The sequence below is a fragment of the Phocoena phocoena genome, chromosome X (assembly GCF_963924675.1).
Source record: "Phocoena phocoena chromosome X, mPhoPho1.1, whole genome shotgun sequence".
NCBI lineage: Eukaryota > Metazoa > Chordata > Mammalia > Artiodactyla > Phocoenidae > Phocoena > Phocoena phocoena.
Genome location: NC_089240.1, coordinates 117,403,835 through 117,525,151, shown reverse-complemented (window position 1 = coordinate 117,525,151; position 121,317 = coordinate 117,403,835). Strand labels below are relative to the sequence as shown.

The 121,317-nt window shown below is 40.3% G+C and overlaps 1 protein-coding gene and 1 pseudogene across 4 annotated transcripts; both read left to right on the top strand.

The window, feature by feature from the left end:
* Positions 1 to 11,625: 11,625 nt before the first annotated feature.
* MCF2 (MCF.2 cell line derived transforming sequence) lies at positions 11,626 to 109,222 on the top strand. Of its 4 annotated transcripts, none has more exons than XM_065901276.1 (28): positions 11,626 to 11,785; positions 45,144 to 45,212; positions 49,483 to 49,597; positions 50,932 to 51,022; positions 63,378 to 63,497; positions 64,298 to 64,414; positions 65,890 to 66,039; positions 68,691 to 68,824; positions 69,131 to 69,245; positions 72,165 to 72,284; positions 74,036 to 74,227; positions 76,025 to 76,216; positions 77,509 to 77,680; positions 81,882 to 81,919; positions 82,999 to 83,087; positions 84,313 to 84,379; positions 85,023 to 85,138; positions 85,254 to 85,323; positions 87,137 to 87,229; positions 91,246 to 91,338; positions 92,076 to 92,201; positions 92,854 to 93,075; positions 99,829 to 99,921; positions 101,407 to 101,485; positions 102,048 to 102,111; positions 105,478 to 105,587; positions 107,162 to 107,271; positions 109,190 to 109,222. In XM_065901276.1, the coding sequence occupies exons 1-28, from the start codon at positions 11,701 to 11,703 to the stop codon at positions 109,220 to 109,222; spliced, it is 3,075 nt and encodes a 1,024-aa protein (XP_065757348.1). In that variant the 5' UTR covers positions 11,626 to 11,700. The 4 variants fall into 4 exon arrangements, with proteins under 4 accessions (XP_065757348.1, XP_065757344.1, XP_065757345.1 ...); XM_065901272.1 differs by lacking the exon at positions 11,626 to 11,785 and adding an exon at positions 79,189 to 79,236 and having other exon boundaries at positions 45,188 to 45,212; XM_065901273.1 differs by lacking the exons at positions 11,626 to 11,785; positions 45,144 to 45,212; positions 49,483 to 49,597; positions 50,932 to 51,022 and adding exons at positions 54,332 to 54,382; positions 79,189 to 79,236.
* Positions 83,907 to 84,033, top strand: LOC136143150 (U4 spliceosomal RNA; annotated as a pseudogene).
* Positions 109,223 to 121,317: the final 12,095 nt, after the last annotated feature.

Below are 121,317 nucleotides of genomic sequence, written 5' to 3'. Positions count from 1 at the left end.
CAGTCGGAGAGACAGGCTGTGGTGTCCTGTGGTTCCTTTTGGCTGAGGAAGCAGAGAATGAGTAGCGACCGTCTTAAGGACCAACATTTGTGGTAAGAATTTCTTTGCCTTAGACAAATACAAGAAATGGGTTTAGGCATGATGGGTCCATCCTGGAATATTCCTATTAAGAGAGTATCCACCGTAGCCAGTCATTCCCACTCCTTTCCCCAGAATCCCACAGTTCTAGAGCCAGTGATTGCAGGACACAGCTGTTGAGTGACTGCAGCTCTTGTTAAGGTGTATTCATACATGCAGACTGAGATAACCTGCTTCAGAGTTCTCTGCCAGTTCTTTGTCTACTCTTCAGGGGTCTCCTAAAATAATTTGGGACCTCAAGGAAAGGCAGGCAAGAATTTCCCAGTTCTGGATTGGGACTTCACCAATAGTAAAGCTGAGATTACTACTGCACCAGATCTTATCCGCTGGTTCTTTGCTGTTGGCCTTCTCGGGATAGCTGTATGTTGGGGCGGGGGGGTCCCTGTGGAATCCAAGGGTCTCAGACTCTGAGCCCTATAGTGATTAGGACATGAGAAAATGCCTCATGCTACTTGAACTTATGCAAGATTGGCTTGTAAATTTGAACACTAAATTATTCATTTTCAGTGGGGAAAAGACCTTTCCACTATTTGTGTCTAGTTCATTTTAAGCACGTTTCCCCAGGACCAAAATGCCTGGAACCCACTTTGGTCTCCAGAAGGTGGCTGTCAAGCACAGACTTGGGGAGTAAAGAAAAACAGAAGGTCTTAAGAACAATTTTCTAAAAGAATATGGCGACCTTCCTCACATTTTTTTGGAGTGGTATCTATTGAGGCAAAACTTGACCTTTTCATTCTTGCTCTATAGTATTGATTTGTGGAGGGAGGAAGTTTCTGGAGAAGGAGTGGATCTATTTGTGTAAGGAGCCTGGGAGCCTTCTAAGAGTGAAGCACTGGAGACGAGAATTCTTTCTTTGAGGTACAGAGTTCTTAAAGCCTCTTTGGGTGGATCAAAAAGGCCCTGATGAAGGCTTACTGAAGTCAGTTAGACAGAGGTAAAAAGAGATGGAGCAGCGCCCTCTCAGAGCCCTCCGTTCTTATCCCACCGGAGCTGGTTGTTCTCCAGGCTCCCTGCACAGCTCTCTTTCTAGAATTTCTTTTTTGTGTGCTCCTGGATTGGATCAATATCTCCTAGATTCCTTGTCTTCCTCTTTATTGATTTACTTCTTCATTTGGGGGGAATACATTCTCTAGTAACTTCCTGAGAAAGGTTTATGGGTAACAAGCTTTTAAAATATTATTCTTTGCATGTCTGAAAAATATCTTTAGTCTATCTTTGTATTTGTCTGAGATTTTGGCTCCGTAAAGAAGTCTGAGTTGAAAAATATTTTCCCTCATAGTTAAAAAAGTTTTTTGGTTTAAATATTTATTTATTTAGGCTGTGCCAGGTCTTAGTTGCTGCATGCGGATTCTTAGTTGCAGCATGCATACGGGATCTAGTTCCCCGACCAGGTATTGAACCTGGGCCCCCTGCATTGCGAGCACAGATTCTTACCCACTGGACCACAAGGGAAGTCACTTCCCTCATAATTTTGAATGTATTTTTCCAGTAGTTTCTAGAGTCTAGTATTGCTACTGAGAAGCTCTATGCCATTTTGACTTTTATTCCTTTGTAAGGGATTTATGTTTTTCCACTCTGGAAATACTTAGGTTCTTTTTCATATCCCTGGTGTCCTTAAAAATTCATAAGGGTGTGTGTCAGTGTACTTCTTTTTTAAAAAATCATCTTGGTTTGCATTCGATAGGCCCTTTTAATATAAATACTTGTGTTTTTCAGTTCTAGGAAATTTTTCTTCTATATCTTTTATGATTTCTTTGAAATAGCCCCTCCGCATTTTCTCTCTTCTTCCTTTCTTGGGCTTCTGTGGGATGTTGGGCCTCCTGAATTCATTCTCTATGTCTCTTTTCTTTCACTCAACACTTCCAGGCAATCCCACACTGTACTTTCCTAGAAACCCAGTTTTCCACTCTAAAAATAGTGAGGAGGAGGAGGAATTCCTACCCCCACTTCTCCTCTTTACTGTCATCTGATGACTTCAGAAAGAAAATAGATACAGGAGGCTCGTTAAGATGTGTTACTGAGACTAACTCCTGTGGAAGAGTAGGGAAGAGAAGGAAGATGGATTGGGCAGAAGTCAACTGGTAAAGTATCCTGAACAGAAGCCTCATCCAACACTCTGGTAAGTTTTGGAGATGGGATCATTTGTCAGAGTGGTTCCTATTTGGAGCAAGAGAGCTGGATCTTGATACCCCGTGCTGTTTAGTCACTAGATGGGAGTTGCCATTGTCAGGGGCCGTGACCTTGGCTTAGGTGGCTCTTTTCAGCTGAGGCAATTGCTGCTGGGTGCTGACAGCAGAAGACATTTAGCTGGCACCAGTTTCAACAGATGGGAGAATAAATCCTTCCCTCCTGAAGGAGGATCTGAGTGGCACATCACAGCTGCTAAGGCATCAGCCCCCCTGCACCCGTCTGGTGCCCAGGAACCGGCTCAGACCAGCCTGTGAAAACCGACTCTGCACCTCTCTTCCCAACTTGGCACTCAGTGACATCGAGTTAGTAGTCTGAAATTGGCCCTTTTATAGAATTTTCAAAATTTTGCCAGTCATTTTCTGCTCTGAGAGCTCTCTTTTTTCTACTCTAATTATTCCTTTTCCATAGTATACTGTTTTTGTTTATAGATTATAAAAATGACTTAAATCTTACAGCGTATAAACAATTCGCTTTTTTTTTTTTGCAGTACGCGGGCCTCTTACTGTTGTGGCCTCTCCCGTTGTGGAGCACAGGCTCCGGACGTGCAGGCTCAGCGGCCATGGCTCACGGGTCCAGCCACTCCACGGCATATGGGATCCTCCCCGACCGGGGCATGAACCCGTATTCCCTGCATTGGCAGGCGGACTTTCAACCACTGCGCCACCAGGGAAGCCCAACAATGAGCATTTTAAAAAATATTTATTCACTTCCATCTTTCGCAGTACCTGCTATCTCCAAATTCCAAGACTTTTCAGGGTTCTGCCGGGCAAACTGGCTCCCTTTGATCCATATCCGGTTTCTGTGAGTCCCACCCTCCCCCCATTCAAGCTACGGCTCTCTCACACCTAATCATCCTTTATCCTTTATCCCCCCTTTTCATAAAAAATTTTAGGGCTTCCCTGGTGGCACAGTGGTCGAGAGTCCACCTGCCGATGCAGGGGACACGGGTTCGTGCTCCGGTCCAGGAAGATCCCACATGCCGCGGAGCGGCTGGGCCCGTGAGCCATGGCCGCTGAGCCTGCGCGTCCGGAGCCTGTGCTCCGCAGCGGGAGAGGCCACAACAGTGAGAGGCCCGAGTACCGCAAAAAATATATATATATATTTATTTAGACTGCATTGGGTTTCACTGCTGCGCGCAGGCTTTCTCTAGTTGCGGCGAGCGGGGGCTCCTCGTTGCAGTGTGTGGGCTTCTCATTGCGGTGGCTTCTCTTGTTGTGGAGCACGGGCCCTAGTTGCACGGTCTTCAATAGTTGTGGCACACGGGCTTCAGTAGTTGTGGCACGTGGGCTCTAGAGCACGGACTCAGTAGTTGTGGTACACTGGCTTAGTTGCTCCGGGGCATGTGGGATCTTCCCGGGCCAGGGCTCAAACCCATGTCCCCTGCATTGGCAGGCAGATTCTTAACCACTGCGCCACCAGGGAAGTCCCAATGAAAATGTTTTTAAATGATAACAAGTGAAAAGATTTCTGTGAAATTTCCTGAGAGGGGATAAACTTTAAGTCAATGCCTGGCAGGGCCTGGGCTCAGATCAATTAGTTTATTAATATCTTTGAGCTCTGGGTGTCAAAGGGACGCCTCTGTATTTATCATGCTTTTCTGGGTTTATACATACATACAGAAGGTTCCATGATGCTAACCCAGAATTAAATGAGATTATATGTTACATTAATCATGATGTATTAGTTGGGGTTCTTTGGTTGCAAATGATAGAAATCCAACTGCAAACAGGTTCAAGCACAAAAGAAAATGTATTGATCTGTGTGACTGCAGGCTCTCTCTGCAGCCCCAGGCTTACCTCACCCTTATAACTAACAATCCCAGCAAAGAGTTACTCTCCCTTTCACTCGTTCCAGAAAGCCTTGGGATGGTGTCTCATTGGTTTAATCCTATCACAGTGGCCAAGCAGGGACAGAATACACTGATTTGCTAGGCCTGGGTCACCTTCCCACCCTGGAATGGGGTGGTGAGGGTGCAGTTACTGGCAGTTTTGCATGCGCCACAGGCAAATATGGCAGATACCTGCTACAAACATGGCAAAGGACCTGGTACGCTGTGAAACTTGATACAGTCCTTTATATAATATAATCATATCTAATCGATACAAATTGTGTGGAGGCTATTATTCCTAATCTACAAATGAGTTTTCATTTGGTAATCCTTACACATGTCAATAGACTTCCTGAATTCTGCAGAACCTCTCAAAATCAAAGGTAATAAGGAGCAAATAAAGATACCTTTTAACTGTATTGTTCTCTTCCACTTTCAACATTTCAGAGATTCTGGTTTCTCAAAACCTATGCCTAGGGACTTCCCTGGTGGCCCAGTGGTAAAAAGTCTGCCTTACAATGCAGGGGACACTGGTTCCATCCCTGGTCAGGGGACTAAGATCCCACATGCCGCGGACAACTAAGCCCACGCGCCAAAACTATGGAGCTCGCGTGCCTCAACTAGAGAGCCTGCATGCCACAAACTACAGAGCCCTCGCGCTCTGGAACCTGCATGCCACAACTAGAGAGAAGCCTGCACATTGCAGCGAAAGATCCCCAATGCCTCAACGAAGATCCCGCGTGCCACAACTAAGAGACCTGACGCAGACAAAACAAAAACAAAAACAAAAAACCTATGCTTTATTTACTATGATCAAATAATATTCCTGTTACTCAAATCCCCTCTGTTCTACCTAGGATAGATGAGATTTATGGATTCAGGCAAATGGGATGAAACCTTATCACATCACTGTTACTAGAGAGAGGAATTTGTTATAAGGCTTGGACTTCCAAGGACATTAATGAAATACCAAGGACCTTATTTCCAAAGACGTTACATTGTATGACCTGTGACAAGGGCCCCAAAGATTGCACATAGAGCAGTTCCATGTAGGTGAATCTGAATGTGCTCTGCAAATTGGGGAAGACTGAGTCAGAGCTCTGCATTTCTTCTTTTTTTATTGAAGTATAGTTGATTTATAATACTGTGTTAGTTTCGAGTGTACAGCACAGTGATTCAGTATTTTTGCAGATTATACTCCATTATAGGTTATTACAAGATAATGGGCATAATTCTCGGTGCTATACAGTATATTTTTGTTGCTTATCTATTTTATATATAGTAGTTTGTTGTATTTTCTTCTTCAGCCCTAAGAAACCCTGAGGTTACTGTTCTTTCAAATAAGGGTCCACAGTACAATTAAAAGACTACTGTTCATCCATTATTACTTTATTCCCCCCATCAATTAACCCACAGTTCAAGTGCTGACTATATTCCAGGCCCTGGAAGACAGTGCTTAATAAGACATTTCCCTGTCCTCGAAGACCTCAGAACCTATCTAGATGACAGAGCTGCAAGCAATTACAACATATGATGAGAATCAGTATGAGGGGGATAGGACAAAGGAACATGAGAGAAGGGGTCTGGCTCAGGGACTGTGGCCAAGCTTCACAGAGGAGGTAATCATTTCTAATGGCTGCGGAATCCACCACCCTATGGATGACGTAGAAGGAGCTCATGTAAGCCCAGTCTTCTCTCTCTTATCAGTTTGCCTGGCTGGCTGTCTATCTTCCTATCATTTATCTCTATATCTATCTATCTATCTATCTATCTATCTATCATCTATCTCTCTACCTATCTATCACCTATACACTCTGTTTCTTCCAACATTTTTTCAATGCTTATAGATGGCATGTAGTTGTATCTTGCATACAGATAACCCAATCACCATAAGATCATGAACGTTTTCTCATGGTCTTAAAAATTCTTCAAGAATGTCACCTTGAAAAAATTAGCCTTTTTATTTGAAGATGATTATAGATCTATAAGCAGTTGTAAGAAATGATACAGAGAGATCTCATATACTCTTCACCCAGTTTCCCCTAATGACAACATCTTGTAAAAGTATTGTACAATATCACAACCAGGATATTGACATTGATACAATCAAGATACACAACAGTTCCATCACAAGGGAATGTCATTTTTGATAACTGCTTAATAATCTATTTTGGAATGTATCATAATTTATTAATCCTGCTATTGTTTGAAATGTAGGTTGCTTATAATTTGGGACTATAATAAATAATGCTGTAGAAAACATCCTTGTACATAAATCTTTGCCGAAATCTCTATTTCTGTAGGTGAAACTCCTAGGAGATTTGCTGAGCCAAAGGATATGTGCATTTTTAGGTTCTCAGTATTAACTGCCAAACTGCTTTCCAGAAAAGTTGTACCAACTTACACTCCGGCAGTGCATGAAACTGCTTGGCTGACCACATTAACTGATATTGAGTATTTAAAAAGTCTTTGCCAATTTTATAAGTGAAAAATGGTATTTTGAGATTCTTTTGATTTATTTTTATAAATATTGAAGGAAAGGGGCTTCCCTGGTGGCACAGTGGTTGAGAGTCCACCTGCTGATGCAGGGGACACGGGTTCGTGCCCCGGTCCAGGAAGATCCCGCATGCCGCGGAGTGGCTGGGCCCGTGAGCCATGGCCGCTGAGCCTGCGCATCCAGAGCCTGTGCTCTGCAACGGGAGAGGCCACAACAGTGGGAGGCCCGCATACTGCAAAAGAAAAAAAAAAATTATAGATTTTGTGCCATTTAAAGTTATTATAAAATATTGGCTATATTCCCTGTGCTGTACAATATAGCCTTGTAGCTTATTTATTTTTTTTTTTTTTTTTCTTTTTGTACTATGCGGGCCTCTCACTGTTGTGGCCTCTCCCGTTGCGGAGCACAGGCTCCGGACGCGCAGGCTCAGCGGCCATGGCTCACGGGCCCAGCCGCTCTGCGGCATATGGGATCTTCCCGGACCGGGGCACGAACCCGCGTCCCCTGCATCGGCAGGCGGACTCTCAAACCACTGCGCCACCAGGGAAGCCCAGCTTATTTATTTTATACATAGTAGTCTGTACCTCTTAATCCCCTTTCCCTAACATGCCCCTCCCCCCTTATCTTCCCCCACGAACCCGTGTCCCCTGCATCGGCAGGCGGACTCTCAACCACTGCACCACCAGGGAAGCCCTCTATAAAAATTTTGAATCACTATGTTGTACACCTAAAACTAATATAATATTGTAAGTCAACTATACCTCAATAAAAAAATAATTCAGTGGTTTTTAGTATATTCACAGACTTGAGCATCCATCAGCACAATGAATTTTAAAATATTTCATTACCCTAAAAAGGAACTTTAATCCCCTTAGTTTTTACCCATACTCCCTCCATCCTCCCCATTCTCTGACAATCATTATTCTACTTTCTGTCTCTATATATTTGTCTATTCTTGACATTTCATATAAATGGGATTGTAAAACATGTGGTCTTTGAGACTGGCTTCTTTCACTTAAGAAGGGAACTCAAGATTTCACTTAAGATGAGAACTCTCAGGATTTACTGTCTTAACAACTTTCATATATAACATACAGCAGTGCTAATTTTATTTATCATGTTGTACATTATATCCCTAGTACTTATTTATCTTACAACTGGAAGTACTGGAAGTACCTTTTGACCACCTTCATCCCTTCATCCAATTCTCCCTCCCCCCAACCCCTGCCTCTGGTCACCACAAATCTGTTCTCTTTTTCTATGAGTTTGTTTGTTTGTTTTTAAGTATAATTGACCTACAACACTATGTTATTTCCTGGTACATAGCATAGTGATTCGATATTTCTATACATTACAGAATGATCACCATTATAAGTCTAGTTACCATCTGTCATCATACAAAGATATTACATTATTATTGACTATATTCCCCACACTATACATTTCATCCCTGTGATATTTATTTTGTAACTGCAAGTTTGTTAATCTAAATCTCCCTCACCTATTTCACTCATCCCCCATCCCTTTTCCCTCTGGCAACCACCTGTTTGTTCTCTGTATCTGTGACTCTGTTTCTATTTTATTATGTTTATTTATTTATTTTTAGATTACACATGTAAGTGAAATCATATGGTATTTGTCTTTCCTTTGTCTGACTTATTTCACTTAGCATAATACCCTCTAGGTCCATTGAGGTTGTCATGAGTGGCAAGATTTCATTTTTGATTTATGGCTGAGTAATATTCCATTGTGTGTATATATACCTCATCTTCCTTATCCATTCATCTGTCGATGTACACTTAGGTTGCTTCCACATCTTGGCTACTGTAAATAATGCTGCAATGAACATAGAAGCACACATATCTTTTTGAATTGTGTCTTTGTTTTCTTTGGAAAAATACCCAAAAGTGGTTTTGCTGGATCATATAGCACTTCTATTTTTAATATTTTGAGGAACCTCCATACTGTTGGCCATAGTGGCTGTACCAATTTACATTCCCACCAGCAGTGTACAAGGGTTCCCTTTTCTCTACATTCTTGCCAACATTTGTGATTTCTTGTCTTTTTGATGATAGCCATTCTGACAGGTGTGAGGTGATATCTCATTGTGGTTTTGATTTGCATTTCCCTGATGATTAGAGAAGTTGAGCACCTTTTCATGTGTCTGTTGGCCAACTGTATGTCTTCTTTGGGAAAATATCTATTCAGTTCCTCTGCTCACTTTTTAATCGGGTTGTTTGTTTGTTTGTTTGGGTTGTTTGTTTTTTGATGTTGAGTTGTATGAGTTCTTTGTATACTTTGGATATTAACCCCTTACCAGATATATCATATGCAAATATCTTCTCCCATTCAGTAGGCAACCTTTTCGTTTTGTTGATAGCTTCCTTTGCTTTGCAAGAGCCTATTAGTTTGATTAGGTCCCATTTGTTTATTTTTGCTTTTGTTTCCATTGCCTGAGGAGATATATCCAAAAAATATATATATTGCTAAGAGCAGTATCAAAGAGTATACTGCCTATGTTTTCTTTTAGGATGTCAGGTCTTACATTTAAGTCTTTAATCCATTTTGAGGTTATTTTTGTATGTGGTGTGAGAAAGTAGTCCAGTTTGATTCTTTTGCATGTAGCTGTCCAGTTTTCCTAACACCATTTATTGAAGAGGTTCTCTTTTGCCTGTTATATATTGTTGCCTCCTTTGTCATTGATTAATTGCCCATATAGGTGTGGATTCACTTCTGGGCTCTCTGTTTTGTTCCACTGATCTATGTGTCTGTTTTTGTACTAGTACCATACTGTCTTGATTAATGTAGCTTTGCAGTATACTTTGAAATCAGGGCATCTACTGCTTTTATATTTAGAAAATTCTTTTTCATTGTTAATTTTCTAAGACCTTTCTGAACCTAAATTTATTTTTCTATTTGTTTCCTTCTTTATTTAGAAAATGTGTTACTAAAAAACAATTGCCCACTGTGAAAAATTTAACATAATTACTTATAAAGGAAAAAGTGAGAGCTCCCCCATAACCAACTGACTCCCAGTTTCACTCTTCAGAGATCACCACTGTTAGCAATTTGTATCCTTCCCAACCATTTTCTATGCATATACATATGTATAGTGTTTAAAAAGTGGGATCAAACTATAAATATTGTTTTACATCTTACTTTTTTCACTTGACAGTATAGCAGGGCATCTTTCCATACGTGGATCAATCACATTTTTTTTGTTATGCTAAGTAAAGCCTTCTCCACCGCAGATTATAAAAAATATCCTCCTATATAGTCACCTAGTACTTTTATAGACTGCTATTTTTATTAAATAAAATAATAAATGTTATTTAAATAGACTGCTATTTATTTTTAACTTTAAAGTTGTTGTAAAAGAACAACAACTGTAGCATCAGTGGAATTCTTAATGTCATCTTGTCCACAATAGAGGGGACAACTATAAGTCGTTGCTCCTCTTCCCTCTGCACATATTCAAGAGAGGGGCTGGAAAACATTCTGCCTGTGGACTGACGCATTCAGACAGAGCTTAAACTGGTTAGAGGAAGAGGTGTGTGTGTGTGTGTGTGTGTGTGTGTGTTGTTTTCCTCCCCTACTTACTCTTGCCTTTTGTACTTGCCTGCACCCATTCTCTGGAGGTATAAATCAGTGATTCCCCATAGAGTGTTTAAAAGATGGACCTGGAAAGATTGGCCATCAGACCACTCTCTTGCCAGAAAAATTTGAAAAGGATAAGGATTAAAGAGAGAAATGGCACTTGCAATTCCCATGAAGATTTCTAGCATTGGAGCAAAATCGTGGCGAATTCCAACAGCACTGACTCAGTTTCAGACTTGCGTTTTTTTATGCTGACATCCCCTGGCCTCTCCTCCAGCAGCCGCGGCTTCCTGGGCAGCGCTCCTTTCCTTCCAGGCACTGCGGAGTCCCATCTTTCATCAACCCCATCCCTGGGGGCTTTGGGGCAAGGAAAGAGCTCCGGCTCCTTCCTTTCCCACTTGGCTTCTTTAAGGGGTCACCTCCTCTTGCCTTTCTGTTTTCTTGTGCTCTCTGTGTTCTTGAGCCCTCCCGCTCGAGGACAGGTCAAGATTCCAAAGACCCTGAGGGATGGCAGCCCAGGTGTCTATACAGGGCGCTTCCTGAGACCCCAGCGTTCGAGAATCAGGGATCTGGAGGGCACAGGACTTAGCATCCCCAAGGGGTAGGAATGTAAGTGTGTCTGTTTGAGCTGGGTGTGGGGAGGGCATATTCTGGCTTCAGCACATACCCTTTCAGACTCTCCAGGGCTAGTGTCCTCTCGGCGTCAGCAAGGACAGCAGTCCCGACAGGGCCACCTGCAAGCGTCCTCACGGAGCAACTCCCGCGCGTGGCGAATCTTTGCCTCGGCCAGTGCTAGCTGGATGCTAAGAGTTGCCATGGGAGTGCGAGGCCCGGCCGTCTCCTCCCACCACGTGTGCTCGCCTCGGTCGGCCTTCCCTCCCCTGACAATGGGCGTCTCTGCAGGGGTTCTCCCTTTAGGCTACCGGAGTCCCTCCTCCACATCTCCGCCTCCCATCCTCCCGGGAGCTAAGGGGGGGCGTGTGTGCGCTCCCTGGAGGAGTGGCCCTCGCGGCGGCCGCGGCCAGAAGCGCCCCCCCGGAGCCCCAAACTTCGAGCAAGTTCCCGGGCTTCGGGCGCGCCGCGCTCTCGGCCTCCGGCGCTCCCGTCCCCACGAGCGGGCTCGGGAGGGCGGGCCGCGGTGGCGGCACGGCGGGGCCGGGCGGGCGGGCGGCAGAACTCCCCGCCCGTGCCCGGACGCGCGGGGCCGGAGGCGGGGTGGAGTTCGGCGGCGGCGGGCCGGGCCGGCGGTCCCGGCCCGGGCTCCCGCGTGAGGATGGCGGCGGCGGCGGCGGCCGGCTCCCGGCCCCACCTGGGCTCGGCCTCCGGGCACGCGCCCCGGACCCCGGCGCCGCAGAGCCCCGCGCCGGGCGGCAGGACGCCGGGCCTGCCCTGGGACCCGGACGGCTGCGCGTTCGTGCCGGCCACCCAGGCCATCTCTCTGCAGGTGGACATGGCCATGGCCCTGCAGCGCGTACGGATTTCCGATAAGTACGGCAAGAGCTACCTCTGCCTGCTGCAAGCTGTCTTCCTCGCAGGTAAGTTCCCTCCTCCCGCACGCCGCCCGGCGGCCTCCGCCTCCCGCCGCGCTCGCGCGCCCCTCTCCTCCCGCGCTCCATCCCCGGCCGCCCGGCTGCCGAGCACACTTTGTCTTCCCTTCGCCCCCACACGCTCGCCCTCCCCCGCTGCCAGCGCCCTTAGCCGGCCAGCCGTTTTTCCTCCGGCCCCGGGCCGCGCTGCAGCGGGACCGTGAGAAAGTCCGGGAGGTGGTGTGAGGACGTCTCCGCCGTGGCTAGTTCAGGTCCCCTCTCCGCTCCTCACCCGCTCCTGTGTGTCGCTGGAGAGATGGGGCCAGACGGTATCTTCCAACTCCGCATCCCGCCGACCAGAAGCCCCCCTCCCGGGGGTGCACTTCGCTTGTAATATCCCCTGAATGCTGCAAAAGCGGCGGCGGGGGTTGAATAATACTTTTGGGGAAGCCAAATCCAAAAAGGCGCTGGGATTCGCAGACCCTCGGCGCCGCACTTGGAGGGGGAGGAGTTGTAGAGAAACCGTGCCGCCGCCGCCGCCGCCAACTCGGGCTTTCTTACACTCAGGCTGGTGCATCTTTCCAGCTGGGTCCATGAGTTTCCTGTCTCCTGGGGTCCTCACTATAGGACAGACAAAAAAGAGCCAACAAACCCACGCATCCTTTACTGCCACTGCCGCGATTTGGGTGAGGGATGTGAGCAGTGAGCGGGGGACGGTGGACGTGGTCACTTGCCAGCCGTGATGCACACGCGTCTACCTCGCCGGAGGTGCCAAGCTTTGGGGTTGGTGCAGCGGGGAAGGTGCAGCAGGCTCTGGGCTCTGACGAGCTAGGTTCCTACGGGACCATGCGGACTGGGGCTCGAGAGCAACCCGAGAACAGGGTGCAGCTCTGGTACCTTAAGTTCCGCCAGGGCTTTTCAGACAAGTTCTCAAGGTACTGCAATTCATGGACGTGTCTTCGTCCTCTGCTCCCGTGGTGGTTTTGCTTTAGCAGGTGCTCAGCCTTGCAGTGGGAGTTTTGGCACCCCAAAAATAGACTTGGTGACAATATTCTGAAAATCAGGTAGCCCTCACATACGTTCCAAATACTTTCCTTCCTTATTCGGGGCTAGCCTCGAATCCAAAGGAGGCCACGGCAACCCCTGTCGTTAGACCGCAGTAAGTCAAGGCTTCGGCCTGTGCGTTTTCAGTCCCTCCCTGTTTGGTATTTGGGGTGGGCACTATTGGTTTCCATGTGTAATCAACCATTAAGGGGAGTGCGGTGATGGGGCACACGCTCCTTCAGGTATTCAGCGTCTGGAATGGGTTGGGATGCTACAACAGACCCTCACTGGCAGCTGGGCAGCTCAGGGGAGTGTGGAAAGTGCTTTGTGTCTTGTGTTTGCCTCCTCCATTTTCCTGAGAGTGAAAAAAATCTCCATAGGAGAATGTATGCTTTCTCACCAAAGTTCAATTAGCTATGCTATGAACTGTCAGTTGACATTCCTACCTCCAGTGATTTCTCTACTTCTATAGTTGTGCGGTGTTTTATCTTCCATACCTTTGAAGGCTCCTGCATGGTGGCAGTTGCCTCGTCATTATGATGTGTCACAGCACCTAAATGACACCGGTTGCTGTGCTGTGTTTTTACACGAGCTTGTGGTGCTGTTCTGCCTTTCAGCATTTTTAGCAGTAACATCTACCGCTGGATGGACCAACAGAATGTCCCGAAAGTGGTCTGTAGCTATGCTGTTAGGACATGCACCCTAGGATGAGTTTTACGTGTGAAAAGATTTCATCTATTTAAAAAAAGTATTCCTCTATTTAAGAATATGTTTACAAGGTTTTTTACTGTGGTACAGAACTTTCTGAGAGATCATTTCAGTAATGACCATTTAGAGACTGCTTGCTACCAGGACATGCCACGGTGCAATAAGGTAATTACACCTGTTTGTGCAGGATCTGCCGCGGGGCAGCCAGAAGTAGGATGGTTGACTCTACTTAGGGAGTTAAGGGAAGACTTTGGGGAGAGGGTGATGCGTGATTTGAATCTTCAAGGATGCATACAAATGTCCAGGTGCACTGGGGATGGGGATGGAGTGTGGTGGGGAAAGGTAGGGAGAGGTTATCTAGGCGAAGGAAATAAGATGTGCCGAAACAAGCAGAAAGGTGACAGCATAGTAGGTTTGGGGAGTCATTTCTTTCTTTCTTTCTTTCTTTCTTTTTTTTAATGATTGGAGTGGAAAGTGTGGAAAATACAGGAGAGAGATTAATTTGGAGAAGTAGGCAGAGGCTGGATCAGGCATATTAAAGGGCTTTATGTGGAGTGCAATGGGGAGCCACTGGAGTGTTGTAACTAGGGGAATAGAGCAAGGCTGCTGCATATGGTTGTACAGGTTGTGCACTGCAAAACTGTGAATGATGCCCTTACTGGGGTGGTACAGGGCCCGGTGTGCACAGTGGCTGGCAGTGCCAGTGCATGGCGGGGCTTGTTGCTTTTGCAGATACCACTCTGGCGGTTGTGGGGAGGACACAGTGTGTGGAGTGTGCAGAAGAGAGCTAGAAGACCGGAAGTCGGGGGGCCAGTTAGAGAGCAGTTGTAGCATGCTGGGCAAGAGTGGACGAAGGCATGGACTGAGTCAGTTCTGGGAATGGGGAGAAGGGGAGAAGCTGGAGGAATTGAGATGGTAGAACTGATTTGACTTGGTGACTCCTTGCGAGGTTTGAGGGACAGGGAAGGAGACTAGGTTAATTCCAGGTTTGTAGTTAGGGTGAAGGGGTGGGGAGAGATATCATTAAGATAGGGAATGGAGGATGGAGAGGAAATTTGGGGTTCAGAGTTGAGAGCTTACTAGAGCTGGGAAGAAGTGAATATTATTTCTTACAGTCATCCGTGGCGCTCATTAAACAACTCCTGGCACAGAAGTTCTTCCTTAAATTACTTCTATGGGTTGATAACTCAGTCTAGCCTAGATGGAGCCCACATTTATTATAAAATTACCTTTTGAACTTACCTTTAAACAGAGATTTTTTTCCCCCCTCAAACTTTCCTCACCTGATGATGGGTGAAAAAAGAAAAAAAAAAAAAAGAAAGAAATGTTTTGCGTTCCTTGCAGGACAAAAGGACTCGAACTATACTGATCTAAGTTAACCTCAGATAACTCAGAGAAGTAGTTGTGAAAACCTGTTCACTGCAAATTTGTTTTTGTCAGAGTTTAGCTGTGTAAATCACAACAAAAGTTAATTATTCAATATACATTGCAACATAGTATAAAACTGTTTTCCAATGATGATGGGTCACTTACTGGGCAACGCTAATTTCTGAGTTGTTCCGCATAACTGATTTTCTGGGTAACTGAGGTTCAGCACTTGCACTGCTTTTCCCTTGCCCCAGTCGCTAACCATTTTGGATGGAAAGCTTTTCAAAAAGATTATTTACCTTCCTGACTCCTGAGCCTGGAAATAATTGTATCTTTTCTTGATGATTCAAGATTATCCTTATAAGAGCATTAGTTATTTTAATTTGCTGTGTATAGTGTTGCCTTAAGGGCTCCTAAAGTGTGGCGGGTCTGTTTGTCCCTGCATTAAATTGGGCACAGATGTTCTGCCTCTTAATTGGTAATGCCTGGTTTTCTAATCGTTCCATATATCCCCTCTCTGTTAGTTGCCATTTCTTGCTGCTGTTATTTTAACTCTTTCTACCGGCCAGCAGTTACTGCCTAAGCCTCTAAGCTCCCTCCTTCGTTGCCCCTTCTGATGTGTTGTTGTGAACTAGGAAATGAGATAACCAAACTTGTTAGAGTTGTTTGCAGAATATGAGTAAATAGACTATGAGTATTTGGGGAGCCTGCTTCTACCAATGTATAGGACCTTTAACACATGGACTCTGTGATATCTCTTCCGGTTGCATTAAAAGTTTGTTTTTGTTTTTTTTTTTAATTGAAGTATAGGGCTTCCCTGGTGGCGCAGTGGTTGAGCGTCCACCTGCCGATGCAGGGGACACGGGTTCGTGCCCCGGTCCGGGAAGATCCCACATGCCGCGGAGCAGCTGGGCCCGTGAGCCATGGCTGCTGAGCCTGTGCATCCGGAGCCTGTGCTCCGCGACGGGAGAGGCCACAGCAGTGAGACGCCCGCGTACCGCAAAAAAAAAAGAAAAAAAAATTGAAGTATAGTTGACTTACTGTATAATGTTAGTTTCAGGTATACAACATAGTGATTCCATTTTTTATAAATTATCCTCCATACAAAGTTATTACAAAATATTGGCTGTGTTCCCTGTGCTGTACATCACATCCTTGTATCTTATTTTACACCTAGTAGTTTGTACCTCTTAATCCCCTTCCCCTATCTTGCTCCTCCCTCCTTCCCACTCCCCTCTGGTAACTACTAGTTTGTTCTCTGTATCTGTGTGTCTGTTTCTGTTTCTAAAAGCTTAACAAAGTTTTTTCCTAGTACTTAGTTGCGTCCTGGAGGGTTGATGATGTTTTTGTTTTGTTTTGTTTTTTGGCTGCGCGGCTTGTGGGATCTTAGTTCCCCAACCAGAGATTGAACCCGGGCCCTCAGCAGTGAAAGCGCAGAGTCCTAACCACTGCACAGCTAGGGAATTCCCTTGATGCTGTTAAAAATGTTATCAGTGAAACATGTTCTCTCATAAATGAAGCTATTACAGTATGTGAAATTGTAATAGTTTACTGTCTTGTAAAACAAACAAATAAGCAAGTGTGTTCAAAATCCATCAGAAAATTGAGATGCATTTTATCCATTGCATTTCTCAGGCATGCCTTGGCAAGCGCTCATGCAAGCGCTTGGCACTAGGAGGCACTTCAGTCTTTAGGAGTTGCCCCCAAGGACTGAAAGCAAATGTCCCTCTACAGCATCTTCTCAAGCAAGCACCCTCTGAAGGCTCAATAAAAAACCTGCTCCCCACCTGCCCCAGCGCAGAAGCAGAGGTCAGCCCCCTAAGAGAGATGCCTCTTATCTGATCGCTGCCAAGGTCTTATCTGGAACCCGGCAAGAGGCCAATGTCACAGCCCTTCCTTTCATTTATTTTTCACCCAAGCCCTCCCCTCGTTGTATATGCATGATGAATGTAAGGATCTGACTGGCTTCTTGTTTCTTTCAGGACTGGGAAGGTGACACTGAGCAAAGACCTAAGGGATTGTAGGATGTCACCAAGAGGGGGTTCTGAGGGAGTGTTCTGGGCAGAGGGGATAATCGCTGTAAAGGCGTTGAGATGACAAAGTATTGACAAGTTCAAGGAACGGGAGGAAAACCAGTGTGGCTGAAGCAGTGTGTGTGTGCGTGTGTGTGATGAAGCCAGAGAGGTAACGGGTCTGGGTCGTATAGGGCTTGGTAAGGACTTTGGCTTTTACCCTGAGTCACATGAGGAGCCATGGGAAGGTGTTTTTTTTTGTTTGTTTGTTTTTACATCTTTATTGGAGTATAATTGCTTTACAATGGTGTGTTAGTTTCTGCTGTATAACAAAGTGAATCAGCTATCCATATAGATATATCCCCATATCTCCTCCCTCTTGCGTCTCCCTCCCACCTTCCCTATCCCACCCCTCTAGGTGGTCACAGAGCACAGCACCGAGTTGATCTGGTTTTGAGCAAAGGAGTAATGTACCTTGCTCTGGATGCTATGTGGAGAATGAGGTAAAGGCAGGAGAAAGGTGAAAGCGGGGAGACCAATTAGGAGACTGTGACAATCGATGATGGTGGCTTAAACCAGAGAGTTGATACTGGAGGTGGTGAGCAGTGGTGAGAGTCGAGGTGTATTTTTGAAGGTAGAGCCAAAACGATTTGCAAATGGTTTCAATGTGGGCTGTGAGAGAAGAGGGGTGTCAAGGGTGGCAGCAATTGTCACGGGTGGAGATGGAGATGCCGGCAGGGAGAGCTGGGTGTGGGGAAATCGTGAGGCTCAGGAGTTTGGTTTGGGGGGAGGAGTTCCCTGGTGGTCCAGTGGTTAGGACTCGGTGCTTTCACTGCTGTGGCTGGGGTTCAGTTGCTGGTCAGGGAACTGAGATCCCACGATCCGAGCTGGGCGGGTCCCCTGCAAAAAAAAAAAAAGAAGTTTGGTTTGGGACCTGCTAACTTTGAGGTGCCTATTTGATGTCCACGCAGAGATCTTGGGTTGCCAAATGGTTACAGGAATCTGGTCTTCAAGGAACGGATCTGAGATGGGGATATCAATTTGGGAGTCATCGGAGGTGGTATTTAAAGCCTGGATGAGTGAGTATAGAGAAGAGATCAGTCAGAAGAGACAGTTGTTTGTTTCCCCCAGTGAAGACTTGGGGATGACCTCTTCCCCAGAGCAACATTCAAGAGAGCACAAGGGACTCCCCTGGTGGCGCAGTGGTTAAGAATCTGCCTGCCAGTGCAGGGGGGAACACGGGTTGGATCCCTGGTCCGGGAAGATCCCACATGCTACAGAGCAACTAAGCCCGTGCACCGCAACTACTGAGCCTGCGATCTAGAGACCTCGAGCCACAACTACCGAGCCCGCATGCCACAACTACTGAAGCCCGCATGCCTAGAGCCCGTGCTCCGCAACAAGAGAAGCCACCGCAATGAGAAGCCTGAGCACCGCATCAAAGAGCAGCTCCCACTCGCTACAACTAGAGAAAGCCTGCACGCAGCAACGAACACCTAACACAGCCAAAATTAAAAATAAATAAATAAATATATTAAAAAAACATAAGAGAGCACTAGTGGAATCAGTGCTCCAAAGAGACAAATCATTTCTGTGGTTTGTTGTTGAAATGTTTGCACTGTCCAATTTGCTCACAGGTCACTTTGACTCATATTCCTTTGCTCAGAGTATGGAACCAACATGATCTGTGCCCGGGGGTAAAGAAGAGGTCTACGAGGAAAGCTCTCCAAAGAGAGAAACTACAACTTCAGTGCTAAACGAGCCTTCTTTTTTTTTTTTTTTAGCCTTCTTTATGCATCAAGAAATCTGCAGTAGTCATTTATGGCTTAAGTTTCATGATGCAGATGAATTCCTTCCCATCTTATTCTTTTCTTCAGTAGGAATATTAAGCAGCCACTGTTGCTTCCCAGTTGAGAAGACCTTTATCCGTTCCCTCCTTTCATTTTCAATACATGATATAATTTTCTTTAAAACAATTATATTTTAATGGAAAGATCAAAGGCTGATGTGAAATTGGAAAGAAGGATCAGTTTATACTCATAATAACGTTTGGGGCTTTATAAAATAGTTGGATTAGCAAATATAGTGACACTTTAATATATTGAAATTTACTCTGAAAGGTAATTATCTCTTTTCTGACTTTCTTTCAAATATTTATCAATGATACTGTTACCTCTGCCAGGAAGAAATTAAGTCGGCTCGTTAACCCTGCAGATGCTGGGAAACCAGACGTTTTAGCAGCACTTATAATTTACATTTGTGTATTTGTCTCTGGAAAACTGTGAGCCAGCAACTTGATAGAGATATGTCTGCTCCATTTTCAGATAATTTTTTGCACTAATCTGAAAAGGGAAGGAGAGCCATTCCCAGCAAGGAGGAACAGAAAAGAGTTTTCTAAACAAGAAGGCAAACAGGGAAAACAGGATCCCATTCAAGTTTTTTTTAACAGCTCTATTGAGATATAATTCACATACCATACAATTAACCCATTTAAAGTGTACATTTCAATAGATTTTAGTATAATCACAGAGTTGTGCATTAATTACCACAAGTTTAGAACATTCCCATCACCCCAAAAAGAAACCCTCATACCCATTAGCCATTGCTCCCCATTTCCTCCTAACAGTCCTTCCCACCAGCCCCTGGCAGCCACTAACACACTTTCTGTCTTTAAAGATGTGTCTATTCCACAAATTTCAGACAGATAGAATCATAATAGATGATCTTTTGTGACTAGCTTCTTTCACTTAGCATAGTGTTTTCGAGTTTCATCCATGTTGTAGCATGTGTCAGTATTTCATTCTTTTTATCTGGCTAAATATTTTAATTATCCATTCTTCAGTTGATGGACACTTGAATTATTTCCACCTTTTGTCTATTATGAATAATGTTGCTATGAATATTCTTATATAAGTTTTTGTGTGGACATGTTTTCAGTTCTCTTGAATATATATCTAGGAGTGGATTTGCTAGGTCATAGAGTCGCTGTGTGTTTAATCTTTTGAGGAACTCCCAGACTTCCAAAGCAACTGTACCATTTCACATTCCCACCATCATTGTATGAGGGTTCCATTTTCTCCACATTCTTCTGAGAACTTGTTAATCTCTGTCTGATTCCAGCCAGCCTAGTGGGTGTGAAGTGCGAAGTGGTTTCACATTGTGGTTTTGATTTGCATTTCCCGAATGGCTAGTGATGTTGAGCACCTTTTCATGTGCTTATTGGCCATTTGTATATCTTCTTTGGAGAAATGTCTATGAAGATTCTTTGCCCATTTTAAAATTGGTCTATTTCTGTTTTTACTATTTAGTTAGTTGTAAGAGTTATTTATATAGTCTGGATTCAAGAATCCTTATTAGATATTAATTTGCAAATATTTTCTCCCATTCTGTGGATTATCTTTCATTTTCTTGATGGTTTCATCTGAAGCACAAGCGTTTTTAATTTTGAAGTCAAATTTACCTATTTTTCTCTCTTTTTTTTAAGTCTCTGTTTTCAGTTCTTTTTTTAAATTGAGGTATAACTGACATATAACATTATATTAGTTTCAGGTGTACAACATGATTCAATAGTTGTGTGTATTGGAAATGATTACCGCAGTAAGTCTAATTAACATCCGTCACCACACATAGTTACAAAAAATTTTTTCTTGTGATGAGAACTTTTAAGATTTGCTCTGTTGGCAACTTTCAAATATGCAGTAAAGTATTTAAAAAAATACTTATGTATTTATTTATTCATTCATTTATTTATTATTTATTTTTGCCTGCATTTGGTCCTATTTGCGGCATGTGGGCTCTTCGTTGTGGCGCGTGGTCTCTTTCATTGAGGCACGCGAGCTCAGTAGTTGTGGCGCGCGGGCTTAGCTGCCTCGCGGCATGTGGGATCTTAGTTCCCCGACCAGGAATCAAACCCATGTTCCCTTCATTGGAAGGCAGATTCTCCACCACTGGACCACCAGGGAAGTCCCAAGTTTTTTTTTTTTTTTCTTTTGCAGTACGCGGGACTCCCACTGTTGTGGCCTCTCCTGTTGCAGAGCACAGGCTCCGGATGCGCAGGCTCAGTGGCCATGGCTCACGGGCCCAGGCGCTCCGCGGCATGTGGGATCTTCCCAGACCGGGGCACGACCCGTGTCCCCTGCATCAGCAGGTGGACTCTCAACCACTGTGCTACCAGGGAAGCCCCCAAGTATTTTTTTTTAAATTAATTAATTTATTTATTTATTGGCTGTGTTGTGTCTTTGTTGCTGCATGTGGACTTTCTCTAGTTGCAGCAAACAGGGACTACCCTTCGTTGCAGTGCTCGGGCTTCTCATTGCAGTGGCTTCTCTTGTTGCGGAGCACAGGCTCTAGGCACGCCAGCTTCAGTAGTTGCAGCACATGGGCTCAGTAGTTGTGGCTTGCAGGCTCTAGGGCACAGACTCAGTAGTTGTGGTGCACGGGCTTTGTTGGTCCGCGGCATGTGGGATCTTCCCAGACCAGGGCTCGAACCCGTGTACCCTGCATTGGCAGGTGGATTCTTGACCACTGCACCACCAGGGAAGTTCCCCAAGTAATTTAAACTATAGTCACTCTGCTGTACATTATATCCCCATGACTTATTTATTTCATACTGGAAGTTTGTACCTTTTGACCCCCTTCACCCATGTCTCCCACCCCATCTCATCTCCCACCTCTGGCAACCACCAATCTGTTCTCTTTGTTTGTTTGTTTTATAAGATTCCACATATAAGTGAGATCATCATATGATATTTGTCTTTCTCTGTCTGACTGACTTCACTTAGCTTAATGCCTTCAGGGTCCATCCATGTTGTCACAAATGGCAAGATTTCCTTCTTTTCTATGGCTGAATAATATTCCATTTTTTTAATATATATATATATATATATACACATATATATATATGTGTATATATATATATATATATATATATATATATATATATACCACAGCTTCTTTATCTATTTATCCGTTGATGGACACTTAGGTTGTTTCTATGTCTTGTCTATTGTAAATAATGCTGCAGTGAACATGGGGGTGCATATATCTTTTTGAGTTATTGTTTTCATTTTCTTTAGATAAATACCCAGAAGTGGAATTACTGGATCATATGGTACTTCTATGTTTAATTTTTTGAGGCACCTCCATACTGTTTTCCATACCAATTTACATTAACACCAGCAGTGCACAAGAGTTCCCTTTTATCCATATCCTCTCCAACACTCATTTCTTGTCTTTTCGATAATAGCTATTCTAACAGGTGTGAGGTGGTATCTCATTGTGGTTTTGATTTGCATTTCCCTGATGAGTAGTGATGCTGAGCATCTTTTCTTGTACCTGTTGACCTGTTTTTTTCTCTTCTTTGCTTTCAGTGTCATATATAAGATAATATTGCCTAACCCAAGGTCACGAAGAATTCCATCTATATTTACATCTGAGTTTTATAGATTTAGGTCTTACATTTCAGTCTTTGATCCATTTTGAGTTGATTTTTGTACATGGTGTGAGCTAGGGGTCCAACTACATTCTTTTAACCATGTGCATATATACAGGTGTTCCCAGCACCATCTGTGGAAAAGAATATTCTTTTCCCACTAAAATGTCTTGGTACCCTGGTTTAAAATCAGTTGATCATAGATGTAAGGGTTTATTTCTGGACAATTCTATTCCACTGATCTATCTGTAAGTCTGTCATTATATCTGTATCATACTGTAGATCAATTTAGGGAATGTCTGAATCTCATTTTTTTAGTTGTACAAATTGAGGTTCCCCCAAATATAGGGCATTCCTCTTTAAAGTATTTGGGAATTATTTACTCTAATGCTTTTCTGGCCCAACAGTGCTCACATTGAATGATTACTCGCCTGTAGATTTTCAAGAGTTCAGTTATGATTATGATACGTTACTTCATTCTTATTATGGGAATTATTCTAGAGACCCTGCTAGAAGCTTTTAAGAGGCATAAAACAGTAAATATCCACAAGAGTTCTCCCAAGGGAAGACAAATTCACAATGAAGACAAAAACAACAAAATATAATCACAAACTCAATTGCCTTAGTGCTTGTGATTCGACATTTGGCATGTGAGTCTGTGTGGGACTAGAGTGGGTTAACATACAGAAAATGAGAAGCATGTGTTTTTATACCACATTGACCAGGAATCCGCAAAAGACCTTTCCAGGCTGGACGAGACCATTTGTCAATCAAATGTATAATCCCCCTCCCTGTGGCAGGAGATGTCTTTCAGGAAAATAGATTGCAGTGACTACACATTTAAGCTTGGGCCAACTCTTCCGTGGATTTGCTGATGCTTTAAGCAGGAAAAACATTTTCTAATCCCGATTTTTACATACAGTAAATCACCACATATGTAGTTCTCTTTATGGCACGATTCAGTCCCTCTCAAAATTTACCTATATGTATTGGGTTCCCGAGTAATGAATTCACTAGGCTGTAATTGTTAGTCAGATTCCCAAAACAATGGCAGCTCCCGCCCCTGTACAAGGAAAACATGCTGTCTCTGTTGGGTGGCTTTTAATCTGAAGGAGGGAGGAAGGAAGAGCTTTCCATAGTCACACTCTTAAACACCTGCAAGAGACACAGGCGAGGCCCAGCAACCTGGGACACCCAGCTCCTGGGTGGAGGTTCCACCTTGTCACTGCCTACCTGCTGCGCCTCATTTTTCGAAATCATGTGCTTTTTGGCCCTCTCCCTTTCGTCCCTCTCTCTTCTTGGTTTTCTCCTCTTTTTTATTACTCCTTTTAAACATTTCTCTCTTCCTTGCCTAGTGCCTTAGGTGCTGCTTCTTTCTGTGTGTGTGTGTGTGTGTGTGTGTGTGTGTGTGTGTGTGTATGTATGTGTGTGTTTTGCTTTTGGTAAGGGATTATCTTTTATTTTTCCATTTTCTTGTGACTTTATTTTTTCTCTGTTCCAATAAAACTTTATTTACAAAAGCAAGGAGTAGGGCGGTTTGGTCCCCAAGCCATAGTTGGCCAACTGCTGCTCTAGTGAACTCTGTCATATACCTGCCTTGTTAAAAGAATCACCTGGCCTTTGGGGTGAACTACAGATTCCATTGTCTTTTTTCTGATTCAGATTTAGGATGAAGCCCAGGAATATGCATTCTTTTCAGACGTATCAGGTGATTTTTTTCTCAAGGGACAAGTTGGGGAAACACTGATCTAGGGTATAGTTATTCTTGCCTTGTAATATTAGAAAACCACAAATGCTTATTTCCAGTTTTAACTGATTAATAATGACTTTTCCAATACGTATCTGATCAAGGTTGAGTCAAAAGGACTTTAATATTTGGTTTCAATTTGCTTTGGCAGATTATTCTGATTTATATTATTATTATTTTTTAAATGAAGTATAGTTGATATACATTATATGTTATAGTTGTATAATATTTACAGTTTTTAAAGGTTATACTCCATTTATAGTTATTACAGAATATTGACTATATTCCCTGTGTTGTACAATATATCCTTGTAGCTTATTTTATACATAATAGTTCTTCTTAATCCCCTAACCCTATTTTGCCCCTTCCCCCTTCCCTCTCCCCACTGGTAACCACTAGTTTGTTCTCTATATCTGTGAGTCTGTTTCTTTTATTATATTTACTAGTTTGTTGTATTTTTTAGATTCCACATATAAGTGACCATACAGTATGGTACTGGCACAAAAGCAGACACATAGATTAATGGAACAGAATAGAGAGCCCAGAAATGAATCCACACTTACATGGGCAATTAATCTACGACAAAGCAGGCAAGAACATACAATGGCGAAAACAGAGTCTCTTTGATAAGTGGTTCTGGGAAAACTGGACAGCTACCTATAAAAGTATGAAATTAGAACATTCTCTAACACTATCTACAAAAGTAAACTTAAAATGGATTAAAGACCTAAATGTATGAGTAGAAACCATAAAACTCCTAGAGGAAAACATAAGCAGAACACTCTTTGACATAAATCATAGCAATATTTTTTTGGATCTGTCTCCTAAAATAAAGGAAATAAAAGCAAAAATAAACAAATGGGACCTAATTAAACTTGAAAGCTTTTGCACAGCAAAGGAGACCATTGACAAAACAAAAGGACAACCTACAGAATGGGAGAAAATATTTGCAAATGATATGACCGATAAGAGGTTTATATCCAAAATATATAAACAGCTCATACAACTCAACATCAAAAAAATGAACAACCTGATTAAAAAATGGGCAAAAGATCTGAATAGACATTTTTTAAAAAAGGACATGCGGATGGCCAACAGGCACATAAAAAGATGCTCAACATTGCTAATCATCAGGGAAATGCAAATCAAAACCATAATGAGGTATCACCTCACACCTGTCAGAATGGCTGTCATCAAAAAGACCACAAATAACAAATGTTGGCGAGGATACGGAGTAAAGGGAACCATCGAACACTATGTGAATTGGTGCAGCCACTGTGGAAAACAGTATGGAGGTTTCTCAAAAAACGAAAAATTAAAAAAAAAGAATTACCATGTGACCCAGCAATTCCACTCCTGGGTGTATATCCAAAAGAAACAAAAACACTAATTCGAAAAGATACATGCACCCCTATGTTCAGACCTTTATTTGTTTATTTATTTATTTATTTATGGCTGCATTGGGTCTTCATTGCTGCTCATGGGCTCTCTGTAGTTGCAGTGAGTGGGGGCTACTCTTCGTTGCGGTACATGGTCTTCTCATTGTGGTGGCTTCTCTTGTTGCAGAGCATGGGCTCTAGGTGCATGGACTTCAGTAGCTGTGGCATGAGGGCTCAGTAGTTGTGACTTGCGGGCTCTAGAGTGCAGGCTCAGTAGTTGTGACGCACGGGCTTAGCCGCTCCATGGCATGTGAGATCTTCCTGGACCAGGGCTCGAGCCCATGTCCCCTACATTGGCAGGTGGATTCTTAACCACTGCACCACCAGGGAAGCCCTTATAGCATTATTTACAGTAGCCAAGACATGGAAACAACATAAATGTGCATTAACAGATGAATGGATAAAGAAGATGTGATACTTACACACACGCACGCACACACACACATACACACGCATACTGAAATACTACTCAGCCATAAAAAAGAATGAAAATTTGCTATTTGCAGCAACATGGATGGACCTGGAGGGTATTATGCCAAGTGAAATAAGAGAAAGACATTTTCTTTTGTTTTTAAATTAAATTATTTATGTGCAATCAGTTTGGGATTGTGGAACTTTTCTATGGATATAGATACATTAATTCAATTCAACATGTACTGATCACCTCCACTGTTGGGATATTTCAGTGAACAAACCCCACAAAAATCCCTGCCTACAAGGAGCTTATTTCTAACTGGTGAGAACAACAGTAAAGAATCCATGTCGGGCTTCCCTGGTGGCGCAGTGGTTGAGAGTCCGCCTGCTGATGCAGGGGACACGGGTTCGGGCCCCGGTCCGGGAGGATCCCACATGCCGCGGAGCGGCTGGGCCCGTGAGCCATGGCCGCTGGGCCTGCACGTCCGGAGCCTGTTCTCCGCAACGGGAGAGACTGCAACAGTGAGAGTCCCGCGTACTGCAAAAAAAAAAAAAAAAAAAAAAAAAAAAAGAATCCATGTGTATCTAAGCATTTTACCAAGCTGGGATCTTCCTCCTTACCTTGAACTGTGACTTGCATTTGAATGTGTTTACTTAAAAATGATTTCATATTGAAATGTGTGATACACACAAGAGTACAGGAAACATAAAATATATAATATAAAATCATTTTGTCATGCTATTAAAATTTTTTCCTTTCATGGAAGACAAAGATACACATTCAGGGACACTGGGTTCTCTGTTCATCAGACGCTCACTTGCACTCCTGATAGTTAAGCTGAAGAATTAGCTTCAGTATCAGTATCTGAAGATACTCAGTATCAGTCTGATGACAAGAAAAGCCATAGGGAGTTATTTTAAATAATATTTCCCGTATTTAAACTGAAATGGTGTGATTATATATTCTTAGACTCTTTGATGACACTGAAAAGTAATATGTGTATTTGCAGGACATCTTTGTGTTTGCACGTGCCAGCTGGATCACGTGATTAGTCACAGAGCAAAAAGCAGCGGCCCTGTTTTTCTTTGCCATTTTGCACTTGTCAGTTTTCAACAGAGGGTCAGTTTTGCTTCCTTCGTTAACACATTCCAAGGACCATTGACAGATGTTGTGTGTTCTTTTGCATGCCTTATAAGCTAAAGTAAGTCATTTTAATCGGATTTACCATTGCAGATGCTGTGTATTTCAAAATTAGATTGTCTGAACCCAAGAAGAGATGAATAGCCACGGAATAGATCTGGCATTCGGTCATATGTCTACATGGATATTGTGAGTTCTAATATTAGTGGGTCATCTCGTCTTCTTTTATAGCTTGTGCTTTAAATAGCTGCTCTCGAAAGGCTTGATGTTATAATAAAAATGAAAACAAGAGCCTAATGTTAATATTTACCTGTTACTAAGTTAGTGTGTTTAGAGTCATCTAGTGGCGGCGGTAGTGATTTTAAGCTCACGTTCATTTGCACCGTGTGTACTTGAATGAGTATGATTTGGATGAGTAAAGTGATGTCCCTTTGATTTACATGCTTTTTTCTCAAATTTCTATTGTTAAGAAATAATTTGGAACATTCAAAATTGTGTGATGAAGACGTTTTTTGTTTAAACTGTGCTCTCAGAAGTACCCACGGAAGCAAATTCTGAAAGACATTTATTTTCATAACAGGTAATGTATGGTTTTGAAGATGATGCATAATTGTATATAACATATATGAAATATGTATATAATATATATCCTCATGTACATATTAAAAAGCCCTTTACCAGAGTTCCGGCATTTAGCAAAGATCCTGTCAATTTTTATGGAGTATAAATTTTAAAAGACACACGATTGAGTCACAAAAGCGCTTTCACAGTGGAGAAGAGTAAATAAAGGCTCCACGCTGCAGTTTTTAACCACTTCTTATCAGTGTGAGCTTCTTCATATTGCCTCTTGACTTTACAAGTGATATGAAAGACGGCAGAATGAATTTTCAGAACCAGCCATTTTAATTACATACTTATTATTTCCAATTCTCTGGACTATACGCACGCACAGAAACACATAAACATCGGAGTTGGCAAAAGTTACAGAAATGAACAGTTCCGCTTCATTGGTCTCATGCATGACAGGCTGAGGGAGCTCACTACCACTTACTCCCCTCCTTGGAAGCAGGTCAGAGGCCATCGACCTTGGTATAATGTTGAGTCATTGCTGCACACTGAAAATGCTGCAAATGCATGCCGGGAGGTATTCAGCACAGATTAGGCCACAAAACCGTTTTCTTTCCTTTGTTCATACGGCATCTATTTTATCAGTTTAGTGCTCGATGTCCTTCCTCTGTGTGCTCACAGTGTCCTAGGCTCAATACTATTGTAACACTTAGCTCCCAGATGAAGAGCCCATGAGGCTGGGCCAGTGTTTTCACTGGTTTCTGTGTCCCCAGCGCTGCTTGGGGCATGGCAACAGATAGGAGTCTAACAAAGGTTTGTTGAAAGAAGAAATACACAAATGATGAGAGTGGCTGATAGGTAAACGAAAAGGACACTTAAAGTTGTTTTGAAATGTGGATTCCTGATTTGTATTCCTATTCTCTCCTTCCAGCCTCTCATTCCTTCCTTCCCTTTCCCATCATCCTTTAGAATTCCACTTCGTGCTACTGTGGGTAAAATCATCCCAGGGTTTTTCCCTTCAAAGCGCAATTTCAAAGGTTGAGTCTCCGAGGACAGCCAGATCTGTGGATGTTCTTCCCTGAATTGGAAACTGTTCGTTCTTAAGTGCCGTGTAAGTGGGTTCTAAAACACCGCTGAATGCATAGTAGGTACTCAGGCCACACTTGCGAATGTTTGAGTTGACATTATCCATGCCTTTAACGCCACCGCAGAGTTCCTTTGATCTTTGTTGTCACATCTAACTGATTTTTCTGTTTCCATTTTAGCCTGTGTCTAGTCACTGCATTTGCCCTTCAGCTCTATCACGGTAAAACTCTCCCTGATATGTTTTCTTTCAGTGATCACTAAGACAATTTTTAATGTGGTCTTTCAAAATGGATGCTTCATAAGAAAAGAAATCTGTGATAAGAGCCACGGCCAAAGCCAAAACATCTATAATGATTACACACATATAGGTGCATGCTAACGTCGATGTTTTAAAATTATTGTTTAAGTGGTAGGTAGAAAATATTATCTTACTGTCCTTGAAATTTGCATTTCAAACTTTACAAATGCCGTTGAGGATCTTTACAAATGTTTATTGACCATTCCTATTTCCTTTTCCGTGAAATGCCTGTCTGTGTTATTTTTTTCCCCATTTTTCTGTCATGTGGTTTGTCTTTTTTTTTAATTGACTTACAATCTTTTATATATCCTTGATACTATTTGTTTGTCACTTATATGTATTGCACTGTCTGCTTCTAATTTGTGGCTTGTCATCATTTTCTTTATGATAGACATCATCCTTTTCTTTCATCATCCTGATGAAAGAAAACTTTAAATTTAGTGTAGCCTAAGTTATCAATCTTTTCCTTTAAGCTTTCTGCTTCTTGCATTTTGTTTAAAAAATTCTATCCTACCCACAGGATATACACATATTCTCCTGTATTTTCTCTGATCTGATGCCTAGCGCTGTAGGCTTTGAATCTCCACCAAAGCATGACCATTAAAACCAAGTTCTAAGTCACCTGGGATTTAGCAGCTGCCTTGGGGCAACTTCTATTCTCAGTTGGCTTCTCTCAGAATATTTGCCCTGGTAATGGTTTTGGCCTCGGAGGATTTCCTTGTCTTTCCTGCCAACTCAGCCATTCATTAGAAAAAATTTAATTTTCTTTTCCCCACCATGTTTTTACGTTTCGTAGCAGGAAGATTTTTCAGGATTTTTAGTCCCCTGTGAGACCAATAAGGGAAAGCGCCTTCATGTTTGTCAAACTTGAGAGTTCAATTTTTATATTCAAAGATGACATCATCTCAGAGTTTTCCTTGTATACAAGACTTGAGGTATGGATAAGGAACCATGACCCAGTCTCCTATTTGCAGATGAACTGAAAGATGGGAGTGGTATTCTGGCCTAGAAGCAGCCCGTGGCTGTTTGGGGAGGGTGGGAAGCAAAATGCTAACCCAGTCGTTATCTGCCACTGCCTGAATGCTCACTTGTACACTAAACCTTTTAAATTCTAATGTTATATTTTCTTTCTTCTATAACAATGGCCAGTGTTTATTGAGCACTTACCATATACTAGACACTGTTCCAAGTCTTTGCATGTGTTAACGACTTTACTCATTACAATAACCCTATGAAATAGGTAGTCATTTTCTCCATGTTACCAGTAAAGGAAATTGAGACACAGAGAGTTTAAGCAGCTCGTCCAAGGTCATACAACTTGTAAGTGGTAGAGCTGGAATTGGAATATAGGCAATCTGTCTTTGAAGCACGCACTCAAAAGTACTGTGCTGGGCTTCCCTGGTGGTGCAGTGGTTGAGGGTCTGCCTGCTGATTCAGGGGACATAGGTTCGTGCCCCGGTCCGGGAGGATCCCACATGCCTCAGAGCGGCTGGGCCCGTGAGCCACGGCCGCTGGGCCTGCACGTCCGGAGCCTGTGCTCCGCCACGGGAAAGGCCACAACAGTGAGAGGCCCGCATACCACAAAAAAAAAAAAAAAAAAAAGTACTGTGCTATATTACCTCTACAAGAAATATTTGTGTGAAAAAAATCAGAATTCTATATTTATACATCACCTAAGATAGCACCGAAATATAACCACTGTGTGAACTTACTGATCGTGTGATGTCCTTGTGGTTTACCTTTATGCACAACCTTCATCTTTTTTCCTGAACATACATTTCCAAAAGTCGAGCCCACTTCTGTTTGTTTTTCATGTTTAAATTCCTTCGGAAGGAGAAGTAGAAAAAGTGCAACTTCTGCTCAAATGAAATTTTTTCTTATAAACACCGATTCTTTCCTTGATTTGTTATTTTGTAACAGCCTTATTGTGATATACTTCACATACCATATAATTTACCCATTTAAAGTGTATAGTTCAGTGTTTTTAGCACATTCAGTGCTGTGTAAGCATTACTGAAACCAATTTTGGGGCATTTCATCATTCCTAAAAGAAACCCTATACCTTTCAGCTATCATCCTCCCAGTTTCCCCATTCCCCAGCCCTAAGCAACCACTAATCTACTTTCTGTATCTCTCTCTATGCCTGTTCAGGATATTTCATATAAATGGAATCATATAATTTGTGGCTTCTTTCATAGCAAAATGTTGTCAAGATCCATCCATGTTGTAGCATGTATCAGTCCTTCATTACTTTTTACTGCTGAATAATATTCCATTATGTGGATATAGCACATTTTGTTTATCCATTCTTCAGTTGATAGACATTTGTGTTGTTTCCACCTTTTGGTTATTATGAATAATGCTATTGACATTCCTGTATGTGTTTTTGTGTAGATGTATGTTTTCATTTCTTTCAGCTATATACCTAGAAGTAGAATTGCTGGGTCGTATGGTAACTCTCTGTTTAACTTTTTGAGAAATTACACAACTGTTTTGCACAGGGGCTGAACCACTTTACATTCCCTTGAACAGTAGATGAGTTTTCTAATTTGTCCACATACTTGTTGACACTTGTTATTGTCCATCTTTTTCCTTATAGCCATGCCCATGGGTGTGAAGTGGTAACTAATTGTGGTCTTGATATTTCCAAAATGACTAAATGATGTTGAGCATCTTTGCATGTGCTTATTGGTCAGTTTTATACCTTCTTTGGAGATGTGTGTATTCAAATCCTTTGCCCATTTTTTTTGTTTGTTTGCGGTACGCGGGCTTCTCACTGCTGTGGCCTCTCCCGTTGCGGAGCACAGGTTCCAGACGCGCAGGCCCAGCGGCCATGGCTCACAGGCCCAGCCGCTCCGCAGCATGTGGGACCCTCCTGGACTGGGGCACGAACCCGTGTCCCCTGCATCGGCAGGCGGACCCTCAACCACTGCGCCACCAGGGAAGCCCCCCTGTGCCCATTTTTAATTGTGCTATTTGCCTTTTCATTATTGATTACTAAGTGTTCTTTATGTATTCTAGATACATATTCCTTAACAGATAATGATTTGCAAATATACTCTCCCTTTCTGTAGATTGTCTTTTCCTTTTCTTGTTAGTGTCCTTTGAAGTGCAAAAATATAATTTTTTTTCTTTTGTTGCTTCTACTTTTTTTTTTTTTTTTTTTTGCGGTACGTGGGCCTCTCACTGTTGTGGCCTCTCCCGCTGTGGAGCACAGGTTCCGGATGCACAGGCTCATTGGCCATGGCTCACGGGCCCAGCCGCTCCGCGGCATGTGGGATCTTCCCGGACCGGGGCACGAACCCGTGTCCCCTGCATCGGCAGGTGGACTCTCAACGAACTGCGCCACCAGGGAAGCCCCTGTTGCTTCTACTTTTGATATCATGTATATGAAGTCTTTGCTTAATGCAAGGTCACAAAGATTTATTACTGTATTTTATTTTAAGAGTTTTATTGCTTTAGCTCTTATATTTCAGCGTTTGGTTCATTTTGAGTTAATTTTTGTATATGGTGTTAAGGTAAGGGTCCAACTTCATTCTTTTGAATGTGGATATCCTGTTGTCCCATCACCATTTGTTGAAAAGACTATTCTTTCCTCATTGAATTATCTTGTCTTTGTCAAAAATCAATTGACACTAGATGTATGGCCTAATTTTTGAATGCTCAGTTCTATTCCACTGATCTTTATGTCTGTCATTATGCCAGTACCACATTGTCTAGTTTTTAGTTTTTTTTTTAATTAATTAATTAATTTATTTATTTTTGGCTGTGTTGGGTCTTCGTTTCTGTGCGAGGGCTTTCTCTAGTTGTGGCAAGCAGGGGCCACTCTTCATCGCAGTGCGCGGCCTCTCACTATCGCGGCCTCTCGTTGCGGAGCACAGGCTCCAGATGTGCAGGCTCAGTAGTTGTGGCTCACGGGCCTAGCTGCTCCGCGGCATGTGGGACCTTCCCAGACCAGGGCTCGAACCCGTGTCGCCTGCGTTGGCAGGCAGATTCTCAACCACTGCACCACCAGGGAAGCCCCACACTGTCTTGTTTTTATTGCAACTTTGTGTAGTAAGATTTGAAATTGGGAAGTGTAAGTCCTCCAGTTTTGTTCCTTTTTTTTCTAAGATTGTTTTGGTTTACCTGCCTCCCATGCATTTTCATATGAATTTTAGGATCAACTTGTCAATTTCTGCCAAAAAATAAAAAAAGCCAGCTAGGATTTTTTTGTTTTTTCACGGCGTTGGGTCTTCATGGCTGTGCGCGGGCTTTCTCTAGTTGTGGTGAGTGGGGACTACTCTTCGTTGTGGTGCGCGGGCTTCTCATTGCGGAGGCTTCTCTTGTTGCGGAGCATGGGCTCTAGGCATGCGGGCTTCAGTAGTTGTGGCTCACGGGCTCTAGAGCGCAGCCTCAGTAGTTGTGGCGCACAGGCTTAGTTGCTCTGTGGCATGTGGAATCTTCCCAGACCAGGGGTCGAACCCGTGTCCACTGCATTGACAGGTGGATTCTTAACCACTGTGCCACCAGGGAAGTCCTGCCAGCTAGGATTTTTATAGGGGTTGTTTTGAATCTGTATATCAATTAGGGGAGTAATGCCACCATAATAATATTGTCTTCCATTTCAGGAATATGGGATGGCTTTCCATTTATTTAGATCATCTTTAATTTCTTTCAATAATGTTTTGTCGTTTTCAGAGTATAAGTTTTGCAGTTATACTTTGCACAATAGAAATACAATTGATTTTTGATCTAATACACTACACCCTTGCTAAACTTGTTTATTAGTACTAAAAGGTTTTGTCATTTTTGTGTCTCTGTGTGTGAATTCCTTATTATTTTCTACAAGCAAGATCAAGTCATTTGCAAGTAGAGATAGTTTTACTTCTTCCTTTGGGGAGGTGACTGTGTGTTGGGGGTTCTCTAGACCACCCCAAGTTTGATGCCTTGCTAGACAGACTCACAGGACTCCGCATATTGTTCTACTCATAGATAGTGTTTATTACAACAAACAGATACAAAGCGAAATCAGCAAAGAGGAAAGGCACATGAGATGAAGTCTGGAGAAAACCAGGCACAAGCTTTCAAGGGCTCTCTCCCAGTGGAGTCACAAAGAATGTGCTTAATCATTTACCCCAGCAACAAGTTGTGACACATGTGAAATGTTGCCAATCAGGGACCCTCTTTAGAGGCTCAGTGCAGGAATGATATTGTTGGGTAGTTACATAGGCACCCAATGCCTAGCAGGTACCAAAATTTTTCCTTGCTCCCGGAAGGAAAGCAGGTATTTAGCATAATCTGCATTGTTTACTTCCTGAATCCAAGTTCCCAGATGCCAGCCAAAGGCTTACTTTGCAATTCAGCCTTTCTTAGGATAAGCAGTCTAGGCCTGCTATGTTAACTCTTTCTGTACTGACTTCTAATGCTACAGGAATTCTTTTTTTTTTTCCCCAGAAAGTTTTAAAAAATTATTTTTAAAAAATTTAATATAATTTTAAAGGTTACTTTCCATTTACAGTTATTACAAAATATTGGCTATATTCTCTGTGTTTTACAATACATCCTTGAGCCTACCTTACGCCGCATAGTCTGTACCTCCCACTTCCCCACCCCTATTCCCTCTCTCCCCGGTAGCCACTAGTTTGTTCTGTGAGTCTGCTTCTTTTTTGTTTTATTCACTAGTTTGTTGTATTTTTTAGATTCCACATATAAGTGATAACATACAGTATTTGTCCTTCTCTGTCTGACTTATTTCACTTAGCATAATGCTCTCTAAGTCCATCCATGTTGCTGCAAATGGCAAAAATCTCATTTTTTTATGGCTGAGTAATATTTCATTGTATATATTTACCACATCTTCTTTATCTGTTGATGGACACTTAGATTATTTCCATACCTTGGCAATTGTAAACAGTGCTGCTGTGAACATTGGGGTGCATGTGTCTTTTCGAATTAGTGTTTTGGTTTCTTTTGGATATAAACCCAGGGGTGGAGTTGCTTGATCACTTGGTAGTTCTTTTTTCTTTTTTAAGTTTCAGTTTTTTGAGAAACCTCCATACTCTTTTCCACAGTGGCTGCACCAATGTACATTCCCACCAACAGTGCACAAGGGTTCCCCTTTTTCCACATCCTCGCCAACATTTGTTACTTGTGTTCTTTTTGGTGATGGCCATTCTGACAGGTGTGAGGTGATATCTCATTGTGGTTTTGATTTACATTTTACAGGATTTCATTTTGAAATGATGAAAATGTTCTGGAGTTAGATAGTGGTGACAGTTCCACAACTTTGAATATACGGAAATCTACTGAATTGTATACTTAAAAGGGCGAATTCTTGGTATGTGAATTATATCTCAATATATATAAATAAATATATAATAAAAAGTGTTTCTTCTCAGGCTCACAGGGGACATTGACCAAGATGGATCACCTTAACAAATTTAAAAGAGTATAAACCATAAAATGCTTAGGGGCTTCCCTGGTGGCGCAGTGGTTAAGAATCCCCCTGCCAGGGTTCGAGCCCTGGTCCGGGAATATCCCACATGCCGTGGAGCAACTAAGCCTGTGCGCCACAACTACTGAGCCCACAAGCCACAACTAATGAAGCCCACGCGCCCAAAGCCTGTGCTCCACAACAAGAGAAGCCACCACAATGAGAAGCCCGCACACCACAACGAAGAGTAGGCTCCGCTCGCTGCAACTAGAGAAAGCCTGCGCGGAGCAACAAAGATCCAATGCAGCCAAAAATAAAATTTTTTAAAAAATTAAAAATAATCATACAGTGTCTGTTCTCAGCCCACAATGGAATTAAACTAGAAATCAATATCAGAAAAATAACTGGAAAATCCTAAAATACATGGAGATTAAGCAGCATACTTCTAAATAACACTTGGGTCAAAAAGAAGTCTGAAAAGAAATTTAAAAAATATTTTTAATTAAATGAAAATGAAAACATAACTTATCAAAAAGAAAGAAAGAATGGATAAATAAACAGTGGTACATCCAGAGAATGGAATATTGTTCAGCACTAAAAAGATATGAGCTATCAAGCCATAAAAAGACAAGGAGGAACCTTAAATGCATGTTGCTAAGTGAAAGAAGCCAGTCTGAAAAGGCTACATACTGTATGATTCCAACTATGGGACATTCTGGAAAAGGCATAACTATGTAGACAAGTAAAAACAACAGTGCTTGCCATGGGTTGTGGGGGGGGGGGATGAATGGGTGGAGCACAGAGGAGTTTTAGGGCAGTGAAAATATGCTGCATGATACCATAATAATGGATACATGTCATTACACTTTTGTCCAGACCCATAGAATGTACAACACCAAGAATGAACCCTCATGTAAACCATGGACTTTGGGTACTAATGATGTGTCATTGTAGCTTCATCAGTTGTAACAATGTACCTCTCTGGTGAGTGATGTTGATAATGGAGGCTATGCATATGTAGGAGTGGGCAGTATATGGGAGATCTCTGTACTTTCCCCTCAATTTTGCTGGAAACCTAAAACTGCTCTTAAAAAAGTATACTTAAAAAAAGTGAACATGATCACTACCAAAAAAAAGTGGAAAATATACCAAAAAAAAGAATTTTATGGTCCAGAGGAAAAGCCCTGCTGACACTGAAGTATGTATATATATATATATATATATATATATATATATTTTACAGATTTTTGGTTAAAAATAGATATTGGGTCGGCCAAAAAGTTCATTTGGGTTTTTCCATACTAGCTTACAGAAAAACCTGAATGAACTTTTTGGCCAGCCCAGTATATTATATAGTTGACATCATACTGAATAGATGGGTTTTTTTAAATTGAAGTATAGTTGATTTACTACGATATTGCGTTAGTTTCTGGTGTACAGCAAAGTGATTCAGTTATACATGTAGATATATATTCTTTCTCATATTCTTTTCCACTATGGTTTATTACAGGATATTGAATATAGTTCCCTGTGCTATACAGTAAGACCTTGTTGTTTATCCATTCTATATGTAATAGTTTGCATCTGCTAACTCCAAACTCCCAATCCATCCCTCCCCCAACCCCCGGGAACCACAAGTCTGTTCTCTACGTCTGTGAGTCTGTTTCTGTTTGGTAAATAAGTTCATTTGTATAATTTTTTTTTAGATTCCACATATAAGTGATATCATATGATATTTGTCTTTCTCTGTCTGACTTACTTCACTTAGTATGATAATCTCTAGGTCCATCCATGTTGCTGCAAATGGCATTATTTCATTCTTTTTAATGGCTGAGTAATATTCCATTGTGTATATGTACCCCATCTTCTTTACCCATTCATCTGTTGATAGACATTTAGGTTGTTTCCATGTCTTGTCTCTGAACAGGCAGTTTTGTATTCTGCTTTTTTCATGCCACATTATCTTGTACTATATGACATCTAAAATGACAATTGTGAAATCTAAAGATATATATTGATATATATATATGCACATGTATATGTGTGTGTGTGTGTATATATATATATTTATATATATCAACTACAAAGAGGTTGGGAATTAATTTTTTAAATTTCCTGTTTTTCCTTTTTTTGACTGTAATTGATTTGTTCTAAGTTACTTAATATAGGGTTTTGGATGGAAAAACGAAAAACAGAATCAAATGTGATGGTGAGTCTACTATACCTCTAGACTTCAGAACTGTTAACTTTTGAAAAAAAATGGGCATCTAGTACTCAGGCCAAGTTTTATTTGGAGTTTATAACACATGAAAGAAGGACTTTCACTTCCATTTCCCTTTTCCTTCCCACACATTTTGTTGTATAGGTGCTTATAAACAACCTGAGTCCTGGGGCATCTTCAGTGAATTGCCTGAGGTTATACCAAAAGTTGGTAGTTGACTTGAGACTCCACCAGTTTCTCCATCCCTGCCATTGTGTTGCAGGAGTTGCCTGCTTGGAAAATACCTTTGTGCTAAGGCAGTGATCCTGGATCAGAGGCTTTCCAGAAGCCTGCTCTCCTCTGGAGACATGCAAAGTTCTCCACTTTTTGCTTCCAGTCTTGCTGTCAGGCTTTAGCTAGACTATCCCATGCTCTGAACTCAAACCATATCAGGCATGTACAGTCCCTGATGCCTTCACCTACTCCTGTGTTTGTGTCTTGTTTCTTTTACCTGGAATGTCCTTCTTTATTCCCCTGTCTACGTATTTGAATCCCACTCACTTTTCAAGGCTCAGCTCAGATGTCACATCATCTGTGAAAGCTTCTTTTTTCTTAATCTCTCAATCTCGATGCAATAATTTCTTCCTCCCTATACCCTATATTGTATATTTCTATTATAGCACATACTGTACCATATATTATGGCCAGTTGTTTATATGTCATATCTTCTGTTAATTTTTGAGCTTAAGGTGAGAAACTCTTTCATATTCCAGTGGGCCACAGCACCTAGCAGAAAGGAGCAGGTAGAAACCCACTAGATGTTTGGTGAGTTGGATTACAGTAGATTGGAAGGAGGTTGTTAGCAGAAGGGTTTAGCAAGAATCTTTGTTTTCTTTTGTTAGTACAGAATTTTGCGAGTCTTTTATACTGTACCTTTTAAAAAAATATATTTATTTACTTATTTGGCCGTGCCGGGTCTTAGTTGCGGCACACGGGATCTTGGTTGCCACAAGTGGGATCTTCAGCATGGCACGTGGGATCTTTAGTTGTGGCATGCGGGCTCTTAGTTGCGGCATGTGGGATCTAGTTCCCTGACAGGGATCGATCCCAGGCCCCCTGCATTGGGAGCGTGGAGTCTTAACCACTGGACCACCAGGGAAGTCCCTATACTGTACCTTTATGGTAGAACAGAGTACTGCATAGTTTGTTCTCCTGTAGTCTAATGGGAATTCATTTTGTGATGGTTTCAGAATTGCCCTTTTATTTGTTCCACCTATTTTTTTTTTTTTTTTTTTTTTTTTTTTGGCCACGCCGTGCGGCATGCAGGATCTTAGTTCCCCGACCAGGGATCCAGTCTGTGCCCCCTGCAGTGGAAGTGCAGAGTCTTAACCACTGGACCGCCAAGGAGGTCCCTGTTCCACCTTTTAAAGCATAACACTTGTCAAGACAGCACTTGAATCTGTTGCATGTGCTAACTCATTAATGTTTACAGATGGTACAGTGTATCTGATGTTCATATTGAAAGGGAAAAATTACACTCATAGAATCCCATCTGCCTCGCAACAGGATTTAGGACTCAAAACGAAACCTAATTTTATTTGCGTCCTGCACATCAGCAATAGTGAACCTTCAAAGAGATGATTGCTAAGAGTAAGCACCATTGTTAAGAATTCCAGGGTGTACAAATAATGGAGTTTCTGGCAAAAGATTGTTTATAAACATTCTTGATGTGGTTTGGGATAAAATTCTTCCTGGAAGGGCTTCTCTGGTGGCGCAGTGACTAAGAATCCGCTTGCCAATGCAGAGGACATGGGTTTGAGCCCCGGCCCGGGAAGATCCCACATGCCGCGGAGCAAATAAGCCTGTGCGCCACAACTACTGAGCCTGCGCCCTAGAGCCCGTGAGCCACAACTACTGAGCCCGCGTGCCACAACTACTGAGCCCGCGTGCCACAACTACTGAAGCCTGTGCGCCTAGAGCCTGTGCTCTACAACAAGAGAAGCCACCACAATGAGAAGCCCGTCCACCGCAACGAAGAGTAGTCCCTGCTCGCCGCAACTAGAGAAAGCCTGCGTGCAGCAACAAAGACCCAATGCAGCCAAAAAAAATAAATTAATTAATTAAAAAAATTCTTCCTGGAAGAAAATTGGAGGTTAATAAACTATATATAGTTAGTAATTTGCATTAGAGCTGATTGAGTGTATTCTTCTGCCTGTCTGAAGGTTAGGGAACCAAATGGATGACACCGTGAAAGCTTCTTCTAAATCTACTAGATTCTACACAGCAGTGCCTGTGCCTAGCAGTTGTTCAGGTTGAATTTCTTAAATGAATAAGTACATGAATGGGAGCCTCTCTGAGTCTGTTTCCTCATCTGTAAGGTGAGGGTTTTATTTATTTTTTATTAATTTTTATTGGAGTATGGTTGCTTTACAGTGTTGTTAGTTTCTGCTGTATAGCAAAGTGAATCCATTATACATATACATATATCCCCTCTTTTTTAGATTTCCTTCCCATTTAGGTCACCACAGAGCACTGAGTAAGGTGAGGGTTTTAATATCCATCTTGGAGTACTAGGTGCTCAGCAAGTATCTACTTTTAATCATTTCCTACACTTTTCCCCTCTGTTTTCATATTGGCTGTGGCAGTGGGTCAGTTGCCTTGAAAGAGATTGTATCTTTCTGGTTGACATTTCCTTTATTTCCCTTTCTATTTTAATTTGTGAGCCATTTTTGCCTCTTACTTTTAGGAAAATGTGAGAATAGAAGTATTTGCTCTTTTAAGCAGTTAGTATTTGCCCTGGCTCTCTGGCGCTTGAACAGAATGGCACGTGTGTGCAGCATGGTTCAGAGCTCGTATTCTTCTATGGGGTATGAACAGAAACCCCGGAGAAGGGATAAATGTATTGTACACAAGAGCGTGTCACTGTGACATAAAGCTCAAGGGTTGGAATTATAGCGGTTATACACCAGAATCTGGAGTAAAAACGCTTTCTAGAAAATGGAAATGCTTGTAGATACCAATTTACTTAACTTTATAAACCATCATTTTCCTTGTAGGAATCATTAATAAACTCAGTAGAATTTAAATATCTTGGAATGGTAATACATACTCAGTTCATGGAGAAATAGACTCTTGGAGAAGTAGGACAAGAAGGATCATTTACTCCAATCCACCTACACGCTCCATTGTCCTCTCTAGCCTCCTTGCTACAGAGCTGCTTGGCCTTCGTTCCAACCCTATTAGTGGTAGGGAAAGGCTTCTCTACCCACCACGGCGGTCATTTCATCTCCAGAGAGTTCTGACTTCTAAAACAAGTGCTTCTTTACATGGAGTCTGTGTAGCTGTCTCTGTGGCTTTCTGTTTGTCTTCTCTCTCTCTCTGAAGGGAAAAAACCAACCAACCAACTTCCAACCAACCAAACAACCAGCCAACCAACCACACAAACAAACAAAGGAGTACCTCATCAAGTAGGTTTGGGAAACGCTGCATACATAGCCCATACCCAGGGAGTTGCAATGTGTGTGTGTGTATTTGCTGGGGAATGTTGCAGTATGCTTTACCCCCAATATCACAAAACTTTTTTGGTTGTGAATCTTTACTTTTACCCAGAACATCTATCCACAGCTTAGTATCTGGCACATAGTAGGTGCTCAATAAATATTTGTTTTTAAAAAGTGAATGGATGGGGCTTCCCTGGCGGCACAGTGGTTAAGAATCCGCCTGCCAATGCAGGGAACACGGGTTCGAGCCCTGGTCCGGGAAGATCCCACAGGCCACAGAGCAGCTAAGCCTGTGTGCCACAGCTACTGAGGCTGCGCTCTAGAGCCCACGAGCCACAACTACTGAGCTCACGTGCCACAACTACTGAAGCCCATGTGCCTAGAGCCCGTGCTCTGCAACAAGAGAAGCCACCATGATGAGAAGCCCGCGCACCACAACGAAGAGTAGCCCCTGCTCGAGGCAGCTAGAGGAAGCCCGTGAGCAGCAATGAAGACCCAACACAGCCAAAAAAAAAGTGAATGGTTGCAAGATAAATCTTTAAAAGCTATAAAGGGCACCCTGTATCAAGGTGACAAGTAGTTTTTTTTAAAAAAAATATTTATTTGGCTGTGCCGGGTCTTAGTTGTGGCGTGCAGGATCTAGTTCCCTGACCAGGGATCAAACCTGGGCCCCCTGCATTGGGAGCACGGAGTCTTAGCCACTGGACCACCAAGGAAGGCCCTGACAAGTGTCTTTTATTTCTGCAAGTGACACAACCAAAATGGATCAGCTGATTGGATGGGTTTACCTTCCTCCTCTGCGAACCATCCTAAATATATTATTTATTTCCATGCCTTTTAGGACTTTAAAAATTCTTTGTATTTGCATTCTGAGCTTGTATCCTCATTTGCACAACTACCTGTTATGTTATAAAGGAAATATTAGTGATTGAGTTTGCAATTTATGGCCAAGGCAATAAAAGCTTGCCTCTCTTGCTTCCTGAGCAAATGTATGGAATGAATGAGTTGACAAGCACTCTCCTCGTCTTTTGTTTTCAGTTTGTGCCTGATTGTGTTTGACTGTACAGTCACATGGTTGGTTCTTCAGAGCTTTTCAATGAAGATCTGCTCCATCGGGGTGTTTTTGAGGCTGTTTGTCAGATTACTTATTGAGTTAGTACTTTTTTGCCTTCCCAACCAGCCCTTTTGCACAACTAGTCCAAAGTAAGGAGACTGCACGCCTTTCATTTTTGAGTGATTGACCTTACCACGTGGGACAGCTCCGCAAAGCTCCTATCAAATGTGAATCTGGTCAACAGGAATATACTGTAATATGGACCTGATCTGGCTTCGGTGACCCAGGCTTTTTATTTCTCATGCTCTGGAGTAATAGAGTTTAAAGGGTCATCAAGAAGAACATTCTAAACCATATTTGTTCTCACTTTTACATTTCTGGAGGAAATCTGTGTGGAAATTCAAGAAGGTTAGATACAAAGCTGGGTTTAACTCAGTGTCAGCTTTCTCCAAAGTCTGTACTCTATTTCTCTCTTCTCAGCAAAAAGCCCACCTTGTCTTTTGTGGCTGCTCAGTGATAACCCCGTGGCTTCTGTTTCCCTTTCCTGCTATCTTCTCTCCCTTCAGTCTGTTTCCAACCCAGAACTTGATCATTTTTTAAATTAATTAATTAATTACGTTGCTCTGGGTCTTAGTTGTGGCTCACCAGCTCCTTAGTTGTGGCAGTTGGGCTCCTTAGTTGTGGCATGCATGTGGGATGTAGTTCCCTGAGCAGGGATCGAACCCGGGCCCCCTGCATTGGGAGCGTGGAGGCTTAACCACTGAGCCACCAGGGAAGTCTCTGATCATTTCTTAAAGTAGTAACATCTTCTCTTTTAACCATTTTGTTCCCTATACCTGTGAGTCTGTTTCTTTTAACCATTATTTTATCCTTTTTTGTTAGTGTGGAAATGTCATTTTGTTGGCATAATTGTGGGAGACATTTTATGACAGTGTGTTTTCCTTATATCTATGGATTTTACCTGTTGTCGGATCACAGAGAATGTAAGGGGCCTTGGAAAGCATTTGTTGTATTACCTGCAGAGGGTAGTGAGCTGAGGGGTAGGGAGTGACTTGCCCTAGATCCCAGAGCTGCTCAGTGGCCGAGCCAGCACTGAGCCCAGGTCCTCCCATTCCCAGCCCTCAGCCTTTTATTTTATGCCCTGATGCCTCTCTGATGATGTGAATGGATTAAAAACAATTGTAGAGTAAGTAGACATAGTTTCTGTAACTGTGCAAGAGGCTGAATGGTATGGAAGGAATCAGGTTGCAGACATTAGTGCTTCCAGATCTGCCACATGACATAAAATGTATCCATTTATGTTGATAGCTCTTTCTACTGATCAAAGCAGGGGAGAAAATTGGGTCTTATTATGTAGGAATATTTTAATGCCTAATGCTCTCATCTAAACGGTAGAACACATTTGGGGCATTGCCACTTGTGCAGGCCTCTGAGAGCAGAGAAAGTTCTAGTCCTCTTTGCACTATCCCCATCTCATCCTTCCTTCAGGTCTCCAGGCATAAAAAAATGTCAATATATGACGCATGTTTGTGACTGTCATAAGCACGTGCTTTTATCAGAGGAAACATGTACCATTGTAAAAATAACTGCTTTTGGCAGTTTGGGTTGTGAAGACTGGGACGTACCAGGAGCCTAATTTTTTAAAATTGCAAGACATTTTTAGGAATTGATTTTTATGTCCTGACAAATGGTGGATTTTTAATGGCATGTTTCTTATGAAAAATAAATTTGTCAGTGAATTTATGTTTCAAATCGTGTGTGTGTGTGTGCTTGTGTGTGTGTGGCTCTGTAACAGAGGCCCTATTCCACTGTCTGGTGTGGGTCATTGAGAGCTTGTCTGTGCAGGGCCCTTGAGCAGGATGGGCCCTGATCCACCACCTCCATGTGGTATGATCTGAAGAGCACTAAGAAGGGTAATGTGTCATCAGTCTGACACCACCAGAAACCAGGTCTTTGAAGGCCCTATGTATCAGAGGGCAAGGGGAAAACGTGGTTTCTCTGAGAGATGTCACAGGCGTTAAAACCAGCAATCCAGAATAGCTGAGTTTGATGACCCATTTTCTTTTAAAAAGTTATCCTTGCTCGGACCAGAGGCAGGTAGTGAACTTTGACCTGGGGCCCCTGTAGAGTTCACTAGAATCGAACATTACAAATTAGCACTTAAGATCTGGGACAACTAAAACATATTGAACATCACATGGATGTGTCCCACCTCTAATGGTCAAAGATGAGTTAATAGGCTGCCATTCATGGAACACTGACTCTTATGCCAGTTATTTTGCATTTGGTTGGCAAGGCACCCTGTGGGGTAGATGTTATGCCCATTTTACAGGTAAGGAAACTTGAGGCTCTGAGAGGCTAAGTAGCTTGTACGTGTTTATACAGCCAGTAAATGCAACAAGCTGGGATTGGAATCTAGGTTTCTCACATGCTTAACCAATACTTTGTACTTGCTCTCTGACATTTTCCTGACCTGTAAGATGGGATAATAATACCTTTCTCTGGGTTATTTTGAGTATCCAATGCAATAAACGATCCGAAAAGTGCTTTGTAGTCGCTAATAAAGCTTTGCAGAGTGAAAGGCATTGTTAGAAGTAAAAGACACTGTGCCAGTGTCTCTATGTGACTATCTACCCTTTAGATAAATAAATCTGGATGTCCTGGAGTTTGGACCTTTGCCCCTGGCTTTCTGGTGAGTGAAAGTAGTTTATGTCCCAGGCGTAGATTGTGAGAACGAGGACACTGGTCCTCCTTACCCAGTGATATTGTCCAGAGTGTGATTTCCTTCTTATGTGGCTGAGAGGAGAAGGTCAGCAGTGCGTCTGGGGATGCAGATCTGCGGGACCCCCAGAGTTCTTTTCGGCACGACGAGAAATCACGTGTGCGTTTCTGGCTGTCCTCTTAACGTGCCCGCTGTTTCTCTCCCTTTCTCGTTTGTCATAGAAACTGAGGTGCTCCTCCGTGTGAAGGACATCAGCCATTTCTTAATGCAAGACATTGCCTTCCTGTCTGGTAAGTAGACTTTTTCATATATTTAGACCAGATGAATGTTTTAATCTATTAGCAAAGTTAGTTTGGTCCTTCTTATATAAGTGGCTGTATAATTTTTATATTTTAATAAACATTCATACATTGTGCATGTAGTTGCTAAAAAAGGACATTTAGAGAACAACTAGAGGTTTGAAATATGTTTAGATATGTGATTAAAACCAGTCTTACCAGTCTTGTATATTGGACGTTTGGGCAAGTCTTCAGCAATCTGTGATGGGTGACAGTGGAATACATCTCCTAGGTGGGTGCAGGCTGAGTGAGAGGGTAACCACTCAGGTGGCTTCTTTGAGGTTTCCCCCTCCACCATAGCTCTGATGACTTAAATGTTCATTACAAATGCTGCAAGTCACCCTAGTTAAGCATCATCTATTAAGTTTTTTTAAAAAGGATTTCATTTACACATGATAAAAAAGTTTACTTTTCTAAAATATGTATAGGTATTTGTATATGTATTTAATTTCTAAAAATTGTGATGAAATACACATAACATAAAATTTACCGTCTTAACTATTCTTTTTTCTTCTTTTTTAATGAAATTTTATTTATTTATTTATTATTTTTATTTTTGGCTGCTTTGGGTCTTCATTGCTGCGCGCGGGCTTTCTCTCGTTGCGGTGAGCCGGGGCTAGTCTTCGTTGCGGTGCGTGGCCTTCTCATTACAGTGGCTTCTCTTGTTGTGGAGCACAGGCTCTAGGCGTGCGGGCTTCAGTAGTTGTGGCATGCGGGCTCAGTAGTTGTGGCACACGGGCTTAGTTGCTCCACGGGCATGTGGGATCTTCCCGGACCAGAGCTCGAACCTGTGTCCCCTGCATTGGCAGGCGTATTCTTAACCACTGCGCCACCAGGGAAGCCCATGGAAGCCCATTTTTAAGTGTACATTTCAGTGGCGTTAAATACGTTCACATTGTTGTGCAACCATCACCACCATCCATCTCCAGAACTCTTTGTCTTATAAAACTGAAACTCTGTTAAAAAAATTACCCCTCATTCCTTCCTCCGTCTAGCCCCTGGCAACTACCATTCTACTTTCTGTCTCTAGGTATTTGACTATTCTAGGTGCCTCATATGAGTGGAATCATTGCTGTATTTGTCTTTTTGTGACTTGCTTATTTCACTTAGCCTAATGTCCTCAAGGTCTTTCTATGTTGTAGCGTTTTTCAGAATTTCCTTCCTTTTTAAGGCTGAATAACATTCCGTTGTATGGATGGACCACATTTGTTTATCCATTTATCCATTGATGGACACTTGGGTTGCTTGCACCTTTTGGCTATTGTGAATAATGCTGCTCAAAAGCATTACATATGTTTAGAGATATAGCAATGGGAAACCACCCTTGTCTTTTTAATTTGGTCAGATATCTAGGGAAAGCTTTGCCTAAAGACAAGCAGATTCCTTTCAGGTGTTAGAGTAACTTGAACTATGCCATTAAACTTTATATTTATTGTATTACACAGATAAGAAGAATTTATGAGTATATGCATTGTTTGCATGAAAATCCTTCTTAGGTGTTGAGAGTACAAGAGACCATCTTATTCCTTTTAAGTAGTTTAATTATTTCTTCTGAAATGATACCTACATGCTCGGTTTACTAAACACACATTTACTTTACAGATGATCCTAATTGGACACTTCAATCTGGCCTCTGCTTTAATGATTATAATTAGCGGTAATTGTGGTGACTTAATTAATGTGGTTTTATGTTTTATTTTATAAGTGGTATAATGTGTGATATGCTTTCACTGTTGAGATTCAGGGATTTTACTGAAGCTTCTTAGTGTTTTTCCAACTGTGTTCCAAATAGAACCACCCTCAGGACCTGTTCCCAGACCTAGATCCCGCTCCACAACTTCTTTCCTTATCTGATTTTTCTAGTTGTTTTAAAAAATGCTTATGCCTGTCGTTTCTTTTGAAGAAAGGGTTCCCAATGGGAAAAATACTGAAAACCCCCAATTCAGAATATAAATATCTCCCTTGTTCTTTTCTTGCATGTTTACTACCTAGTATAGCACTTGTAGGTACTCAGCAGTAATAACGGTTTATAGATTAGTCAATGACAATCTGTCCTTAACAAGAACCAACATTCTTTCCTTTGACAGGTATAGTTTGCCTAAGTGTTGCTTGGCAAGTCTAAGTTATATTATATATAATATATATATATATATATATAGATAGATAGATAGATAGAGAGAGAGAGAGAGAGAGAGCATTATATGTTATATATTATTTATATTCCTAGTTCTACGCCATACAGTACCTATAGAGGCCCTTTGTTTCATGATTGGCTAATCTCTTGGTTCAGAGTTGTACAGTTTCTCCTTTGAGTTCCTTTAAAATTCTTGGGTGGGTGCCATCATTTTCCATGATTATCTTTCTTCATCCTGCTCTTTAAGTCTAGAATGTTATAAAGATTTATCGTCATTTGATTTATTACTTTGGTCTAGTTTGATTCAACAGATACTATGGGAATGGGGACCTCCCTTCAGTTTCCGTTGGTAAAGATTAAGGCAAGGAATGAATTTGATCTTTCCCAAGTACACTTGTGTAGAATATGTGTTCTGCTTTTGTTGGATGGAGTGTTCTAGAAACGTAAATTAAGTCACAGTGCTGAGATTGTTATTCGGGTGTACTGTTTCCTAGTGAACTTCCTGTCTACTTGTTCTATCACTTATTGAGAGGGGTGGTGAAATTTCTGACTAAAATTCTGGATTTGTTTATTTCTCCTTGCAGCTCTATCCATTTTTGTTTCATGTATTTTGAAGCTCTGTTATCAGATACATAAGCGCTTAGGATTGTTATGTCCTCTTGATGAATTTACTGCTGTTTGATTATCAAATGATCTTCTTAATCTTGATTCTGAAATCTTCTTTGTCTAAAATTAGACACCTTCCTTTTGACTACTTAGCATGATATATCTTTTTCCATCTTTTTGCTTTTAATGCATTGTGCCTTTATATATATATATATATTTTGTGCCTTTATATTTAAAGTGTGTCTCTTGTAGGCAATATATAGTTGTGTCTTGATTGTTTTATCCAATTTGACGATCTCTAACTTTTAATTGGGGTGTCAAAATCATTTACATTTAATGTGATTATTCATGGCTCAGTTTAAACCTATCATTTACTATTTGTTTTCTGTTTGTCCTATTCTTTGTTTTTTTCCCTCCATTTTTGCTTTCTTTTGGAATTAGTTGCTTTATCATTCTACTTTCTCTCCTTTGCCTTTGTCATAGTTTTATTGCATATTGAATATTTTTATATCCTGTACCTTTATTCACTTAAACTTAGCCAAATAAGAATTACAACTAAACCTGTCAAAAAAACTCTTTTAGCAAGCTAAGTTCAAAGGCCACAGTACAACTTTTCCCCTAAAATAATCTTTCAACTTCCATTTAGCACTAATATGTATTGAGCACCCACCCTGTGCCCAGGTGTTAGGCTGACTACAGAGTGGGACCTTAGGCACATGTAAGGCTCATCCCTGCACTAGGTGGCTTTCATTCTTAATCCTCCGGGCTGCGTAGAGGGCTGTGGAGTGGGGTGCACACTGAATTTTAACCCATGGAGAATTTGTGGTCTTTCTTTCTTTGCATTAGTAAGATTCCTATTCCATTGCTTATATTGTTTCTTCCACCAATCCGTTAGAACATCACTTATTTCCTATAGTTTGTATCCTATACTCTTTTCGTGCTCACCATGACTCTAAGTGGTCAATTTTATCAAGGTTTCCACTTGTTATCAAGCTGTCAGTGACTCACTTTGAATTTAGGCTCATAGCATTGGTATAGAAACAGTTATTTCCCAATACCCATGGTTGTCCAATATGAGTGATCAGCTCTATTTTCAACTGCATTTATTATACACATTCTGTGAAATTTTTTCTCATTTTGCCTTCTCTACTCCGGAGCTCCCTCCCCTCTTTCTTTTTCTTTCTTCCTTCCTTCCTCCCTCCCTCCCCCTTCTCTTTCTTCCTTTCTTTTCTTCTTTCTTTCTTTCTCTCTCTCTGTCTCCCCCCCCCTTTCTTTCTTTCTCCTTTTTTATTTCAAAACCACGCTGCCACTTTTTAGACTTCAGCAGGACCATGGTGCCGTTTTGGTTTCTGTGGAGATCATCATCCTTATAAAAGTTGCATTGGCCCCAGACTGTCTTCTAACCACCCCTCTCAAATCTAAAATCCTCTTTCTTGCATTGTTGTCACATAAATGCTAATTTGTTTTTTTATACTATTTTAGGTGGCCGGGGAAAGGACAATGCTTGGATCATTACGTTTCCGGAAAATTGTAATTTCAGATGCATACCAGAAGAGGTGATAGCAAAAGTGCTGACTTACTTGACGTCTGTTGCAAGGTATAGTATTTCACTACATTTTTATTCAGTTTGCTTTCTATTGGCTACCCATTTGAATGTAGTAACAGGAAAATGGTGTTTTAGTGTGGCTTTTTTTATTGTAAATGATCATAAGACTCACCTTCAGAGTAGATAAGAAATAACTTAGAAGGGGAAGCTGACAGCTACCTAAATTGCTATAAAAATCATACTGAGGGCTTCCCTGGTGGCACAGTGGTTGAGAGTCCGCCTGCCGATGCAGGTGACACGGGTTCGTGCCCCGGTCCGGGAAGATCCCACATGCCACGGAGCGGCTGGGCCCGTGAGCCATGGCCGCTGCACGTCCGGAGCCTGTGCTCCGCAACGGGAGAGGCCGCAACAGTGAGAGGCCCGCGTAACTGCAAAAAAAAAAAAAAAAAAAAATTATACTGAGGCTCTATGAAAACCAAATTGGGGGCCTAGAAGTATTTGTCCCCATGCAGAAGAACATAGGTTAAAAACGATGATCATACATAAAGCCTTTAATTCGCCTAAAAGGAACTCTCACTAGCCAGTAGCTAGACAGCTATTCTTCATTTCTTCCAAGGATAAAATAAGAAGACTGAAAGTTAAATAGACTCAAAAGTGATATTGGAATGGATTAGGAGTTACTTGATATTAGAAATCATTTGAGATGAGAATGCTTTAAGGGGAAAGTTTCAAAAGCTTCCTTACAGATTTTATTTAGGTTGAAAACAAATTTTTTAAAGGAAACATTTTCTGGTTATTAATCCTGAAGACTAAGAAGGCAGGAATCTAAAATCATAATATTGTGAAGAAGCTCATGAACAAAAATCAAATCCCAGAAAACTAAATTTACACGGCACCCCTTAAAGCTTGAAAGTGGTCTTTTTAGGGCAAATAAAAGTTTTATTATCCATTACACTGCCTTCCCTCAAGGAGCAGGCAAGAGGTAGGAATATGTATTTAACAGTGTTTTTCTGAATGAATGAATGGATCATTGACTCCTGATGGATTGCCGTGAAGTTACATCTGACGTCATGAAGGACAGCTGTCTATAAGGTTTTCCCATGCCCCAAATCATAGTATTCCGAATCCATTTTAGTGGCCTACCTGCATGACACTATTACTTGCCTATTTAAAAGATTGACATTAGTGACAAAAAAGAAATTTTAAATAGTGAGTAGTGGAATATGGAATTAAATTGGCTTTCCAATTGTAGCACTTTGTGATAACTTTCCAAATCTGTCTTCAGGCAAGACATCACATGTAAATGAAATAATCAGAAGTAAGGACATATCTAGCAAAGTTGGGTTATTACTAAGAAAAACAGAGTATTTCCTCTCATCTTGTAGGCAAAATGGATCTGACTCCCGATTTACCATTATTCTTGATCGAAGACTGGATACCTGGTCTTCTCTCAAAATCTCTCTCCAAAAAATCTCAGTGAGTACCAATTTATTCTACAGTAACTTCTTTTTTTAAAAATAGATCTTTATTGGAGTATAATTGCTTCACAGTGCTGTGTTAGTTTCTGTTGTACAACAAAGTGAATCAGCCATATGCATACATATATCCCCATATCCCCTCCCTCTTGAGCCTCCCTCCCACCCTCCCTATGCCACCCCGCTAGGTGGTCACAAAGCACCGAGCTGATCTCCCTGTGCTATGCGGCTGCTTCCCACTAGCTAACTGTTTTACATTTGTATTCTACAGTAACTTCTTGACTTTGTTTTGCATTATACTTTCTGTTTGTGGGGTACAGCTTATTTTGATACTGATGGAGACAATAAAAATAGATGGAATGGGGAGGTGGAAAACTAGAGAGGCGAATTGGTAGAGGAGATTGAGCTAACCAACTCTACCCAAAATAAAACCTAATAGGAAAGAATGAGTAGTCAATGGTTCAAGTTGAGTGAGAAGTGATTCATGGTCCCCTATGCCTTTCAAAGCAAGGCAGTTTTTTTATGAGAACTGTTTTAAAAATGGAAATAGCTGTGTTGCTGTATACCCATTATATATGGAAAAGTATAAAGAAGAAGGTTTAAAACAATAGTCAATAATCGAACCGTCCAGAAATAAGCACTTTTTAACATTTCGGTGTGTATCTTTCTAGACTTTTCTTTCCCCTGGGGTAGAGAGGGAAGGGAGTCACCTGCAAAATGACATATTGTCCCTATTGGAAGCTAGTCCCCAGCTCTCCAAGACCCAGAGAGAAAAAACAGTTTCCCTAAAGGAGACAATATGAGAGATGCAATTCTGCCCACAGCCAAGATGATCTCTTACATTATTATGCTCATCTGCATGTTGTCTGACACCTTCTCTTTCATAGAAGAAGAGGGAGGTGAGGAACCCACAGACTCCTCCCGAGCTGGCAAGAGTGGGGCTGTCTGCAAAAGTGCCGTGCAGTCAACTTCCTCTAGCAGACCAGAGTAGCTGGGAATCAATATATGTTTTTCTTTGAGAGTCCAATGTCATCAGCCATCTGAAATTCTTCCTTCGTCTCCGGACTCACGCGGGAGGCCACAGCCAGCAGAGGCAGTTGGTTTAGTTGTGAAGGCAAGACAAAAATCTAGGTTGTTGGACTTCTGAGCCAGTGTTCATTTTGCTCTGCGAACTTGCTGACGAGTGTAAGGAATACACTGGCACTCACATGGTAAAATGAATGAGATCATTATTCTCCTCATACCCAGTATGAATTATTCCTCATCTTGGGCAAGTCAGCAAGGTAGTTTTTTGTTTATTTTTTGTAACAGAAGTGTTTAATCCTAAGCAATGAAGAGAAGACTTAATACCACATTCATACAAGTTACCAAAATAAAATAGTAAAACCTCGATTTTGTATAATACATTTTTGCTTTTTCAAAGGCATTCACATTTATTAAGTAATGTTGATTCTTTTCGTTTCCTGATTAAGTCCTGTGGGCAGGTATCATTATAATTGTCCCGTAGATGAGGGAATTACATTGATATACGCATTTTGGAAAGATTACGTGTTGAATCCAAGGTCAGGAGCAAGAATTGAATTTTCATGAACTGCAGTTGGTGACCTTTCCACCTGCTGCTTTCTGTCATTTTCCAAATGACATGTGGATAGACAAATACATTAAATTTTTTTTTAGAAAAAGGTAAAAATTCCTTTGGAGAGAGTACATCTGGCGTCCGGGTGCTATTGAGCACTATCAATGGGCTGAATCATATAAAAGGCACTTATTGTGCCCTGGCCTTTAGGATCAGTCCTTGGGCTTATTGAGCAGACTTTAGTTTATGACAATAATCGATTATTTAATACTAAATATAGCACTTGTTACAATAAAACTTTTTTTTTATCACCCAGCCCAGCGTTTTTTCTTTTGGCCCAAACTACCTGCTTGATGAGATTAATTTTCATTGAGTGACTAGTTGGCACATGGCATCAGTTTTTTGGTAAAGTTTTATTTTTATTTATCAAATAGATTGCTTAGAACAGAGGTCTTGTTTTTCCCAAAAGAGAAATACAAAATTGGGTCTTGATACTGTTGATTTGGGGTCAACAAAGGAATAATGACTTTGTTGACCCCAACAGAAAGGGGAGGTGATGCTCCCCTTTCTGTTTCCCTAGGGAATGTTCTCTCAGGGGGGAAGTGTGAAGTATGCCCAGCAAAGAGCTTTGAGGCTAAGGTCGCTTTACTTGCATAACAGTCGGGCAGGAGTGGGAGGTGGGGGGGACGGCAGGTGACGATGACATGTAACTGGCTATAGATTAGTTTAAGCGTTGTTTCTTTTTAGCATTTTAAATGTTTCTGCTTATGGTAGAGCTTCTATACCCATGCTCAAAAGCACATTAATTATATCTCAACCATTAATAGCCATTGGACACTGTTTGCAATAGAGGTAAATATCGAATGCAAGCCAATTTCAAGAACAAAAGTTGACATTCAGAAAGAATTTCTGGTGAAAATGGCCATTGTATAGATAGGTCTAACTGTCTTTAGTACATTATTTTAAACTAGTGTCTATGAAGTAATTATATAATTCAATTTGAAGATCTTAATTTCTAGATTCCAAAAGAAACTACGCAGTTAGGCTATACTTCATAATGATAAGAGACAAGATTTTTTATTTTTTAGTTAGACATTTTGGAGAAATGTTCATTTGGGAGAGAATCCTATCCATCTTAGAAAGTTTGCACGTTCTGCTCTTTCTAGATTATCATCAGGACAAAATTTCACAAGCTATTAACCTTTCACAAGGCTTAAACCCAGAATAGAATTTAATTTAAAAAAAAAACACACAGAATTGAATTTCAAGTTACAGACCAGGGCAGGACAAGATTAAAGATATCAGTTAATACTACCTTCACAAAGATTCTTAGCATTCCACCTTAAAAATCAAATTGCGCAGAGGAGAAAGCCAGTCCCATCTAGCCCCTAGGAGGAGAGTCATTTTTTTTTCCTTCCTCCACTCCCTGGACGAGGCTGATCTTCTTGAGCAGTCCAGCACCAGCTAATCCATGAGGTTCAATCAGGCTAAGTAATTGGGGGAATGTGTCGACTCTGAATTACAATGAGCAGCAGGGAAGGCTCTGTCAGCTGACGAATCAGGGATAGTGGTTTTTTTGCAGCGCTGCCACGGTGGTAATGGAAGCAGCTACGGTAGCTTTGTTTGATAGAGATTTTTGGCTGCCGCTTTTAAATACTACCTAAGAAGCGGCTCATATTTCATCAATGTGGCATTGACAATTGGAAAAGAAGAGTGTTATTGTGTATAGGCGAGATGGCAGAAGCAACTCCCCCGAGAGGCAAGATGAGGTTCAGAAGGAATGCGGTAAGGGCTCTGCCTGCAGTCCTGGAAAGCCTATTCCCAAGTTCAAGTGCAGGGATGCGGCAGCATGGTGCTATAGCACAAACTGCTGAATGGGGCTTTTAAGGACAGAGGGCGAGAATGGAGTCTTGTGTTTGCATGGACTGCATTGATGTGATTCCTGTGATACGGACATAGGGGAATGTTAAGGCCAAGGAGGTAGAATGTAATTTCAAAATCTAAATGTGATCAAGTTTATGAGGAAGCACCATCCGTCATGGTACTTGTTCAAGACTGTATGAGCAATTTTGAATCGTTGGGCAGAGTAGCTTTAAGTGACCAGTTAAAATAATATCTAACAAAAGGATTCGTCCTTCCTTTCACCATGGTCAAGTAGAGTATGATATCATGGACAGACCTGGAGACGACTTCATCAGCATTTAAAAAGGCAGCCCTTCCTGGGTGTTACTGGACAAGTGAAAAAATGTTGAAGTCTGATGATCTGAAATCTTTCTGATTTCATTTCTTCCCCATATTCAAACTTGAAAGACGCAGATTTCTAGCCTGTTGACAACTGTTTCTTAAAGGAAAAAAAATGACTCACTGTTCTTTATAAGCTAGAATTTAGAAATCTCTCCTTTCAGATACATTTTCAAATTTTCCCATCGTTGGTTCACTTGTATACTAAATTCCCAGCAAATTTCTGAAGGGATATTTAGATGTATTTTGGAGAGATGCGAAGTAACACTAGCTAATTTGATAACTAACTGGTCATCAGCAAGGTTTTCAGGGCTACTCTTTTTCTTTCAAAACTTAAGGTAATGTTCTTGATGTTATGATTTAAAATATAATACTTGCTTATTTAAATAATCAAGACAACACACAAAAAATAAGAAAGTGAAAATCAGTCATAGAAAAAAATGACACTTGGAATCAAAAGTAAGATCAGGGAAATAAACCAGTAAGAATTTTATTGTTGTTGAATGACAGTAACATCAATGGGTGAGTAAACGGTTTATTTTCTAATAAAGCTCTTGGCACAAAATGGTATATTAAAAATTACAGTTTAGGATATGAATCTTTTATCTCCAGCTCTACACATGATTTTGTATTATGGGAATAATAGCTTCAGACTTTTAACAGACAATTCATGGTGCACAAGAGATGCCTGTGTATATGCTTTGCAATACTGGGTGCAACTGACATTAGTACTTATGTTATCAAAAGTAATTTACTTAAGCTTTCAGAAAGTTCCTAATTCCTTTATATGCATAGATGTTTTCTCAGTTCTGAACTTTGTTTCGTGTAGATGCACATCCCTTAATATACACACAAATTAATACAGCACACAAGTACTCAGTGAATAGATATATCTAGTACTGTGCCACACACAACATGGGTTACAAAGGTAAACATGGAATGGCTACAGAGCTGAAGGAGCTTTCAATCTAGTAGAGAAGGTAGGACATGTTCATAAATAACTATTATGAAAGAACTTCTAGTTGGTAGGGAAGGGCTCACAAAGGAGATGACGTTTGTTTGGACCTTAAGGAAGAGCATATGTGTCTATTACCTTTCTTGGTTTCTTTCTTCTCTTTTTCCCTCAAATGAATTACTTTAAGTGGTCCCTATGAACAGCTAGCTTGAAATGAAATTGATTGGATTAAGCCTGAAGCCCAGAACTATGGTGGAAGACAAATTTGTTCTGCTTGCATGCATAGGGGCTGACCAGAGTGAAAAATTTGCAACTCAGTTGGTGACACCATAGTTTGACTTGGAAGGATCTCTGGAGTTGGGCTGATTCTAGAGGCTATGATAGGTAGCACCCGGAAGGATGGTAGCAGTGATTTAAAGTCCAAAGAGAGGCTTAAACTGGCTGCTTGGTGGAAATTGCAATGAGTGTGAACAAGTGAGGGGGTTGAGAATGGATATGGGACAAGAAAGGCGAATCACAAGGAAAAGAGTGTTGCCTGGGACTGTCCCACTCCTGAGATCACTTGGCAAGTTATTTGGCTATCTGTGGAGTAACTCTTCCTTTCTATACTCTTTAAGGGTGGGGTATGTGGGAAGAGTGCGGGAGTAGCTCACGGCCTTGGAAACTCTTCTCTGTAGTTTGAGGTCACGAGATGTTTCCCAGCTTATTCTAACGTGATAGTGTGGACCTTATCGAGGTCAGTCACATTGCCAACAATTCAGTATTTTATATTCTGTAACAGTTATGTTCTGTAACTAGTAATATGAAATTATAATAGTTTTGTTCAGTAGGCTCCACGATGCTAAATTGTTTCAAACATTTGTTTTTACTGTTAGTATTTGTCCTATTTTCTAGATGTCAAGGTCAAGTTATTCCTAAATGCCAGGCAGCAAGTCTGAGTTTGCATTCAGCCTGTGCGTTAAGTACGTGTCCTGGGAAGGGTTTAGGGTCCAGGAAAGAGCTTGTCCTTAGCATTCAGACTGGCCTGGTTTCCCTCTTATTGTGACTGCATTTCTCTGCCCTAAGGATGCAAAGAAAAAGCTCTAGGAATATAAATTGTTTTCATAGTAAAATAATCAAATTTTTATGTGGCATCAGCCACTGTAAGCGTTTTTAAAGAAATAACTAGAATAACTGAAAAGCGAGCAGGGGGTGTATGAATTGCCTGTCTGAGATGCCGCACAAAAGAATATTAAACAAGGTTAATTTCCAGACTTCAGTAGTGAAAAAGCGATGCCTTTTGTCATTGTTATTGCTGTTGAGGCCATATAACTGGATGATCTGAAGACAGGCATGAGGAGAAGGGAGTAAATGTCTTCTCCAGGAGGGGAAGGGGAGAGAAAACGAATTCTGTGCGCCTTAACTTGAAGAACCGGTCGGAGCTGCTGCGGAGGGCTGGGGTGGGGCTGTGCTCAGAAACGGGAGAAATGGCTCTGAGCCCTATGAAGACAGGCGGCATGTTCATTTTTACTGAGGCGCCTTTAAGCAGTCACATGTTGGAACTCCAAAAAAAAAAAAAGCCTGCAACCAGTGCCTAAAACCAATGCTGTTTCCTCTCTCATGCTGCATGCTTTTTTTTTTGGTAAAGAAGAAAGCAATAAAAGAAAACAAGGCTGACCCTTGCTCACATCTTTTTGCTTTTTTGACAGGCTCTCAAAAATGATTTATAGTTTGAAAATCTAGGGTTTGATTTTGGAGAAAATAGGAACTGTGCCTTTTCATGTTTATATAACCATCCAGATTAGAGATCTTTAAGGCAGCATACCAGAGAATGTAGAAATGTAGTTTCCCCAAACCGAATGGGAAACCTCAGGGGGCTTGCGCTATATTTGCTATAAGATATGTGCATCTGATCCTGTTTATGATATGTGATATGCTGTTTGAATGTTCATTTCAATAGCGGCTTTAAAATAGATTATCTTGAATCTTTTAGTTATGCAAACATCTGTATATAAAGAATAGAATCTGTCTCTATACCTATTTGTATGCTCACATGCAAACACATGCAGACTGACCCTAAAGCCAAAATGGCCTTTCAGGTTAAAATTTCTCAAGAGTGCCCTGTCCCCTCCAGATTCTCATAGCCAGCGATCACAGCCAGAGAAGTGGACAGAGCGTTGATACTGGCCCAGGTTCAGATGTATGAAGCTTTAGTTCCAAGGTTGCAAACTGGTAGTCCATACATGTGTTTTGTTGAGACCATCCAGCGCTTTAACAAGCTTTCCATTTGTTTCCCATCTTTGAAAATCGTGTTTCCCACAGAAGTCTGGATTTCTGGCTTTTGAGAAATCACAGATTTGGCAGAGCTGGGCCCACCTTCCCACATGACGGCATTTAGCTGGAACTGACTAGTTGTGAAGTGAGGATAAAAGAACCTGTTGCATGTAAAATACTTAGTATGATGTCATAATATAATGAGGATAATTCTCATAATAGTCATTCAGTAAAACGGAACACTCCCACCCACGGCCAGCTAGCCAGTCTCCTGTCCCTACCTTAAGGCTTTGAGGGGTCCTGAATACATGTAAATATACGTACATGTGTGTGTGTGTGTGTGTGTGTGTGTGTGTATGTGTGGGTGTGTGTATATTATGCTGGAGAGAAGCTATTAAAAGTCATTCACATGAGGTTGTGGTTTTACTATAACTAGTTCGGCACCTATTTAAATTCGGGGAAGTGAGTGGGACTGGGATTCATACATGGGGTCTAATGCATGTGAGGCATAGAAACGATATGCCTGGTCTGAACTGTATGATTTAGTTTTCTAAAAAAACAACTGACAAATCACATGAATTGTTTGAGTGCCACCCAATTGTTTAGTAGTTTTGCCTACTAAATAATAGCTGTTGCCTACAAGTTATTCCTTCCTTCAAATGGCTTAGATTTGAGAGTAGCTATTGGGTTAACAGAATCCATGTATTCTAGGAAGATTTCCATGGCAGCTCAATAAAGATTCCAAAATTATCCTATAAGGAACAACATTGCAAATGTAATTATACAGGCAATAAATGAAGTGTTCATCCTTGATAGGACAGTTTCTTTAGAAATGCAGATATTTGTGGGCTTTTAAAAATATGTATTTATTTATTTATTTGGCTGCATTGGGTCTTAGTTGCAGCACGTGGGATCTAGTTCCCTGACCAGGGATTGAACCGAGACCCCCTGCATTGTGAGCTCGGAGTCTTAACCACTGGACCACCAGGGAAGTCCTATAGGTTTTCTGTGATAAGCAAATCACTAAACATTTTGAAGGAATTAAGGGAGGAGAAGGTATGATAAAATAATCAGGAAGTTTTACTTAAGAATGATCTCCTTAGAATGTAGAAATATCTTTAGAAGCATTTTATTCAGCTTTCAATGTTTGGGATAAGCCACTTTATCAAATAGATGGAATAACTGATTTAGTAAAACAGCCAACATGAAACCCCTGACTTAGGAGCAGCTGAATACCTGCAAACCCTGCCTGAACTCTCTTCCCCATGGATGCTGTGAACAGTGATTCTGCTTCTCTCTGCTCTCTACTTTGTTCCCTGCTGTGTGATCAGCTGTCCCAGGGTCTGGCTGCTTGTTCTCCTAGGAGTGGCAGGTTAGAGACCAGGGCCTGACCTCAGGGCAGAGAGTTGCCATGTGGTCTTCTCTGCTCCCATAGTATCACCACCCCCACCCCACCCCCGCCAATTTTGGAGGTGGGTCAGTATTCCAGGCTTTAAGTTAGTCATCGCCAGGGTGTTGCATCTAGAGATTTCCAATGCAATACCAGAGAATATGACATTAAGGAAAGTCAGAGACAAAAAGACAATGAGAGCAGATCAACCTAGAATCCATGAAACAATAAAAGTAATAGTGCTTTAAGTGCTGGCAAAAGTAGGATGCTTTCGATTTCATTTAAAAGTGAAAAAATAAGCTGGGGCAAGGCAGGTTAAGTATAATAATTATGCCTGTAATATGCCCATGTGAAGGAGAAGGAAAGGCTTAACTCCTAAAGTGAATAGGATAGAAATACACTTAGTGCTGTCAGTCTAGAAGTAGGTCCAGAGTTCTCACAGGTCTCTGTCAGAGTTTCCCCTTAAGCAATCCTTTATCCATATCCCAAAAAAGTTTTCTACCTAAGTCTGCTTGTTCTTCTTTAGGTCCAAGAACCCAAGATAAATTAAAAAAACTATCTTATTAACTTTTTTAGAGTTGACAGAGTAGCTTGATAGTCATTATTTCTTTTAATTCTTATAATAACTATGGCAAGTATGTACCATTCTTAGCAGAAAATATAATAGACATTATGTGCATAATAGATGGTAGGATACACATTATCATTGGGACTCTCTGTCTCTACTTCCAGTTCTCTGTACATTGTTGGCTTTGTTCTTTGGAGTAAGCTTCCTCTAGCAGCAGGGGTCATGGCTATCAGTAGCTCTGGAACTGCATCCTCAAAGTTTCCTTCCCTCAGCACTAGTTTGAAAAACCCTAGTGTGGGACTTTTTACGTTAAATTTTCATCCCACTTCAAATCATTGTGTGTTAGAAGGGCAAGGTCATGAAGAAAGAGAACAGTTCTCATTAGAAACCAATATTAAGAATAATAAGAGGTTGGGCTTCCCTGGTGGCACAGTGCTTAAGAATCTGCCTGCCAACGCAGGGGACACGGGTTTGAGCCCTGGTCCGGTAAGATCCCACATGCCGCGGAGTAACTAAACCCGTGCGCCACAACTACTGAGCCTGCACTCTAGAGCCCCCGAGCCACAATTACTGAAGTCTGCGTGCCACAACTACTGAAGACCACACGCCTAGAGCCCGTGCTCCACAACAGAAGCCACCACAATGAGAAGCCCGCGCACCACAACGAAGAGTAGCCTCTGCTTGCCACAACTAGAGAAAGCCCACGTGCAGCAACGAAGACCCAACGCAGCCAAAAATAATAAATAAATAAAACAAATAAATTTGTTTTAAAAAAAAAGAATAATAGGAGGTTGTCTTAGTCCTTATGGGCTGCTATAACAGAATACCATAGACTGTGTGGCTTATAGACAACAGAAATTTATTTCTCACAGTTCTAGAGTCTGGAGTCCAAGATCAAGGTGCCAGCAGATTCGGTGTCTGGTGAGAGCCTACTTCCCGGTTGGTTCATAGATGGCCATCTTTTCTCTGTGTCCTCACATGGCATAAGGTGTGAGGGAGCTCTCTGGGGTCTCTTTTGTAAGGGCACTAATCCCATTCATGAGGGCTCCACCTTCATGCCCTAATCATCTCCTGAAGCCCCCACCACCAGATACCTTCACTTTGTGGGTTAAGTTTCAACATATGAATTTTGAGGGGAGGGGAAGTAGTTTCTCATGAAGGGAGAGGGTAATACAGATATGGCCACCTAGAGGAGTTTTCAGGTAGATAGCCATCCCGATTTGTGTCTATTTGTAATCATTGTTTAGTTTATTGATTTAATTTTGTGCTCCTTTCTTTTACCTATTTGTATCACACTCAGTTCTCTTTCCCTGACTGTAGTTCTCATCGCCACTTGTTTATGTTTTTATCATCATCTCAAGTTGAATTTTAAAAATCTCCAGTTTTGAATGTCATTTCAGAGTCTAGGTCTTATCCCTCTGTGAAAGTTATTCTTTTTTTTTAATAGACTTTATTTTTTAGAGCAGGATTAGGTTCACAGCAAATTGAGCAGAAAGTACAGAGTTCCCATATACCCCTGCCTCCACAGTATCTTATTAATTTTTGTTTTATAGTTTTCTTCAATTATTAATATTCCAGCATTCCTAAAAGATGACTATATTTTAAACATTTTGGACATATTTTGCTTTATTACGCTTTAACCCACTGTTCTGAGACTGATGACTCCGAACTCTACATTCCCAGTGTAGGCTTCTTTCCCTCCTTACTTGTATGTCCATTTGTCTGATGGACATCATCAGATTGTCCTAATGACCCTTCCAACAGGTCAAGGAATGGGAATCAGTATCATATCCCCCTCCTGAAAACCTGCTTCTCTTGTGTTCCCATGTCAGTGAGGGTCGTACCATTCACCCAGTTACTCAAGCCAAAAATCTGGAAATTGATTGTCCTAGTCTTTCCTTTCTCATCAGACACAGCCAGTCATCATGCCTTGCAGAGAGTACCTCCTAAATTTTACCCTCATCCCTGCTATTGTTGCTCCAGTTCAGAAACTCACCATCCCTGGCTTGGAGGACTGTTCAGCCTTCAGGCTCATCTGTTTGCTTCCACTCTTGTCCAAATCCTGTCCTTTTCCAAAGCCAAAGTGATCCTTCTAAAATGCAGGTCTGATCGTGTTGCTCTGCTGCTTAAAAGCTCTTGAGTCTCCCTTTGCCGCCAGGAAAAAACCCAAGGTCTTTCCTGATCTGGCTCCTGCTCATCTTTCTAGCACCATCTCCCATTGCTGCACCCCTCCACTCCCATCAGCATTTTCCTCTAGCTTTCTGGACTGGGACCTCTTGATGTGGGGCAGACTCGGGTGCCGACTCAGACTTTACCAGCTGGGTCAAGTTATACTTAAACTCTACAAGCCTCACTATTTTTTGTTTGTAAAAGAGGATAGCCTAACTAATTCACAGGATTATTATGAAGAGGAACTGTGATAATGTTGGCAAAATACTTCGTATACAGTAAGCATTTGATATGTGGTGTTTTATCATTTATATCAGGCTATGCTATTCCACCCCTTGCAAATTCTGCATAGTGCCCTCCTTGTCTTTTGCATTCTTTCATTTAATGATTATTTCTTGACCACCTACTATGCGCCAGTATTCTAAGAAGCTGGGAAACATGGGTGCACCAGAACAAGATTCTAATCCAATTTATTCCTCTTTATGGGAGACCTTTTTGACATTCCTAGGTCTAGGGTGCTCTATGCTACCACTTCCTGTTGTATATTATTCTAATTTCCTTGTTTCATTTATCAACTTATCGTCCTATAGAGTAAATGATACTAATGGACTCTACTATTAGATTGTCATTTTCTTGCAAGCTGGGTAGGGACTATATTTTATTAATTTGTGTACACCAAGTGTTAACAGTGCCTGATATTCATTCACTTAAATACATGGGGTAGACACGTAGAAGATATTCTGTGAATGTTGCTTGACTGAACTAAAAATGTGAGTCCATAAAATAGTTTTCTTCCATTGTTTACTGCAGGTATTCAGTATTTCAGCTCCCTTTGGCATTTAGGGTTATCCTAGAAACCTGCCTCCTAATTCTGTTTTACAGGGATTAAATGCAATTTGAGTGCAAACAACTAAGTTTAAAATGAAGTTTAAGAGTATAATTTCTCATAACTTGGGATTGACTTTAGTGTGAGAAAATTCCAGGCCACGAGAACTGCAAGGATCTGACCTGATGACCTTACATTAGTTTTATTTCTATTTTTGTGTTTTTAGATTTTATCGATATCCATTTTTTAAAGTTTTATCCTTTTAGTGGCTTTTATGACTTTAGAATTTGTTTTCTTTAACTATATATTTTCTGCCATGTGCTCACTTGAATGCATGTTTTGACAATTTTTTCTTGCTTTCCTGTGGTCTTTCTATAGGCTTCCTTCCCTGGGAACTTGCACTTGGTTTTGGTCCTTCGTCCTACCAGTTTTCTCCAACGAACTTTCACAGACATTGGATTTCGATTTAGTCAGGAAGATTTCATACTCAAATTACCAGTAAGAGTATTTAAATGTTTTGTCCCTTTCTCATGAAGACTTTGCACCATGCTATTGATGTTTTACATGTGGTCACAGAGCATGTAAAAGAAAAAGATAGAATTTATCTTCCCAAAATGTAAAATCAAAATGCCTAAAAGTCTTCTGCTCCTACTGTTAAAATAGAGGAAAAGATTAATCAACTTGTAACAAAGCAGTTCCTTTTGAAAAAGATGTATGTCACCTATGTTGTATATGTGTATATATGTATGTGTGCATGTGTATAAAATCAGGACATTTTATTTTTAGAGAAAAAAATGAGTGTGTGTTTTATGTATTTGAACTCCCATGAACTTACATCCTGAGCTAGTTCAGAGTAACAATTTTTTTTTCAAAAGATATTTTTATACGTTTTTAGAGTTAGGAATAGAGTGCTCATAAATTTGGGTACTTTTGCAAAGATCAGTCCCTCCTGATAAATTATAATTTACTGCAGAAAGCCCTTTTACTTTGTTATGGGCTTAACATTCTTTCAGAAGGTTGACCATTGACAGTGCAAAATTTTAGATCAGGGGGAATCAGGTGTTTGGGTTTCTATGGAGATTACTTTCGCTTTACAGAGAAATGTTTTGTAAATGACACCTGTTATTCCCTGAGGGAAGGTAGTGTATCCATGTGGGAGGGGATGTACAGGAGAGAATTGTTAGAACCATTTATAAAAGATAACATTCTGCTAAATGAATGCTAAAGTTCATTGTATGGCTGAGTGGAGGGATGCCACGGGGGGCAGTTAACAGTATCTTTCTTGCTTATTTATGTAGGTTGTTATGCTGAGCTCAGTTAGTGATTTGCTGACATACATTGATGACGAGCAGTTAACCCCTGAGTTAGGCGGCACCTTGCAGTACTGCCACAGTGAATGGATCATCTTCAGAAATGTATGTTTCTTTTGCCCTTACCGTAGAGCCTATAGTTTGTGTTAGCTTTGAAATCTAGTTCTAGAGTTGTTTGTTTTCCTCCTTGGGAAAAACAGGTTTCTGGGGCTCCTATTTTACAAAAACATGTATAATTCAACATCTTGATTTTCTTCCCTAGGAAGTATCTAGAAATGATGCAGAGTCACTGAGGATGGCATTTGAGTGAGAGGCCTATAGGGAGTAAGGAGATCCTACTCTACCCACCCCCTCCTGTGGCCATGTAGTAACTTGAAACCAAGGGTTTGGGTTCAAATCCTAGCAGTGCTGATTTTTAGGGATTTAACTTTGTGCAAGTTGTAAAAGCTCTCTCAGCCTCAGTTTTTCCAAGTATAAAATGGGAAGAATAAGACTTTACCTCATAGGAATATCAGGAAGATTAAATGAGATTACAGATGTAAAATGTTTGGCATTGTGCCTGGCCTATGGTCCACCCTCAAAAAATGCAAGTAATCTTATTAATCTCATCAGCTTAGTGATTCTCCTGGGGCAGTTAGATTTGTAGCAAAGATGCCTTCTGTTCCAGAAATGTACGAATAGGCAAGGGCCCGGTGCCTCACAGGTGTGAATCTGTCCTATAAAAATCTTTACTCCAAATCCCAGAGATATGGGAACCCTTCTGAAGGAAATAATGATATTTAATTCAATCAGGATTCTATTTTCCTCATCCTTATTTTCATTCAGCAGTCCTGTTCACTCGTACGAAAGTGTATTGTCAAAGTAAGCAGTGTCTTGCCTTTAATAACCTATAAAGCTATAAATAAAAGAGCAGACACCTTGAGTTGCATGGTAAACAACGGGTTAATATGGTCTCTACATGTTGTCCTTCTTTCTCTGAGTCATTGATTTTGGAAACAAAATAAACAACCCAACCTTACTTGACATTTTAGGGCAGCAGAGCCTTTGGGGGTCACAATTTCAAATCTTCCCCAGTACCTGAAATGAACTGTTGTGACTAATATTCCTCTGTCACCTTAGTCCATTGCCTTGTTTGAAATGCTAATACTTGCTCATAAATGATAATAAATATAAAGTGGCTTTGATGTTCTCATTTCTCTTCAGAAGTAAAGTTATTATCAAATAATTTTGCAGTTTCAGAATTTAATAGAATAAGGAAACACTGTGTTTTGCAAGAGAATAAAACAAATTACTCTTTACATGGCATCTTTAAGAAAGAGTTTTCATCGTTGTTTGAGAAATAAGTACAGAAGTTTAGGTAAAAGACATTTGAGAAGACTTTCTACCTCACTTCAGTTTCTTAGGGGCTTAGATGCAAAGTTAGAGTTGATTGTCAAGGGCATTGCCAGCTTTCCTCAGCAGAGTTCATAGTATATGTGTTTGCTGTCATACCTAAATGAAAGTTAATACGATTGCTGGTCTAGGTTTTGATATGCTGGCAGAACTTCCATACAATTAAAAGCATCACGGGCTCTTTGCAGGCTATAGAAAATTTTGCCCTCACAGTGAAAGACATGGCTCAGATGTTACAGTCCTTTGGAACTGAACTGGCTGAGACAGAACTACCAGATGATATTCCCGCAATAGAAGAAATCCTTGCAATTCGTGCTGAAAGGTACCACCTGTTAAAGGTATGTCTGATAGAGGGGACAAACCAAAATTTCCCATGGTCTTTCTTTTGATAGAGAGATGTTGAGTGTCCATTTCACACAGATTGCTGGGTAGGGAGACAAAGGAGATATTTATATATTATAAAGCACACTATTAAAAAAAAAGAATACTTTACAAGAGGAAGATGTCCTGGATATGTGGAATCGAAGTGTCCCTTGTTTAAACGGTGCATTCTCTTGAGCAGCTGTTTATTTGTAAATAGAATAGTTTATCACTGCTCCAGAATAAGAGATCCACAGTCATTTTTGTTGCCATGCATTCTGTATCTTGTAGAAAGGGCCTCTCATTTGGAAAGCTAGAGTGAGGGTCAAGAGGCAGACAGGTGTTCTGTTTCAACATCCAGCAGAGGTACACTGTGAAATGGAGAAGGAGAACTTGAAGAGGAGTCAGGAGGCCTGGTTTTTTGTCCCAACTCTGCCATATACTAGCATTGTGACCGAGCCAAACATTGCTAAATTGATTACAAGCTTTCTTTTCCACAGAGTACTAGTTCCTGATGTCTTCTACAATAGACCATAGCTAGCAAGTTGATCTTACTCTCCTCCCCAGTTGTCTGGAGGGTTGTGTTGTGAAGGATTCCGAGTCACGTTTCAGACAGTCGCCAAATACTTTTAGATTTACTTTCCCCCAAAAGTTTGAGCATGATCTGAACAAGCACCAGGCATCCCTGTAAAACTCATGTCCTTTGTATGATAACAGGCATGCTGGGGGCACTGACAGATACAAGCTCTATGTGGAGGTGACATTTTTATGTTAAGAAGAGGAGAGAAATGGGAATTTTGAATCATAATCTAAAAGCAAAACTCTATTCAAGGAGAAAAAGCTCTGTCCCTCACAAGTTGAGTGACTTGGTCATTTGCTTACCCTCTCTGAGTCTCAGTTTCCTTATATGTACGATGGGGTTGATGATGATGATGATACATGCATACCTTGTAGGGCTGTCGTGAGGATGAAATGAAGTAAGTATCTGATGTATGTCAAACAGTGTTTGACACATAGTTGGCACTTCATAAACAGTAGCTCTTAATGTTTATGTTCTTATTTCGTGTTGGTATCTTGGAACCTGTTCCCAGAAAATACATGGGCACCCAAATTTTTCCTTAAAGTTTCAGAGGGCCTTTGCATCTCCTGAAGGGAGTGATAGATCACTCTTAGATCCCTAAAGGATCAAGATCCTTCTAAGGTTAAGACCTTCTGAATAGAAGTACATGCTTCATGGTGAATTCATTAATCCAAACGTGAAGTAACAGAGTACTTATGGCCAGTAGTGATTGGTAACAATTAAGGATTTGTAGGAAAGGTATCTAACTATATCTGAATATGCATTAAATATTATTTGTAACTGTATGCTTTCTAGTGTGGTAGTCTTTATTACAGTACTACTGCTTTATTGGAGCACATTAAAAATATTAGCAAAATAGAATAGAATAAATTAGAACTTTCTTTTTTTATTGAGGTATAGTTGATTTACAATACTATATTCGTTTCAGGTGTACAGCATAGTGATTCACAATTTTTAAAGGTTATGCTCCATTTATAGTTATTGTAAAATATTGGCTATATGCCCCGTGCTGTATCCTTGTAGCTCATTTTATTCATAGTAGTTTGTACCTCTTAATTACCTACCCCTATTTTGCCCCTCCCCCCTGCCCTCTCCCCACTGGTAACCACTAGTTTGTTGTCTGTATGTGTGAGGCTGTTTCTTTTTTGCTATGTTCACTAGTTTGTTATACTTTTTAGATTCCACGTATAAGTGATATCATACAGTATTTGTCTTTCTTTGTCAGACTTACCTCACTTAGCATAATACCCTCCAGGTCCATCCATGTTGTTGCAAATGGCAAATTTCGTTCTTTTTAATGGCTGAGTAATATTCCATTGTATATATATACCACATCTTCTTTATCCATTCACCTGTTGATGGATACTTAGGTTGTTTCCACATTAAATTAGAACTTTCTTTTTATTATTAATTAATTAATTTATTTATGGCTGTGTTGGGTCTTCGTTGCTGCGTGTGGGCTTTCTCTAGCTACAGGGAGCGGGGGCTACTCCTCTTTTCGGTGTGCGGGCTTCTCATTGCAGTGGCTTGTCTTTGTTGCAGTGCATGGGCTGTAGGTGCTCAGGCTTCAGTAGTTGTGGCACACGGGTTCAGGAGTTGTGTCTTGAGAGTGCAGGTTCAGTAATTGTGGTGCACGGGCTTAGTTGCTCTGCGGCATGTGGGATCTTCTGGGACCAGGGCTCGAACCCATGTGCCCTGCATTGGCAGGCGGATTCTTAACCACTGTGCCACCAGGGAAGTCCCTAAATTAGAACTTTCTACCTGTGACAGAAGGAGGTTACAAACCGAGCATGGGGTGCTTCTGTCTGTAAAGATCTTATAAAATTAGTGATTGCAAATCCATCTCAATAGGCAGGGCTTCTTGGAGATCCTCACGGCTTTTGGATTCTGTGATAATGAGGTATTCCTTGAGTTTTCACTTATGAAAGCAAAGGCCGTTCTAGAACTGCTGTTTCTATTCTGCATGCTGTTGCTGTATGCTTCCTTTTCCCCAGGTCATTCAGAATAGGTTCCCAGCAGGCTGATTCATCCTATTTTGCCTTTGCACAGAAGGATATTACAGCTGTAACCAAAGAAGGAAAAATCCTGCTAACAAATCTGGAAGTGCCTGATGCCGAAGATGCCGTGAGTTCAAGACTTGAAAATCATCAGCAAATTTGTGGTGACTGGCAAACTATTAATAAGTGAGTAGTGCTCTTTTGGGTTTAGAGTTACTTATTTTATACCTTTGAAAGGGAATTATACATTTTTGCTGCTACCTGTTAAGTGTGAAAGTATTCCTGGACCTCTGGGAATCTGAGAACTCCTTCCTGAGATGTTTCACGGAGCTTAGTTTGCTCAGAGAGGAGGTTCTGTGGACACTGATGGTCTCTACCTGGACCAGATGTCATGGGCTGTGACTTTGCCTATAATTCTTAACATCCAGACCACGCTTATCTACATACCTGCAACACAAATCGTTGTTTTAATTATGACTTTGCTTTGTTAAGGTTGCTCACTCAAGTACATGATATGGAAATAGCTTTTGATGGATTTTGGGAAAAACACCAGCTAAAAATGGAGCAATATCTGCAACTCTGGAAGTTTGAGCAGGATTTTCAAGAGGTCAGTTAAAACTTTCCTTGATACGGTGTTTTTCATTATGCTGGAGGTTCTTACTCCTTGATCATCAGAAACAGTCTTGCAAGGTACCCATTTATACCCCCAGAGAGGTGAAAAGAGGCAAGTGTGAGTGAACCTTGACGTAGAATGAAGAAAACAGCTTCGAAAATGCCAAGACACCTACTTCTGGCTTAAACTCATTTCTTACGAGAAAGCACTTAAGTCCTAACACAGATGACAGGGATAAAGTTGCTATCTACACTGATGTTTGATATTCAAATTTATTTTAGATACAAAATGCTTTTGGACTATGGGATAACTTTCCAAGGAAATAATACCAACTTCCTTCATGATTTTTTTTTTTTTTTTCGGTACGCGGGCCTCTCACTGTTGTGGCCTCTCCCGTTGCGGAGCACAGGCTCCGGACGCTCAGGCTCAGCGGCCATGGCTCACAGGCCTAGCCGCTCCGTGGCATGTGGGATCTTCCCGGACCGGGGCACGGACCCGTGTCCCCTGCATTGGCAGGCGGACTCTCAACCACTGCGCCACTAGGGAAGCCCCTTCATGATTTTTTAAATACCATATATCTATGCTGACCATATTTAATATAATCTAACGAAACATTTTTTTCTGATCCAGCAATTTATTTTCTATGAAAAGCCTGATGGATGAAATTAAATCATGTTTAATTATACATTATTTAAAAGGTTATAAGTATATTCTAGTTCCATCCTTCTGAAAAATCCATCCCATGTGGATTTATTTTCTTCTTTTCTTTAATGGTCAGCATCCAAGCTTCTCCCAGTCTCTGTCATAGTATTTTCCCACGGATCCAAGGAAAACTCACTTCTCTCTCTTGCACGTGGTCAGCTTGTTTCTACCCATGAGTGGCTGACTCGTCTGGCAGAATCAGTTGGGGGAGGGGCACTGCGTTCTGAACCCAGGGCTCAGTTACTACCAGCCTTTTCCCTCCAGTGATTCAGATTTTGAAGTGCGTGCTCTGCGTGAAACCTTTCTTAAAGAGAGAATAGGTCAAATTGCTCTTGGGCCTTCCAGATTATTTGTGTCGGTCCCTCCTCCCCAACCAAACACATGCAAAAACAACACTTTTCCTGAATAGACCCATTGCGCCTCTACTTATATGTTAATTTGCCTCCAGGTTAAATTCTTGCCCTGTGGTTATAGTCTGTTTCATGAAGTCATTGTTGCCTCCGATCGGTATTGCTGTTGTTTGTCTTGGATTGTAATCTCACTGACACGATCTGTCTCTCGTAGTGACATGAAGATGGGTTCTGGCTATTTAGGAATTAACTAAATAAAGGCTTAATTGGCAATTCAAACTTACAAGAAAAAATTGAATATTCTCAAACTTGAGATAATGTACAGAATAGGAATATTTTCTTGCGTAATCACAGTACAGCGATCAAATTTTGTACATTTACGAATAATGCAATCGTTTTCTAATTATCTGCCATCAGTATTCCGATTTTGTCAATTGACTCAATCATGCCATTTATATCATTTTTCCCCCCTCAGCACAGGATCCAGTCTAGAGAGTCAGGTATTGCATTAAGTTGTCATGTGTCTTTAGTCTCCTTTAATCTATAACATTTCCATAGCCTTTCTTTGTCTTTTATGGCACTGACATTTTGGAAAAATACAGTCAGTTTTAAAATAAAATATTCACCATTTTGAGTTTGTCTGACATTGTCTCATGATCAGATTAATCTCCGCATGACCAGCAAGAATACTGCATACGTGATGTTTCCTTTGGAGGGTATCACATCTGCAGGTAGATGAGGTCCATCTGCCCCTCATTGTTGGTAGCGGTTTTGATCACCCTGTCAGAGTGTTGTTGAATTTCTCCAGAGTATGGTTACTTTTTTCCCTCTTGCAACTAGTAGACAATATGTGGGGAGAAAATTTAAAGCCATGCAAATATCTTGTTCCTCATCAAAAATTCCCCATCCAGTTTAGCATCAATTGATGATTCTTGCTTCAAAGTATGATGGTTGTGAAATGCTGATCTTCATATCTCAGTGTAGATATGTCATGGAGTTGTAACTGTTTCAGGCCCACCAGTAGGAACAAGAGTACAAATCATTTTGAAGAAGCTAGAAAATTGTCTATCAAGGATACTGTCTGGGGGAGTTCCCTAGCATTCCAGTGGTTAGGACTGCGCTCTCACAGCTGAGGGCCCGGGTTCAATCCCTGGTTGGGGAACAAAGGTCCCACAAGCTGTGCAGTGTGGCCAAATAAATAAATAAATAAAGGGTTTTTTTTTTTAAAAAAAGAATGCTGTTTGGTGTTTATCTATTTATTGGGCTCGTGGCTTCCTAGTTTTTAGTTCATTACTGTTCTTAACTGTTTTGGTGTTTCCACCTGGCTGCTGTGTCCTTGTGACATGTCCAAACATTTTGATCACTTCTTTACTTCCTGGCATAAAGAGATGTTCCGAACTAATCTTACTCCTACTCTGCTTCAGCCCTGGAACCAGCCAATTTCCTGCAAAGCCCCACTTTCTTTTTCTGGGAAATGATATTAAAGACCAAGATCTGGGTGCTAGGTGTGCTCATTGCTACTGAAGGGTCTTTGTTTCTAGAACCATTCACCATAGAGCTAGGGAATATATATGCATGTATATACACGTATATATACTTCCATACCTGTCCATATACACATGCCCTTACATGTACGTAGTGATCTTTTATAAATCATCAGTACACACCGATGTCTAGCAGGTTAAATTTTAACAGATTAAATTGATTTCTGTGAATAAAATAACTGAAGACATTTTCCATATGTGCGATTTTTCCATACTGATGTTCTTAATTACTAGCATTTACTACAAAACTTGATTATTAAGGGAAAATGCTTAATAATTTATACGCTTTTAAGACTTTTTCTCCCCCTTATTTTTAGCTCGTGAGTGAAGCTGAACTTCTTTTAAACCAACAAGCAGAGTTGGCAGATGTAACAGGGAATATAGCTCAAGTAAAACAAAAAATTAAAAAGTTGGAAAACTTAGATGAAAATTCTCAGGTAAGATTACATTTTAGATGTTCTCTATATTTATGGGGTATAATAGTCACATTTTGATGTTTTTTAGTAATATAAACCCTTATTATGATTAATCTCTCATAGCAACAATCTGTATAATTGGTTCAGTAATATTGGTCTATATTCTGTTTTGTTCGATGTGGGCCTGAGTTGACTCTGTAGTTATGTTATGTAGTTGTAACTGTTGCAGGCCCATCAATAGGAACAAGAACATAAATCATTTTGAAGAAGCTAGGAAATTGTCTATCAAGAATGCTATTTGTGGGCTTCCCTGGTGGTGCAGTGGTTGAGAGTCTGCCTGCCGATGCAGGGGACATGGGTTCGTGCCCCGGTCCGGGAAGATCCCACATGCCACGGAGCGGTTGGGCCCGTGAGTCATGGCCGCTGAGCCTGCGCGTCCGGAGCCTGTGCTCTGCAACGGGAGAGGCCACAGCAGTGAGAGGCCCGCGTACCGCAAAAAAAAAAAAGAATGCTATTTGGTATTTGAAAATGATGGAAACATAATAACATAATTCCTTAAATAACCATCATTTGATATATGCAATTGAATCAAACATAGATTCATACAGATAGATCTACTTAGCCTTACCAGTTGTCCTCATCTATACATTGGGGATGTAATGACCTACTTTTCAGAGTGATTGTGAGGATTTATTTAGATGCTGTAGATAAAACACTTAGCACAGTACCTGGGATATATGGATATATAGTAAGTACCCACAAGAGCCAGCTATCATTGTTCTGCTGGTCTTAAAGCTTAGACTAATGGCTTTAATACTCAGCACATTCTAGCTTTGCTCTCCTGTCTCGTATGTGAGAGTAAGGCCCTTGTTTTTAAGGTGTGTTCTCAGCAAACAAATAGATTTATGGGTGTACCACAAGCATCTAAAAACCAAAATTGAGAGGCAGCAGTTGTGGTACCTAGTTCTGAAATGGTGCTTGTAGATCTTTGTGATCATGGGGCAACTTACAAATCTTTATGGTATAGGAGAAAGAGAAGGCAAACTGGCTTGCAAACTAGGGAGCTTTGAATTTTTTGCTTGGCTTTGTTTTGTTTGTTTTCATTTTGTTTTGTTTTGTTTTGAATAATTTTTAGTTTTAATTGTGGTAAAAGACACACAACATAAAATTTACCATCTTCACCATTTTGAAGTGTACAGTTCATTGAGTGTATTCACGTTGTTGTATAACAGATCTCCAGAACTTTTTCATCTTGCAATATACTGGGTGGGGCTGGGGGATGGTCAGTAGTTGATAGAGTAGAGACTAGGCTGCTGAGATCCCTTTTGACAGGGAAACCCTGTGGCGGTCACTTCATGTGTGTAAAGTACTCAGGTAGATGCTGACTAGACCTAATGGGATTTCCAAGACTGAAGTGATATGAAATCCCTTAGCTTTCACTTGGCTTTTGTGTACCTCATTTGATATATGCGGTTCTGTTCTAAATCTGTACATACCAAGAGGAACAAATCTAATCCACATTCTGGGCAGGCTGGTTAATTTTCTGTTTCTGTGACCAGAAGTGCATGAGCTTCTGATGACATCACTGCCATAGCTAGTGACTGTAACTGGAGGCTTTTTTTGCAGCCAGCAGAAGTATGACAACAAACTGTATATTTGGCAATATATGTCTCTGGTTCGACCATTTATGCTTGTTTAATTGCATTCTTTTCTCCCCCTCTATTCAGAAAGAGATCATGCAGTTTTTGTTTCCGTTCTTTCTTAAAAATCAGGACCTGTTAGCAAAGGCCCAGTTCGTGATACTACATGGACACAGGCTCGCAGCAAGTCACCATTACGCCCTGGATTTGATCTGCCAGAGGTGCAATGAGCTACGTTACCTTTCTGATATTTTGGTGAATGAGATCAAAACCAAACGGATACAGCTCAGCAGGACCTTTAAAATGCATAAAATCCTACAGCAGGTAGTGTCATGGGACATGGTGCATTTCTGAAAGAGAAGATACTTTTTTTTCCCCGGGTCCTTCTCAGAGGCTATGGGGCTAAGGTCTGGTATAGCTTTGGAATTAAATTTGTAGGAAGTCTGAAGGACTGAGTTTGATTATGCTTGTTTACTCCGTCTACTTTGCAGTATTCGGAGCAGGTCCAGTATTGTACGAATTTTGGCCTCTGTTCTGAATATTGACGTGGTGGTGGCAGTGGTTTCCTCTCTATTTTGGGTCCATCTCTGTAGCCTTTGCCCTGGCGATAGTTTGCAATCAGAACACTTAAAAAAGCCCTGGGGGCATTTTGCTAAAGCCTGACACTCATTCCACATTTCATAGTTACAGCAATAACAAATTAAACAGTGATTGGAAGCTATTCCTCCACGGCTTGTGGGTCTGACCCCTTTGATGATTAGGCGGTGAAGAGAAGTTGTGATCATGGCAGTGGAATGTAAAATAGGGGTATCACTTATAGGCATCGGATCTGAATGTGAGCATTCTAATCTGTACATCTCCTTCTCTGGCAAGGAAACTTTTATCCTTGTCCTTGGCAATCATTATGCATTTATATTACGCTTGATATTTTGCGAGGAGTTTCATATTTCAATTATTGATTTTGGGAAAATAACGTGCAGCTGAAGTGCTGGTGTTGAGAGAATGGTCAGACGCCTGCTGCAGAATGAATTCCTCATTATGAAATGAGTGCAGCACTTCCCACACTTGGCTGGGTGTCAGAAATACCTGTGGAGACACAGAGACTTGTGGTTGCCAAGGCGGAGGGGGGGTGAGGGAGGGATGGAGTGGAAGTTTCAGATTAGCAGATGCAAACTATTACATATAGGATGGATAAACAACAAGCCCCTACTGTATAGCACAGGGAACTATATTCAATATCCTGTAATAAACCATAATGGAAAAGAATATGAAAAAGAATGTATGTATATGTATAACTGAATCACATTGCTGTACAGCAGAAATTAACACAACATTGTAAATCAACTATACTTCAATTAAAAAGAAAGAAGAGGGGGGCTTCCCGGGTGGCGCAGTGGTTGAGAGTCCGCCTGCCGATGCAGGGGACGCGGATTCATGCCCCGGTTCGGGAAGATCCCACATGCCGCAGAGCGGCTGGGCCCGTGAGCCATGGCCGCTGAGCCTGCGCGTCCGGAGCCTGTGCTCCGCAACGGGAGAGGCCCGCGTACCAAAAAAAAAAAAAAAAAAAAAAAAAAAAAGGAAGGGACTTTACAGTGGTTAAGAATCCGCCTGCCAATGCAGGGGACACGGGTTCGAGCCCTGGTCCGGGAAGATCCCACATGCCGCGGAGCAACTAAGCCTGTGCACCACAACTTCTGAGCCCGCGTGCCACAACTACTGAAGCCCACGCGCCTAGAGGCCGTGCTGTGCAACAAGAGAAGCCACTGCAATGAGAAACCCACGCACTGTAACGAAAAAGAGCAGCCCCCACTTGCTGCAACCAGAGAAAGCCCGTGCACAGCAATGAAGACAACACAGCCAAAAATAAACAAATAAATAAATAAATTTTAAAAAAAGAAGTACCTGTGGAATGCTGTAAAAATATAAATGCCTGGCTTACAGCCCAGAGCTACTGAATCAGAATTTCTGGGGGTAGAAACCGGATATCTTTTTTTTTTTTTAACAGCTCTGAAAACAACTCTGATTCACAGAAGCCAGAGCTGATAAACACTCTCCTAAGGGACAAGCATATTTCTTCTTTATTCATTCATGGTTTGTGCATGTGTGTGATTTGCTCACCAGGCTCACCAGTGCTGTGATGAAGGAGAGTGCCTTCTGGCTAATCAAGAAATAAATAAGTTTCAGTCTAAAAAAGATGCTCAGAAAGCCCTCCAAGACATCGAAAATTTTCTTGAAATGGCTCTACCCTTTATAAATTATGATCCTGAAACCCTGCAGTATGAATTTGATGTGGTTTTATCCCCTGAACTCAAGGTAAGAGGCTTTTGGGGGCAAGTAAGCAAACTTTAAAAAACTATAATTGCATTAGTGTTGATAAGAGTTTTACTGCTTCGCAGGTAACTTTATGTCACGTTGCAATTACACAGTTCTCTTAAGGATTAGGGGTTGTATCAGAGCCACTGTTAGGCGTCAAAGAATCCAAAGGCTTATGTTTGCCTTATAATGAAGAGTAATTTCCTTTCTGAGCTCTGACTGCAGTATTTTTAAGTTTTTAATTTATTGTTTATTTTTATTTTTTTGGCCACACCGCGCGGCACGTAGGATCTTAGTTCCCCAACCAGGGATCGAACCCGTGCCCCCTGCAGTGCAAGTGCAGAGTCTTAACCACTGGACCGCCAGGGAAGTCCCATGACTGCCTTATTTTTCAACTCTTTTCACATACTAGGAGCTCTCACATACATTTTCTTGTGCATCCCTGGACTAAGGCCCAAAACTGTCCTAGAATATTGGACCCATATCAAGAACACTCTACCCAAAACATCTTTCCTTTGTGCTGCAGTGACTACCAGCAGATGCTCTGGGGACACAGATCTGGCTTTCCTACTCAATTTGAGGATGAAGAGATGAGGGAAGGATCTGTGTCTTCTTGGGGAAGGGGGAGCAGCAGAGGCTGGTGTTGGCAGGGTAGAGAGCTATAGGTTAGTTCAGCACCACCCTGTTGCAGCTGCCATGAAGCCCTGTCTCCACGTTGTAGATAGGAGCATTTGTGATGCTGTTTGCTGCTAAAATGTCTCATTGACCCTTAAGTTTGGAGCAGTATCTAAATCCATTCTTAGCTGCAGATCTGAGGGGAATACTCCAGAAGATCAGAAACGTGGCGATAACCAAGTGATTCTCTAGCTGCCTCAAATCATCAGTGGCTCTGAGGAACCTTTTACAACATGGTGAACTATAGAACGTCCTGCAGGCTAAAATATAACAAACTACCGTGATAACGCTTAACCTGGTGGCTTTCTCGTACCAAACACGCCTCCTTTTCAGGCCTTGATCCCCTTTCACCCAATGAAGGGTAAATCACTTTACGCAGTGACCTATTTCATGACTGCTTGATAAATTTCTTCTTCAAGTTGTTTTGGCTGAGACCTTCTGGTTTTATAACCATGTGAAATAATGCATTAATCTGTTTCCCATTACTTTCCTAAATTTCTGGTTATATATTAAACTCTATATTAATTTTTTATCTGTCTGAGTCTGAGAAATGTAATAGGATTTGTAATGACCCCCATTTCAGAAACTATTTCATAGAATTCTTGTGCAACCTGCAGGTTCAAATGCAGACCATACAACTCAAGCTTGAAAACATCCGAAGTATATTTGAGAACCAACAGGCCGGTTTCAGAAACCTGACTGATAAGCGCGTGAGGCCAATTCCATTTGTAGTACCTGCTTCTGACAGTTTGATCAGATCTAGAGAACCATTTTTTTCACCCAAACAAGGTAGAGTATCTTACATTCCCCTTCTCTATCTCTTCTTTCCCTGCTATTGTTTACTTTGTTACTCTTGATGTAAATACTGAACTCATTCTTCAGTCCCGAGCAACTGAAATTTTATTTTTAGCGTCCTTGGTCATGTACAAATTATATTGTACAAGACAGGAGTTGTGGTAGAGATTCTCGTACGATAATTAAACATAGTAGTAGTATAGCATAGTACGGGATGCTGCACATCTGGACTGAATTGCCCAGTCCTGCAATAAATATGAACATTGTACTAGCATCAAACTCACCCTTTTCTTCAGCAGGTAGAAGAAAGCATATGAAACTGGTATATACACGCATGTATTTACCACTTCTTGGGATAAACTAGTACTTGGTTCTTATAAGCTTCTAGTAAGTGAATGATAAGATAGATAGATAGATACTCGAATGAATTGCCTTTTCTAAATAGGCACAGGTAAATTGAGTAGTTTCGCTGGTAATTAACTGTCACAAAGTTCATGTACTCGTTTTAATCTTTGTAGACTAGTGTTAAGCATGTAATATCCATTTCTGTTTTCTACGTTCTATGGGATAAAAAGAATTATCCTCGCTGTGATGTTGAGCTACTTTGGAAATAAGATGACTATTGCCCCAAGGTTTTTCTTGAGCTGCCTCTGGGGCCTCTTAGGGGAAAGAAGTTTGGCCTTCGGGGCCCTAAGTTAGTTGAGTGGGTGAACATGGGACTAAATTCGGTCTCTTTGATCTGAGAGAATCAGAGACTTCATTAATGATGGGAACTGCTTTGAAAATCAGAGAAAGCCTGAGCCAGGCATAATGAATATAAAAATCCAGCTCAGCCCCAGCATGGATCAGATTAAAACGAGGTGATGAAAGCAGATAACTAGGCTAAGATGATGAAAGTTATATAGTTAATAGTTATTAAATATAAAAATATACTCACAAGTAAAACCATGAACAATGCCATAAATAAATTATACTAAGAAGATACTGGGTAAAAGAATAAAAAGAACAAACAACCAATAGGGGATAAAAACCAACAGCTATGGGAATAAAAATAGAATAGGTTGATATTCCTGAACAGAAGACAGAGCTCAGATTTCTGGCTCCATTCATGGGTTATGTGACCTTGGGTAGTTCACTTAACCTCCTTTGTTGGTTTTGCCTTGGTTTCCTTGTCTGTAAAATAGGAACAGTAATACCTACTGATTTCAAAGTGTTGTGAAGACAAAGTGGAAAAAAATTGTAGAATATAAAAAAATACTCAATAAACTAGACTGTTCTTTCCCTCATGACTAAGGCCTCTTGCTTTATGGTCTTCTAAAAGCTCAACTCCTCTGAAGGCGTTCCGAAAGCGGCATGCCTCAGGTTGAGGAATAGAGCTCTGAAAAGACTGCCTAAGACCCACTCAAGGCCTTAGTCACTAAAAGTAACATTTTGTTTTGTGTTGTTTCATTTTTTTTCTTTCTGATATTCTTATTTAATGGCGTTACACTTTCTTTCTGCAGTGGGAGTTGGATACTCTTTCTTTCAAGCATGTAAACTTTTTTCAAAAGGTACCCATCTTTATTACTTTTCATCAGTACATTTTCTGAGTTTGTGTACGTGTGAAAAACCAGTTTGGCATCTAAAACCAGCAGCAATTCATTCTTGCATTCTGCCTAGGATTAACTTTCTCCTTTTTTTCATAATAAGCATATCCATTATTCTCTCAGTACTAAGCTTACCTTGGAAAATAACTATATAAAAAGTAGATTATTCCCTTTCATCAAATGACCACTCATAAGACGAAAACAATTGGCCATGTTAAAATAAATCAAGCTTGCTTTCATTGTAGAGACTCTCTGTCACCCAGAATAAAGCTGTTTGTTGGGAGTAGCTTGAATTTGCCTCGGTTTAGAACTGCCTAATGTATTTATAAGGAAGAAGGCAGCTTACTGAATAAATGACATGGATGGATAAATGATTTTATCTGTTATCCATCATGGTTTCTAAATTAAATCAGAGCATTATTTATGCTACAAACACTGTTCATTTTACCTAATTGGTCTGTGAGTAGTGGGGATTCTAACAATCAGTTCCAAATAATTCTTCAAGACTTTTAATTGCTAAGCCAAATATATAAGATTTGGTAAAAAAAAAAAAAAAAAAGATTTGGTCAAATCAAGGCATAAATGTTAATTTTTTATAAAATAAGTCAAACTGTTTTTTTGTTGTTTTTGTTTGTTTATTTTCATTAATTTGCATCAAATAGAATCTTGTATCTAACACAGTGTCTGGCAGCTAGCAAGATGTAGTAACTATTTGCTGAATTAACATTTCATACAGAGGGAAGTTATGGAAGAACATTGTGTGCGAGGGGTAAGATGTGGTTTGAGCTCCCAAATCTGTAGCTCTAGTCTAGATCTTTCTCCTGAACTTCAGAGTCTGCATTTCCAATTTGCCTCCTTGAATTTCCTACCGGCAGCTCAGTCTCAGCGGACCCCAAAACTGATGCCATTTCTCCTGCTCCCCTTTCTCACTCATTCCTGACCTCTAATCAGTCCAGAAAACCCACTTGTTTCCATCCGCCCTGCTAGCCCTCACTGCCACTTCCGGAATCCAGCCTAACAACCATCTGTTGCCTTGGCAACTACAACAGTCTCCCTGTTTCCCACTTCCTTTTCTTAAATGCCCCTAGTTGGCTTGCCTTTTGGACTTTACACCTACTGTTCTTTCCTACTCCGCCATCAGATTTCCTATCTCTAGGCCTCTTCCTTCAGGTAAGCTTTTCCTCCCCTGCACCCCAGTTCGGTCAGGTGTTCATGCCATGGCATAACAAGCCCCTCTTCATTTCTTCTCAGCTTTAGCGTCATTGCCTGTTTCCTGTCTCTCTTGCTAGACTGTAAGCTCTGTCAGAGCAGGGACCGTGTGCTGTTCACGTTTGTATGCCCAGCACCAGACACAAAGCTTAGCAGAGAGTATAGGTGCTTAAGAATTATATATATATATACAGTCATATTGTTAAAAGAATGAATACATCTACCTTGCTTTTCAGAAAAAGATGCGTTCTTCATAAGTTGTGTATATATTCCTTTTTCATCTCTTAATGTATTTGCAAAGAATTAATTAGTAAAGCCAATAAGTAAAGCTCTCTAAGTTTCCTTTATAAGTATCTTTGGATGTCTGTATAGCAAGTTTCTTTAAAGTGATGGGTATCAGTATTTATTGAGAAATTGATTTTATATGGTAATTGCCACTGTCTAATTTATATTTATCTATTTACATATATATCGTGTAAAGGTAAATATTCCCATATAGAATATATTTTTAAGTAAATGAAAGTGAAGGATAAGATTTAGAGAACTTAACAACAGAGTCTTTCCCTGAGTGGGCCTTGTCATGGCTCCCACCGAGGAGGAAAGGACAAAAAGTCTATTCCTTCCAGCAGCCCTGAGAATTAGGAGCCTAAACGGCCTTGTCTTTTTTTTGCGGAGCACAGGCTCCGGACGCGCAGGCTCAGCGGCCATGGCTCACGGGCCCAGCCGCTCCGCAGCATGTGGGATCTTCCCAGACCGGGGCGCCAACCCGTGTCCCCTGAATCGGCAGGCAGACTCTCAACCACTGCGCCACCAGGGAAGCCCAGAAATGTTGTTTTATATAGTGGTTAGAAACACGGATTCTGATAGCTTAGTCACCTATAAAATGGGGATAGAAGTAGTACTTATTGCTTAGGGTCGATTTGAGGGTTAAAAAAGAAAATGCGCGTGTAGGGCTTAGAATAGTGCCTGGCATGTAGTAAGTGCCAAATAAATGTCAGAGGCTATAATTGCTAGTTAAATTGAGATTTTTTTTTTCCGAAATTCTTTTTGATTCAGTTAATCAGTGAGCTACCATCTGATTAAATGCTTATGTTATCAGAATGAACACTAAACCTGCGAATAATCACGGGTACTAACACCTAGCTTCGTGCTTGCTCGGCAATCCAGCAAATGTTTGATGAATGAGAGAATGGGTGAATACATAGCAAATCATGCTCTGTAAGAAGTTGAAATCATATAGATAAGTCTAACTAATCATCTGTTATGTATAGTGTGATTTAAAAATACTAATATAAACATGATGGAATGTTAATGTCTCTGTAACACACATGCACGTATTTTTATGAAAAGTGTTGATTTTAATTCTCGTTTGAAATTCTTCTTTCATATTTCTCTACCAGGGAGGAAGACTTGGAGACAAAATCAGAGCAACATAAAAGTAAATATCATTAATTAATTCAAAGTTGGCCTTATTGCTGTAGTTGCAGAATTGGGATAGGGACTAAAACCATATTTTTTCATCCACTAAACCAATATTGTGCATTTGAAAGCCAATTTCATCGAAAAGAAAAAGCTGCTGTTGCATTGTGTCTAATTGCAGTACTGGCGTAGCCAGGACAGATTCTAATGGACCATCCCCTTGGCTCAAAACAGACATCTATCCATTTCTTGATAGATTTAAGATTCCTTCTCAGTTAGCCATGATATTCTGGTATCTGCAGAGTAGCCTCCTCAAAACTGCAGCACCCTACGTTTTCTTTGTGTGTTCTTTTTTAAAAATAATTAATTAATTAATTTTGGGCTGCATTGGGTCTTCGTTGCTGTGCGCGGGCTTTCTCTAGTTGCGGCGAGCGGGAGCTACTCGTTGCGGTGTGAAGGCTTCTCATTGCAGTGGCTTCTCTTGCTGCAGAGCACGGGCTCTAGGCGCGCCAGCTTCAGCAGTTGCAGCACGTGGGCTCAGTAGTTGTGGCTCACGGGCTCTAGAGTGCAGGCTCAGTAGCTGTGGCATGCGGGCTTAGTTGCTCCAAGGCATGTGGGACCTTCCCGGACCAGAGATTGAACCCATGTCCCCTGCATTGGCAGGTGGATTCTTAACCACTGCACCACCAGGGAAATCCCGGCATGTGGGATCTTAGTTCCTCAACCGGGGATCGAACCTGTGCCCCCTGCAGTGGAAACACGGAGTCTTAGCCATTGGACCGCCAGGGATGTCCCAGTACAATCAACTTTTTATGAATTAACCTCATTTTCCCGAAGTGCCAAAGAAATGAAACATTACTTAACATATAAAGTAAATGGTAATGAATATCTTAAATCTGTCCTCTTAGGCAACTAAAATAATTTTTTTTAACTAGTACATATCAAAGTTATTTCTGAAAAAATCATACTCATAGTGTTACTTTTCAGTTTATCTATACAGTTAGAACATAGACAGAAGAAAACTTAATTTGAGTTAGAGTTCCATGAAAAAGAACTATACCTACGTAGATGCTAATTTCACTTTTATTTTCATTTCAGGTTGAAGTGGTGCATGATTGTCAGGAGAAGAGAAGTTCTGCTCAGTCCTCCAGTTTGGGCAATGACAATAGCCTGGATATTTTAAAGAAGTATCTTTTATTTATTAACATACACCCATATATACATCTACCAGTAGGAGGCTCTGATTCAGTGTTCAAGGCAAATGTGCTTAGAATTTTGAGTTCACAGAATGGGGTTCTACTGGATGTGATGAAAAGTACACTAGAGAAGGTGTCAGAAGTCCTGGATTTAGGCCTGGCCAACCTATATTCTGTTTATGTGACTTGAAAATTAACCAGATCTTTTCAGAATCTTGGTCTCCTCTTTTATGAAAGAGGTGAGAGTGAATGGGTCAGTGTTTCAAAAACTACAAAGGATTATGTAGATATACAATGTGGTTTTATAGGTGCTAATAAAAATCATTGTTTTGTTCACTTTTATATTATTATGTTAGTATTCCACACATATGAATATTCACATTTTAAACTTTATATCACAGACTTTTGAGTAAGTAACCAGTAGTTTGGAGCAAGTTATGTATATAGTCAAAGATTGTTAAATGTTAATTCTTAAAAGTGTAAAAATTTAAAAGAAGCCAAGGATAGAAGTTAAATTAAATGGGTAACTTATATTGGGGAGTGAGGAAATAAATTTTAAATATGATGTCAATTAGAAATCACATTGGAAGGAAAATGTATTTTATTTTAAAAAGACAGTAAAAAAATTACTACAGAAACTTAAGTATGATCTATATTTGAGAAAACCAGTATAATCATGTCTTGGAAAATTTCAGAACATTACTGGGAAAAAAAGGAAAAATTGTGCCTAAAATGCTAATATTATTTTTTTCTGAGCGAGAGAGAGGGAACTATAGCACAGAAACTGTGCTGTTCAGAAAAGTATTCCCAGCTTTTGCGAAGTGGCAGTATCATAGCCAATGAGGTTTATTCGAGGCGCGATTATTGCTAATTGAAAAAAGTATTCCCCAGACTTTTAGGAATAGATTTTGTGAATTTTTAGTAAATGATTCTTAAGCTTAGTGAGTTAGAAATAAGATGGGGTTTTTTTCTCTTTAAAAATAACTCCTGAGCCCCACTCCTCTTTTTTAAAAAAAATCTTTAAGAGTCTTGTGCGTAGTACTTACTCTAGAAACCATAGAATTAATTTTATGTTTTGATGATAAAACCAAACCATTGGTAGCTCCCCTGCATTATTAATTTTCATCTTTGACAATTTATAATGATAATAAGTGAAATGTTGCAATACAATTCTAAAGCCATAAAGTAACTGACGGATGTGGTCCTTTCATTTTAGCCACGTCCTAAATGAGCTGGTACAGACAGAGAAGGTGTACGTTCGGGAACTATTTGCTGTTTTGTTGGTAAGTGACTCAGATCGTATTTTCCTGTCTTTTAGGAAGTGCTTCGGGCAGACTTCTCTTTTTGGCTCCTTCCTTGATTGTTAAATGTGCATATTCAGGTTCTCCCTCAGCAGTGAGAATTGTGGGTTCAGAATTTGTTACAGAACAGATAAGCTGTTCCCTTAGGAATACAGCAGATTGTTATCATTGTTCCCAGGGTGCTCTTTAGAGATTGTGATGTAAAGCATTAAGTATGGGAGAAAAACATTCTCTTGATACAAATGTCATAATATTAATTTGGTCTGAAAAAAACTAAACAATTATTGCCTGTTTAAGGAGAAGTTAATGACCTGTAATATCATTTTTCATACCTGGTTTCTATTTTGTCTCTATTTTGTCTTCCTATAAGCTACCCTGAAGGCCAAAGAGCTGTCACTTTATTCTACCCATTGAGTAGAAAACCTTGACTTCCTTGTTCTAATATCTAAAATAATAATAATAATAATAGTGGATAACTTTGGGAACTAGAAAATTTGAATGTTAAAATTTAAACAACTGTACCCATTAATCCCATATATGTTCTGCTGTACCTATATCTTTGGTGGCCCAATCAAATGTTGATGTAAATATTTTTTAAATGAATAAATGTATTTATTTTGGGTAGGGCTATAGAGAGGAGATGGATAATCCAGAGATGTTTGACCTTATACCACCTCTCCTGAGAAATAAAAAGGATGTTCTCTTTGGAAATATGGCAGAAATATATGAATTCCATAGCAAGTATGTAATTGCTGAATTGAATTTTCTTTTTCGTGATTTTTATTTAAAAGGTTATTGGTCAATTTAGCATATTTCACACAAAATCATATCATTTTTTTCTTTGAAATTTTTACAGCATTTTCATGAGCAGTCTGGAAGATTGCGTTGTTGCTCCAGAAAGAGTGGGACCTTGTTTCCTGGAAAGGGTTAGTTCAATGATTATTTCAAAATAGATAAATATAGGCCACCAAAAGAGCAGGTCATTTTACAGATTTAGAGACAAGGTAGGCATTATTTTTTATGTCTTTATGTTTTTGGAGGAAACACATCACTCCAGCAAGTATTTGAGGCTAAACCAAGTTTTGTTACAGGAATGGGGTATTCGAACGTGCAAATGGCCATTGTATTCTGTGCTATCAAATGCTACAGTGGCTCAGCTTGTGTCCACTGACCCCTGGGTGATCCCAGGAGTCCAAGGACCATCCTGGCTGTGAAGATGGGAGGTTTGGGATCATCTCAGCGCAACCATTCTTGGCGTGGTTAATTTTTAGCCTAAGAGATGCCTTGATATTCCCCTCTAATACATGTGAAGTCTTTGAATCAAATGGAGTCTGGCTTTCAGACACCAAGGCATCTATCACAGGAACTTTGCAAAATGGGGAGCTGTGTGTTCCTTTTATTCTACAAGATCATTCAGGGAGGCTCATTTCTCTACGTCCTAAGAGTGTACTTAGTACAATTGACTTCCCAGGCTTTGTAATCATACTCTCTTCCATTAGAGTTTTCTCTCACAGTGTTCTCTGCTTATCTAGTTCCTCCTCTTCTTGAAAGATCAGTTTTGTCTTGATTTGAGAGTCAGTTTGATAGAGGTGATCACTGAAAGCTTCCAAGGAGATATCTTGTCTCAGAAAGCGTTTATGGAGTGAGAAAATAATAAGGATAAGGCAGAACCTTTCTCAACATATCCAAACTTCAAACGCATTTAAACCATGGCCAAATTCCTCCCCAACTTCCCTAAGCAAGAGCAACCTCTCTTTCCTTTGAACTGTAGTACTTAATGTCTGTGCTACTCATTGGGAATTTTACATTACTACGCATCTTTACACATATTCATGAAATCTGCTCCAACTAGACGGAAAGCTCATTGAGGCAGGGTCCATATCCCATGTATTTTTGTACCTCTAATAAGGTCAGCATGGTTCTTGGCGATCAGTAGGGGTTTAATAAGTGCCTGTTGGTCTGTTCATTCATTCGACAGCCATCTACTGAATACCTACTCTGTGCCACGCACTGTACTAGGCAATGCGGAATACCAAGACCATCCGCATAGAAAGACAGGGAATCCATTGTGTACAGTGTGAGATGTGGTTTATTAGAGATATACAAAGGGTCCTATAGGAGCCAAGAAGAGGTGCATCTGATATTGACTGGAGGTATAAGTGATGGTTGTATAGAAGAGATGACTCATGAGATGAATGTTAATGAGTGAGTAGGAGGTAGCCCATTACATGAGGGTCAAATAAAGATGATTCCAGGGAGAGAGAATAGCATGGGCAGATGCCTCGCAGTGTTACGGTACAATGATGATGCTCCGAGGAACCAAAGACCTCGGGAGTTACTATAAGTTCATTCACTAGGGAGTCGAGAGACTGAAAGCATAGAAAGAGCGTATTTCTTGGTATCCTATTACCTCATAGTAATGAAAAAAGTAGTCTGTTTTCATAGTTCATCCAAAGAAGGCTTTTCTCCCTCTGACTTTTCTTTTCTCCCTCTAACTCTTAAACTTGGTAAATGGAAGTTATGAAATTCCTTGCATAATTATGTGTCCCTGTACCTGGTCTGATGGGCATGCTGTTCTTGGAATATAAAAAGGGCTTCTGACCAGCTGCCAGCGTGACAGGCCCTTTAGGCCACATTCCCTGTGATGCTTGGCCATACTAACCCTTGCTCAGGCTTCCTTGATAAGAAAAGTACATGCTCACAAACTGCTAATACCCTTGAATTTTCTTTTTATCACAGAAAGATGATTTTCAAATGTATGCAAAATATTGTCAGAATAAGCCCAGGTCAGAGGCAATTTGGAAGAAGTATTCAGAATGCGCCTTTTTCCAGGTATAGTAATTGTTCAGGTATTGGATGTACTCTCTGTGGAAGATACTGGGGTATTTCTTATTTATAAATTCATTTTCTGGTTTAAGTAAGTTATATATATATATATATATATAAAAGAGCGGTTTGACCCACCCCAAAATATGCATACACGCACACAAACATATATGCTGCTCCCCAGAGGCAACTATTTTCTGCCCTTTTAGCTACTTCTTTCGGTATTTACCTCCATACCTCCAAATATCATACCCATGTTGCTGCTTCCCATGATGGAAGATGAGGATTTAGCTTTCTTTCATTGTCCTTGGCTCCCCAACACACACACACACACACACACACACACACACACACACACCCCTTTTCCTCCAAATAGTCCAATCTAGTTATATTGTGTAACTCTGGTTAGATTGATATACAGTGTTAAACTATTAAGACTGTGTAATTTCTGTGCTCAGGTGAATAATGTGGAATAAGACGGTTGCTTTTCCTTCCTTATTATTTTTCTTACAAGTGTCTTTTTTACTCACTTAATTTTCTAGGTACTTATCCCTATTCTACCCCAAACTCTCCCAGTTGTGAGAGCTACATCAATCTCTTCTTAGTACATTTAAACATTATATTTTCTCTGAATTTCATCTTGAAAAAATCTCCCCTGGAGTCTTCTGACCTGTTCATCTAGACTCACTAAGCCCGTTGTGCAGCTGCCATCTTGGAATGTTGGTGAATATCAATTTCGGGGAGTCTGTTCACGTGTCTCTTGCCCAGGCTCTCCCGTTTCCTAGGTGCCATATCTGTCTCTTCCTTGTTTGATTAACTTGTTCAGCGGAATACATCCTCCAGTAGCTTTACCGAGAAAGTGTGCACGATAGGTAAATGTTTCTGAGAGCGTGCATGTCTGCGAATGTCTTTATTCTACCCTAGCACTTGATTGCTAGCTTGACTGGGTATAGAGTTCTATGTAAGAAATAATTTTCCTCAGAATTTTGAAGGTATTTGCTCCATTGTTTTCTAGTTTCCAGTGTTGCTGTTAAGAAATCTTATGCCATTTTGATTTTTGTTCCTTTGCATGTGACCTAGTTTTGTCCTCTCTGTGAAAGCTTATGGGAGCTTCCTTTATCCTCAGGGTTCTGAAATATTACAGTGCTGTACCATTATCCAATCTTATGGTGATCCCTTTGAATTTGGAACCCCTTGTCCAAATTTACTTGGATTTTTTTTCCTTTGATTTTCTCCACACAATTTTCTCCATTTTCTCTTTCTGGAATTTCTATTGTACAGATGTTGGAGATTCTGGACCAGTCCTCTAATTATCTTTTCTTTCTATGTTCTGGGTCTTTGTCTTGTTGCTGTATCTTCTGGGACTTATCTTCTAGTCCTTCTGTTGAGGGTTTTGTTTCTGCCATCATGTTATTAATTTTGAAGAGCCTCTACCCCTTTTTGTTCTCCGAATGTTCCTTTCAGTACAACCCTGTTTATGTTTCATGAATTCAATATCTTTACTTATCTCTATGAGGAGAATTATAATAGATTTTCCTTTTAAAAATAGCTTTCTCCTCCTTGCAGAGTTTCTGTTGTCTTCATATTGCTTTTCTTCTTTCTTTTCTTTTCTTTTTTTTTTTTTTTGTTTCTGTCACTTTCCTCAAATGTCTGGTGATATTTGGTTGTCCACTTGCGTTAGGAATAAGCACTAAAAAGCTCACTGGAAGTTTCCTGTGCTTATGTGGGTTTATTGACCATGGTCCTCACTGTTGGGTCCTTGGAGGATCCCCAAGACCTGTATGTTTAGGTCCTTTTGCTCAGGCTGGTCGGATTCTCCATTCTGCTACCTGGAGAATAAGGATCTGACTACCAGTGTTCTGGTAGCCAAGTGGGGGGAAAGGTTGAGAGTCTCTTAGTTGGTACATAAATATTCAGGTAATCTCTTTGCTTTCAATATGGTATGATGCCGTCAGCTGGACCTGGTATTCCCTAGTCCGAAGGCCCTCTGTTTTACTCTTTTCAGATAAACATCCTTTCTTGTGCTATGGGGACAAGGGCAGCAGCCACCCAGTTTTGCACAGTGGCATGCTGTCTAAGATACTTACTGTTGCTGCCGCCGCCGGTGCTGCTTTGTTTAGATTTAATGCTCATTTAATTCTTTTTTTTTTTTTTTTTTTGGTAACAGCTTTGTTGAGATATAATTAAAATAACACAAAATTCACCCTTTTAAAATGTACAATTCAGTAGTTTCACTATATTCATCACTCCAAAAACAATTCCCTTTTAACAGTCACCTCCCACTTTCCCCCAAGCCCCACAGCTCTCTGCAATTACGAAGCTACTTTCTGTCACTATAGATTTGCCTGTTCTGAACACTTCATATAAACGGAATCTTAAAATATGTGACCTTCTGTGTCTGGCTCCTTCCACTCAGCATCATGTTTTCATGGTTCATCCGTGTTGTAGCAAGTGTCAGAACTTCGTTCCATTTTATGGCCTGATAATATTCCATTGTATGGATGGATATTGCACATTTTATTTACCCATTCATCAGTTGATGGACATTTGGGTTGTCTCCACCTTTTGTGTACAAGTTTTTGTGTGGGCATTATTTTCATTTCTTTTTGCCATAGACCTGGGTGTGAAATTGCTAGGTCATATGGTAATTCTGTTCACTTTTTGAAGAACTGTTGGGTTGTTTTCCAAAGTTGCTGCACCTTTTTACATTCCTGCCAACGGTGTATGAGGGGCCTGATTGCTCCACACCTCTACCAACACTGGTTAGTATCTAATTACTTCTTAAACAAACTTTTAAAATTACTTCTTAAACAGCTATCTTTTTTCAAACCCCACCTTCATCTCCAACTTCCAGAGGTACTTGATTCTGGAGTCTTTGTGGAGGAGGGGGAAGTGTGTTCTTTAACATAAATCGAGTTGTTCCTTGGCTTTTCCCTCTGCCAGTTTCCAAATTTTGTCAATGTTTTTCCCTCTTTCATCTTTGTAACTTTGGGTTTTCCGTTGTAAAAATAACTTTTCCATCACTTTAATTGGGTTTCATGAGTGGAGAGCTAAATACATGTATCAGTCCACCATTTTTAACCATAAAAGTTGATAATCGAATTAGATTATGTATTGGATTTTATCACATACAGAGGAGGGTCCTGGATCTTCCATAGATATCTCCTCTCCCATTCCCTTTGTGTTCTGCACTTCCTATACGCAGATTTCATCCTAAACAGCTCCATCTTGCCCTAATTATGGACCCTACAATGTTCCCAGGACCCAAAGTCATGGCTCTTGTATTTATAGTGGCAGCAAGCCAATAATCAGATGAAATGTAGCACCAGTTGATAAGGGCTGTATTTTTCTTGTGACATTTAAAAAACTCTTCTCATACCCAGTCTGATTTATATTCAGTACAACCTATTTCTTTTCTGGGTCTTGGCTTGCAGAGCTGAGCCTTTTGTTAATTTTCTTGGATACTTTGAAGAACTTCGTGGTCATGTTAACCTATGGTCATTCATTGCTTTCTTACTTTTTTTTAATTTTTTTATTTGCGGTACGCGGGCCTCTCACTGCTATGGCCTCTCCCGTTGCGGAGCACAGGCTCCAGACGCGCAGGCTCAGCGGCCATGGCTCACGGGCCCAGCCGCTCCGCGGCATGTGGGATCTTCCCGGACCGGGGCACGCACCCGCGTCCCCTGCATCGGCAGGCGGACTCTCAACCACTGCGCCACCAGGGAAGCCCTGCTTTCTTACTTTTTAAGCATTCTACATCATTGTGAATTTATATATAAAAACTTTTTAGTCTTTGAAATTTGAGGATTTTCTACCCCTCCGATCCTTGAAATAAAGTTTACTGTAGTGTTTTAGACATACTGCCTCTTACAATTTCCATACCATATATAACAGCAATTTTTCTGGTAACTTTACCTTGAGATGTAAGAAACGTGCGTGCATTGGGTCTAATCAATGAACATTTGACATTTTCATAGGTAAATGTCAATTTAAATTTATTGATCATTGTATTTTAATGACAGGAATGTCAAAGAAAATTAAAACACAGACTTGGTCTAGATTCCTATTTACTGAAACCAGTGCAACGGATTACTAAATACCAGTTACTGTTGAAGGTAATTGCATGAAACATTTGTTTCTTTCTTTACTTACTTCTTTGGGTCAAATGTGGCAAAGCCATTAAAACGGAAGCAGCTGACTAGTAAGCACTAGAAATAGGTAGGCTTCCTGACTGGGACAGCTGGATTTAGCAGTTGAATCAATGCTTCTAGCTATTCAATCGTCCATACAAGTTACCCTGATATATGGATAACCCTGACTGCAGAACTTTTACTGTTGTTAAGCAGAACTAAACAAATATAGTTTTGAGACTGTATTTCCTGTGGGCCTTCTCAATGAAAAATGAAGATGGCACACCTCTGAGTAATGTGAAAGGATTCCAAAAATGTCACGTTAAGTATAAATACAACATAGCCTGTTTCAAAATGTCTTTTTACAACGTTCTATGGTATATGCATAATGACTAAAATGAATTGCTGTAAGTGGAGGACCAAAAAATGTGTAATCGCTTTAAAAACAGATCTCTAGCGTGTCCTAATACCTATAGTTCTCCAGCTCCAGAAGCATTGAATGCCCTTTGCCTTCTACTGTTTAGTCACTATTCCATTTCTTCCCCAGTTTTGACATTGTTATTAAATATAGTATTAATGTGACAAATAGCATATGAAAGAAATTACTCGAAAAACTGCCATTATCTTTGGATTCCTCCTCGAAAGCGTGTTAGCCAAAAATGTATTCATTTTCTCCAGTTATTAATATCAGCCTAATATTAATTCTTGACTTCTAATTACAGGAGCTATTAAAATATAGCAAAGACTGCGAAGGATCTGTACAATTAAAGGAGGCACTTGACATGATACTGGATTTACTGAAGTCAGTTAATGACTCAATGCATCAGATTGCAATAAATGGCTATATCGTAAGTAGATCATAGCGATTGTTGCAGTTTTACAGGGTAAGCATGTTAACATCTCTTTCTTCCTCTCCTGGAATCGACTGAGAAATAAGATGTAAGAGGCAGACAAATGAAGGATCCGAATGTCAGCATTATTACTTATGATGCTAAGTGGAAAATTGGCTTCAGATCAGCAGCCAGATGGATTTACGACATTCCCCTTGTCCCTAACAAGGCCTACCCCCAAGTGCAGACCTTGGGAGATCCCGCTTGCTGGAATGTTTGGGTCTATTCTAAGGAGGCATATGGTCCCAGAATTGCTCTTTGCCTCAGTCCAGGATAGAGATGGAAGAAAGAGATCAAATCTTTAGAGTTAACTGCCCCCCGTGGGAAAACTTGGACTGGGAGAGGTCATTTACCGATTAGGCTTGAGGAAGTAATGGAAACATGAAGCCAGGGAAAAGGAGGCTTCTTCTATCTCCTGGTCCCACAGTCATTTTGTAACTGGGTGACACATGGCATGTTTTCCTGTGAAAAGTTATGATGAATGAAACTTTAAAAACTATAAATATACGCTTCAGGGTTTTAGTAACTCAATCTAAACACTGTAATATTGATGTCAGAGATCTGAATGTTGCTCTGCCTTGTACTAATGAGTTTGGGTTTTCCATTCCAGGGAAACTTAAATGAGCTGGGCAAGATGATAACGCAGGGTGCATTCAGCGTTTGGATTGGACACAAGAAAGGTGCTACAAAGATGAAGGATTTTGCTAGATTCAAGCCAATGCAGCGGCACCTTTTCTTGTACGAAAAAGCCATTGTTTTTTGTAAAAGGCGTGTTGAAAGCAGAGAAGGCTCTGATCGATACCCGTCATACAGTTTTAAGCACTGTTTGAAAGTAAGACTGTTTGAATTGTGTAATGTAATAGTCTTTCATATATACATATACTGTATTCCAGTTTGTATACTTTTTCAGCTCAGATGACTGGGCTGAAAAAGTATATATACTCTTATACTTTAGTTGCACATCTTTTTTTAAAAGAAAATCTTTTTTTTTTAAATTGAGGTATAACTGACATATAACATTACATTAGTTTCAGGTGTACAGTGTAATGATTCAATATTTGTATATGTTGTGAAATGATCACCACAAGTAACATCCATCACCACACATAGTTACAAACCTTTTTTTCTTGTGATGGGAACTTTTAAGATCTAATCTGTTAGCAAGTTTCAAATATGAAGTACAGTATTATTAACCGTGGTACCCATAGTCACCATGCTGTGCATTACAGCCCTAGGACTTATTTATTTTATAACGGGAAGTTTGTACCCTTTGACTCCCCCTTCACCACCCATTTCGCACGCTCCCACCCATGGAACCTTAAGTAGAAATCTTAGAGAGAAGTCAGGTGAAGCAGAACTTTTCTGCCTGAAATGAGAGCCAGTACCAGGCAGTTCCCAAGGGGGCACCCTAGACTCCTGCACGGCACAGTTTGAAGTTGTGGGCAGTGACACAGGCTCCCCCATTAGCACTCTCTTACCAATGGCACCAGGTGGAGTTCTTGGTCTTGGTAGCAAGGAGCTTTTCTCATACGGGAGAGTCAAGGAGGAAAGGGTTTCTTCCTTTTTTTCCGTGTGATTTAAAAATGGATCACTTTTATGGTTAGCACATTCCCATTGTATCCCTCCTCCATCCCCTCCCTTCCTGGGTGTGCAAAGCCACCTACCGCTGAATCCTGCCCACACCTGTCCTGTCCGATCCTTAGAAATTACTTTCTTCTCTCCCATAACCCAAACTTCCATTGTGTCCTAATGTTAGTTTGGTATTAAAATGACAGCAGTATTGTTTGAGGAAGTTACTGGCAATCCAGTGACACTCCCAGCTGGTTTTGACATTTGACAAGAGGAACCTCCAATCCACATGAGTCTGTAATTGGCAAATTTGATTTTTTTCACACCTAATTAATTTTATCTTTCAAGTTCTACATTGTAAAAGCGGTATGGCATTTGCTGAAGAAAATTTGGAAAATGGAGAAAATTATGACCCTCGACTCCCCAACCACTGTTTCTTGGTTGTTAGCATGTTGAGAATTGATGCGATGTCCAGCAGTGGTAATGGAGAGGACGTGCCATGTGTCCTGAGCCAGGCCCGAAGGCTTTGTGTCAGGAGGCCACCGGAGAAGCAGGCCCTGCTTTTGATTCTTCCCAGAGGCCAACGACCCCACGCTGTTCCTAATGGGGTTCCTGCCCAGGGTTAGGTCTCTGACTTCTTCCTATTGTCTACTTTCCCTGCTTCACTTCTGAACCCACAGCAGTGACTGTTCAAAAACCTCACTGTTTTCATAACAAATGCCCAGTTGCTCCTTTTAAAAAATTAATTAATTAATTAATTTTTGGCTGCGTTGGGTCTTCATTGCTGTGCGCGGGCTTTCTCTAGTTGCGGCGAGCGGCGGCTACTTTACATTGCGGTGCGTGGGCTTGTCATCGTGGTGGCTTCTCTTGTTGCGGAGCACGGGCTTTAGGCATGTGGGCTTCAGTAGTTGTGGCATGCGGGCTCAGTAGTTGTGGCTTGTGGGCTCTAGAGCGCAGGCTCAGTAGTTGTGGCGCATGGGCTTAGTTGCTCCGCGGCATGTGGGATCTTCTGGGACCAGGGCGTGAACCCGTGTCCCCTGCATTGGCAGGCGGATTCTTGACCACTGCGCCACCAGGGAAGTCTTCCAGTTGCTCCTTTGATATTCGCCCACCTCTAAGCCCCCAAAATCTCCAAGGGTCTTTTATGTCTCTAAACATCTGTCGAGAAGCAAGAATTTGTCATTGACCTCAGACAGGGTTCAGATGTCTTGCTGTCTGTATATTTATTCCAGGGGAGGGTACTTTATCTTCATAGCCACGTTGGACCCAAATCCATTTGGTTCACTTTTTTTTTTAATTTTTAAATTTAATTTAATTTATTCTTTTATACAGCAGGTTCTTATAGTCATCCATTTTATACATATTAGTGTATACATGTCAATCCCAATCTCCCAATTCATCACACCACCCCCCTGCCCCTGCCACTTTCCCCCCTTGGTCCCCATATGTTTGTTCTCTACATATGTCTCAATTTCTGCCCTGCAAACCAGTTCATCTGTACCATTTTTCTAGGTTCCACATATATGCGTTAATATACGATGTTTGTTTTTCTCTTTCTGTCTTACTTCACTCTGTATGGCAGTCTCTAGATCCACCCACGTCTCAACAAATGACCCATTTTCGTTCCTTTTTATGGCTGAGTAATATTCCATTGTATATATGTACCACATCTTCTTTATCCATTCGTCTGTCGATGGGCATTTAGGTGTGACCTAGTTACTACCTAATATACTATTTCTGGCTTGTATCTATTTTTCTTTTTTTACCTTTAATTTGTCACAATGATGGGCACACCAACAGAGTGTTTCTAAAGTACATCACAGTAAGGACAGACTGGTATGAGGTAACCCATTTGTGAGATTTCGAACTACAGTGGCTACTGTGGAAACAGAGGGTGGGATAGATGCAAGAAACACTTCCATGGCAGGTAAACAGGCAGGCTTATTGACTTACTAGATACTGAAAATAAATAATTCCTGACATTTGAAAGAAAAAAATCAGCCTGATTTTTCTTTGATTCCCCAATAATGCCTAGTGTCCTTAATAAAAGAGATTAGTCAGTGATGCCTGCAAGGATTTAGACCGGGATTACTAGGAAAATGGTGATGTTGCTGACAGAGAAAGATGGAAATTAGGCTATCTCTTATAAGCCTCACCATGCTTTCTTCCTCTTGCTTATATGAGATTCCAGGATTAAATAATTACTAGTAGGACTAGTCAGTGCGTTACCTAACAGTTTGGGTTCCTGGTTTCAGAATCTTCCCCTTGGTAGATACGATCAACGCAGATGCACTTTCAGGGGACTGTTGCCGTGAGTTCATCGCACCAAGCTGGAATCGCGTAGCCCCACAGCTGTACGATGATTGTGTGCTATATTTTAAAGTCACAGTTAGTCAAATGGAGACATTTGAGTTCTACAGATTCCTCAGTTCGTGTGTGTATTATTATCATCTATGTTTTTAAGTTTAACAAACATACATGTAGTACTCACTGTTTGCTAGGAGCTGTTCTAAGTGTTCATGAATATCAGTGTTAATTCATTTAACCCACGTAGCAACTTTATATGAAGTAGGAACTATTATTGACCCCATTTTGAAGATGAGAAAGCCAAGTTCCAGAGAGGTGAATAATTCATCCAAGAGCATGGCTAGTAAGTGGTGCAACACAGATTCAAACCCGGGCAGATGGCTTCGGTCTCCATGATTGTAACCACTGCGCCGTGCTGGCAGGACTTCTTCTTGCTTGTTTATTCTTTCATTCCTTCATTCATTCCTTTTTATCATTCCCCACACTTACTCTCCTCTCTACCCCTGTATTATCTGATGTACATCCTTCAGTTTGTGTGTTCTTTTTAAGTATACACTAATGTTCTGTGCCCATTTAGTTTTTTAAAAATTAATTAATTATTTTATTTTATTTTACTTATTTATTTTTGGCTGCACTGGGTCTTCATTGCTGCACGCGGGCTCTCTCTAGTTGCGGCGAGCGGGGGCTGCTCTTCGTTGCGGTGCACGGGCTTCTCGTTGCAGTGGCTTCTCTTGTTATGGAGCACAGGCTCTAGGCATACGAGCTTCAGTAGTTGTGGCTCGCGGGCTCTAGAGCTCAGGCTCAGTAGTTGTGGCACACGGGCTTAGTTGCTCTGCGGCATGTGGGATCTTCCCGGACCAGGGCTCAAACCCATGTCCCCTGCATCGGCAGGCAGACTCTCAACCACTGCGCCACCAGGGAAGCCCCCCCATTTAGTTTTAATTTATATAAATAGTATTCTGTTATAATTGTCATTTTCTTTCTTTTTTTGATCCCAGAAACTATTTTCAAGATACAGTTATGTTACTGTTTTATACCCAATATCTTGTTTCTAACTGCTTCACGGCAGTTCAACCTAGCTACATTTTTTTGTTGGTGTTGTTATTGTGAATCAAGATCAGTTTTTTTTTTTTGGCTGTGCCACGTGGCATGTGGGATCCTAGTTCCCTGACCAGGGATCAAACCCGTGCCCCCGGCATTGGAAGTGCAGTGTTACCCACTGGACTGCCAGGGAAGTCCAAGATCAATTTTTTCATAATACTGACCCAAGAAGTAACTATTATATATCCCAGATACAGAAATAAAAGTCTTTTTTCTTCAGTTTTATAACATGGACTTTTCATTTAATATATCAAGTGCTTTCCCTCCCAATATTCAAGTCGTTTTTTTTTTTTTTTTTTTTGCGGTAGGCGGGGCTTTCACTGTTGTGGAGCACAGGCTCCGAACGCGCAGGCTCAGCGGCCATGGCTCACGGACCCAGCCGCTCCGCGGCATGTGGGATCTTCCCAGACCAGGGCACGAACCCGCGTCTCCTGCATCGGCAGGCAGACTCTCAACCACTGCGCCACCAGGGAAGCCCCAAGTAGTTTTTTTTTAATAGATCTTTATTGGAGTATAATTGCTTCACAATACTGTGTTAGTTTCTGTTGTACAGCAAAGTGAATCAGCCATATACATACATATGTCCCCATATCCCCTCCCTCTTGGGCCTCCCTCCCACCCTCCCTATCCCACCTCTCTAGGTCATCGTAAAGCACCGAGCCGATCTGCCTAATAAAAGTCTTAAGATAGGTAGTTATTGGTTATAATCCCAGAGTTCTGACCCCCTGGGTGACTTTTAACAAGGTAGTTGACATCTTCTCACTACCCTGAAGACAGAAAATCAGGTTAAAAGTTGGGGCCCTGAGCACTTGATACAGCAAGATGTCTTCAGATAAAATGCTTTAAAATAAAGAAAATATATTCATAGCTACCAGAAATCATCAGTGAAAATGTGCAGGGTGAGGCGGAGACCACAGTTAGGGTATAACTGTAGAATCAGCCTCGTTCTTTTATATATATTATTTATTATATAATATATCATATAACTATATTCATATAGTTAGAGCTTTAACTCTGCCTCTAGGTTCTAAAGGTAAGTTTTCATGGTATAGTAAATATTTAATAAGTAGAATAAAAACCTTTTGATAAAACCTTTATATTGTGTTATTTGAGTAAATATCTACAATCCATGAATTACAAATGGATTGGATTACAGTGGATCATTTGTAGTGAATTGTTTAGAACTAAGAACAGTGTTGTCTGATAGAGATCATGGTTAGGTTTCCAGAGTAACTCAAAAAAGCTCATTTACTCTATAATGCTGTGCTCTATGTATACAATGAAAAATGGCAAAACCATTGCTATTCAAATAAGGGAAAGTTGAGAAAGCAAACTCATACTTTTAAAAACTCATCATGTTATCTAAGCCTTTAGTGCATGCTATTTAATCCTTATATCAACTCTATGAAATAGGTACTCTTCCCACTTTATAGTTGAGGAAACTGAAATTCAGAAAAGCGCATGGGCTTTCCATCTTATGCTGTTAAAACAAAACCATGTATTGAAACAAAATCAATTTAAATAGAGATTGAATATGAGATTATTGTTTATCTTAAAACCTGATGTTTGAGCAAAAGTAGGTTAGTTAGAGTGGTTGAGTAGGAATGTAAAGATATTTTTGGATATTCTGAAAGTAACTTCTGGGTACATTCAGGGTAGATGTCACAGGCTCTTTCATTTCTAAGTATAATCCTTTTTCTTTTCCTTGATATGGGGATCTCACTAGCACTACTTTAAATGCTTATCAGCTCTAATTAGGGTCATTTGGGAGGCATGTAAATGGAACAGAGAGTGAGATATTCCTTTAGTTAATTAGGGAAGGATTGAAAGGAAAGAGAAGGCAGAAGGAAACTAAGAGAGAATGTGTGTACAAGGGAGTGAAGTTGCTCAAAATGAAATTAACCAAGCTACTAGCAGCACAGGATGAAAGAAAATGGAAGAGTTTGTGCTTTGCACAATCATATGAAAGAGAATAAAAACTATGGTAGGGAAGGGATATTGCATACCTAATTTTCACTGGCTACAAGAAGACATCACTGTCCCATGACAGGTTGTTTCCTAGAGAGGCCAAGAGATTGGTGGAAATAGAGGGGATTTCTGTGTACCTGGTTGGTTCTCCCCTGACCCATAAATTGGATGTCTATAACTTGTAGCGCTTCTATAGACATACGTAGTAATTTGTGAGATTAACTTATCTGGCATAAAGTTATTAAAAAGAACCATTTAAATTAATTTTGGATGACCTTTTCCACAATGTTCAATTAGTTTTACTTCTGTGTTTGACACAATAATTTGTTTTTATACTGTACAGTTAATTTATAATGGAATTCAATCTTGCATGGACTACTTGGATGCTCAGATTTGAAACATTTGTTTCACTCACTGGAATGGAGCATGTAGTCTGTACTATATGAGTGCATAGTTTAATGAAAGCGTATAAACACTCAGGTCTCTGATTGTATTTATCATTTCATATTCTTTGATTATAAAACATATATTTTGCAGAAGTGAGAAATTCTGTTTCATTTAGAATATGATGGGGGTAGATTTAATGTAATTTCATTTTCCTAATAAAATGCTCATGAAAATGGTGACTCATTTATTGTAGATGGATGAAGTTGGAATCACTGAATATGTAAAAGGAGACAACCGCAAGTTTGAAATCTGGTATGCTGGGAAGGAAGAAGTTTATATTGTCCAGGTTGGTCACTTAAGAGTTATTCTAGAAACCATAACCTGCCTTAAGATACAAAAGTCTGAATTTACAGACAAAAATAATTTTGGTTACATTACAAAAGTTCTCAGTCCTTTCCTGTAGGTTACCTAAATATTATTTGATTATTATTCTTTGTGATGCAATTAAACATTTTCTCAGTTACCAAGTTTTCTTTTTTTTCTTTTATTGAAGTATAGTTGCTGTATAATATTATGTATTACAGGTGTACAATATAGTGATTCACAATTGTTAAAGGTTATACTCCATTTATAGTTATTATAAAATATTAGCTATATTCCCTGTGCTGTACAATATATCCTTGTAGCTCATTTTATACCTAATAGTTTGTACCTGTTAATCCCCTACTGCCATATTGCCCCTTCCCCCTTCCCTCTCCCCACTGGTAACCACTAGTTTGTTCTCTGTATCTGTGAGTCTGCTTCTTTTTTGTTATATTCACTAGTTTGTTTATTTTTTAGATTCCATATATAATCTCTAGGTCCATCTGTGTTGCTGCAAATGGCATTATTTCATACTTTTTTATGGCTGAGTAGTATTCCATTGTATATATGTACCATATCTTCCAAATCCGTTCATCTGTCAATGGACACTTAGGTTACTTCCATGTCTTGGCAGAAGTTTTCTTTAACTTGAGATATGTCTGTGATGCTTTCTATGGCTTTAAGTTTTCACCACGACACCAGGAGACTTATCAACAAGAGCTGATAGCCAAGAGCTTGGCCGGTGCTTCTCTGTCCCCGTCAAGTCTCTTGAGTTACAGATTTATAACAGTTCTGAGTTCCTCTTGTGCTCAGCATTCAGAGAGGACCTGATTACGAGACAGGGCGATGTGATGATTCAGATCGGATTGTTTTTTCTAAAGAATGTGGTTAAAGTCCTGGCCAGACGTGCTGTAAGCTTCAACCTGTCTCACGGAAGAAGAGAGGAATTAGAACGTTTCAAGAGATTATTGTCATTTCAAAGAGTCTTTTTTTTTGGCCATACCACATGGCTTTCAGGATCTTAGTTCCCTGACCAGGGATCGAACCCCGGCCCTCGGCTGTGAAAGCACCGAGTCCTAACCACTGGACCGCCAGGGAAGTCCCTACAATAGATTGTCTTTTCAGAAACAGTAGAAGTTGTTTTGTCTTACCAGAACTAAACATAAAAACATTTATATATTTAAAAGAACCCTCCTACACAGAAAAAATAAGTGAGATTTATATTTCACGCTTCTCTGAGCGTTATTCTTGAAGGCCAATTTCGAAATGCTTTGGGCTGTTATTTCATCTAATCCGATGGCTACTTATTTGCTTCTTAGAAGTTTTAAGAATCAAAATGTTAGAGTTGGATTATGGTGGTTCAGGATGTAAATCGTGTTTGATATACTTAGTGACATTTGTTTTATTATTAAAGCATCGTTCTAAAAAGGAAACATGTCCTCTCCCCCCCTGCTTTTTAAATCTTTAGGCTTCAAATGTAGATGTGAAGATGACGTGGTTAAAAGAAATCAGAAATATTTTGTTGAAGCAACAGGAACTTATGACAGGTAAGTTCAAGCACGCATTCTCCAGAACAAGAAGTACAAGAACAGCTCAGTGACTCAGATTCTGTGATAATTTTTACAGGGAATGGGGCTGATATTTACTTTCTACTATTTATAATGAAATGGTTTGCTCAACTCATTAGTAGGAGATCAAGATGCAGGAGGCTGTTTAAACTATTTTGGAGAATGAATTTTACAATGGAAGATGAGCTCTAGTGCCTGAGAAGCAGTGGTGCAGTGATAGAGCAATCTGAATGTGTTAATTCTAAATGCTTCCCATGAGGCAACTCTGCTTAGGACCTCAGTAATCAGTGCTTGGTAATGTTGGCCTGGGGGTGGTGCTAGTTCTAAAGTTGAATTTCTTGAATAAAATATTACATGGTTCGACCCTTTTCTATATTCCAAATTCAGACTGGCCTTCCCTCTGGCTGTTTCAAGTCTGTGAAGGTGAACTCAAATGGGATTGGGGTGTGTGTGTGTGCATATGTGAAGGTCATTGGTCCTCAAGGAAGTAAGAAGTGTGGCTTCCGAACAATGCTTGTATAATCTTTGTTTTATTTCACAGTTAAAAAACAAGAACAACATAATCAGTTAACAGAACAGAATAATCTTTCTTCTCAGCGGAATGAGTAAGTGATTATACTTTAAGAAATACCACTCTCCAATCTTCTGTTTTCCGTATACAACATGAAACAATGTAATTAAGCTATCAGACAAAAATTACCTGGCCTTTTAGCAATAACTCATCAAATTCTATAAACATATTTTCTCAGTTCTGTCCTTGGACTTGGAGCCTGATAGTCCTTAGTAGTTATCCCACTGTTCCCCTGATGTTAAAAAGAATATAAGGGGGCTTCCCTGGCGGCGCAGTGGTTGAGAGTCCGCCTGCCGATGCAGGAGACGCGGGTTCGTGCCCCGGTCCGGGAAGATCCCACATGCCGCGGAGCGGCTGGGCCCGTGAGCCATGGCCGCTGAGCCTGTGTGTCCGGAGCCTGTTGCTCCGCAACAGGAGAGGCCACAACAGTGAGAGGCCCGCATACAGCAAAAAAAAAAAAAAAAAAAAAAGGATATAAGGAAGTGCCTTTGTTCAGGGAAACATCTTGACCCGGTCCACGTGTGGATGGCGTCAAGAAAGAAGAAATTAACACATCCCCTCCCCCAGGAGATGTTTTGCAAGACTGATGGCCCTTTTTACTTTACTTCCTCCCCGCCTCTCACTATTATGCCTTTTTACTTTATTTCCCTCTCGGATTCTATAAAAGAAACTGGCATCCAGACCCTGATAAGATGGTTATTTTGAGACATTAGTCTGCCATCTTCTCGGTCTGCCAGCTTTCCAAATAAAGTCATCTTCCTTGCCTCAAACAAAAAAATAGTCTGGGCTAATTTTTAAACACGATTATAAGTGCTTTGTTCTCAGTATACCCTGGGGGGAGTTGCATGTAGGCTGCTAGCAAAAGCGGCTACACTCATGGCTTTCTCTTCAAAATATTTCTGGGCACTTTCAATATGATTGGAGAAGGAGAGGTATAAGAATGATGAAGTACTGGCAGCTAATACTGGCCTGCAACTTTGTGGTCCCTTGATGGAGACCACTTGCTGGTGACTTGGCCTCTCTGTGTAGCTAGAGAGGAGGTCTGGATCCCGGGGGCGGGGGCTGTGGGGCGGGGGCTGTGCCTGGGCACAACCACGACGTCTTTGAGGAAGGCAGCCGTCCTCAATGATAGCTTTGCTGCTGGTTTAGAGATGTGGCCATTGTATTCCGCCTCTAGGAATCTTAAAAGGTGGAGTTTCCATACAACATTTACATATATGCAGAAAGAATCCTCACGGTGATTCCAAGGCCTTGGCACAGAAATTCACCGCACAGCATCTGCATGATGTAGGGTCATTGAAGGACTTATTAAAAGTACTCTTTTTCAATGGTACAGATGAACTTATTTACAAAACAGTAATAGAGTCACAGATGTAGAAAATAAACTTACTGTTACGGGGTGGGGGGGAGGTGAGGGAGGGATAAATTGGGGGATTGGGACTGACATATACATACGACTATAGATAAAATAGATAACTAATAAGGACTTACCGGCCAGGGAGCTCTACTCAATACTATCTAATGACCTATCTGGGAAAAGAGTCTAAAAAGGAGTGGATATATGTATATGTATGACTGATTCACTGTGCTGTACAGCAGAAACTAACACAGCATTGGAAATCAACTGTACTCCAATGAAAATAAAAATACTCTTTTTCTCTGTTGCATATCATCTTTCACAGGTAGCTAAGATCAGGTGCAAAGTATGTTGATTCATCTGAGGCTTTAGGAGAACCATTTTAGTTTATTTTTTATTTATTTATTTTTGGCTGCGTTGGGTCTTTGTTGCTGCGGACAGGCTTTCTGTAGTTGAGGCGAGCGGGGGCTACTGTTCGTTGCAGTGCGCGGGCTTCTCACTGCGGTGGCTTCTCTTGTCGCAGAGCACGGGCTCTAGGCGCACAGCCCTCGGTAGTTGTGGCACACGGGCTTAGTTGCTCCACGGCATGTGAGATCTTCCCGGACCAGGCCTCGAACCTGTGTCCCCTGCATTGGCAGGTGGATTCTTAACCACTGCGCCACCAGGGAAGCCGCAGGAGAACCATTTTAAAGTCACGGTGGAAGTCTTTATTTTCCATGGTTCACAATACTCAGTGTTTTATCATGTATTCTGGAAGTAAAGTCTTTAGATTTCATGGAGCAATTGACTCTATAGGAGCTGATACAACTCAACAGTATTAATCAGATTGAGGTTTCATTGTCATTCATATACACTTTGCCTAATTCATTGAAGTTAAAAGTTCATAGAACAGTAGGGGTTTTTTTTTTTTGTTTATATTTTTCCAACTTATTGAGTTATAGTTGACAATTAAAATTATATACGTTTAAAGAGTACAATTTGAGGGGGCTTCCTTGTTGGCGCAGTGGTTGAGAGTCCGCCTGCCGATGCAGGGGATGCGGGTTCGTGCCCCGGTCTAGGAAGATCCCACATGCCATGGAGTGGCTGGGCCCATGAGCCATGGCCACTGAGCCTGCGCATCCGGAGCCTGTGCTCCTCAATAGGAGAGGCCACAGCAGTGAGAGGCCTGCGTACGGCAAAAAAAAAAAAAAAAAAAAAAAAAAGTACATTTTGATACCATATGCTAACACATATATGTGGAATCTAAAAAAAAAAAAAGGTTCTGAAGAACCTAGGGGCAGGACAGGAATAAAGATGCAGACGTAGAGAATGGACCTGAGGACATGGGGAGGGGGAAGGGTAAGCTGGGACGAAGTGAGAGAGTGGCATGGACATATATACACTACCAAATGTCAAATAGATAGCTAGTGGGAAGCAGCCGCATAGCACAGGGAGATCAGCTCTTGCTTTGTGACCACCTAGAGGGGTGGGATAGGGAGGGTGGGAGGGAGATGCAAGAGGGAAGAGATATGGGGATATATGTATATGTATAGCTGATTTCACTTTGTTATACAGCAGAAACTAACACACCATTGTAAAGCAATTATACTCCAATAAAGATATTTTTAAAAAAGAGTACAATTTGATGATTTGACATACATATACACTGTGAAATAATCAACACAATCAAGCTAATTGACATATCTATCACCTCACATAGTTATCCTTTTTTGTGTCTGTGGTGAGAACATTTAGCATTTACCTCTTAGCAAATTTTGGGTATACAATATAATATGAAACAGGGATTTTAAACAATATACCTGCCTTGGGTCCAGAAAGGAGCCTTTTCTTTCCATGCTGGCTTGGATCCCAGGATTAAAGCTTTTGTATATTATGAGCTGTTATCACAGAGACTTAAATAAGGGGGAAAATCAGCTCTGTTTGAAAGGATTCTTAGACTATGTTCTTAACACATGGTATTAGTAGAAGAAATACCATTTAAAATTTCTTATTACTCTTAAACTGAAAAAAAGCTTACCAGTTTTTACATATTTACTATTTCAGAAGGCAACAGGGAGCTTTTATAGGTGCTGAGGAAACTGACTTGGAGCACACCAGCGCTATGGTGGAAGTTGGTGAGGCCATCGCGTCAGTTCGGGCAGAAGCAAATACAGGTATGTGTAGTGCTCATCTGAAGGCAGAATTCATGGCTGTGCAAACTGTTTCCTCCCGTTGTTAATTTGAGAAATCTACCCATCTATTCACTTTATATGGAGAAAACAAAGTTAACCCATTTTTAGACGACTCTTCTGTCCTGTGTATATGCAAGATACTCAGCTGAGCAGAGGTTGTCAAAGTGTGGTCCGTGGACCAGTAGCTTCAGCATCACCTGGGAACTTGTTACGAAGGCAAATGCTCTGGCTCCATCCCAGACCTTCTGAATCAAAAACTCTGGGAGTGAGACCCAGCCAGCTGTAATGTAACAAGTTCTTCATGTGATTCTTTCTGGAACCTTCTCAAGTTTGGGAGCCCCTCCTACACAGGATACAGAGGTGAATAAAACACATCCTGCATCAAGGGATGCACACCTGCTTGACTCACTCTAAGTTTAATGAATAGAAAAGAGTCATTTACAACCCAGGAATATTTCTTTTTATTTTTCAAATTGGGCCATTTAAAGGGATTTAAAACAATTTGTTTAATTTAACAAACATAGCAGCCTGTGTGCCAGGAACTGTGCAGTACTCTGGGCATACAGTCTAACTGAGATACGCTCAGCTGCCATCCCCACGAAGCTAGGAGTGTAGAAAGATAATGCAACAAGCAATGAAAATTGAATTTGATAGTGTGATAACAGGCAGGGCGCTTCCGAAGCACCTGCAAGGGTCACCTCAACAGCTCTGGGATCAACAGCATAGACTTCCCTGAAGAAATGCCTAACGGGGTGCCTGATACTCAATGCTTAAATATGATGTTCCTTAATCTGGAAGACTTCTCTACTAGCTGAGGAGAAACAAGGAACAACAACCTTGCTCAGCTTCAGTTCTCCATTTACGTGTCACTTCCCTCAGGTCATCTATACTGTGGCCCCCTGAGCCATCAGGAGAGAGCCTAGTACCACTGCCTTCATTTGACAGATGAGGAAACCAAGTCAGAGAAAGTTAACATGACTCTCCCAAGGTTACATGAATAGTTTAGCGTGGCCAAGATGAAATGCTGTGTCGTTTCTCTGCCTACATCAGATTGCTTCTCCCATACCAGTTCAATGCATTTTATTAATTAAGCATCTCTTGCAGGCAGGTCCTTATGAGACACACAATGTGTAACACATGGTTCCTGCCTAATAAAAGAGATACGACAAGTCCGAAATACCAATATTACCAGGTAGAATGTTATAAGTGCTATTTAAGTGGGACCAAGAAGAATGCTATAGAAAGAATTTTTGGAAGAGATGATTTTCTATAAGAAGGGGTAAATGTTCTCTGGAATGTTATTTAACTTCTTATTATCTGTAATAACTCCCACCACCCCCAACAGGAAACTATTCTGAAAAGTAAAAGAAGTGTAGATATTCTAGGCCCTTTCTGAAATATCAGAAATTCTAAACTAGTACAAGCTAATTGGAGGTTTTATTACAAAAGGTATTATTCTTGGACCATTGAAGGGTATGGCCTTGATTATTACACTTCATTTTACTTCTCTCCTTGTGGTGGACCAGTAACTGCCACCCTCCATGTTTTTCTTACAGTTTGGACTGAGATGTCGTCACCTGCAGAAACCTCTGTCGAGCCTGAGGAATGGTCCAGTAACTATTTCTACTCTTCTTATGATGACAATGAAGAAGAAAGGCCTCTAATGGTTAGTAATGACATATTAAGATAAATAAAAACCCTTCAAGCAATTTTATTGATGAAATAGGTGAGGCACATTGGGGCAGTCCTTTGTCAGTATCCTTGAGGTCATGAGGTCATTTCCACAGCCAAAAGATTTGAAGCAAGTCTTACTGTGAACATTCAGTAAGCACTTTTATCTCTGTGAGAACTTGTTTGAGCTCTACATGGAGCTCCTACTGAAGTTGATGAGATAGTCAATCATTCCAAGTCCCATATCGTGACCAATTTTATCTTTAATTGAGCTTCACCACTCTGTTTTCAATCTGGGCATGTGAGATAAAATCAGAGCACAAAGGAGGTTCAGATATACTTAGAAATCAGTTTAGATTCCAGATTAGAAAGTATAGGAAATAAACGTTACACATTAAAAACTATTTAATACCATCTGGGGAATATATTTTAGTGGGCTGTCAAAAAACATGCTAATGCTACAGATCTCAGCATATCACAGCAAGAGGGCACCCCATGAAAGTAAAGGTTGCTTTAGGGTAAAAGGAAGTGTTTTATAGAAGAACTAGTTTGCAGTGTTGTTAGGATCCTGGTGGATTATTACAGGGGAGTTAGGACTGTTTAGGATAAATCTCCAATTTTCTGAAGTCACCAGGGTGGAGGGTGGGAACGATGCTTTGTAGTGGACTGTTCCTTGGTGCTTTTCAGAGGAATAAATTCAGTTTGGCAGTTCTGGTGTTGGGGTAAGGGAGTAATGGCATGGAGAATCCAAAAGCTGCATCGACGCTGGAATGCTTTCTTTTAAAAAGCAACAGAATATTCTTTCCACTAATAAGACAGTGACCATAATTCATATTTGTATGGTCGTTTACAGTTTTCAAAGTGATTTCACACGGAATATTCATAGTCTTAGTGAGGCTTTATTCCCTCCAACTGGTGGAGGAGGAGACCGAAGCTCAGAGCTGGTAAGAGTTTTGTCCAGCGTTTGTTGTCTAGACTGGCAGTGCTCAAACGTTTTAATGAATTTACATTTTTGAAACCAAAAAAATCTAGTGAGAAGAGTGGCATTTGAAATATTTTTGCAGCCTAAAAAATAAAAAGTAAATAAGGGACTTCCCTGGCGGCCGGTGGTTAGGACTCTGCGCTTCCACTGCAGGGGGCATGGGTTCGACCCCTGGTCAGGGAAGTGGTATCCCGCAAGCTGCACAGTGCAACCAATAAAAATAATAACAATAAATGAAATATTTTTGCAAATTTCTTTAACATCTGGCTTCAGAAAAGACAGCTGGATTCTCATGTTTGTGTTTGCATTCAATCTGTTGTGCTATCACACATTCGGTGGCCTCTTGAAAACTCCCCTGTAGACTTGTGAGAGGATGAGAGTGAAAAAGGCAAATAATATATTTAGCTTTGACCCTTGCAGACCCTTGGAACTCCCAACGGTCAGCCTCCCAAACTTTGAGAATTGCTGATTTAGACGAATAAATAAAAAGAACTTCATTTCCTGAAGTAACATGATCTGAGGACAGGAGGGGTCGTTGTTCAGATGTGAGCAGTAAGTCAAGGGAAGCCAGTTGGGATTTCAATGTTTGCTGTAAATGATGCTCTATGAAGGGATTGTCAAGAACCGAGAAAGCCTTCAGTAAGCATTTTTCCAGCTATGGTGTCAGAAAATAAAGCAAATATGCAAAATTGATGAATGCTTTCATCATAGGGGATGGGAATGTAGAAAAACCTGCTAGCTCTCTTCTCCCAAGAATTCCCTGAGTTGTGCTGCTAAGGAAAACATACAAGGGACAATATAGTGCATTCCATACCCCCTCAATTAAATAACCCCCAACCTAAAAAGCAAAACAGGTTGGAATGAGCTGATCTTTTAGCCTCGCTTTATCAAGTCAAAAACAAGAAATTAATGGGTGCTGCTTCCCTTGTAGAGGCCCGTGTCGGAGATGGCTGTCCTATTTTAATGAAGCTACTCTGTTAAATGGCAAGTAGCTCTTTCCTGCCTGCTCCTCGGCCCATTTGATAAAAATACTGCTCAAAAGACGTTCAGCCCGAGTGATGCGGATAATGTTTTCAGGTTAATTCCTTTGGACGTGCAAAGAATCAACACCACATAATTATTTCTTTCCTTTTATTTTAAAAAAGTTTTAATTATGGTACTCTTACTCTTTAAAATCATATATTCAATGTGTAAGATGCTGTGCTGGAAAAATTCTCATCTCAGAATACGTTTGGACTTGAAGATTACTATTTCTTCTCTGTCTACCTTGTAACCAAATGCAATCAGTGTGCCTTGGATTATTTAGCTTATTAATGAATCAAGTTAAAATTATAGCTGCAAAAAGATTAAGGCCAAGTAAAGCACAACATTATGGTTTAATATGCTTTTGTTGGACTCAGCTTTTGTGCCCCTTATTTTTACCTGTGCAAAACGATAACAAAGCACAGGAATCCTTTTGGGGGCGTTAGTAAATCTTTGTTCAGGGCCATTGCCTTTTTTATGTGCCAAGATAATTATTTTTAATGAGAGTAGTTTACAAATAACAGTATTTAAAAATTATTTTCATGCTTGTTTTTTTTCTGGATTTATGTTTATTATTCATGTAACTTAAATCAGTTGTGCTCTGTTATTTTCTGTGTAGTTCATGCTGTAATGCTCTTTTTGCAAATAAAAATTAATTCTTCAGGTTAAATAAACACATGTCCTGCTTTTTTTCTTTTTGCCATCACAAACTGCTCTATGTTTGTTTGTTACTGCAAAGCTGCTACAGCTAACCACATTTACCATTGAAGTAAAGAATGAAGTCTGTACGTCACAGAACAGGCACTTACGCAAGTAGTTTTGCATTCAAATTCGTAATGTCATTTTTCAAAACAACCTTACAGTCTCCAGGCAAATATAAAGCCCTAGCAGATTGCAGGAAGAGAGGCTCAGAAGACCTCCTGATTAGAAATGGAGATGTCATTCAGCTTCTCCATGAGGATGCTGAGGGTCAATGGTAGGTGAATTCTCCATGACTATGTTGACCTCCGCCTGGGGCACACGGATATCTAATCAATTGTTCTGCTTTACTTGTATCTTTGTTATACAGTCTCGAGAAGCAGAAATAACACATTTCTTATCGGTGTTTCATTTTCATTGCTTCAGCCATGTCTATATAGCTCACTGAAAGGAATGTTAACCTTTGGTGAGTGAAAAATGCTTTGAGAGAATGAAATGCTATGAGTCTGCATGCTCTTTTGTGGTTTACCTTTGGCTCAGATGTTTCAGCTGATACATCAGGCTTTGTAATGGCTACAGATCACATTACATTAGGTCGTTTAAGTCATTCATTAATTCATCACATGTTTAATGAATGCCCACTATGTGCCAGGGACCATGTTCGCTACTTTACAACATAACCACACTTTGCTTTATCAGTTCGAATACTGACTTTTTAGTCTTATCATTCTATCCTCATGCGTTTGACTTTATACAGCACTGATTGCAAAGATGCTTCTGCCAGATATGCTGTTTAATTATAGAGAGAGAACCCAAAGCAAGAAGGAAATATTATTTGGAAGAGGACTGAATGAAACTTCCATAAAGCTTTTGGAAATTTTATATGAAATAATTCTGCCTTCATTGTGTCAAGAACTTTAACTGAAGTGCTACATTGACTGTGTACTCTGACCCTAAAGGGGGAAGAGTGTACACCTGACGGTGAAATTAATGATGGATCATTAACATAATAACCATTTTTGCTAGTGAGCTAAGTCTTTTGTAGATTACTCAGAGGACTCAAGCACAGTGTCATGAAGGTCTTTGAATATGTGCAATAGTTTGTGAAAATCTGAGCTTTAATGCAATGTATATGTTAATTTTATTACCTTATATTACCATTATTGGCTACTAATTAGTTTATTATTTAGGTTGGTGAAAAATCTAAACAGAAGAAAAGAAGATCTGATTCCAGGGAACAGTTTGCAGGGGTTTTTTTTGTTTGTTTCTTTTAATTAATTTATTTATTTTTGGCTGCGTTGGGTCTTTGTCAGTGCGTGCAGGCTTTCTCCGGTTGCGGCGAGCGGGGGCTGCTCTGTTGCGGTGCGCGGGCTTCTCATTGCGGTGGCTTCTCTTGTTGTGGAGCATGGGCTCTAGGTGCCTGGGCTTCAGGAGTTGTGGCTCACGGGCTCTGGAGCGCAGGCTCAGTAGTTGTGGCACACGGGCTTAGTTGCTCCGCGGCATGTGGGATCTTCCCAGACCAGGGATCGAACCCATGTCCCTTTCATTGGCAGGTGGAATCTTAACCACTGTGCCACCAGGGAAGCCCCAGTTTGCAGGTTTTAATCGGTGACTATAGGTTTCAGAATGCCAAAGTTACAGGTATAATATGAACTTGACTGTATGCTATTTGTTTAAAGGCTAAAAATCTTAAAGCTCCACCAAATATGTAATTGGCATAGGGTAAGAACCTCTCTGCACTTAGAAATAGAGCTGCAAGCATATTATGTTAGCTAGGATTTAATTTTTTCCCTTAATAGTTTTAAATTAATGAACAGAGATGTTTTAAACATGTTAAACTTTTCTCTACAAGGTTGATAGGTTTGAAAGGAAGTTTCATGTACAGTGCTGTCTTACAAGAGATCCTTCAGAACTAAATACTGATGATATGATTTTAAGGAACCAGCCTTACTGTCCAAGGATGCTTCACCAGTGTGTTTTTACTCAGTTCTAAGAGCATGTATTTCCTTACGGTAGGTTTCTGCTACACGTTTGTGCATGCGCGTGCGCACGCACACGCACACAAACATACCCTGTGTCTGTTCCCAAGACTTAATGTGTGAAGATATTACGAAGCAATGAGAATGTTCCTTTCTATTAACCCAAGCGTTAGTACATGAAATTTCTGTACACAAACCAGTATTCTTATAAATTTTTCACCTGATACTGAGCTATCTATAAAAAGGCAGCTCAAAAACAACAACAGCAACAGATTTGTTTGTAAGCAAGATTATTATTATCATATGTACATATTTCCTTTGAATTCCTAGTTTTGGACTTGTATTTGAATTCTAGGTGATGTTACCTTGTGTTTAAATGAATCTAATAGGCCAGAAGTAACTTACTTCGTTCTAAATTTCATTTATGACATGAAACAAAATCTAAGGGTGATAGGGCTCAATATAAATATTGGGTCACATGGGAATCCCCAAAATAGAGTCACTTCTTGTTTGTGTTTTTGTTTGTTTGTTTGTTTGTTTCTCTAAATCTGGGCCACCTTTCAAAGGTTTTTTTTTTTGGATAATTATTGAATTACTGAATCATTTAGACAGTTAGTAATCAGGAAAGTCTGATAGGCCAACAACCTGAACCAGTTGGCATTTATTCAAAATTGACACCCAACAACTGCAGGATACACCATTATTTTTAAGTATACATGGAACATTCACCAAGATAGATTATACGTTGGATCAAAAAAGAAATAATAAATTTCAGAAGCTAGGAATCATATAAAGTCTCAAAAGATATTATATTAGAAATAGATCATCCCTAAATATTTGGATTATTAAATAATACACATCTAAACAACACGTGGGACAAAGAGGAAATCACAAGAGTAATTATAATGATTTAAAATTGGATGAAAATGAAATGTGACATGTCAAAATTTGGGGATGCAGCTCAAGAGGGAAGGAAATGTGGGGAATTGTATAGCTTTAAATTAAGTACTTGTATTACATGCTTCAAAAGTCAGTATAATTTGCCATATTAATATAATGGATTGGAAAATTATATAATCATTTCAGTAGATACAGAAAAGCACTTGACAAAACTCCATACTCATTCATGATAACAACTCTGACCACACTAGGGATAAAGGGAGTAATGTGTGCTTGTGAAAAATCACAGTTAACCTCATTCTTAATGATGAAATATTGGAAGCTTTTGCCCCTAAGATTGGGAATAAGCCAACGATATTCATTCTCACCGTTTCTATTTAACATTATGTTGGAAGTCCTAGCCAGTGCCATAACTGAAGATAAAGAGATACAGGAACCAAAATACTAGAAAAGAGACAACGCTATCATGCTTAGCAGATCATGTGTACGTATGAAACCATTGGGAATCTCTACACAAAAAGACCCTATTAGAAGTAATAAGTGAATTTTATAAGGCCATGGTATATAAAATAATTATAAAAAATAAACTGTAATTCTATATCCTAGCAACAAAGAATTAGAAAAAAAAGAAATAAAAAATACCATTTACATTAGTAATATAAAATATAAAATAAATATGAATAAATCTAACAACAGATGTCTAAGGCTTCTATACTGACAACCACAAATAATTGCTGGGGTATGTTTAAGATGACCTACTAAAAGGAGAGATATACCATATTCGAGGATTGGAAATCTCATTGTTAAGAAATCCATTGTCCCCAGATTGACAGTTAATGAAGTCAAAATCTCAGCAAGCCCTTTTGGAAGAAAAAATAAAGACAAGTATATTCTGAAACGTATATGGAAGGCAAAAAACAACCTAGAACAGAGGAATCTCAGAAATCTTGAGGATTTACGTACCTGATTTCAAAACCTACTAAAAGGCTACAGTAATGAATACAGTGTGGTATTGGTTTAAGTATAGAAAAATAGAGTTCAAAAATAGACCCACAGGGGGCTTCCCTGGTGGCGCAGTGGTTGAGAGTCTGCCTGCCGATGCAGGGGGCACTGGTTCGTGCCCCGGTCCGGGAAGATCCCACGTGCCGCGGAGCGGCTGGGCCCGTGAGCCATGGCCGCTGAGCCTGCGCGTCCGGAGCCTGTGCTCCGCAACGGGAGAGGCCACAGCAGTGAGAGGCCCGTGTACCGCAAAACAAAAACAAAGAGAAAAGAGAAATAGACCCACAGGGACTTCCCTGGTGGCGCAGTGGTTAAGAATCCGCCTGCCAATGCAGGGCACACGGGTTCGAGCCCTGGTCTGGGAAGATCCTATGTGCCGTGGAGCAACGAAGCCCATGCTCCAGAGCCCGTGAGCCACAACTACTGAGCCCACACGCCACAACCACTGAAGCCCACGCACCTAGAGCCCATGCTCCACAACAAGAGAAGCCCCCCGCGATGAGAAGTCCACGCACCGTAACAAAGAGTAGCCCCCGCTCGCGGCAACTAGAGAAAGCCAGCGCGCAGCAATGAAGACCCAACACAGCCAAAGATAAATAAATAAAATAAAATTTTAAAAGAATTTTAAAAAATAGACCCACATATATATAACTGATTAATGTTTAATCAAGGTGTCGAGTCAACTGAATGGGGAAAGGAAGGTTGTTTTAGCAAATTGTGCAGGAACAACTGGGTATCCACATTAAAAAAAAATGAGCCTCCATCCCTACACCTCACTCCATACACAAAAATTAATTTCAGTTGCATCACAGACCTAAACATAAAAGCTAGAATCATAAAGCTTCTAAAAGCACAGGGCAACATCTTCATGCCTTTGAGCAGTTAACCATTTCTTTCTTGTAAATTATACAGGGCAGAAAAAGTACTAACCATAAAAGAAGAGTATCAGACAAACACAAAGAAACATTGCACATGCTGAATTGAGCACTTTACACTTTAAAAATGTATATGTGTTCGAATAAGGTAAAACCTAAGATAGTGACATTTTGAACACTTTCAAAAGCCAGATAGTTGTAATGAACCATATATTCCCCTCAAATTAACTGACTCCATCTTACACATTAAAGAGTTAAGTTTGAAAATAAATATGGCCAGCTTTCTGCCAACTGCTTTATGCTTATTTAAGTGGTTAATGAGAGAGAGACAAAGAAACACATGAGTCACTTAAAATACGTGCTCAAAGAGCTGTGTAAATTAAATATATAAATCATTTTTAATGAAGCATATTTTATAAACCAATAAAGCCATGAAATAAGAGTGCAGTGTATATACTAGAAAATAATGGCCTTTCTTGTACTCAGGTCTCCAAATTTCAAAATTGAAAACACCAAGTGTATTCATCTAACTCCCATATAATATTAGCATTTGTATTCTACATTAGGAACACTCAGTAGGTTTTCCATAACTTTTATCATCATCATTTTAAATATAGAGCCAGATGTCCTCATAGTTAATTCAGGACAAAGTTAATTACATTCAATTTTAGCTAACAGTAATGCAGGACGTGTAAAATTACATATATGATTAGTTTTAATTTGAAATGATTCCATTACTGTAACTAATCACAGTAGATTTAGGGCTTGTGCTTATTTTTCAGTCAGTGAAGGGCTTACTATACATTTGTTAACATACATACACTTTATCTGGAAAAAATAACATTATTCTTTTCAGTTTTATTTTCTACCATCAGTACACTTTTTCAATATCCTTTTCTTTTTTGCAGTGTCATCAGGAGAGTTAAGTGTAATGGATTGATATACCATCAGCATTTAAAGCATGTATTACTCTCTTGGTATGACATGCTACTAGATAAGGTGACAAGGTCCCGTAGTTCCCTGTTCTCTAGAAAGTTCTGACTTCGGAAGTTTTAAAAATATACATTACTTTCAAATAACGTGGATTTCTGACAGATCGAATTGACAAATCAGTACTTGGTAGATTTTGGCTGAATGCTATATCAAGTGGTCTTGAGATCTGTTCCTCATTACATTGCCTAGAGCAAAATAGTATAATGTGGCCTACAAAAATATATTGTACTGTGTGTCAGTTAATGGATTAGGAAATGAAAGTTGATCGCATATGCAACTGTCAACAGCACTTAGGTTTCAAAATATGTATTAGAGTACCTTATTTGAAATCTGGCAAATGGAATGTAAAGGTCTCTCCATTAATTATGTGCTTAACATGTTTCATCTATATGCACACAGCATAATTCATACAATATTCGGGAAATCTGGTTTTAGGAGATGTGAATTCTGTTTATTTTGCTTCTAGTGAAGTTACGCCGTTCATGAAATAGATGCTTTTAATAAATCACTATGTAACAGAATAACGACTTTCAAATTAAAATAAACAACCAAAAGACATCACCTTTGAATTTATGATGGACCTTTTGAATCCTCACATTTAGTGTTAGAAGTCATAGCACAGACAACATTTTTGGCCTTAAAAGTCACGAGTATTAACATCATTCTTCATTATTTTGTAGATGCTGCTCTGAGTAACACAAGGAAACTAAGTTCCCCTTGAATTAAAGGAGAATGAATAGACTTTAAAAAATAAGATTTCCTTTGAAGGTATGAACTAGATTACAGTTCTTAAAAGTGTTACAGATAAACAGCACAAGAGTCAGGACGATCCTATGCTACCCATGACATTCACAGAACTTCCTCAGGACTGAGGTGGACTTCGTCATTCACAGTTTGTCTCATTCTTGCAAGAAGCCATCTTCACACCTTCCAATCCCCCCAGGTGAAAAGTGCAGTGTTACTTTGTTTCCAAGTAGGGTTTTTCATGGCATGCATTCAGATTCTGTCTAAACAAAACAAAAAACAGAAATCCAAAGAGAGAAGCGAGATAATCAGAGATTTTAAACCCCTTTGGTAATTGTTAGGATATGTTATTATTTAATTTTGTTAACTATGTGACTATAATGTACCAAAGGGATACGTTCTGAAGGACCTCTTTTGCACTTGGACTGGTATTTAGGGTTGTCAGAGCTGTCTTAATGGTTCTAAAAAGACCCAAAGCTAAAAATTCTGCAATTAGGATGTGTTGAAGTTTACACTTTATGCATTGAAATTTAGATACATCACAGCTTTAAGTTAAATATTCATATTTGCACAAGAGGTGTTCCTGTAACAAAGCTCTGCTTTCCAGTGTCTTTACTTGCTTTTGAATTTTCTAGAAAAATCTATTCTAGTGCAGGTTTTCTTAAGTTATATTGTGTTTCTTCCTGTGGTTTTTCTTTGATAATATATGTATAGATGCCCTTCTTTTAAATATGTAAACAGTGAGATCACTTGTTTTAAAGCACAGGCCCAGTTGTTGCATGCAGTGTTGAACTTAGGCTTGGTGTATTTTATATTATGGGCTACTGAAGACAATGGTTTGAAATTGCTGCCTTTTGAATCATGGATCGTGAGTTTTACTATCAAGTTGGCATATTAGGTGCATGGTTTTTGATGACTGGTTTTACAGAAAACAACACAATAACTATATAATACATAAATTATCTTTTAAGTAGGTTTGTGTATCATGTCAAATCATAGTTTATTTCAGTGGTATCGTTAGATGGAACCATTTATATGACAAACCGATTGTATTTTATTCAAAGTTACCTGTAAATTATAAATCTTCTAATGTCAAATTGCTGGAATTTGTGATGGTTGATTTATAACTGACTCATGAAAATGTCCATATGTTTGATATTTCAATGAATGCTTCTGCAACAGTAACAACAACGAAATGATATTAAAATACATTTCTTTTGTGTGCTGACCCTGTGGTTAGGAGAGAGAACTAGGAGATAAAATCTTTGAATAATGATGTCCCTCTGCACAAGGCATTTTATTTTCATGGTATTAAACTAGGGATTTTAATCATTTAAGACAGTACTGAGTTCTATATATTCAAACATACAGTGTAGTCTTTTAATGTTTTAATCACTGTACAATGAATGCTATATTTGTACATGTATTTGTATATGTAACTGCACTGTTAATTTTTTCAGGTTTATATATGTGTGTTACTATGAAACATAGCAGCAATTTCCCTTTAAGTCTTCAAATTTTAATTACGTTATAAATGTACTTAAAAAGTAAATGTACTTGCATTAATTCCACATTAAAAATATCCAACCTTAAACTCACTCATATATTTTTTTCGGTTTAGTATAGTATCATTGAAAACTCCTTTCCTTTTTTTTTTTATTGAAGTATAGTTGATTTCCAATGCTGTGTTAATTACTGCTGTACAACAAAGTGATTCAGTTATATATATTCTTTTTTATATATAATATATATTCTTTTCCATTATGGTTTATCACAGGATACTGAATACAGTTCTCTGTGCTATACAGTAGAGTAGGACCTCGTTGTTTAGCCATCCTATGTATAATAGTTTGCATCTGCTAACCCCAACCTCCCAATCCCTCCCTCTCCCACCCCCTCACCCTTGGCAACCACAAGTCTGTTCTCTATGTCCTTGATTCTGTTTCTGTTTCATAGATAGGTTCATTTGTGTCTTATTTTAGATTCCACATATAAGTGATGTATGATATTTGTCTTTCTCTTTCTGACTTACTTCACTTAGTATGATAATCTCTGGGTCCATTCATGTTGCTGCAAATGGCATTATTTCATTCTCTTTTATGGTTGAGTAGTATTCCATTATATATATGTACCACATCTTCTCTATCCATCCATCTGTCCATGGACATTTAGGTTGTTTCCATGTCTTGGCTGTTGTGAATAGTGCCGCTATGAACATAGGGTGCGTGTATCTTTTTGGATATATGCTGAGGAGTGGGATTGCTAGATCATATGGTAATTCTATTTTTAGTTTTCTGAGGAACCTCCACACTGTTTTCCATAGTGGCTGCACCAATTTATATTCCCACCAACAGTGTAGGAGGGTTCCTTTTTCTCCACACCTTCTCCAGCATTTGTTATTTGTAGACTTTTTGATGATGGCCATTCTGATGATGGGTGTGAGGTGATATCTCATTGTAGTTTTGATTTGCATTTCTCTAATAATTAGTGATGTTGAACATCTCTTCATGTGCCTATTGGCCATCTGTACTTCTTCTTTGGGGAAATGTCTATTTAGGTCTTCTGCCCATTTTTGAATGGGTTGTTTTCTCTTTTTTTTTGATTGTTGTTGAGTTGTATGAGCTGTTTGTATATATTGGAAATTAGGCCCTTGTCTGTTGCATCATTTGCACGTATGTTCTCCCAGTTTGTAGGTTGTCTTTTCATTTTGTTTATGGTTTCCTTTGCTGTGCAAAAGTTTGTAAGTTTGATTAGGTCCCATTTGTTTATTTTTGTTTTTATTTCTATTGCCTTGGGAGAGTGACCTAAGAAAACATTGGTACGATTTATGTCAAAGAATGGAAAACTCCTGTCCTTTCATTTATTAGTGATACAGTAAAGACACAGTAAGTATTTTGAGTTAAATGCTTACCTTCAGATTTGTCATAAAGTTGTAATAAAGAAAGAGAATGAGCTCAATGATAGACAAAATACAATAGAACAAAGAAAACCCAGAAACAGTCTTACATGTATTTAATTTGCTGTATTGATGGATGTAGCATTGCATGTGGGGAAATAAGGGACTGTTTAATAAATGATGCTAGGAAATGTAGAAAGAAATGTTTACTTTCAGCCTTGCTTCTCTGAGAGAGACACAGAGACACAGAGATCTGACCAGAACTAGGATAAAATATTTTGCTTAAAAAATTTCTTTACCCAAATTTGTAGGATAGCAGTTTCAGGGGTTAGATAGCCATGTTTATGAGTGGATATTTCCACACACTGAAAAAATCTGCTTCCATGTGATGGAGCCCAAGGAAAGCTGGAACCCACAGTTCTTTTCTGAACCGTTGCTTGCTTTTTTGCAAAGGGCTGTTAGTTGGGTTTGCCAGACTTGATCTCTTCCACAGCCCATTAGGGAGCTAGAAGTATGCCTTAATATAGAGGGGGAATCAAAACCTATCAAGCTGGTTTGGTTGAATCTTCCATTTCTCAAAAACTCAGATTGTTTCGGATGTCTTAATGAACATCCCATGACAGGATCAACTTTTCCTTTTTGCCTTTAATTTTATTTTGAGCTTTTTTTTTTTTTTTTTTTTGCGGTACGCGGGCCTCTCCCGTTGCGGAGCACAGGCTCTGGACGCGCAGGCTCAGCGGCCATGGCTCACGGGCCCAGCCGCTCCGCGGCATGTGGGATCTTCCCGGACCGGGGCACGAACCCGTGTCCCCTGCATCGGCAGGCGGACTCTCAACCACTGCGCCAGCGGGGAAGCCCTATTTTGAGCTTTTTTGAGGAAGCACCGTTGGTGAACTACTTACTCAAGCATTTAATCCATCTTCAAGAACTCCTTGAGGACTTCCCTGGTGGTCCAGTGATTAAGACTCCACGCTTCCACCGCAGGGGACATAGGCTCAATCCCTGGTTGGGGAAGTTCCGCATGCCACGCGGCAGCCAAAAAATAAAAAAAAGAACTCCTTGAAAATTAAAATGTGTGTTCAAGTCTTTATTCCCGTGTTGGCTGAAGAGTAAGTATTATTGTTGACATTTCCAAAATTACACATGAATCCCACAATATAGAGTATGTAGTTGTTTTAAAAGCCTCCCCAACTTCCAGGCTACAGTATTCTCTTAAGAAGAGAGAAAGTTTCAGAGTATATAGTTGAAGGTGTAAGGGAGTATGAGAAATGCTCCACCTGAAAAGAAATTAGGTCAGTGATTTTGTCTGAGGTTTAGTCAGAAATCAATCCAGTTTCACTTAACAGACTTTCTCTGAAAAAAATGCTTATTCGTAGTAGGTATTAGAACACAGGAACGTGCTTCCCTTAGGACCAGTAGACTCCAGAGTGCTCAGTGAATCAAGTGTCAAGCGATTAATTGTCAAAACAAGTCATTTTTATTACCTTTCAGTACACTTCCCTGCGTTGATTTGGAATGATCAGTTTGCAGTTGGTCTTATGGGGCCTGCCCAAGGACAGCAAACAAACAAACCAACCGGTGTCACAGACAAAACGTAAACCCTTTATATTGTTCAAAAGGAAATTAATAGAAGTGACAATAGTCTTTTTAAAAAATAGTAATTCCTTTTTAGTTCAAAATGTATTTTCTATATTAAAGCTCATGACACACTCAAGTCTAAAGTTTTCCCTTGTACTTGGTGAGGGACTACCTAATATTTGTTGATCACCTCATTTTCACATATATGAATTTGCACTTTAAATTCTGAAGAGACAATTTCAGCAAATGTACACCAAATAGGACTAATAATGTGCATTGAGAACAGCCAATGAAGCTGGACTTTGTGAAGATGAATTCCTTAAGGTAAATGAAACTTTCCTTAAGCCCAAACCCAAATAAAATGTAAACTGTT

Excerpts from the sequence above, each read along its gene's own strand:
- MCF2 (XM_065901276.1), top strand. The coding sequence starts at position 11,701 with ATGGCCATGGCCCTGCAGCGCGTACGGATTTCCGATAAGTACGGCAAG. Across the intron at positions 87,230-91,245 it reads CAGAATGCGCCTTTTTCCAG|GAATGTCAAAGAAAATTAAA; the intron begins GTATAGTAATTG and ends TTTTAATGACAG. Across the intron at positions 91,339-92,075 it reads AATACCAGTTACTGTTGAAG|GAGCTATTAAAATATAGCAA; the intron begins GTAATTGCATGA and ends TTCTAATTACAG.